The 144179-nt window shown below is 46.0% G+C and overlaps 3 protein-coding genes across 3 annotated transcripts; 2 read left to right on the plus strand and 1 right to left on the minus strand.

The window, feature by feature from the left end:
- Window positions 1-1847: 1847 nt before the first annotated feature.
- Window positions 1848-34023, plus strand: LOC142802996 (solute carrier family 2, facilitated glucose transporter member 8-like). The gene is made up of 6 exons (XM_075888088.1): window positions 1848-1966; window positions 3380-3606; window positions 6263-6585; window positions 22865-23035; window positions 24870-25304; window positions 33736-34023. Exons 1-6 carry the CDS (start codon window positions 1848-1850, stop codon window positions 34021-34023), a joined length of 1563 nt encoding a protein of 520 aa, XP_075744203.1.
- Window positions 34024-70747: 36724 nt separating this feature from the next.
- On the minus strand, window positions 70748-71371 carry LOC142802997 (uncharacterized). Its single transcript, XM_075888089.1, has one exon. The coding sequence runs from the start codon at window positions 71369-71371 to the stop codon at window positions 70748-70750; it is 624 nt and encodes a 207-aa protein (XP_075744204.1).
- Window positions 71372-73631: 2260 nt separating this feature from the next.
- On the plus strand, window positions 73632-98208 carry LOC142802998 (solute carrier family 2, facilitated glucose transporter member 8-like). The gene is made up of 5 exons (XM_075888091.1): window positions 73632-73808; window positions 74727-74966; window positions 76246-76428; window positions 85911-86093; window positions 97531-98208. The coding sequence occupies exons 1-5, from the start codon at window positions 73632-73634 to the stop codon at window positions 98206-98208; spliced, it is 1461 nt and encodes a 486-aa protein (XP_075744206.1).
- Window positions 98209-144179: the final 45971 nt, after the last annotated feature.

Here is a 144179-nt window from a genome sequence, read left to right on the forward strand (position 1 = left end):
GAGTGACGGGAAAAGTGCTGACGCATTGGAAAAGCTCACCAAGGGGGAAAAAATTGCCCGCAGCTTCCCTCGGGGGAACACTGAGGAGGATGCGGAGCATATAATTGGTTAACGGGGTGTTAAAGTGCGACTTACTTGGGTCGATGGCTAAATTGGTTAACGTGGTTGTGAAATGGGGTGTTAAATGAGTGAACACGTACGGAACGTATGCGAAAGGGCGGTGTTTTATTTATTGCGACGAACTTTGAGGACGATGGCTTTGTGGTCGGTAAAGAGTGAGTACAAACCAACGGACGAGCGGCAACTGAGCGAGCGAGCGCCGACCTTGAGTATATATACAGCGCGACGGCGCATGCGCTGTCAGCTGTCGAATGTTCTCGAAGGAGAAGCGCGCGCGCGGCACAGATGGCGACGGCGCGACGGCGCATGCGCTGTCAGCTGTCGAATGTTCGAGAAGCGGTGCGGACGGCGCACTACAAGGCGCGAGTATAAGATGCTTCCGCATCTAAAAAGCTGAGGTTTTGATGTCGATCTTTGCTAGATTTTTTATATTACTTGGACGAATTCTATTTACCTTAAATGCACCGCTTCAATGTAATCCAATACAGTTTATTATTCCACTTTCAAATTCATCCTGTTTCAACTTTTTTTGTTTCAGTAAAAAAAGAAGAATTCTAGACTTTTATTAAAGAAGTCTTTGATGGTCTCGTACTAGCAGAGTTGGTGCCTTAGGTTATATACGAGGAATACTGGTCAGCTGCCAGCTCGTAATAAGTTCACGTGCTACGTGACGCCATACAGGCTCATAAAGAGTGCGCCGCACTCGCCGCCATGGCTACAGATGGCGCTGACTGGCACTCCCACGTTTAACATTCACATATATACCCAATGAAGTGGCTGGCAGGGCAGCCGTCGAAGTAGGTTAGTGGTAGGGCATTAAACACATGACTCAAAGGTCGCAGGGTTTGTTCCTGCCCACGGCAAGTTATCTTTTCACTCCCTTTTCTTTCTTCACATTTACTTTACCATTTGATCTAATAACCTCTCCTATACTTTCCTTGGCATGATTGTCTGTTAGATCTCATATATATATATATATATATATATATATATATATATATATATATATATATATGCAGAGAACCTGTGTCATTTGAATCGGTTCTCCTAATATTTCTTTTCAATAATACCCCAAATATTTTAAATGCTTCAGAAGGGATTCAAGCACTTATTCGAAAATATTTACGTCAATTCGATTAGTGTAGAAACCAGATCACAAAGGTTTAACCCCCATGTGTTTTTAGATACACTCGCAGACACACTCTCAACAGGTACCATAGTTCATAATACGGCTAACGTGGACGTTTGTTTCTGCAGCGCAAGTAGAAAAGATTCCCATTTGTGCTAAATTCGCTAAGTCTAGATAGTAAGCATCTAGGCTTTTTTATAATATTTATCCTGGGAAAAATTTATGGTGATTTTTTAGAAGCTCTGAAATTATACATGGAATGGAAAAGAAAATGACCTCGTTGTCTCCTGCAGAACGTGACTGGGCACGCGCCCCGCCATAACCTACATTGCGCAAAGACGAACCGAACCGCCTGAGTAGGATGCTGAGTCCTAGTACTCTACTTTTGCAGGTGCGGCCAGGTGTTGTCAGGTGATGATAATGATGATGATGATGATGAATCATAGGGTAGCATGCCAATTCTTGGTGATGATTGCTATAGAGAAGAAGATATCACAATCATCGCAAAAGAAGTCACGTTTGTTGGCCTGGTCTAAGCTGAAGGAGAAGAAGATTACCCTCCTTCCGGCTCGCAGTGTTGGAACCTAGAGCAGAAAAAATGCAGCCTGACGTGACTGCCAAAGAAGAGAAGCGTGTGGAGGAAGTGGACCATGTGGAGGGAGATATCGCCCTGCAGAGCCGACGTATCTTAAAGGAGCACCATTTCCCTCCGTCTTGGTGAGCTCGCCAGTTCCCAGCGCATATGCTACTATATCAATATCCCAGCTCAATCTTTCCCCCACCGTCGGCGTCGTCGTGAGGTTCCGCCCGCATATAGCTCAAACTAATAATATCGCCGTGCTCATGGTGCGTTGTGCATGTCAGTGAAAGCGAGCCAGGGTGACCGGCAAGTTCGGCTACAACATAAAGAAAACACCAGCGTTTTCTTCTGTTAAGTACGTCGCTCGATAAACGAGTTAGCTGCTGGCCTTGCTTGGTATGGCAGTCCATTGTGTGGCGGTCGAATTCAGTGCATCGCCCAGCTAAAGAGATAAACACTTGCGCAAAGAAAGTGACGTTACCGAGGGTACTAAGGATGCTGATTACCCTTCATTAAGTTTATTGAATGAAATCTAACATATGGCATTTTGCTTAGCTCACTGGGTGCAAGGCCATTTTCTCTTAAATAACTGTAAAATTAACCCTGAGAGGTATGGCTCTTCTTTTATTAGGAAGTAAATGAGGTAGTCATTTCTTTCACGAAAGTTTGGCTCGATGATTGATGTCGACGTTGAGGCTCAGAATGACCCAATGCCTGACTAATAAATTCACATAATTTGAAGGGTCAATAACTAGCCGCAAATAAAACCAGTAGTTTAAAGAATGCTATGTTAACATTAGTCTTTCAGTCGAACCTGTACCGGTATGAAAGGCCGCTTTACATAATGGTATTGGCATACCGAAAGCCAAGCAACTCGAACGCGCTGCAAGCAGCACCCGTAGGAGAATGCAGTACAGGAATGAATAGGCTGTTGTAATGGGACTCCACGATAAGAAAGCCAACTTGGTCATCATTGACATGTGAAGTAAGATTACAGCCTCGTACAAACACGTGCGGGGGTGCACTGCTAACACCACACCAGCATGCCTTGCCGAGGAAAATGCTGAGCACTTTCAACCTGACAGGAACAGTCTGACAAGAACAGTCAGCGCGCTACATAAGGCTGCTCACCTGCGGAACACGCCGTCATCGACGCAGCATCTACAAAAAAATCACACCCTTGTCCACTCTATGGGCTGACCTTCAATGCAACTCGCGAATAATATTTTGCAACATCCCTTCGTGACAACAAGCTAGCGAAAGCAGCGCTTTTATGTTCATATCTCATTAGATTTTGCTCAGAAATTCTCTGTCATTCTTAATTATATTGACACTCAATCAAGGGCTCATTGCAACATCACGTTTTTCTTTGTTTTACGCTGACTAACGAGGTCCAGGAAAATAAACAAAATACTACCTATTGGCAGGCTAGAACAAGGGAAAATAAGCTTTGATTGTCTGCCTACAATAATAATCATCTGTGGACCTACGACGGTGCTCTATAGGATTATGCTTTTACTTATTTTCATTCCAATTTTTCTTTATTCGAGGCGCGTAGCATGGCTGGGAATCTTCTGCCAGGGCTTCAGCGTGAGTGTCGACATCGTACTGCGCAAAAAACTGGCGGAGGACCCGCGTTATGGTCGAGACGTCGCCATAGCCGTCGACGACGTCAAGGAAGTTGGTCACATCATGGGATATGTGGTCGGCAGTGTGCTCATGCAGGCGACCGGTCGAGTCACGGCACTCTACCTCTACGGCGTCGGTGTAGTCTTCGGTACGCCTCACTCACATATCTGTGCAAGCACTTGTTCAGTCTTTCGTGCACGGTTTATTCTGCCTTGTATTTTGATAACGTAAACTGTAGCTGTGCAGGAATGTCTATTGGGGTCGAGAATCTTAACAAAAACAATTGTTATGGCCTTATCTACCGAACCTACACTACGATTATGAATGCCTGGAGGGCTACAAAAATATAAATTACCTGAAGTTCTTAACGTGCATTGACTTACAAGTCCACGAACATGTAGCGATTCTCCTACACGGAAATATGGCCAGCGTGTTCGAGAGTCAACTTTGTGACCTTTGAGCAAGCAGTCGAGTGCTGAAACCACTATGCACGACTGCGGCGGGTACTACGCATCTTTGGAATCCCTCTTTGATTTTGATGGGCTGTGCACGTCGCGCTCTTATCCACAATTTATGTCAATGCTAAACGGAAACAACACTTTCATTTGCGGGAGTATAATATACCGTGGCAAAAACTTACTTGTTTCTTTTTTGTCCTATTCGCATAGCTTGAGTTGATGACTGCCTGAATGATAACTGGATTGCAATGATGCTAGATGTTGGAGTTAACTGTGTTAGCTGTGAAGTTAACTCTGACGTAAGTCATATCATGATCTCTATTGCAAATTGCTTTGTCAAACCTGAACTCTGGGGTCGCTGCAAAAGAGGCTTGCTGAAAGAGCTGAAACACTATCTCCATAACAGTGACGACTGCATGTTCAAACCAGCCCAAGATTCAAAGTTTCATGAATGTGCTTTGCGCACGCACACTTTCTCAAACGCACGGGAATCATTCAGCGTTTGTGTCGGTGAAGCCTAATGCTACTGACATTTTTGTGTTTAGAGTGAGCGTTATAATAATATGAAGAGGCCAAACAGTAATAAAAGTTGCGCGGTTATGTTTTCTTCGTGAGGGATGACGTGTGGCACCTCTTCGTGACGTAAAGATACGTGCAATGAGTGATACGAACCAATTTATTGATCTCATAACTGGAGCGTATGTCTTCTGTCAAACACTGATGCACGTGGAACCACACTCACTCCTTTAAAAGTGCCCTCACCACATTTGCATGTGCGCATGGACACGCAAACGCTTCCGCCGCTCTGTGCCGCACTTCACAGGGCATTTTGCAAAGTACGTGTTTTGCTTACGCACGGGGAATGGCAATAAACCACCTCGTGAGAACTTTAAATAAAAAGCGCGTTCGTTGTTTAGAGAGTTCAAAGAAACTGCTTGCTTCGGGCCCCCCTCAAGTAGCAGAATTGTTCTAACATAGAGCTCTGCTCGAGCACGTACGTAGCAACCCCATTGATGCAAGCTTTGTGGAGGCTGTGCCATATGTCCAACAAGAGACAGTCGCTGTTTCTATCGTCGACTCGAATTTCAGGCTCACTTGCTCCGCCATGGTACGAACATCAAAGCCAGGGATAGCAGAACAGGTTGCAATCGCGCTTGCTATGCTAAATACTCGCAGAGAGTTAATATACAAGTTCAATGTGGATATCAAGGCCTACGAAACGAGTATGGCAGCCCCTCTGGCCTTGCGCATTCTCTAAAGTGTCAAAAATATCCCGCCCCATTCTCTCATTTGGTTTTCCGCTAAACTGGGGTCCATTGAGGGCACCACCTCTAACCCCAACGAGGGCGCATATGAGGATGTGCGAGGGCTCACTGACCGCGCCGCCCCCGTACTCTTTGTGCCTTGCGGAGAACCCTTACTCACGTTTAGCGAAACAGCTAAACACTTCTATCGGTCAAGACGGGTATTCCCCCTCCCACACCCTGCCTTGTGCAGGGCGCAGACATGCGGTTACCCTCAAACTATTTAAAGCCAGGGCGTATGCTAACCCTGTGGTTTTTATGCCATGTACCCTGAATGGTATCCAAGTGTGGATTGCCCTGCCTGTGGGCTATTAGCAACATTCAACCACGTGTTGTGGGAATGTGAAGCCATGGGCTCCACCTTCAGCGAGGACAGGTGGGCAGTGCTCGTACGCAGTCCCGAACTTAACGATCAAACCCTGGCCGTCTAGAATACCTGTAAACAGTCCGCCAAGCTCGGCTTGACGGTCCCTATAGGGGATTAGCCAGGTGGCGTGAAGTCTCTCCTGCGTGTTCACAAGATCATAATAGAGTTTCAATCAATCAATCAATCAATCAATCAATCAACTATCAATCAATCACAATGAACGTTAATATCTACGTTAAAATAAATTTGTAGGTACAATGAACTCGCCTGTGTGACATTCACGCCCCCTTGCAGCATGACCTGAAAAAGCAGAATGGCACGCAGATTGAGTTCTACCATCTTCAATGCGTTCACCTAACGCAGCCGTTCTATACTTCGCAGACCTGATGGCGACTTGGCGATGCATGCGATTCCATCACATCCAACGTCTCATTTAGTTCAACTATTCTTTACATTAAACCTATGCTCACTAACGGACACACTTTCTGATGTATTTATCGTCCTAGGGTTTATCGTTCATCAGGGTTTTCTTCTTCAGAATTTCGTATGTCACAGGACGCCCACAAAATATAGTTCACTTGAACTCGTTGGCTGGTATGCAGTGCAAATAAATTCCGACTCAAGGAGGAGCCATTCTTCAGAAAATCTTTTCAACGATGAGCCTCTCTTACGCAGGAACACTGGCGACGGTGCTGTGCACAACGCTACCGCACGTGCCGACGGCATTCCTGATCTGCGTATTCCAGGCCGTGGCGGGCGTGTTCGGAGCCGTGGGTAGCCTGACCGGATACGTCTACCTGTCCGAGGTGGCTCCCGACGAAGACCGTGGCATCGTGGCCGGCATCGAGCACTGCTGCTACCTGCTCGGCCGATTGGTCGCCAACATGTTTCCGAGCGCGTTGCCTTGGCAGTGGCTCGCCGTCCTCTCCCTGGCACAAAGCTTGCTCTTCGTTTTCCTCATGAGGTGGACCATTGAGTCGCCGCGGTGGTTCTTGCAGGTCAGTGAGCCACCATTGCGATGTTGGAGTATATGCGGCAATATAGCGCGCTACCATATTTTTGCTGATATACTGGTCGCTGCGGTATCAAGCTCACTCCCATTCGCTCCTCGTTCCTTGTACTAACCTTGATAACATGTTTTTCTAATCAACATAACTTCCCATACTGCTGCAGCCACGGCCTTGTGCTTTTCGAGACGTGTTCTTCGATAAATAGGTGGTACGAGCGTATAAGAATAAGCGCTGAAGCGAATAAGCATAAAGTGGGCCTTAAATCCGTGTGACATCTGCGCAATGTCAGTAACATGAGTTGTTTATAAATATAAATAGCCAGCCCTGCAAATGCAATTGACAATTTATCACAATTATGCCTACATGGGGTCTTTTTTCCAAAGCAGTTTCGAGGCCTGGTTGGATTCTCTGGTAAAATATTTCACGGTCACTTAGAGTGCTTTCGTTTGGTTAGTGCCAGGAGTCTGATATTTATCGTGTGCGTTTATCGGGTCAACGCTGCCGATGGCAGTTTTTTTCTCAGCGCCTTCGCGTTTTAATTACGAATGTTTGTGCTCACCGTCAATAGATGGAGATATACACTATTTTATATGGAACTTTACCTCTAGTGCCATGGTTGGCATTGGTGGGGGGGGCACATTAATTCAAAGAATAAATCAGCAGCCTTGCGACCAAATAAATAAGATGTTAAATTATTCCCTTCTGAGATTACTTGCGTAAAAAAAGAATGCTTAAGGAGATCAGTTCTGAGGTTGTATGGCCACACTTTCAATTTGCGGCCATGAGGAGAGGACTGATAATGCGCTAATTTCAAATATTCTCAAGGAATAAAACATTTTTCCTATATGAAATGAATAAAATAGTTTGTCTTAGAATAGTCACCGATCTTGCGAGCAATACCAATTAAGCTCTCTCTTCATACAACCAGAGATTTTGGTTTGGTCATATTTAAACTAATAAATACTGCTGCGATCGAGTGAATGCGCTGAAGTGCTTGAGTTTGTAGTTCATGAAATGGATCCCACACAGAACAGGCATATTCCAGTATTGGTCTATTGTAGGCCTAATATGCGGCCTGCTCAAAAGGGAACTCCGGCGTTTTTTCGATATTCACCAATTTCAATAAAACTTCGAACATATTTCCGCGTTGGTACCTTGGTGATATGTGCCAAATTAGACAACCATAAGTCATTTAGTTTTTTAGAAAATAAATTTTAAAATTGACAGCTGATTCTGGAATCACACTTGCGAACGCGGGCTGCCCTGTGTATGTGGCGTCAGGGCCAACGTTTTTTCAAAAAACCTACGTTTCCTAGCAGACGGATGCAGCGCACAATTTCTTCTACGAGTTGACGACAATGTGAGCACAGTTTGTCAGCTCCATACAGTGTTTTAGTATTCGTTGACGTCGCATCTCACAACATTGAGCAAAGAAGAAATAGAATCGGGGCATGTCAGATGCTTCAGGCGCCGGATGCTCGAAACAAAAAAGTTGGCGCCGTATCGGCATGTTGCACCACGAATGTCATCTAAAGACGATATATAGTCTTGTGACTGGAGAGAGTGAACAAGACGTTGATTTGATGTTCTGCGCAAAAATGGCAGCATATCCACGGAGTGAATGATGGGCAGTGGGGCGAAGCATTTGTCCGTTCATTCCTTCTTGCTTCCGTCCGTTCCTGCGCACGTCTGTGTAATCGTCCATGCGTCCATCCACCCGTCCGTGCGTGCGTCTGTTCGTGCGTCCGTCCCTGCGTTCGTCCATGCATCCGCGCCTGCGTCCGTTCATGCGTCCATCCATGCATCTGTCTGTGTGCCCATTCGTCCATCCATTCAGCACTCCAAGTACCACCAGCTCGCATCTTTTCCTCGTATATCCTCCGTATAGAAGCACCGCCATTCAGCGGACATTTTAAGGACTAAAGGGGAGGTGGCACATGCACATTTTCTTCCGGCTTGCGCTTCGGGTTTACTTCCCACCTTTAACCACCTCGAGTTCATGGTTTATACTAGTTCACTGTTTCATGGCTATGCGGCCTAACGCTCGCTAAACCTTTCCAAAACCAAGGAGGTTACACCCAGCGAGTATAACGTAGCAACCCTTTCTTGTCAGATCGTGCTCAATGTACAAGCCAATAGCTGCTAATGGGGATCGCAGCGTGCGCGTTACCTGAAGGCCTGTCTCTCATTCCCCCTTAGCAGCCATTAACATGTGCATTGAGCACTATCTTATATTGTTCAACAACGCACAAAAGAAATATATCACCGGAACCACCTTGGAGGTCAAAATCGTAAGGACTGCTATTTTGGGTATGTGCCACTGGTGGTTACGTAATACGAAGGACGCACAAGGTACGCCATAAGGAGCTTCACCCCTAAAAAAATCGGTGAATGGTATTCTGGAGGCGAGAGTCCCTCGAGTGTGCAGCGCAGGCGAACGAACGCATCAAGACCATAGTTATAGCGCGAGAACAGAACGACGACACAGACACAAGAAAGACACGAAAAACACAAGCGCTAACTTCCAACTGGAAGTTGGAAGTTAGCGCTCGGGTCCTTCGTGTCCTTCTTGTGTCTGTGTCGTTGTTTTGTTTTCCCGCGCTAACCATCGTCATCTCATACTAACTAGCCCAAGCTGCCACACTTTGAACGCATCAAATCACGTCACACGTGAGATGTGAGTGCCATCTGGCAGTTATCTTGGAAAACGAAGCGTGTATCCCGTCTCGGAGGTCATATGGTGTAGAATGTAAGGCGACGGGTAGGTGTCACCCCCGTGTCGTCTTAGCAAAGCGTTGGAAACACTTTTCTTTCGTGAAAGTGTTGCATGGTCAGTGCAGCGTGATAAACGCCACGGTCCTCAGAATTGATTATGTTTGCCTTGTCCAGTAAAAGATATGAATACAAAATAATTACGTGTTGTTATGGTGCCCCAGACATGCGCAATAATTGCTTTTTAATTGACAATCTTACAAGTGTGAACGCTGAACCTTGAGAAATATTGGTTAGTGTTGCGGATGGGGTTGGCCGTTTGGGATATCGGCCGGTCCCTCCGGCGCCTTTTAGGGTGCCGTTAAGGGTGGACTGTACAGACAAACAGATCAATTTTTTTGCGTCGAAGGTTTCCCAAGAAAGACATTTGTCTTGAAAAAAATGGCAGCATATCCACGGAGTGAATGATGGAGAGTGGGGCAAAGAATTCGTCCGTTCATTCGTTCTTGCTTCCGTCCGTCCTTGCGTTCGTCAGTGTGACCGTCCATGCGTCCGTCAGCCCGTCCGTGTGTGCGTCTGTTCGTGCGTCCATCCCTGCGTTCGTCCATGCAGCCGCCCCTGCGTCCGTTCATGCGTCCATCCATGCATCTGTCTATGTGTCCGTTCGTCCATCTATTCAACACCCCAAGTACCACCATCTCGCATCTTTTCATCATATATTCCCCTTATAGAAGCACCGCCATCCAGCGGACATTTCAAGGACTAAACGAGAGGTGGCACACGCACACTTTCTTACGGCTTGCGCTTCGGGTCCACTTCCCACCTTTAATCACCTCGAGTTCATGGTGCCCCGCCGCGGTGGTCTAGTGGCTAAGGTACTCGGCTGCTGACCCGCAGGGCACGGGTTCGGATCCCGGCTGCGGCGGCTGCATTTCCGATGGAGGCGGAAATGTTGTAGGCCCGTGTGCTCAGATTTGGGTGCACGTTAAAGAACCCCAGGTGGTCTAAATTTCCGGAGCCCTCCACTATGGCGTCTCTCATAATCATATAGTGGTTTTGGGACGTTAAACCCCACATATCAATCAATCAATCGAGTTCATGGTATATACTAGTTCACTGTATTCATGGCACTGCGGCTCAACGCTCGCTAAACCTTTCGAAAACCAAGGAGGTTACGCCCAGCAAGTATGACGTAGCAACCCTTTCGTGTCAGATAGTGCTCAATGTATATGCCAATGGCTGCTAATGGTGATCGCAGCCTGCGCGTTAACTAAAAGCCGAATGCTCCTGTCTCTCATTCCCCATTAGCAGCCATTGACATGTACATTGAGCACTATTTTTATTGTTCAACAACACACAGAATAAATTTCTCACCGGCATCTCCTTGGAGGTCAAAATGTCATACTTGTTACATATTACGGGCGACGAACGGGTGCCGCTATAAGGAGCTTCGCCCCTAAGAAGCCCCGCCGCGGTGGTCTAGTGGCTAAGGTACTCGGCTGCTGACCCGCAAGTCGCGGGCTCGAATCCCGGCTACGGCGGCTACATTTCCGATGGAGGCGGAAATGTAGGTCCGTGTGCTCAGATTTGGGTGCACGTTATAGAATCCCAGGTAGTCGAAATTTCCGGAACCCCCCACTACGGCATCTCTCATAATCATATGGTGGTTTTGGGACGTTAAACCCCAGATATCAATCACATCTTTAAAAAACAATGTTGCCGCGTTTAGATAGTAGCTGCAATGACCGCTGAACTTATCACTAGTCAGTTCCGATGAGCGGCACAGCTTGATTCCTCGTCGGATGATATGGCGAACTTGCTTCTCGCGTATCAGAAGATCGAGGCACGTGAACTATGTTTACTCTCTGGCCAGCCGTGGCAGCCTATAGCGAATCTCGTGATGGCATCGGTTACCCACCATAGACGACTGAAACACTCCCTATTTCGGTTTCTGTTCTCAGTCGTCGTTTTTTCCTTAATTAAAAATATTGACGAGTGCCGGGGTAAAATGAACCACCCTAGCTTTTTCAGGACTGTCAGAACTATTAGAAAACAACAATATTTTAGTTCGGTTGAAAATACCTCGGAGTTCCCCTTTAACAACATCTTTGGTTACATGCCTAAGATTTCTTTATAAAAAGCCAAGGGCTTTTTCGGCTCTGCCGAGAACCCTGCCAATAAGTGAAAACCATCCCCCATTTTCAAAAAAAAAACGTGACACGCAAATACCCGTATTTGGTTTTTTTCACTAACTGCCTAATTGGTAAAGATGTATTGATTTATAAACCTAAGGGTTCTTCCAGTGAAACGGACTTGAAAGCACGTATTAGTGTTCAGTACCATGTTTTTTTTTATGCCATACCTCCATCGCACCAAGGTAATCCTGAAGCAGGGCAAAATTCATTTGGTCAGTCGGTTCAGTATACAAAACACAGTCGCCAGCAAACAGTTTAATTCGATACGAAATTGTATCTGGAATAACATTATTAACACAAATAAGAAAAGCGGACCCTGTACAGAACCTTGGAGAACCGCTGATGCCACCAAAACTAAACGGAAACTTGATCGACCAAGAACAACCTTCTGTTTTTATGAAGTTAAATAGTTCATTTTCCACCAGCAAATGGTTTGACCAATGTTCAAATTATGCAGTTTTTTTAGAACGGAGTGTGATGCTGTATCGAAGGCCTTTGTGAAGACCAAAATTAAAGAACACATCTGTCCTATATTATAATACATTTCAATCAGCTGGGTTGCACGTGAAAAGCCCCGTCTAAACGTGTTGTTTAGGAATAAAAAAATAAATTCAAATCAGTTTATTCATTATTGCAGAAAAAAAAGAACATTATCAAGTAGTGTACATTGAATCGGAATCAGAGGGAGAGGCTTGTAACTGATACATCTGATTTAAAGCCACTTTTAAAAAAATTGCCCGCAGCTTCCCTCGGGGGAACACTGAGGAGGATGCGGAAGCGGTTCCGCCAACAGTTTGGCCGGCGCTGGTCGAAGGGACGTCGATCATTCTGTTTGTGGATTCGTTGGCATTCATTTCACGGCGACTTCGGACGTCGACGCGCCGTACAAACCAACGGACGAGCGGCAACTGAGCGAGCGAGCGCCGACCTTGAGTATATATACAGCGCGACGGCGCATGCGCTGTCAGCTGTCGATTGTTCTCGAAGGAGAAGCGCGCGCGGCACAGATGGTGGGCGACGGCGCGACGGCGCATGCGCGCGCGTCAGCTGCCGAATGTTCGAGAAGCGGTGCGGACGGCGCGGACGGCGCACTACAAGGCGCGAGTATAAGATGCTTCCGCATCTAAAACGGGCACAACATCAGCTACTTTCCAGTCGTCAGGAAGCTTCCTTTCATCGAGTAGTTTTTTATATAACATACAGTTGGCGAGGCACTGCCTCAGAGCAATGTATTAACACTCCTTGGGATATAACATCTAGGCCAGTTGATATACGTTCATCAATGCTCTGTAAAAACCTACTTAAGGCATTGAATGAAAGCTCTGTCTTACTGATAAGCCAGCAGTGTTCCTTTTTATTTGTGACAATGCCTTGTGTAGGAGTCGTTGAAAAGTGTGGGTTTCACCCTATCTTTAGTTTCAATCTCGCCACACTCACACACATTTGCTGGGCTGAACTCTTCACTGCCAAATCATCCCGCATACTTCCAAAACCTCCCCTTTTAAACTGCCACCAGTGGCAACACGGACGTATAGCCTTTAAAACGAGCATGCGCTGCCTACGGGAGGCGCTTCTCATCAACGCCGTCACTACCCACGAGCCTTGTTGTGTGGCCATGCCGCAGGACGCTTGGTCACTTAGCAATCGAATGTTCACTACAATATTATTGCTCCTGTAAATGCTGGCTTTACTTCGTAAAACATTGGATTATGTTGCTATCGCATTCATTGCTTCGCACTTTTGGCGATACTGTGAATATTTTTAGCCTCTTAGTAGCTCTTTCAAAACAGAATAAATAGTGCCCACATTTGATTAATTATCCCCATTTAGCAGCAATACCAAAATACACACAGCATCAAAGCACTCCGCCACTCCATCACAAAAGGCTCTTGAGTAAGGCAACCCCAGGCACATAAAACTCATGGCGCATTTCCAGTAGAATTGTTTTTAGTAAGCTGCAGCACGTGCAGGAGCAGATTATTTCATGGCCGCGTGCTGGTGGTGCAGCCTAGCCTAATGCCGCTGAAAACGCTGGGTACGTATCTCGAGGCCTTGACTCTCACTGCCGATTTGGCTGTATAGTTCAAGGCACCGGAAACCGAAACTTGAGCTGGCCACCAAATCCGTGATGATTCACCTTGCAGTGGAATTCAGCACTGCACTCACTGGTGTAGGTTGGCAATACCACTATAGCAGCAGGCTCTCCAATAACCAACAGTCCGATGAAAGCTTGATGCAGAAATACAGAATCTGCAGAACATGCAAGAACAGATAATTTCGTGGCTGCATGCTGACACCGCAAACTTGGCCCCCTGTTGCGCATACCGACATTTCGTGGGCTCGTTGCCCATTACATACGGTTATGTGTCACGCGTGTACACATGAAAGGGTTTGTGAAAGTCTGGGGAGAGATTTTCACGTTAGTAATACAAAGACAGTCATATGCGTCAAACCATCTTACCCTCCTCTACAAAATATTGGTCTCCCCATAATTAAGGAGGCAACCACGAGAACTCAAAGGCGTTGGTGACTAGGTATATATATATATATATATATATATATATATATATATATATATATATATATATATATATATATATATATATATATATATATATATATATATATATATATAACGCTAAACGCTAAAAGTGCTTGCAGATTGCTGAGAATACACAGCATTAAAAATTTACGTGCTTCGCACAAGAAGAGGGCCCGATGAAATCAGAGCTGGGCAGCTTTTCTTTATTTTACGTTTCCTCTTTCTCTCATATTCTCATACTTTATCGTTCTTTTTTGCAGTTTTTCTGTATTTTTTACGTCTTCATTTGTCTTTATTTTTGTTTTCATTTTTCTTGTTTCTCTTTCTTGCCCTCTTTTCATTTTTCACTAGCTTCCTTTTTTCTGTATTTTTATACTTAGTTTAGCGCGTTAGGCGAAGCAACGACAGTATACAAGCGCCCCAAGCCCGTAATGTGCCCCGCTTTTGCAATGCCGCGTGGTCTTCTTTGTTTTATTGCACTCCTTGTTCTCGCATGAGAATTCAATTCAGACTTTTTTATGCGCTTGGTACAACTGTTGGTGTGTCCTTGTTATTTGGCCAAAGGGCGTTAGCACTCTGTCTTGTTCTCTGCATATACGTGCGTATGCATAAATATTTTTTTTTGTGCACAAGCTTCAAATCCATGCATGCTTTCAAAAAGGGGAATAACGCCGCATGGTCTTTTTGTGCGAAAGCCATGGCTGGAAGAAGACAACGAAGGTCAGTGTCAGCCCTTTCTCGGCTATTTCACGATACAGTCCGAACCACGGAACGTTGTCTATAAAAGCGTGACAATATAGTCAAGGTCAAAAAACGTGAGGAAGCAGGAGGAGGAACCACCTTTATCACAGAGAAGGCATGGTCCTCAAGGTAGCTTCACGCAGGCACCGATTATTTCGACCCACGTAGTAATAGCGTGCTGTTTCACTTTATTGGGAGTTTTAATAAGCTCGCCCTCTTCTAACCATGAGCGAGCTGGCAGGAGCAGTTTGGGGGAAGGAAAGCCATTACAGCCCCACAGTACGTGATTTTGTGCAACCAATGCTTCCGCACTGCAGTTTTGGCAGGTGGGGTTCACCGATCCACATGCGATAAGCGCCAGCCAGTGAGGACGAAGCAAAAAGTAAACTTGAATGCGGCGGACTATTGTGGCGTGCGCATCCGTAAAGGTCTTCATCGGGAGATGAGGTAGACGCGGCGATCCCTTCTGTTGAGTTTGTGATTTATTTAAAAGAAGTCCGTGCCTCACCACGGAAAACTGGGTCCGACAAAAGCGCCCCCCGGTTTGTTGGACCTCGGGCTACGTCGTGCGCCTCCACGTTCCCAGGGTTCCCCCAGTGGGCAAAGGAACCTACGAGTGGACAGGGGAATACTAATACTATTGTCTTGTAAGGCTGACAGTTTCTTTTTAAATCCTGTCTGCTCGGTTGCTGATGATCCCCTTCGAGGGTTTGATTATAGCTCTCTTGAAGTCAATGAATATCGTTTGGGTGGAGGCGCTCGTCATGGACAAAGCGATGCCGGTATCTTCAGCGTCCACGACCGAGGGCACCTGTACAGACTTACAGAGACGGTGTTAGTAATCTGTGCCCCTCCGGTCACCACACTTACGGTATTGACCGCGAAATCAAGCAGAGTCACCGCCTGCCGTCAACTTGCGGAAGTGGCGAAGTGTGGATTGCTCCGCGCGTCGTCTGCTAGCCCCATCTCGTTTTGTTTCTATGTGCGCGTGCGTCGTGCACGTTCTCAACGTGTGGTTTGTCAGGTCATGTAAGCGCGAGCGTAACTGTTTCTACGCATGCCGACATGACGTACAAAAGGATTTGGTCTTGCTTGGCTGCTAATGCATAACTAAGATCGGCGAGTGCAACTTTCCAGAGTGCTGTTTATTCTCGCATTCTGCTTCAAGCACATCGCAAAATGCTCTTCGCATCCTCCCAAACGTGAGGACTATTAAATGCTGGGCGAGTGCAGCATTTTATGGCGATTCGGTTGTGAACACACACACACACACACACACACACACACACACACACGCACACGCACACGCACACGCACACACACACGCACACGCACACGCACACGCACACACACACACACACACACACACACACACACACACACACACACACACACACACACACACACACAGGCACTGCGCTATGCATTTGCGTGCTGTTGGTAGATGTACAACTACGGCACTATACTTTATCAATCATGCGAGGAGCCTTAGTTGTGTTTGTCTGGCCGTTGTACCACTTCATATGAATGTTACTATCGCATAAACTGTGACACAACGGCACTTAAACTGTATTTGAAACAGAGTTACCGCGCGCAACAGTGTGCTTAGATTTAGGAACGTTTTAAAGAGCCCATACGTCAAAAGTAATTCAGATGGCATGCCTTGTTAATAATGTCGTATACCTTCATTGAAAATTTCATCTTTTTTGACATTGTTTTCAGCGTTTGTGTGGCATTGTTAGTGACTGACAGAAAGCGGTGGTATATTTTTGTCTGAAAAAAAAACACACATGCTGGTCCCATTAACCAGACCTTTGTTGTAGCACCGTCATGCACATATTTTATCGAAGAAAGCTTTCTGCTGAACTCTTATATGAGATTTTTACTGGTGCAAGAACATGCGCCTACACGTGGTAAACGCAGTGTAGCGCAAAGTGCCGTCAGCCACTAAGCTTTCGTGACTACACTTATCGGCTGTCCCACAATTGTTGGTGAACAGAATGAGAGGAAAAGGAAATCATATGCGTATAAGGTGCGAACAATGGTACTGAAATAATCGCACACATTTGCGGGTATTCTACGATCTTTTTTTTTTGGTATGCAGATGACAAAGATATCAATAAGTAGTTCATTCCCGTTTCAGCAGTGCGTAGCAGACAAAATACAAGCTAACCACGTACTAACAACACAGCAAAGGCGTCATTTAGCGCGAAAGCGGGAAGAGAGTAGTCCAGGGCAGGCATTCCTATGAAAGACAGAATGCGCTTTACTCGCAGGTAATGTTAACCTTGCATGGGCGTCGTACACCTATTCCGTAAAGAATAGCGTAGATATTGACAGTAAACTGTAGTCAACGCATTTTATCTGCCGATAATTGGCTCAGACTGCACGCAACGAAGCGCCGCTGCGTGTATTTGTATGCACGCCGCCGACCACCTATCCACACTTGCGCGGGACTGTGCTGCTACCTGTAGCCCGATCTTGCTGCAAATACCATTGGTCATTTCGTTTAGCCGCTTCCACGTACGTGACAAAGTGGGTTTTTTTGTACATCTCATGGTCTATCGCTCTGGCAGACTGCCTTCCATGATGTCGGCCCGGTAGCATGTTATTAGGCAGGGGCTTAACCACAAGGTGGTGTCTAATCACCTGTGATAGCGTAGTCCGCCCCGCCCAGCTCATCACTAGGTTATTGCCTAGTCTCTCAAGAACACCTCTACCCACTTCAGTAAATAAGAAACAGGCTACTTGCGCACTTTTTGCGCCTCAGTGAGCTCACCGAAAATGGTATAAATACCTAAGTCTATAGTAATCGGTCGGAACGTGCATGTCTAGGGAGACCTATGGCCGATTTGTAAGACACACTGTAAAAAAAAGTTTCGAGGTGGGAGGAAAACGCTTGTCCTCTAGCGTCCCCCTTACTCGGAGAAATTTTCGGTCTGGGCCTCCGGAGCCAAGTGTTTACTTTAGATGGCCAGAGGAAATAGTGCGGCACATCCGGAGAACTTTTCCACTGGTATTTTACATCGGCAAGCTGGAGCGAATGCGTGGCATCGCCGGAGAATTTTTTCCGGCCTTTGGCTCTGGCTTGCCGAAGTGATTACGTGCAAATGCAACTCCGGAGCATTTTGCACAGGTATTTCACTCTGACTATCCGGAGCTTTAGCTGGGCACCTACGAATTATTTTCAAAATGACCTCACTTCATCTGCACTGAATTTCAGTGAGGTGCATTAGCCTTTTTTAAGTGTTTTGCTCACCTATTTATTTATTCTGTACCGCTCGCGTTACACGTCGGTTACATTAAGGAATTCAAAAATCTGAAGCAAGCACTGTAGACTTACTGTGTAATTTTTTCACAGAGCTCTAGCAGGTTACATAAAGTCCACAGCACTCAAGTGTCAAGTGCAGCGCTTTGAAATAAAGGCCAGAATGCTGCGAAAAGATGCACGACAAACGACGAAAGTGTGGCCACCGGGAACAGCTGTTCAACATCGCCAAAGGGTTATTCATCAGCTTCATTGACGATGCAAGGGTTCTACTGATTGCTTCCCGCAAAATTTTGGAAAACAATTATACATGAAAAGTGCAAATCACGCCAGAGGCAAGAAAACTGAGGGAACTGAAACCACGGGTACTCACTAAATTCTATACAGTCAGCGAGTACACAAGAACAACTAGCTTCTTAAACCAGCCTAACACACAAACACACAAAAAGACAGAACGAGCATTTTATATCTAGAAGTAGATCGCATGTGCTCCGGTGTGAGATAGCAGCTAGGTAATGAAAGCGCATCTCCTTGACGTTAACAAACTTAAAAACTGGTGAGCGTTTTCCATATATTTCCAAATTGATAGCTCTACTTCCGCTGAAACATTTGAAAGCTTTTTTTTTCACTAATATGAGCGAATTTTTGTGCTCTTTATGACAGCATCAGCAATTCATTTTATCAATGTCGATGCTGATAGTAATATTGCCGCAGTTGTGTTAGAAAAAAAAATAGACGTGGTCCAAACAACGCGCTGTCACAATTTCTACTGTTTTACTTACATCCTGTAAAACTTGCTTATCATTGATAACCAGTTTGGTATCAAACCAATGTTTCTCAATCTTGGAAAAACCTGAGAAGATTAGCACAGATATTTGAAGAAGAGCTCACTCACCTCTCTTTCGCCGCACCAGCGATGACCGAGCCGCTCAACACTCGTGATATCACAATAAGGCGTTCACTGCGCGGAACCATCACAAGGCTATAGTTGCAACAACTCCGTTCGGTCTATGACAGTCTTCCTTGCTGCTTGTAGTCATTTGTGGTACCTAGAAGGTACACAGAACGATTTCTCTTTCGAGAACGCGACTGAATACTTCGCACAATCCTCACTCCACCGGCTTGGCCTATGCCATGTTGGTCTGTGGGAAACGGCCTCCCGGTGGTGAGGCTGCCGACGTCACTCCTTGAAAAGCCAATGGATGCCGTTGAGCGATGAGCCGCAGCCATTGGGGAGCATCCACTGGGGCAAAGGCGATGTGACGGAGCGATTTAGGTGCAACCACAAGAGCGAATTCAGAGCATTGACCTCGTTTTCCTCCGGTTTCGTTGGTCCAGCGCCCACCTGAGGAAAACAGTGGAAAACAAATGTATTTGCTCCGGTACAATCTGGTTTGAGTGAGGCCACCAGAGCAGAGCAGGTTCATCATCCTCCGATTGCTCCCAGCTGGGTACATTTTTGCTTACAGTGCATGCGTATTACACTATTATTTCTTTTCTTTGTCAGAGAGTCGGAAACGATAGCACGGGCAGTACACAATGCGGCTGATCAAGAAGGCTGTGGTCAGTCGAGATAAGTATGCCTCCTTTATGCCATGATATCTCTTGGCTACGCACCGGAGCAGGCCACATATGTGGTGGTCCGTGGCTTGCAACCACGCTATCGCTTCTGAATTATGCGTATAATTTTGTTGTAACGTTCCTAGCACTCGTTTCGCTTACACAAATTGGAGCAGTCTATCTTTTTTCATGCAAATAAGAAACGCAGAGTCCCCTGCAGCACAAGTTTTGTGAGATTTATCGCGGATTACTAGAATTTCAAGGTCTTGGGCAGAGCGCGCAAGATCGTTTTGCTTAACGAAATTTTGTACGACATTTGCGGCCTCCTGTTGAGCGTCTGTGATGTCACCATCCGAACCATTGTCGGTCCAGATGGTGATGTCATCCATGTAAATGGAGTGCTCTATGTAAGGAGTTTTAGTGAGAAAAGGAGGGAGAGCTCGCACAGTAATAATAAATAGGACGGGGGAAAACACTGCGCCCTGAAAGGTGTTGCTGGTTCTTCATTGAAAATATCCGCTCCTAATATGTCCAATATGAACATCCTCAGCTCTATTTCTAAGAAAACAGGGAATGTTGGTATATATGCACTTTCCTGCATTCATTTGTGTCAGATTGGCAAGGATCAGCGCGCGGGACACGTTGCCTAAAGTCTTGCTCACGTCCAGCATAAGAATGGTGCATGTGGCTCTAATGGGACCCGGATCTACCTTATCACGCTTTATCTGCCACATGATATCTTGCGTAGACAGATTAGACAGAAACCGATCACTCTATGGGGGAAAAGCCCCTCTCTTTTTGCGTACTCGTTTAGTTTGTCTAAAATGAAATGCTCCTTAAGCTTGACTACGCATAAGGTTAGAAAAATGGGGCAAATATTTACCAAGTCTAATTTCTTGCTAAGTTTAGGTATAAAAATTACTTTGGCATACTTCCATATGGTAGATAGGATGCAGTTGTTCAGTGGGTATTGAAGGGTTTTGTCGAGTAGTCATTTAGAGTGCGTAACATTTTATTGATGACATTGTTCTCACCACAGGCTGACGTGGTTTTCATTTAACTAACACCGCTTGAACTTCACACTTTATAAATTGTCGATCCAATTCTTCGTTGTTTTTTCCTTTGTTAGTGGAAGGCGCGGGAAGATATGTATAGAGAATAATGTATCGATCTTAAAGTTCCTTTATGTTCACACTGTTGTTGCCCGCAAAGGAGCGTGTAATAATCTGAAGGTTTTTCTGCGACGCTGTTTTATTGTGGTTAGAATCGATGGGGTGTTTAGGCAAAAACTACGTACTTTTATAATCTAGATGCCTGTTGATTTGAGGTGATAGGAAAGCTGTTGCTAGTGTTCTTGGCTTAGCTGTTGTGAATATTGCTCAATGTCTTGTTCGAGCTGGGCAGTTAGTTTAGGGAGGCTTTTATTGGGCTTTTTTATTAGCCACCACTTGTGAAGATTTCGAATTCATTTGGCCTCTGTAGTCAGATCATCCTCGTCTGCATTACCTCGAAAGTGGCACTTTTCCATCTGGCACAAGCGTGGACACCCACTCGTAGAGGCTTGCAATTGCAGTGGGCTCGCACTGATCATATATCAACCGAAATATTTTCCATCTAGTGTGCATTACTTTAGGTCTTGTGCGCTTAAAATCACCGGGGAAGATCATTGTGAATAAAGTATAGGGACTACTTCCCTACATTCATTCAATACTGAAATGTCCTAGGTGATTTTGAAATTATTTCTAATAAATGTCAGGTCATCTGAAGTGTCACAACTTACGGTGTTCCCTATGCGAGTGGGGTGTTCTGGGTTGTTAGGAAGGGTGTAAACAAGGTCTTGAGTGGTCTTCCAGCGTTTTGAGCCTTTCTTTTCGCATTTAGGATAGCCCCAAGCTGAGTGCTGAGCATTAAAAATCACCAAGCACCACAAGCAGTGCTCGGTTCACTTATTTAGTGGCTTTATCTAAGTGTTTGGCTACAGCTTGGGCCTTATCTCGTGGGGGCCTATAGACATCCAAAATATATGTTTGTTGTGATCGCTTTTTTGTTAAAATTTTGACAAACGTATAAGAGATTGCTTGGAAATTTAAAAGTATTTTAATGGCAGTTAGACACCTATATACCAAACGTGCCGTGACGAGAGAAGCGCGCAGTGATGAAATTCTATTATACGTACGTAGAAAAACCGGAGAGCTTTGCTGCCACGCCCGTTTTCTGGGTGGCTAGAATAGTGGGTTTAGATTGAGAATTTTGAATCGTGTAATCTAAAGCTCGGCGTTTACGACCGAAAGCCCCGCAATTCAACTGCCGAAGTGTTATCGGTGCGCTGGCCATCACGATCGCCTAAGAAGTTCTATGCACGCTGAGCTCGCGCTGTATGACCTTATAGGCTCCCCGGCAGGGCTTCAAGGTTCCGGGTTGCACGTAGTGCTTGTCATTGCTTTTGGCGCATCGACAGTCTCCCTCTCTACGACTGAGCTTAAAGCGGGTTCTTGCGCCGGTGTTAGTCCAGTGTGAATAACGGATGATGTCACTATTGAGACGACGGCCGTAATGCTCTCTGTGAGCTGTTGAATATTTGTGACCTGATTGTACATATTAGTCATAAGTATTTTTCCATCATAGTTTCAAGTTTCGTTGTCCGTGAAGCCGACACGAGGAAACAACCTTCTGCTTAGTGCTAAAGCGAATACTCAGAATGCTACACAGGACTATGCTGTATGCGATTTTGCTAGCTTACTGCAAGCTACATGAGACGACGATGGCATACGACAACACTGGCTACGTAAGTGCTCTACATTGAGTAGCCCGGGTAAAATTTAACACCGTGACAACACGGCTTAACAGTTAACAATGTTAAGCAACAGTTTACCACAATGATGCGGCCGCGCAGCTGGCGATAAATTCTTAATGTAACGACATTCAGTGAAAATGTATCTTTTCTCCATAAATATTGTAGTATTATCGCGAACCCAAACCGGTAGTCACTTACTTCACGCAATACCGAGAAGTCGGTATTATCTGTGTCTCACTAGGTAGAGATCACTTTTTCAATAATTTCTGTATGCTCTTGTTTTATGGCTCCCGACTCAATTCCTTGTAGTGCTAATAAATATTTCGCTACCAAACAGGGATCTTTTACTGTTTCAATTGCCAACAGCCATAATAACACCTTTTAACTATGTAATTGTAGAATTCGGGATAACTGAACTCAATTTCTTGAAGGATTCGCCACGTGCTTTGGTGCAGGTCGACCGCTTGACAGAGGCACAGCACGCCTACGATCTGCTAGGCATCGCTGTGACAGGTGACCAGTGCGCCATCTCGGCAATCCGCGTACAGCGCATCCGAACACCATGCAAGGCCATGGTTTGCGCTATATTTGTGTTCTGGTTGCGCACACTTGGAGGACCATCGGGAGTAAGATGACACCTAACAATGCTTATTTTATTTTGAAGTAATGGCCTAGATTCAACGCTGTTGTACTAAAGATAGGTGCCATTGCTAAGTCTATCTATCTATCTATCTATCTATCTATCTATCTATCTATCTATCTATCTATCTATCTATCTATCTATCTATCTATCTATCTATCTATCTATCTATCTATCTATCTATCTATCTATCTATCTATCTATCTATCTATCTATCTATCTATCTATCTATCTATCTATCTATCTATCTATCTATCTATCTATCTATCTATCTATTTCAGTACTTGACAACTAGAAGTGGTCGTTACGAGTGGCTTGCTTTGTGTATAAAGCACATTCGTATATTTAAATGTAAATCAAAATTGCATGGATTTGTTTTCAAAATGTATTGTGAGTTGCCATTTTTGAATATCTCAAGTGTTCAGAATTTTACTTTGTTGCTTTGGTATTGGAGTGGCACTAAGGTATTTCTTTATCTATATTTATATTCTGAAGATATGAGTCGCAGGTTACCTCAGAGACGAGTGGCAGAAGCACCCACAACAATGTAAAAAGCCTTTGAGTGTTCGAGTGATAATGGGATACGTCATCATTGTCCATAAAAAGAAATAACAAAGTACGGAGGAATGCGGCACTTCTGCGTTTGAAGAAAAGTCACACCTTTGCCGCAAAGGCGAAGCGATGAACGCGACAGGAACAATTTGAAAGGTCGCGCGCAAAATGAAAAGCAAATCGAAACGTGCCCCGCGTTTCTCGCGCACAAATTACACAGGGAACGTACTCACCGGGTACCGATACACGCGAATAAACGTCTTATTTGTTACTTCGCTGAGTCTGTAAATTGCGCGGTTTTCCCGAACGGAGACTGCAATAATTGCAGTGACCTTTGTGCGCCCCATAACTACAGCAGAATCGTTCAACGTAAAGCCCGAGGCCATCCAAGACGTAAGATCCTCCCATTCTCGCCACCGCGAGATAAGGGAGATTAGAGAGGGCGCCGCTGTGCGATGTGACGACGTGCGCTCATTGCGCCATCTTTCTGGTGAGGCCGCAAACACAGCAGCGGTAAGTGATAGGCATAAATTGCTTGCCGTTTGAATATTCAAGACCGTTTTTCAGGGTGGTTCTGTGGTTAAGCCTTGCTTTTTCGACGCAGGGGTCTCACGTTCGATCCTGCATGGCGGAGTGTTTTTTTAGATTTTTTCTTTTTTTGCGTTTTAACTTATACAGATAAGTATACATATACGGTGCATGACATTGACGGCGATGTCACCGCCGACGGCAAAATTCAGCCAAGAGTTTCAATATTATTGCTATGGCAATAAACGAAGCATAAACATGAGGTAGACGTTTCAATTTGGTGTGAACATTTTGTGTGATCCATGAAGTATGCACGCTGGCCAAACACACAGCACTGCTCATGCGAAATGGCGGCTGTTGGCTGTTTTACGTTCATACGCACAGGTGGCACTGAAACAATTTTTTCGTGACTTAACTAATGATTGATTGATTGATTTGTAGGGTTTAACGTCCCCAAACCACCAAATGATTATGAGAGACGCCGTAGTGGAGGGCTCCGGAAATTTCGACCACCTGGGGTTCTTTAACGTGCGCCCAAATCTGAGCACACGGGCCTACAACATTTCCGCCTCCATCGGAAATGCAGCCGCCGCAGCCGGGAATCGAACCCGCGATCTGCGGGTCAGCAGCCGAGTACCTTACCCACTAGACCACCGCGGCGGGGCGTGACTTAACTAATGAGAATTTTACATTTTATTAGTGTATGTTTTGAACCGCTGTTCTACTTAACGCGTGTCCAGGTGCGGAAATTCCGAGAGCTCCACCTTGTGGGCAGCAACGACATCTTCTTCGGCCAAAAGGACCTCATAATGGCCATCTTCCAGATTTCCATCATGCCGGGCATCATATTCTTAATGGACAGCCTCGGTCGGCGGTTCCTGCTCTACACCTCCTCGGTCATCCTGACAGTAATTCTGTGGATGAGTGCCTATCTCGTCAGCCGCACAATATACGCCGAGTCGCTTACTGAGAACGCCACCTTCGAGCGGGCCGTGATGTGTGCTGCCCTTTGTTCCGTCCTCGCCAATTCTGTGGGAGTGGGGCCCGTGTCCTTTCTATTGTGCACCGAGCTACTCCCACCCCGGCGCCACGGTCTTCTGGCTGGCTTTTTGTACAGTGGGGTCCGGGCCTTGTTCTTCCTGTTTCGCTGGTCCATGCGCTCGGATACCTATCAGGTAACGCCGTCTTCCTCGTTTTCAGTCAATAGAGAGGCCACACTTGCCTCACAATCACTGAAATGGCTCACTCTGCTGTTTCAATTTTATTGCAAGGCTGAATGCGTTTTGGCCATGAGGGCCTCCGCTAGAGAGGAGAGTGCTGCTATTGTTTTGACGTCACAGATAGGATGCGTGCGCTTCCCTTGCTGCGTAGTAGCTGTGTATGACGGCAGCTTATATTTTGTGACACCTCTTGCATTGTCCCCCATGGCTGCACGGGTTCTTTGTCGCGATTTTACGATGCACATTAGACACGAGTACGCCACCAGATGCACCGATTCGTAGTTAGCTTGCCCGTATTAGAAGGTCTTACCACTTCTTTGAGCACTGAGCTTCAAAGCGAAGGGAAGCGCGCACGGTGTGCACAGCGAAAGCGCAGGAAATGCGGCGTTCTAGTAGACAAGACCACCCAACTTCCTATGAGTGCCGTCACTACGTAGGTGGCGACACGCTATGTCTTCGAGGCCAATTTCATTTCTACGTTATAACACACCACTCAAAAGACGAAGTCTGAACCACACGAACTCAAGCGCTCGTGTTCGAGTGGTTCAGAGGTCTTGAGAGCACTGCGCTACGCGAAATGCTTAGGGTTATCAGAGCTTTATATTTGATGAAATACTTAGTGAGGCTCTGTCATGCGTCCGCGAGCCGCCAAGTTATATCTTTCCGCTTTTGCTCCCTCTGCCATAGCAACAGCTGCGGGGGCGCGCTTATCATCACCCCTTGCAACCAACTTCAGGTGGCGTGGGTGGAGTAGCTGGGTGGGAATGGAGAGGAGTGATTGATATGTTACTGTCTGATCGTACCGGCTTGAAGCCGGTACGCACCGATGATCTCACCAGAGAAGGATTTGCCACCCTGGTGCAGTATCTGGCCACCCCCTCCCGTAGGCATTCGTCAATTAACTCACGACCCTCAGTCCCCACCAGCTGCGGAGCAACTGACCACGGCGGTGGTCAGATCTGCAAAGCAGCAGAGGGTGCTAGGAATCTCTGGATACGGACAGGCCACCATTGGAACTTGAACTTAGCAACGTTTAACGTTAGAACGTTATCTAGTGAGGGAAGTCTAGCTGTATTATTCGAGGAGCTAGAAGGCATTAAATGGGATATAATAGGGCTGAGTGAGGTTAGGAGGACAGATGAGGCCTATACTGTGCTACAGAATGGGCACGTCATTTGCTATCGGGGCTTGGCAGACAGAAGAGAACTGGGAGTAGGGTTCCTAATTCACAGAAACATAGCTGGCAAAATAGAGGATTACTATAGCATTAATGAAAGGGTGGTAGGCATTGTAATTAAACTGAATAAGAGATACAAAATGAAGGTAGTACAGGCTTACGCGCCTACATCCAGCCATGATGATGCTTCAGTTGAAAGCTTCTATGAAGACGTGGAATCGGCAATGAGTAAGGTGAAAACACAGTATACTATAGTGATGGGCGACTTTAATGCAAAGGTAGGGAAGAAGCAGGCTGGAGACCAGGCAGTAGGAGATTATGGCATCGGCACTAGAAACGCCAGAGGAGAGCTACTAGTAGAATTCGCAGAACGCAATAATCTGCGTATTTTGAATACCTTCTACCGAAAACGAGAAAACCGCAAGTGGACATGGAGGAGCCCTAATGGCGTAAATAAGAACGAAATAGACTTTATAATGACTGCACACCCAGGAGTCGTGCAGGATGTGGAAGTGGTTGGCAAGGTAAGATGCAGTGACCATAGAATAGTACGGGCTCGAATCCGCCTAGACTTGAAGAAGGAACGACAGAAACTGATACGCAAGAAGCCAATCAATGAGCTAGCACTGAGAGGGAAAGTACAGGAATTCAGAGTGTCACTGCAGAACAGGTACTCTGCTCTTAGCGAGGAAACCAACCTTAGCGTAGATACAATGAATGATAATCTGACGAGTATCATCACGGAGTGTGCAGTGGAAGTTGGAGGCAGGGTAGCTAGACAGGACACCAGCAAGCTTTCCCAGGAAACGAAGAACCTAATCAAGAAGCGTCAAATCATGAAAGTGTCAAGTACAACAGACAAAATAGAACTGGCAGAGCTTTCGAAGCTGATTAATAGACGTAAAGTATGCGATGTAAGAAGGTATAACATGGAGAGAATTGAGCACGCTCTGAAAAACGGAGGAAGCGTCAAAGCAGTGAAGAGGAAACTTGGGATAGGCAAAAGGCGAATGTATGCACTAAGGGACAAAGAAGGCAAATTAACTACTAATATGGATAGGATAGTTAAAATAGCGGAGGAGTTTTACAGAGATCTGTACAATAGCCGAGACAACCACGACCTTAATACTATAAGAACTAGCAGTAACCCAGACGACACCCCACCGGTAATGATAGAAGAAGTCAGAAAAGCTTTGGAGAGCATGCACAGAGGCACAGCTGTTGGTGAGGATCAAGTAACATCAGATCTGCTGAAAGATGGAGGACAGATTGTGTTATAAAAACTATCCACTCTATTTACGAGGTGTCTCCTGACGGGAAAAGTACCAGAGTCTTGGAAGAACGCTAACATCATCGTAATACATAAGAAAGGAGATGACAAGGACTTGAAGAATTACAGGCCGATCAGCTTGCTCTCTGTAGTATACAAGCTATTTAGAAAGGTAATTGCTAGCAGAGTAAAGAAAACATTAGAATTCAATAAACCAAAGGAACAAGCAGGATTTAGAACAGGCTACTCAACAATTGACCACATTCATACTATCAATCAGGTAATAGAGAAATGCTCAGAGTATAACCAACCACTATACATAGCCTTCATAGATTACGAGAAGGCGTTTGATTCAGTAGAAATATCAGCCGTCATGCAGACACTGCGGAATCAGGGCGTAGATGAAATATATATAAACATTCTGGAAGAAATCTACAGGGGATCAACTGCTACCATAGTGCTTCATAAAAAAAGCAACAGAATACCAATAAAGAAGGGTGTAAGGCAGGGGGACACAATCTCCCCAATGCTATTCACTGCGTGCTTACAGGACGTTTTCAGAAGCCTAGAACGGGAACAGTTAGGGATAAGAGTTAATGGAGAGTACCTCAGTAACCTGCGCTTCGCCGATGACATTGCATTGCTGAGTAACTCAGGGGACGAATTGAAACTCATGATTACGGAGTTAGACAAGGAGAGCAGAAAGGTGGGTCTTAAAATTAATCTGCAGAAAACGAAAGTAATGTACAACAATCTTGGAAAGGAGCAGCGCTTTTCGATAGGTAATAGTGCACTTGAAGTTGTAAAAGACTATGTCTACTTAGGGCAGGTAATAACCGCAGAGCCTAACCACGAGATTGAAGTAACTAGAAGAATAAGAATGGGGTGGAGCACATTCGGCAGGCACTCTCAAATTATGACAAGTAGATTGCCACTGTTCCTCAAGAGGAAGGTATATAACAGCTGTATCTTGCCGGTACTTAGCTACGGAGCAGAAACCTGGAGACTCACAAAGAGGGTTCAACTTAAATTGAGGACGACGCAGCGAGCAATGTAAAGAAAAATGGTAGGTGTAACCTTAAGAGACAAGAAGAGAGTAGAGTGGATTAGGGGACAAACGGGAGTTAAGGATATCATAGCTGCAATAAAGAAGAGGAAATGGACATGGGCCGGGCATGTAGCACGTAGACAGGATAACCGCTGGTCATTAAGGGTCACCAACTAGATTCCCAGAGAAGGGAAGCGGGGTAGGGGGAGACAGAAGGTTAGGTGGGCAGATGAGATTAAGAAGTTTGCGGGTATAAATTGGCAACAGCAAGCACAGGACCGGGTTAACTGGCGGAACATGGGAGAGGCCTTTGTCCTGCAGTGGACGTAGACAGGCTGATGATGATGTTGATGATGATGATAATTGATATGTAGGGTTTAACGTCCCAAAAGTGCTGCTCTGGCGTGTGAGGGCGCTCGCATCGCGGGAGCTCGGTGGGGGTTCTCTCGCCAATCGCTGTCTCTCCTGTCTGCGCACCTCTCTCCCGTCCGTGCCCCGCCACGGTGGTCTAGTGGCTAAGGTACTCGGCTGCTGACCCGCAGGTCGCGGGATCAAATCCCGGCTGTGGCGGCTGCATTTCCGATGGAGGCGGAAATGTTGTAGGCCCGTGTACTCAGATTTGGGTGCACGTTAAAGAACCCCAGGTGGTCAAAGTTTCCGGAGCCCTCCACTACGGCGTTTCTCATAATCAAATAGTGGTTTTGGGACGTTAAACCCCACAAATCAATCAAATCAATTAATCTCCCGTCCGCTCGCTTGTACGTATATATAAATGTAGTGAAGCGCGCGCCTCAGTCTCGTTTGTTCGATGACGGAATCAGTGTAAACAAAAGGTTACGGTCCAAATCCTTGTCACGTCATTATTTACGCCATTACTATTTTTAGGTCTTCTACGCTCGCGTAAGAAACTCCTCGCATGCCCTCAAGATTCCCTTCGGAATGATGGGGGCAATTTGTCTGAGCATATTCGGGGCCTATCAGAGTTTATCGTAAATTCCCAATTCTCCTAAAATCGAATTGTTAGTTGTTGCGTTGAGTTTCTATGAATTATATTTCCTTTGAAAAGGGGTTAATTTGCTACTTACGATTCTGCTTTTCCGTACAGTAGTTCTTTGTGACTTCCTGTTTGTATACCATGCTATTAGGCTGTTGATTGTTCTTCCTGTGAACTTCCAAATTTCAACTTTGAGAAAGCAGGAGAAAGTCAAACTGCTGCTCGGCTGTTTTCTCTCAGCCTCCCTTATTTCTTTAATGAGAATGAAAAGACCTAGTGTTATTTCTATTATTCTTGATACCCGGAAATATTAGATGTCGTATCTGCACACGAAAAATGTGAGCACCCTAAGTGAATTGAAGACAACTGAAAAGTTTGGACGCCCAAACCTATATACATACGAGCAGACATCTCAGTACCGACGTTAGTTGTAAGACGCAAGCATACTTCACGAAGTTGCGGCTGGTGATTGAGGTGCGCTCCTATAAATTGATGTTGCTCAGCTTGAAAAAACCGTTTTGAAAATTGCAAATGTTCTGAAAATTGAAATTTACCAAATAAATCTAAATAGTCAAGATTCCTACCCGCAAGTGTCGCGAGGATTATAGGTGCTGAAAGCATTTTTTTTGGATTGATTCAAAAACACGGAGCCATAGCTATTATATAGCAAATGAATAGATACCACCTCACCCGTAAGTTCAAGAATATATCAGAAAAAAGTTAGTAGGACCGTTAGGCCTCGCCCTTTGGAGTTTAACGTGAAGCGATATCTTGTCTCTATAGTGTGTACTTCAAACACTTCGTGCACGAAGTGTTTTCGAACTTGCCATGCATCCACTGCGTGGCCGTAAGAGAATAGGGCTGTGCCTTGTATAGTCGGAGACCGGCTTTAAACTATTACATGTTCTCATGCTTGATTGCATTGTATGATTGTATTGCGCATTATTACTTCATTATGTCATGTTTTATTGTGATGCAGGTATAAAAGGCGTTGACAAAACGTCAAAGTAATTTTCACTCCATTTTCAAACAGTGGAAGCTATTTTCACAGTATTACCAAGCAGACACGTGGTCGGGTAGTAGGACATTTGCTTGCCACGCAAACAACGCTGGTTCGATGCTCACTCCGACCAAAAATTTTAATATATAATTTATTTGGATCTTTCTCGATATGTCAGTCATGAACAAGATAAGTTTTTGATCACAAGCAACGACGCTGCCACCGACGCCAAAATTTCTGTGAGAATAATCTTTTTAACACTACCGCGTGGAAAACCTGCCTTTGCACTCTTTTTGTGCGTCCTTGTGCTGCAATGCTACGTGATGTGCGAAGGCACATGCGTTGCTTCAGGCAACATGCGTTGCGAAGCAGTGGTCGTCTGTTTCAAAATTGTGACACCATCACTAAACTGTGTATGGATGCCTGCCAACCATTTCAATTAGATAGAGATAACGTTATAAGTTCGATCTTTATGGTTGTAGTGCTGTGCCACCTTTTGTGCTTGGTGTAGTGATAGCAAGATCTCGCAATGCTGTGCTTGCGTTTCTCAGTAAGATGCACATTTTAAGGAGGTGTGAAGCTCCACAAAAAGTGAGATGCGTCATAAGAAGTGCAACTTGATTGTTGCTTACATGTTTGCAACGCTAAAGATGAACGGCGTATGAGAGAAGGCCGATATTTCCTCGACATAGTGTTCCTTTCTTCGGAAATGGTTAAAAATGGAAGGATACTTTGTGAAATCCAAAGTGGGTTGAGCCTGTGGCGATTCAACTGACTCTGTCATGTCTTTCTTAACACAAATGTGTCAAAGTATAAGCAAAATGGTTGCGTAACCTATAGCCCACGAATTCAGTAGTCAGCGGCGCGTTGCCACTGTCATTTTCTACGTGAGAAAAGGACAAGTAACAGCAAACAAAAATAAAAAAATAAGACAATAAAACCAGTAGCGGTAGCGACATCGCGCATTTTGTCTATATGGCGCAAAATTGAAGTTTCTTTAGTTGCTGACCTTTTACGCTCGTTATTATTACGTGCTTTTATTGCGCCCTAATTGTGCCTTGCTAGTTGCATGCGGGAGAGAAAATAAAAAAAAGTTGAGGAAGATAAGTTATTTTATTAGCCAATGAACGTACTTACAATATGCACGAGAAACTTTGCACGGGTAGTTGCGAGACAACTGTTCACGAGCACAATAGCATAATAGTTTAAATACTCTAGTTGCTCGATTGCCCCAAACCAATCCAATATAACTTTGACAGCCGTAGAGTACATCGTCTCGTTGCTTGGCGTGTCACGTTCACCGTCACCAAAGACGATGTCACTCCGGCTGTGCGCCACCGAAAGCAATCGGTGGTCACAGGAGTGGCTATCTACAAAATCTGTGATATACTTGAGCTCTGAATTGTCACACCAGTAAACAGAACTTACAAAATATGTAAACTACGGAAGGTATGCTGAGGTACGCACTAAACCACGACGAAAGCGAGCGATGCCTAGTTTAACTGGCAATGCGCCGAACCAAAGAACACGCCGAACTAAACACAAGTTGAGATGGCAGATTGCTTGGTTACGCCCCCCTCCCCAATTATGGCACTCGATGGAAAACTGAGGCACTTAACCAGATTGCCAGGTCTGAGATGCGTTCTAAAATACGTTTATAGTCAATGTTTACATGTAATAAATTACGACTATTCGAATAAAACTCATATTGAGTTTTTAGTGTTGGTTGTTTTTCCCCTCCTCACCTAGTCGCGCTTAAATCGTACGCTGGCGTTGATGCCTCTGGTAATAGTTTTCTGACGTTTTCGGTCCCAAGTTTCGCGACCCTGTAATTTTACCATGAAAGTGTTTTGTGCCGGAGTCCACCACGGCTCCACCAACGTACTTTCGTCACAAAAGTGACGTGTCAAAAAAAAATAGAACCTGAAGGTAAGCATCTGAAGCAGGCAACCAAACCAGCAAGTTCTCGATTCTCAGCGCGTGGCGCTAATGAATACGCCACAAAGCGTACGTTGACAGTAATGCTAACATCAAGCCATTTATATGCATCTTAAACCATTTCGCACACGTTAAAGAACCCCAGGTGGTCAAAATTTCTGGAGCCCTCCACTACGGCGTCTCTCATAATCAAATGGTGGTTTTGGGACGTTAAACCCCACAAATCAATCAATCAATCAATCAAACCATTTCGCAGTTCTCAGAACTTCGAAAATTAAGCGCATTTTAGTTATCAATTCCGAGATGGCGCGAGATGTTGGTTTGCGATGGGCGCACTATAAGGTCGGCGCCACCACGAAGTGCCGCCTCCACAGAGAGGCAGTCTATAAAAAGACTCGTAAACAGGAAGAGGACGAAGGTCACTACGTACGCGACCACAGTCCCGTTTGTGAAAGGAGCACGCTACTGACACACGACGCAGGAATAATTGTGACAGTTGTTCGTGCTTGTTGTTTGTATACTTGTGCGCTCGTTGAATGCGTCTTCGTTTTAACAGCGCTCTTCAATTGTCGCGCTGTGAAAGTTGTTATTCCGCGCTTGTCTTGTCTATGCTAATTTCGTGCGTGCTTTTTGCTTGTCGACCTGCTTGTCGCTCTTAATGTTACTTTTACATTTGTTGTCGCTGAAACAGTGTGTAACAAACGCTCAACTATTACTGTAAAAACACGTTTCACATCCGTGTCATACCAATTCCTTTTAGGAGGATCAGTCAGGTTCTTTTTGTTTGCTTTGTTGTTGTTATTTTTACTATCTCTCGGTATTCACACAATTCATGAGATAGTGTTAGGGGGGACAGTAGAGCTAGAACTTATCGGGGCATGATAGCACAGGCGTGAGTACAAGAGATAAAAATTTTTCGTCTTAATGTGACGCCATGACTGGTGTTCCCACTTTTCCAGGTTGTGTACTTCGCGGTGGCTGGTGCCTCAGCAGGCGTTTCACTACTGGTGCTGATATTTTTGTTGCCCGAGACAAAGCTTCTTCCGCTTGACAGGATTCCAAGCCTGTTCAGCAGCGACCCTCGCGTGCGGCAAGCCGCGGCCCGAACTCCGGAGAGCGCCGGGGGCTCGCACGAACTTCTGGAGAAGCAGGCGTTGCACGAGTTCCCGCTCAGGGACTTCGCTGACACGTACAAGCCGCCCGAGTTTGTGGAAGACACGTCAACAACGACTTCCACGCCAGAATGAGTGCGCGCGAACGTTCACGGCTGGCAGGCATCATCATAAGCTCAAGGACCAGTGTGCGCGCGCTTGCGTATAGAATAAGAGTGAAGGAAAGAACGCACATATCAGATATGCGTGCTGTGCGCAGTATTGTCTGAAGTGTACAATAAACAATTTTGTAGTTACAATCAATGGCATGAGAACGCATATTTCAAGTTCTTGTTCACTGGCTTCAAGCTTTCACAAGCTACTTCATATGATCACATGCTGATTGTTTCGTGACGTTTTTGGGGTAGACTACAAACTAAACAAAAAGTAGGTTGTGATCAATTTTTTACATTGATGGCTAAATAATTATTGCAACACAAGTCTGTTATGAACCGTAACTAGAAAGGATGTACAAGCGATGTGGAACGCATTTAAAACATGAAATGTACTCTATATATGAAACCATGTGGCGAAGCAAATGTTTTAGAATTACCTAGCTATGAAATACGAAGGAGTCATGTCACAAGAAAACAGAAAAAAGACAAAGTGAGTTGTTCACTGTCCGGCGGAAGTGTATAATATCGAAGAAAAGGCTCTTCGTTCATGAGTATCGCTCCGTAAACCTCGAGAATTTGAGATTTTTGAGTTCGCATTCCACATCCGTGTTTTACAGAAAAGATATATGCCTAATATCACGAATACATAAGTCAGCACGGGTCAAGAGAACAAAGGTTCGAAACCACCTAGCAGGGTAGTTTATCAAGTGAATTCAATACGGGGCCGCCCACGGAACGGTATTAGTACTGCTCCTTCTTTCTCGCTCATTGTGCTCGCACCAATTCTAATTCTGGCGAAGGTACGCGAACATGGCACATGATTTTTTTCCTCAAATATTACCGTGCAATCGTCACGGCCTAATGTTGTCTTGCAACCTAAACTTGGGAAAACTGAAATAGCATTGCTCGGGGGATGGGCGTTTGATGTAACAGAGTGGCTGAGGTACTATACGAGCGATAGAAAAAGGAATGGTTTGGTAATACTGCAGACATTTGAAGTATTTGTTAATACCGCACTATTACTGTATTGTTACAATATGGCCGCAAATCGGTAAAATACCCCAATGTCACGTTGTAATTGAGGGTCTCGCTTTGGCATTTAAGTTGTTTCTAAGAACAAAAAATAGTGGCAGATCCTACTTACACTGGGAATCAATCATAGGCGAAGTACGAATGAATAATGAATAATAATGATTGATGTGTCATTTGAAAATAAGCCTAATGTTACGAGGCGGACGTCAAATATGCCGTACATGACTTCATTGTCGTATTTGCGCCCAAACTTTGTGTTCTTCGTTCATTCACGTCTCGTAGTATCAAGGTTCGTACAAGTGAAGCCAGCGAAACGGCTGCAAGCACGCCATGAGCGTAGCAAAAAGTAGTCATGTTTTACACGAAACGCATTCCGTGAGTATTACGTTTAGACGTGTCCTTTACCTTCATTCACGCCACGTGATACCAAATCCGCGCGGATTCATTGACAGAAGATACTTTCTTCCCCACCTTGAAGATAGCTGGTCGCCCCAATAAGCTATTCTTTGAGAATTGTAGCTAAAGATACAAAGTATCGATACACTCATACATCACCTACGACTTGGAACTGCTTACACAAAGCACTTTCTACTTCGTACTCAGCGTGCAACATCGTCAACATGTTCATGCGGCCACGACGACGAGGATATCTGTCACGTCTTGCTCGACTGTCCGAAACACGACACACCCCGAAGGCGACTAGAACAGGAACTTCATAAGTTAGATCCCGAGTGGCCATTCGGGTTTAATAAAATACTAAGTCCATGGCCATCTAAAACAAATGACAAAGGAATGAAGGTGCAGCAACACGTCTTCGAAGAAACGAAGACTTGTGACGACTACAGAGCGGTCAAAAGCTAAAATTGAGTGTGGCGTCTACGTATTTGTTCTGCCAATAGGAGAACTTTTACTCTCACCCATGTAGGACGGTATATAAGTATATATGCTATAGTTTTTTTATTTTCTTTATTTGTACCAATGAAGGGAAAAGGGGTAGCCGTCGCCAAGATACGGTGAGAAAAACTCCTTCAATTTATTTTCTATTTCAATTGAAGAAAGGATAAGGTGCGCACGTAGACAGTGAAACACTGAAGTGTATATAGATATTCATGCACACACGCACACACACAAGCGATATATATATATATATATATATATATATATATATATATATATATATATATATATATATATATATATATATATATATATATATATATATATATTGCTTTCTGCCACGCTCACAAACTCTTACTATTGATTGTAGATGCCCAGGGTGCAGTGTAGTCATTGATTTTGAAGTTTGATGTTTTACAGAAGCCCATCTGATGCGGATGATACATAGTTGAAGGTAATAAACCGGGAGACACTTCGCCGGCCAAAGTAAAAGTATAAAAAACGCGCAGAAAAAAGATGTTCTGGCTCCCGCCACCTAGTTGAATATTCCACCAGAGTGTGTGTGGTGTGTTCTAGTGTGTGGATACACCAGAACATACTAGTGCGTTCAGGTGTATACATTAACCTGGTGTGCTGGGTACAGGTGGGAACATTGACCCACTCTTGTGAGAACTGATAAGATGCGTTCTGGTATGAAAGCTGTCCCAGTACTGGTGGGATGTGTTCTGGTGTGAAACTGACCCAGTGTGGTGTGTCCTGGCGTGAACACTGACCAAGACCGTTGTGTTCTTGTGAGAACACCACACCAATGTTCTGGTGGACTGAAGAAATATATTTTGTGCTTGGGGCTTGGACTAAGAATTTTCTTGAATCGAATGCACTCAAACTCACAATCCTTTATATTTTTTTCAACCAGACTCACTTGTACTAAAGCTCACCAAAATATTACTCAGCCGGTCGCTCTCAGACTCGTGGCTGAATCATATTCAGTGGGTTGACTCGATCATGAGTACGTTAACCTATTATTAGCTTTTCTAACCATGGTGTCGATGCTCTTTAGTGTTCTTGGCGTTTATTGTTGACGCTCACAATTAACACTCAAACCAGGAAACATGCATAACAAAATTTTGTTTCATATAGATGTATTCGTTGCCATGGAAAGCAAGCTAGGCCCTTGAGAAACAAATACCAAAGTCATCTTGACCCATGCAGCTTATTGAAGCAACGCCGCATAATGGAAAGCAAAATGTCATGCTTCTTGCAGTGCTATTTCAATGTATTGGGGCATACTTGCATTGTTTTCCAAGCTTTGTTAAAATGTCCGAATCCGTAAGACAACCTCCGTAATAGAGCTTATCTCATCAAGATGGAACAGCTCACTTTATTTGCAAACTCTGTGTCTGTGTGCAACCAAAATCGCTCTTGGAGCATCTGCATGTCCAAACACACTTCACTGTTTACATTCAACACGTACAACCAACAGCGTTCTACTAAGTGCTTGTTACTATCTCCTTGTGACTTAGTCATATGCCACACTGTTTACGTATCACTATAGTACCACCACCTCGATATCAAAAGCAAACAATTTTGTTCGGAAACGGCATTAAAAATTCCATTGACTGCACTCCAAACTACTACAAGTACTTGGCACCTAAACTTTTTTAGAAGTAACAATACAAAATTTTGAAATTTGCAGTACATTTCAATGCTAATATTTACCATATTTGGTGCCCTCCTCAGTCCATTTGGACCTCGTACCTTTCCATATAGTTATCAGTGGCGATTCAGTAAGCACAATTTTTATTGAAAAGCAACTCACACGAGATATTATTATGAAAATAACGTCCTGTGAAAGAGATTGTGGGCTGAGGCCAAAGTGACCCACTACCGTAACTTATGCTTCTTATCGACATGTATTTAGATGAAGTATAAACTGCCATGCACCGAAGCATGTGGGTAGGCACAAGCATGAATATAAACCGACTTAAGACTGATAAAAATGAAGCTGAATGGACAGGACCTTAAGTCGACAAAAAAGTGGAGCTCATGCATGCTCACTCAATAAATAAATGTTGCACTTATGGCTGACTCAAACTCAACCCCAAATTTTTCTGAACCAGACTCTTGAACTAAAACTTCGCAAAATGTTACTCACCTAAACTTACTCCGGCTCAGAATTGCTGCTTGATCTGAATATGAGTTAGTTGAGTCATGAGTAGGTTTGCTGACCTATGTATATCCCTCTCTGGTATGCCTTATGCTTTTGCACCGACTACATATTCATGTGGCACAACACAGCTAGCCGGGCCAGGTGATTTTTAGATCATCAAAGAACACAAGCAGTCCTACAGTTTACTGTGAACACGAGATCTTAACACATTGTGGAACTTATGGCCGCCAAAGGCACAAGAACCAAAGCCATGCAGTAATGTGTAAACTTGATTTCAGAATACGGAGCTAATTACAGTTACACGAAACCTTTCTACAACAGTCGATATGTACAAGATACTACATAATTTGTCGTATTATATTTGCCCAACAGATAATAATAGTAATAAAATAATTTCCAAATTCAATAGAACACTGAGTAAGTTAGGTACTTGAATATGAGAGCACCGAAATTCTGCATTGTATTGTATTGTTTCGTAGCCTTCATATAGCAATAAATACAAAACTAGATTTAAAGTGGTCATTAGTACCAAGCTCGTGTGTATGTCTGGTGCACGGCAAACGCATTTCTGTATATATGCGTGAGGGACAATTTAATATCACATTTTAGGTCGAATGACAGTATTTTATATGGTGTTCACCAGTGCAGCACATTCAGCAATGTGAAGAGCCACATAATTATTGCAAAAACGCATGAGTTTCTTTCTGTACGTGAAGACTATCCTTCCATGAGCACAAGGTCCTACTGACTGCAATGTTGACAGGTGATGCAGATTACAAATGTAATATTTCATAAATCTGCTTATGCGAGGATTGAAAGGCTTGCGAAAACATTAAAAGTAGCACAAATGAGATGACTTAGAGTTTGTGAGATCTGTGTTCAAAGATATACTGATTCAAAAATTACCTGTTGCTTTTTTTAGCATTAAATGTAAGGCCACGCTTTCAAGGACCCTAGATAGTGCACTAGTAAGCATCTGTGCACCTTTAAAAATAAGTACACGTTAGTATCAGTTCCTATTGTGTCTGACACCACGACATGATAAAAGCTTTCCATCACATCCTCACCCAAGATCAAGATATTGACAAACCTTGACGGTTGGCTCTGTCGGTGATGTACAAGCAGCCATTTCGTTTGTTTTGTGCCTGACATCATCAAAACTGCCCATAGTATTGCGCGGAGCCACCAGAACCACACTATAAGGTCAACATCATAAGGTACACCAAGCTAAATCAATATTTTCCGCCTTCCTCATGTTTCACACTAGCTCATAGTCATCTTCGTATAAAGGATCTTTGTATGGCAGAGTTGAATGAGCTTTTAGACTTTGTGTTTGTACTCTTTTCAATAAATAAAAAATTTTTCAACATATTTGAATCAACAAACTTCAGCAAGCCATCCACCTGCGTCTATTACAGTCTTGTCGTTAAAACAAAATCAACGACTAGCACATAGCTTTCAATCTGCTTACAGAGAGGCCCGAAGGCACTACTACAGAATTTCTTAATATAAAATCCAAGATCAGCGTCACCGTCGATGCCTTAAGCATCTTCTGGAGCTTTTTGACTACTTTTGGGATCACCGTGAGCTTCTCTGACTGTTAAAAAGAAAAAAATCATCCCATAGAATCGGTTCATCTTCGAACCCAACAGTGTCCTCAGCTAGCTCACTTGAAGTTGCCTGCATAGAAAAAAAAATAGAAACAGAACAGGAGTACGACAATACTAAGGTTTTATCCAACAAAATGTTAGATCATGGAGTGTAAGCACATAAGCGAATTTCTTGACAAAGCAACAAACCACATGAGGGCGACATGACAGAGTTACCTGTCACCTAGAAGCTGAAACCCACGACAACGGCAGCTGCCGAATGTTGTCGGGTATGAAGGCAGCAGTACACGCTGAAGCTGGCGTGACACATGCTCTAACAAGTTAACCACATTAGTTTTTTTTTGCTCCTTCATGTGACAACCAGTATAGGTTGTCGGTATGAAGGCAGCAGCACACACTGAACCTGGCATGACACATGCTCTAACAAGTTAAACATATTTGGTTCTTTTTTGCTCCTTACATGTGACAACCAGTATAGCATGTTAATAAAAAGTACATACTATACTTTGTGCTACTGATTGGTCTATTATAGCAATTCTGGACAAGGAGCAATGCATTCTTGATTTCTGCAACTAAGCCATCTAGCAATGGGAACAACCTTGGGACGAGGTCATGCAATAGTCCATTTAGTTGCATGACACTTTTGCATTCAAAAGAGCTTTCATCATATTTGGGCTTCAATTGCACTTACGGCATGACAGCAGATGTGAAACTGAAAATGAGCACAGCAAGTTGATGCCATCATAAAGAGATCACTGAACCTGCAATACCGGACTAGTCATGAGAACATATCATTCAGCGTTTTGTTAAGATAAAACAAATAATAAACCTCATCCACGCAATTTACTCTATCGGCGTGTTTTCGCCAGATGATAAGCATTTTGAATGAGTAGCAACACCATTTGAAAAGGACACTACAGCACAGCTAATTTATTATTCTTTAAAATGATTTCCTATTAGGTTAGTTTTTTTCCATAAAAAGCACACAGTAGCTTAAAAAGAAACATTCTACGTCTGAAATTCTTCCTATCTCAGCTTTACTACTGAGCTATAATTACTTCTTTCATGTCAATAAATTAAATTTTTTAAAATCTTCATATATGGGCTGCAGAATAACGGGTTATTCCTATTATTACACTACTACAGCACTACCCCCCCTCTGCTCCTCGCGCTGGGTGCTCAGCTGATGCATAGATGTGAAACAGCTGACTGCATCGCCCCACGAAAAAAAGCTCTCAGTTACGGCAAAAAGAAAAAAAAAGAGTGGTGCTCTCACAAGAGCGCGAACGTAACGGCCCCATGTGAGAATCGACATTGCCAGATGACAATAGCTACTTCAAAATAGAACTTTCCTAAGCGGCATCTAAGGTAGCAGACGATCCTTTTTCTGGCTCCACACATTGCGCAGAGGAACTTTGATGAGTCCCTACGCACCGACTATTGTAACTGGCCAATACTGCCAACAACTCCACGGGCGCACAAGTACTGACACAGCAAGAAATAGCACATGCACACACACACACACACACACACACACACACACACACACACACACACACACACACACACACACACACACACACACACACGCACGCACGCACGCACGCACGCACAGCTGAAGAGCACACACACACGCACACATCATTCTATATCAGTGAAATATCAATATTTAGTCTTACGATATTACATGTGCTGTTATTGCACATCACCTCCTTTGCTGCATTTCGCGGCGAGATCGGGCTATAGATGGCAGCACCATCCCCGCGCAAGTGAGGATAGGCGTTCGGCGGCGCGTATGTAAATACACGCAGCGGCGCTTTGTTGCATGGGGTCTGAGCCGATTGTCGGTGGATAATGCGTTGACTATAGTTTACTGCTAATATCTGCGCCCTTCTCTATGTAATCGTTGCACAACGCCTATGCAATGTTAACATTATCAATGTCTAAAGCGCATGCTGCCTTTCATAGGAACACGCGCTCTGACTGATCCTTCTCACGCTTTCGCACTAAATTGTGCCTTTGCTGTGTTGTTTGTACGTGGTTAGATTTTGTTCCACCTGCTACGCACTGCGGTAGCGTGACTGAGCTACTTATTAACGTCTTTGTCATCTGCATACTACAAAAAAAAATAAAGATTGTAGAAAGCCCGCATATCTGTGCGATTCGTTCGGTATCACCGTTCGTACCTTTACGCATATGACCTTCTTTCTCTCATTCTGTCCACCATAAAATGCGGTACAGTCGATGAGTGTAGTCAGTAACAATTTTAAGTGGCTGACGGCGCTTCACGCTACACTGCGTTTACCACGTGTGTGCCCACGTTTGTGCACCAGTAAAAATCGATATAAGAGTGCAGCAGAAAGCTTTCATGGATGAATTACGTGCACAGTGGTGCTACAACAAAAGTCTGGTTGATGGGACAAGCATGTTTTTTTTTCAGACAAAGAATTCACACTATATTCCGTCAGTCACTAAATATGCCCCACAAATGCCGAAAACAATAAAAAATAAGATAAAAATTTCACCGATATTATACATCATACATAAGACATGCCGTCTTAATTAATTTTCAACGTATGAACTCTTTTAAATGGTCCTAAATCTAAGCACATGGTTGCGCACGCTAACTCTGTCTTGAGTACAGCGTAAGTACAGAACAGGCTACTCAAAAATCGACCACATTCACACTATCAATCAGGTAATAGATAAATGCTCAGAATATAACCAACCACTATACATAGCATTCATAGATTACGAGAAGGCGTTTGATTCAGAAGAAATATCAGCCGTTATGCAGACACTGCGGAATCAGGGCGTCGATAAAATATATATAAACATCCTGGAAGAAATCTACGGGGGATCAACTGCTACCATAGTGCTTCATAAAGAAAGAAACAGAATACCAATCAAGAAGGGTGTAAGGCAGGGGGACACAATCTCCCTAATGCTATTTACAGCGTGCTTACAGGAGGTTTTTAGAAGCCTAGATTGGGAACAGTCAGGTATAAGAGTTAATAGAAAGTACCTAAGTAACCTGCGCTTCGCCGATGACATTGCATTGATGAGTAACACAGGGGACGAATTGCAGTTCATGATTACGGAGTTAGACAAGGAGAGCATAAAGGTGTGTCTTAAAATTAATCTGCAGAAAACGAAAGTAATGTACAACAAGTAAAGCTACTTTTCCTGCCTCCTTAAAATTACAATGATTTCGCTTTGAACACGAAAATATGTAATTTTGTATATTCGTGTAACTTTATAAAATGGTTAAACCTGAACAATGTAAACTTTGTATAATTTTTGTTCTAATGTGTTTTTTACTGCTCGTTTTTTGTTTATTTATGTTGCGCAATGAGCATTGTACTTATTGTCTTTGATTATGCTCCTGGCTGTCCGACGTGTAAGTCCGGGGTGGAGGCCTCGTCAGGAGACATACGAGTCTCCTTTTGCCTTGCCTCGTGCATATATTTCATGTTATGTAACTATGTCCGAAATAAGCTGAAATAAAACAGCCTTGCAAGAGAGCAGCGCTTCGAGATAGGTAACAGTGCACTTCAAGTTGTGAAAGACTATGTTTACTTCGGACAGATAATAACCTTGGAGCTGAACCAACGAGATTGAAGTAACTAGAAGAATAAGAATGGGGTGGAGTACATTTGGCACGCACCCTCAAATTATGACAGGTAGATTGCCACTATCCATCAAGAGGAAAGTATATAACAGCTGTATCTTACCGGTACTTAGCTACGAAGCAGAAACCTGGAGACTTCCAAAGAGGGTTCAGCTTAAATTGAGGACGACGCAACGAACAATGGAAAGAAAAATGGTAGGTGTACCCTTAAGAGACAAAAAAAAGAGCAGAGTGGATTAGGGAACAAACAGGGGTTAAGGATATCATAGCTGAAATTAAGAAGAGGAAATGGACATGGGCCGGACATGTAGCGCGTAGAGAGGATAACCGATGGTCATTGAGGGTAACTAACTGGATTCCCAGAGAAGGCAAGCGAGTTAGGGGGAGGCAGAAGGCTAGGTGGGCAGATGAGATTAAGAAGTCTGCAGGTATAAATCGGCAGCAGCAAGCACAGTACCAGGTTAAGTGGCGGAACATGCAAGAGTCCTTTGTCGTGCAGTGTAAGTAGTCAGGCTGATGACTATGATGAAGTACAGAAGTCTCACAGGTTATGTGGTAGTAATATTTCAATATAGTGGTACCACGGCCAGATAAACACAACTAAGACGGCTCGCATGATCTATAAACTACAAGGCCGTAGTTGTACACCTACCAACAGTGCGCAAACGCATTACCTAAAGCCTGTTTTTTTTCTGCAACCGAGTCGCTCTCGAACGCTGCATTCACACAGCGTTTAATAGTCCTCATGTTTGGGAAGACGCCAAGGGCATTTTGTGATGTACTTGAAACAGAAAGCGGCACCCACTCCGAAATCATTCAGGTGAATGGAGGGCACGACGACAATAAAAAGCACTCTGGAAAGTTGCGTTCGCTAATCCTACTAAAGTGCATTATCAGCCAAGGAAGACCAAATGCTTTCGTGCGTCATTTCATGCATGCATAGAAACAGTCACACTCGCGGTGACATGACTGCACAAACCACAATCGGAGAACGTGCATGACGTACGCGTACATAGAAACACGACGTGGCTAGCAGAAGACGCCAGCAGCAATCCACACTTCACCGTTTCGGCCAGTTGTCACCAGGCGGCGACTCTTGTCCATCTCGCGGCCAATAGCTCAGTGTGTTGGTGCGCCGCCTTTAAGTACGCGTCTTGGCATGTCGCAAGTTCGAATCCTGGGTGTGATAACTTTTCTTTAAGTTTTTTAAATGTAACATTGTGGGAGAAATAACCAGACAGCTTCGAATAATTCATTGCTTTTCTTTTTAGAAGAAAAATAGACGGAAGGCTGAAGCTGTATTGAAAAGGCCCGACACGCACGTAATTAGTGCTTTTTAAGGTGGTGCATTATTTGAATGAGGTACCAGCGTAATATTGCCGGCTTAATCTATTACTAGGAGAAATATTCTTGAGCGCAGAAAAAAAAAGAGTTGGTGGAAAGACTGAGCGCACTAATAAAAAATCCAACTAGCTTTGGTGTAGTTTGAAACCGAAACTGATTAAACAATAGATTGAGACAACATAAAAAAATACTGATAGTATTTTTATGCTCGTTACTGCTATACTTATGGTTTTAAGTTCTGGTTATTCCAATTGTAACAGCAAAGTTGATGGGCCAAGAAGATTCATTGCTAGTATACCTTTTCTTGGCGGTGAAACATTGACTGCTACGGCCCTGTTACCAACACTGACGTATTTTTTAATACTTTTGACGAAAATCATGTGTGCGTGAACGGTAGCTCGCATGTCAACTGTTGCTAAGACACAGTTCTTATACATAATATACCGGTTTGACAAGATCAATAAGGCTATAAGTGTAAAAAGCGTGTGGTTGTAGTGGCCAGCTTAGTGCGGCGAGGATGGAGCTGCAAGGATGCTGACAACTTCACCCCTGGGGACGCCACAGTGTGTACAAGGAGCATCGATGAGAAGACCAAAGACCGCCGCTACGACACCGTCCTTCTGTATAGGACAGTTGAAGTAACATCACTAGCCTCATCCAAAAACAGAACCCCCCACCCCCTCCTGTACTTCCAATTTGTTCAATCACGCCATATTTAACCAACTTGGTGAGAGTGCTTGCTGGCTTGCTGAGCGCTTGCTACATGAAACCTGCGTATGGAATACCGTACGCAAAGCTTGCAGGTGTAGCTTTGCGTGCGTCCTTTAAAGGGAGCCCCCGAGGAGTTGGTTCAGAACGCACGCATAACGCAAACGCAAAGCTTTGCGTGCACTGTTTTAAAACTGCATGTACAACAGTATGTGCTCACGCCGAGCTGCTGTTGACGGGAGAGAAGGATTTCAGTGGATTCTATGCTTTGCGTAGTGTGAAAGCTCATGAAATCACTTTTTGAGTAGATTTTCAAAAATCAGAGTGAACCTGGGATTGTATTCAGATTACTTGCCGTATACCTCCGTTCTTGCTGCCGTGTATTGTCCCAAATGGAGTGAACGTGACATGGGCGACTGACTGATTATTATTATTGAATTATTTTTAAAAACTGCAGCCCAATGCAGGGCTGTTACAGTAGTTGCAAACATAAGTACAATGGAAGAGATTAACGATAACATCACAAGTTCTTCTCAGAATAAATATAGTCACATCCTAAGCATAACTGCGTTAAGAGAAAAGAAATGAACCAATAGGTCATTCTAATAAACAATAGTGCTCAGAAAAAATGTATTTGAGCAAATTAGTACATGTAATAGTGGCCTTAAGATAGTGCCTACGTTTACTTGGAAGAGCATTAGCATACGCGATGTAATTATCATTAGATAGCCACCGTATGTTCTTAAATTCGCTGCACCACAGTGCACATGCTTCAAGAAAAGCTCGAAATAAGCATGTGACCTGCAAAGGCCGAAGCTTACCAGCTTTTAGGTTCTTTTAGTGCCACTCATACACAATTTTACTCCGTGTGAATATAAATATTTCATTCAAGGGTTTGTTCACTAGCAGTCATTGCATGCTAGTGAAGTGTTACCAGCTCAATTGTGCAAGCTGCCCTGTGTGTCGACACCACACCTGTTTGTGTTCCTTGTGTGACTGATCATGGAGGCATCACCTCTAGATGCTAATACGATTGCCTAATCTTTTTGGACAATGTGATCAGCGCATGCCAGTCAAGAAACAAGGATATCAGGACTCTCCCCATCACTGCCATGCCACTTTCAGGCTATAAATAATGCCATGCTTAGTGAGACCGTAAAGTTCTCCCATTTGACTATGCATATTATTTCAGAGTTTTGTAGCGGGAGATACTTTGGCTACATTATCACCATTTTGATTTTTTGCTGCATTTGGTGGTTGCATCTCTCACCGCGTCATCTGGCTTGCGACAGAAAAGAAGCAAACCAAATTGAAACTGCATTTACAATAGAAAGTCAACATTGTGTGTGCGTGTTCAACTCTATTTTGCTGTTCAGACGTAGCAGAGGTGCGGCTGGCGTTTCATCGTAAATATAGAACTGGCGGCTCAGTCGGAATCGACAGCAGGTATAAAAAGTGAGTCGGAGCCATGGGCTCAAAGGAGCCATGGACGTCGGAACGAAACCAAAAAGAGGCATTGAGCCAAAAACACTAAGGAAGAATGAGCCACATGCCTCGAAAAGCGTAGCCGTGCGGAGAACCAATCTGAAATCAATAGGCAGATTTATCGGGCAAACGCCGCAGCTCTGTGAAAGCAGCCTGCCTGCCCTTTGCTATGGCAGGCTGTGTTCGCAAAGCTACTGCAGATGCTAAATGAATTTTTCTCCAATAAGAATAACTGTACCTTTCGCTACACACACCGGGGTATAACTAAATTAAGTCACAGCCATATACTCTTTTAAAAGTCGCATTCCATGCCAAATCCATCAGCGTTTTTTTTTTTGGTCATCACGAATATGACTGAAAAAATTTCCACATCTTTCTTAAAGGTCGAAACTCGTCCTGCTGCCTACAGGGTTGTGTTATCGCTCATTGACATTGGCTCACCTGGGGACAGTTATCGCTATAAGTGAGGCCTTTTTTGCGAAGTCTTGGCCATAGTGGCACTAAATTTATTAGGTGAACGTGACACTACTAGTACTCTAGAGGATTTTGCAGCTTATCTCAAATAAGTGAATTCTCCAGGAAACGTTGCGCATTTTGTTTTCATGTGTATGAATTGAAACTAAATTTTTTGCGCTTCAACCCTGCATTTTGTTGTTTGACTTGTTTTGCAGCAGTGAAGTTAATTTCTCACTGTCCTCTCAAGGATACATGAGGGTGGTTTTACTGCATGTATTTCGGTTGAAAGCGTAATTAGCGCTTATTAAACTCAGCACATCGTTTTAGTCATCGGGATGAAGTAATCAGTGCTGTTTTGCTGTTTTATTAAGAAATATTTTTTTTGGTTTGTATGTGCGCAGGTTCACCTAGCTAATTATGTTATACCCTCAAGGGCCGCCTTGAGTAGGCTGATGAGAGTTCCAAGGACTTCATTTGGTCAAGTGGACTAATATCACAACGAGGTAGACAGAGGCCGGTACGGCACGCATAGAGCTTCACGAAAACTGTTGGAATTGGCTTGCGACAGAAAGCAGCCACAAGCCTGCACAGCATCATCTACCTCCACAAAAAGATGAAGCATAGAGAGGTTATTGAGGAAGCTTGCTCATTTAAGTGGTGTGTATGTTTTGTCACGCATGCGTTTTATAACCTGTTTCCAGTTTGGCGACCACAGTGCCCTGTTTATGAGAACAGCTGCAAGTTATATTTCCAGCCACAAAATTTTCCGCCACCGGTACACTTAACTTGAATGGTTCGACGCAGCTTCTTAACTTGCTTTGACTGATGCCAGTGTTGCCAAGTGTTGTGCTCTGCATGTTTGCTTCACCTTATAGAATAGATGGAGCGGAGTTTGATTTGAATTGTAAATTTTTGCTTCATGTCTGCCTGACGGGTGGGTTTATTGCACTCACTTAACAAGTCCATTTTCGTCATGTTCCGCGCACTCCCGTAAAATTCGTTGCCATATGCTTGTCTCTGCAATCAACCATTGTGTGTGACAGTCAACCCACCGTTCGTTTTTGAAACTGTAGTTGCTGCCTAAACAAAGTAATATATTCGTATCAACTGCTTGCTCGCCACGTTTTAGATTTATTTATTGTGGAATATTTACAAGTACTATCATTGTGAGTTTCCTCAGTTTTTACAATACACTAGGTTTTTTAGCATTAGCTGCGATTCCAAATTAGAAAGGTGCGTAAGTTGTCACACACAATGGTTTATTGCTGAGATAAGCAATGACCACGAATCATGAGCTTGCGCGAAAATGTCCACGAGCCAAATGTGGCGAAAACGGATGTTTTAAGTGTGTTTTTGACCGATCAGGTAGGCAGAAGTGAACAGAAAATTTACTGGGCAAATCGACTAGTTCTTCATCTTTTATTTGTTGCAGAAAATAAACCGTGTCCAACACTTGGCAGCGTTAACATCAGTCGAAGCAGGCCCGATGTGGTGGAGTTAAGCTGATGCTGTACATGCCTAATGGGGGAATGATGAAAGGCATTGCTACTTTGCTTTTGTCCTTATTGCACACAGAAATGATGTGGTATTGTGGAAACAGGTGGCATCTAGCTGTTGCATGTTCTTTATTGTTTATAGTGGTATGCGCAAGGAGAACCTCAACTGTGATCTATGTTTGTACTGACATTCCAGCCGTTGCTGTTTCATAATGTGTGAGCCTCCCCTTAGTCACGGTTTGTTTGAACGATAATTCTACTGTTAAAAATGAGTTCCTGTGTTGGTTAGGCTGCATGAGAAGCACATAGGATTCTTCGCAAATGTATATTTACGACTTGTGCTTCTTCAGTTACCTTATAATCAACTGCTGTAGTTCAGCGATAGGCATTTCATGATGAAAAGAAATGAATTCGTGTTATTTTTTTTAAGCTGTGCGAAACGAATTGCAATTTTGAAGTGTGAGTGGGAATAAAATATTTTTGAACGTTTGTTGAATATTTTTCGAATACTTCAAATTGAAGTTACGCAACAGAAATTGCAAAAGATTCTTAAGCAGAATAATGTGGGATAGGTATGTGGCATTGTTTTTTGGAAGAGGGCTAGGATGGTGAAGATCTGGAGGGAAGATGCTCCCTTGTTCTATCAAGAATGAGGCATTGCAGAGCGGATTGTATTTATTTATCATAGTTGGTGCAACCAATGTGGCATCGACAGCAGTTAACACGTGAAAGGTTCCTCCACTCTCCCACATCAAGTTGTGTGGAAGCCCTTCTGATTTGGTGGATAAGGGCGTGCTTCTTTTGAATTTGGAGTCACTTATCAGCATTTCAGATGTCTGTGTATAAAAACACCTAAAATTTCAGATAGTGAGAAGGTTCGCACATTTTTTTCTAAACCTTTTGGTCTGAAACAATAAATAAAGCTTCCACCCCTGCCATGCAGGTTTGAACAAGCACTTTCGTGAGTCAATCTGATTATGCCCGTAGTGTAGCCTCTGAGTGGTGAAGCTTATTAAAAGAAAATGAAGGGTTGACTGAGGTTGAGGTATAGGATGAGGATGTTGTAAGTAGCCGGCGGATCTAGCCTTGCATGATTTGCAGGCAATTGCCCCGCCCGGTTTTCTCTTTGCTAGTTGTAGCTGATGTCCTTTGTTTTTAAACTAAGCACGAGCAGGCTTTCAAAATAAAAATCATGCATAGCGCGACGTAATCCTGCGTAAGACTGCGGCCTTTGTGCTATTCCACTTGCAGTATTATGCCGGTACTCTATCTAGCTGCACTATACCCCAAATATAATTGTCACTTATCACCAGTCACATGCGAGGTGTGTAGCAATCAAAAATTTCAAGAGAAGTCGCGACACCTGTTTCCTGAAGATCGAGGAACCACGCGGAAACACAATATCAGTCATGCTGTCACATGGTGAGCCTAACTGTTGCAGTTACTCAAATAAACCTTGCCGTTCCTTCTTAAGCTCACGACATTTCAGCAAATAGTGTTCCATATCACCGTTTTCCTTGCACTTCGATCACAAGGGCGTCGCGGAGAATCTGATCTTGTGGAACCATGCTGGTGTACGCGCTGATTCCGTTCGGATGCGATGAAGCAAGCAGGCCTCTTCTCTTGAAAGCCCTTGTGTCACACATGGCTGGTGATGCGGGAGCCATAACGAGTGAAAATGTTTATTGACAGCCTCTCGTAAGATACACTGATTGTCATTCAGAGCCTTCTTCGTTGGTGTAAAGTCCAGAGCACTCCGGGCAAGTCTGTCAGCCGGCTCATTACCCGCTATACCCACATGTGATGGAATCCATTGAAACTTAATGTTTATGTCAATGCCATGCAGGTAGGTCTTTAAGGATTCGCAGTGATCTTTGAGTGCATCGATCCAAAACAAATTCATGTTTTAGCCGCTGAAAAGCGGCCTTACTGTCCGGTAACAGCACTACAAGGGGTGACTGTAAAGGCACAGTGCATCTCCATGTTGGAACAAGCATTTCCTCGAGCCAATGCTACTGCTACCATAGTTTGAAAGGCAGCTTTGCTGCATAATGAAAATGTTCTGAGAGAAAGCTTCAAAAAATTCTAAAGGGGTCGCAGTCAATTGGGCACTGAGTGTTGTATTCGGAAAGTTCTAATAGTAAAACTTTGAGTGAAAAATAATCGAATAGCAAGTGCTAATCAATATATACTAGTAAGTTCAAATATTTGCACAAGGTTAATGTGTTAAAACTAAGAGCTAAAATCTGCAACAAACATATATAACTTCTTTTATCAAGTTGGACAATGTAGTAACAAATTGTTCTTTTCCATGCTCTGCAGTGCTGCCTGAAGCCTTGTGGAAAAGGAAGCGACGCAGGTCAATCCAAAGATCAAACTGAGATGAGGAGAGAAAAAAATTTGAAGAGAGAAGTCATTTTCAGTCCTACAATACTGTGCAAGCCTGTTGTTTTTGCCCATGAGCACGTAAAAATGAATGTTTTCATTCACAATGTATTTATTTACAAAAAGAGAAGGAATACACGAGGACCTGTGATGTGAAAACACACCATCCGGTTCTTACCAAACCACACCAGTCCGGGTTTTCCCAAAACACACCAGCCCGTATCACACCAGTCTGTGTCACACCAGAAAACGGCCGTATACACTGGACCGGCCACATACGCCAGAAAATATGTCATCATTCCCGCTCTGGTGTGATCGGGAAAAACACACCATTCATGTTCTGGTAAATTTCTCGACTGGAGCGGGAGCCTCGTCGACAAATGAAATGAAAACATCGGTCAAGTATTTCACCTTTTGTGTGATTCAATGTATCACGCAGGCCGTGCGCACATACTGACGAAATATTGCCATCAATCCTTTTTAGAGTGCGCGGAGTTATTTGTATCATGAGCGACTTGAGATAAGATAGCAATGGTTGTTTTTTTTTCTGGAGCCAGAACATGTGCTTTCCCCTAGTCGATTTTGTGACCACCTGACACGTAATCATCCAAGGCACTGTATTTACCATTTATTTTCTTCACGTGATAAGTGTGTTTTTGAAAGTCACCACTTTCATCGGTATACAAATCGTCACAATCCGCGCACGGGACGGCGCACACCACTTTGGGGTAACTCACTTTGGCTGATCTGTCCTTCACATATTCAAGTGATGGTTGCAGTTTCTGGTCCGCAGCATGTGCCACAAACACGTTGCAGGAACGCAGAACATGGCTGAAGGCTTCGCTTTTGAAGGGAATATACGGTATTTCCGGGAGCTTTTGACCAGATGCAGCCCAGGCCAATTGTGGACGCGCAATGTGTCGTTCAACAGCTTTCAAGAAGTATTTCGGATAGCCACAAGCCAATAAGTCACGCCGCACAAGCGTACGTCGCCCCGCAGGGGCGCCTGTTAAAGCAGGCGTTTGGTGTGTAGCGACACCACGGACCCGAGCTAACGGGGGAGTTTCTACTCCCTCCCACGCCTAGCCGTGCGTGGCTTTGCTGTGTCCGGGGAAAAGGGGATCCTGGGCGTTGAGCTGACGCAGGGTGATTGGACCTTTAAGGCCCCCCCGGCAGAGGCAACACACCCCTTTGGCCCCGGCTTCACGTAGACGGCACCCCTGGGCTGACCCACCCAGGGGAAATCGGCAGTCGCCTTTTCCTATTCCTCTCTCCCTACATCTTCGTCTTTATCTCCTACTATTTACCTGTCCTATCTTCTATTCTCTTTCGTTCACTTCCAAACTTCCTGGCGGCTAGGGTTAACCCTGTGCAAATAGCCTACCTTGGCCTAGGCGCATGGGGTTATAGTGGCGTTGTACGGCTGGCGTCTGCAGGTTTCAGCATCCGTAAACTTGCAGCGTCCCCTCGTTGGGCTCCGTGGTGGGTGGCCGCCAACGCTACTGAACAACCTACAATTAGCATGCACAAAGCATTTCCTTTACTTAGTGATCGTGCCTCCTCAAAGCGGGTACGCACCGAAGATATCAATCTTTTCATCCGGCCAAAACAAACCTTTCCTCATTTCCACGTTATACACTGCGAAAAAACTAACAAGCAAGCCAGAACAGTATCCCCCTTCGTAGTGGCTATGTCCTTAACCGAAACTCTCGGTGCCGGGTACAAGGTTACCAAAATGGCCAGTGGAGATCTACTCCTTGAAATACGTGACAAAGACCAATTCGATAAACTGAACACCCTCACAAGGTTTGGAGACACACCCATCAGTATTACGCCACACAGGTCTATGAACTCATCTCGCGGGGTCGTATCGGACGCAGATTTGCTTGACCTTACCGAGGCTGAACTTCTTGAAGGATGCAAGAGTGAGAATGTGACAAACGTACAGCGTATTAAGATAAGGAGAGATCAAAAGGAAATACCAACAAAGCACTTAGTACTGACCTTTGCTTCGAGCAATTTGCCTGAAACAATTCAGACTGGGTATACAAAGACATCTGTGAGGCCATATATTCCCAACCCCCGCCGTTGCTTCCAGTGTCAGAGATATGGCCGCGGTTCGCAAAGCTGTCGTGGCCAGAAAACATGTGCTCTGTGTGGAGTCGTGGGCCATGCGTCTGACAACTGCGAAGCACCTGCACACTGTGTGAACTGTGGCGGTAATCATGCCGCGTACTCACGTTCTTGCTCTTTCTGGAAAAAGAAGAGATCATCACTCTAAAGGTAAAAGAAAACATTACATTTAAAGAAGCAAGAAAAAGAGTCTCGCCATTTAATGGCCCCACATATGCTGATGCGGCGCGCCAGGGGGCAGTGTCGCACCAGCCCTCGCCACTCCTTCGGCCTGCGCAGAGCGAGCCATTGGCTGTGGCGCCTGCCCCCAAGGCGGCAGTAGTTGAGTCTACTCCGCCTACTATTGAACAGAGACCAGGGACTCCAGGGTCCTCGGGTCTCAAGGCCTCACCTCGCCAGGCGAGGCCCAAGCTTCAAAACACCAGCTCGCATGAGCGGGCATCCAGTGCCTCCGAGGAGGCAATGGATACGGCGGCACCCCTGGTGCCAAAAGAGCGGCGCGGCTCTCTGGAGCGCGCCAAGAAAACCAAAAAGCTCATAACAGGGCCTGATAATAGCCCTGCTACTTGAGCTCGACCTTTCAGCTTAAACAAGTCCCTCCCTTAACGTACACACAGCACTACTTTACCTTCGATATGGAAACACAAATTATACATTGGAACGTCAGAGGCCTGCTTAAAAATCTCGACGACATCCAAGAGCTTTTATACAAACACTCGCCTCAAGTGCTGTGTGTACAGGAAACACATCTGAAATCCTCCAATACAAATTTTTTACGTGCTTACGTCATATACCGAAAGGACCGAGATGATGCTGTGGCGTCATCCGGTGGCGTAGCCATTATTATTAACCAAGGAGTAGCGTGTACACATTTACCTCTCCAGACATCCCTTGAGGCGGTGGCTGTTCGAGCGGTACTATTAAACAAACTCGTCACCATCTGCTCTTTGTATGTACCTCCCCACCACCGTCTTGAAAGAAGTGAATTTCAGTCTTTAATAGATGAACTGCCTGAACCCAATTTGATTCTTGGGGACCTAAATGCACATAGTGGACTGTGGGGCAATTCTCGCTTTGATGCACAAGGTCGTCTCATTGAACAATTTCTCTTCACTTCCGGTGCCTGTTTGTTGAATAGGAAAGAGCCAACATACTATAGCGTTGCCAACAAAACTTACTCGTCTATCGACCTCAGCATCGTATCACCTTCACTCCTACCCCTACTCAAATGGAAAATCATAAATAATATCTATATGGTAGTGACCATTTTCCTGTAGTGTTGAGTTCACAAACAACATATGAAGGTCCGTACACGTTCCCAAATGGCTGATAAACAAAGCAGACTGGGAACAGTTCCATAACACTACACATTTGAGTTGGACAGGCATATGTAGGTTAAACATAGATGAAGCTGTGCAGTATTTCACAGCTTTTCTAACTGACGCAGCAGCCAAGTGCATACCACAAATATCTGGAATGCCCGGCAAACGACACGTCCCATGGTGGAACACAGAGTGTCGTAATGCGCGAAAGGAACAGAACAGGGCATGGAGGTTGCTGCGGAACTCGCCGACAGCGGAAAACCTTGAGAGCTTTAAGAAAATAAAATCTCGAGGCAAGAACGCGTCGGCAGGCCAGAAGAGAAAGTTGGCACAAGTTTTTATCAGAGATAAATTCATATACACAAGAGGCCAAAGTCTGGAACATGGTTCGAAGGGTAGCAGGAAGAAAAGTACACTCACTCCCACTCGTAAACACTCAAGGTGATACCTTGGAAGATCAGGCAAACTTCCTCGGGGCACACTTTGAACGGGTATCCAGCTCGTCCCACTATACTGACACTTTCCAAAAGTAGAGAACAAGAATAGAAAAACAGAAACTCGAACACAAATCCACTAGATACGAGGCATATAACCAAGCTTTCAGTCTAGCGGAGCTCCGAACATCTCTAAACTCCTGCAGTACTTCTGCCCCAGGTTCTGACCGTGTGGTGTATGAAATGTTAAAAAACCTACCAGCTGAAACACAAAAAACCTTACTTTGTTTGTACAATGCTATCTGGTTTTCTGGCACTATCCCTACCTCCTGGAAAGAGGCTATTATTATTCCCATTTTGAAAGAGGGAAAGGACCCTTCTTTAGCTTCAAGTTATAGGCCTATTGCACTTACAAGTTGCTTGTCCAAAGTATTCGAAAAAATGATAAACTGCCGACTTGTACATATCCTTGAAACAAACAATTTTCTCGACCCATTTCAGTGCGGGTTTCGAGAAAGTAGATCCAACACAGACCACCTTGTTCGTATTGAGGCACAGATCAGAGACGCCTTTGTTCATAAACAATATTTTCTCTCTGTGTTCCTCGATATCGAAAAGGCGTATGATACAACATGGCGTTTCGGAATTCTAAGAGACCTGTCCCACCTTGGTGTGCGCGGAAGAATGTTTCATATAATTGAAAGTTACCTGTCAAACCGGACATTCCGTGTCCGTCTAGGCAGTGTGCTCTCCCAAACATTTGTCCAGGAAACAGGCGTGCCACAAGGTGGTGTGCTTATTTGCACACTTTTTATCATCAAAATCAATTCTTTGCACTTGTCCATTCCCCGCATGTTGTTCTATTGTACATATGTCGACGACGTTCAGCTTGGCTTCAAGTCATGAAACTTGGCCATGTGTGAGCGGCAGGTTCAGTTGGGTTTAAATAAGGTCTCCAAATGAGCAGATGAAAACGGATTTCGACTTAACCCACAAAAAAGCACGTGTGTCTTGTTCGCTCAAAAGAGAGGTATGCACTCGGAACCTGACATTCGACTGAACGGGCAACGTCTGTCCGTCAAAGCCGAGCATAAATTCTTAGGCTTAATCTTGGACAACAAGTTGACTTTCGTACCGCACATCAAACATTTAAAAACAAAATGTTTAAAAGCCATGAATGTTATAAAAGTGTTGTCACGTACTACGTGGGGTAGTGATAGGCAATGCCTCATGAACCTCTATAGAAGCCTTATTCGTACCCGCTTAGATTATGGGGCCGTTGTCTATCAGTCTGCCACTCAAAGTGCCTTGAAGATGCTGGACCCCATGCACCATTTGGGGATCCGCCTTTCTACGGGTGCTTTTCGCACCAGCCCCGTAGAAAGCCTTTATGTTGAGTCAAATTAGTGGTCGCTTCATCTGCAGAGAACTTACATGTCCTTTGTTTATTTCCTTAAGGTGAAAGCAGACAAGAAGCACCCCTCATACTCTACAATTATGATTTGTCGAGCTCAACTGTGTTTCAAAACAGGCCTTCGATGAGGCAGCCCTTCTCAGGTCACCTGAAGTGTCTAGCTGAAGAAACTGAAGTGTCACTTGAACACAGTTTAATGGGTCCTGTAGCATACCCGCCACCATGGCAGTGGCAGACTATAGATTGCGACGTGTCTTTCCTAGAGGTTACAAAACATGCACCTATTGCCCATATCCGAACATACTTTCTGGAACTTCAACACAAATACACACGTCCTGAGGTCTTCACAGATGCCTCCAAGACTAACTCCTCTGTGTCCTACGCTGCTGTTGGCCCTTCCTTTTCGGATGCTGGCCCTCTACATCCTGGCACAAGTATCTTCACAGCGGAAGCTTACGCGATACTTGTGGCAGCTAAACACATCAAACAATCACAAATACAAAAAGCAGTAATTTATACAGACTCCCTCAGTGTGGTAACGGCTCTGCACAGTCTTAAAAAACAAAAAAAACCCTGTCCTCGTTTCACTTTACTCCATTTTATGCACCCTCTACACACTCAACAGACATGTTGTTGTGTGCTGGGTGCCAGGGCACCGTGAGATTCAAGGCAACGTGATGGCGGATCAGCTTGCTGCATCCGCCCACGAAAGCACCGCCATTACACCGACATCAATCCCGGCCCTTGATCTTAGGCCGTCTCTCAAACAAAAACTCAGGGACTACTGATAGAGCAAGTGGAATACACACACACAAAACAAACTACACATTATCAAGCCACACCTTGGCCATTGGCCACCAGTATCAAAATCACGTCTAACAGAGGTAACACTAACAAGACTCAGGATAGGACACATATACACGACACACACACATCTTTTGTCCGGTGGTGATTTACCATTGTGTGATAAATGTGGTGAGGCATTAACAGCTCTTCATGTTTTAATTCAATGTAAACATTTAGACACTCTAAGAAGACAACACTTCCCACTATCCTACCGACAACATATACCTTTACACCCTGCAATGTTCGTCGGTAGGGAACCGCTTTTTAGTCACAAATCATTATTAGCGTTTTCAAAGGAAATTCATAATTTTCATATCATATACCCGGGCATACCGTAGCACGACCTCTCTAGAGAGGTTTTTGCTGCAGTGGCTACACAGGAAAGCACTTGCCTCACGGCCCTTGCACGCAAGGGTACTAACGTGTGAGGTACTTGTGCTAATGCCATACATGTCCACCATAGTTTTTAATTATCACCAACTTTTGTCACCTATTCACACCACACACACCTTTCACGGCATGGTCATGATTTTATTACTTGTATGTTTTTAGCCGCTTTACTGCGAGGAATTTTATGGCCCTTATACAGCTGCTAATCACAACCATTGTCCACATTCCTGTCTCATGAACTGGCGCTCTTTGGCCATCAAATGGCCCTTGCGCCAAAAAACACCATATATCATCATCACAAGCGTACGTCGGCTGCGTCGTCTCCTTTTTTGCGAAGATGTGGTGCGCGCGTTGTAGAAGTGTAGAAACCACGGCCCTTTTGTGATTTGTGAGAGTAAGGTTGCATGCTGTAAAAATGCAAGTAATGACCCATGTGGGCCGGCTTCCTGAGCATGCCAAACGACAAATGTCGCTCTCTCCTTTCAATGAGCATTCTAAGTAATAAGGGCTTGCCTTCTACTTCTTTCTCTGAATTGAACTGCTGCTCCCAAGCTCTTCAGGTTTGAAATGAACGCCTGAGCTGCCTCTCGCTGAACGATGCAAAAATGTCGTTCATTGCTGAATAAAGAGAGCGCTCGAATTTCAATCACTTACACAGTCAAATTAGCAGGGCTCACAGATATAGAAGCAATCATAGCCGCACCGTGGATCAGTTTGTACAACTTGTATTCGAAGGTAAAATATATATTCGACAAACGCAACCGTAAACTATGTGCGCTACATCGACTGGTGATCTTTCTGCAATAGATTTGCATGGGATTCAAGAACTGTCTTGAACACGTCCACAGCCGGTTCGGCTGGCACACTGGTAAAAAGCAATTTCACGTCAAAGGACACGAGCATATTATCGTGATAGAGGATGATTTACCGTCACCAGTGTACCTCGATTCAATTGGGCATTAGAGAGCACTAGGCGGTACAAGTTTCCCGAGCCCTAGCTGCACCATGCTGTCTCTCATAATCAAATCATAGATTTACGACGTTAAGCGCCAAAAGTATTTGTTATTGAAACAATAATTTACGGTTCACTTGTACATGTTCCATCTTTTGACTTTCATGTTCCATCAATATAACATAGCAACAAAAATATAGACAAAATGTCCGTTATGACAGATCAATCGTATAGGCAAATTATGACGTATCATACGCAGCGTTAGGGGATGACGAACGTTAAAAGAATTCGTGAGTGCTTGACGAGTTTTGCACCATGCTGCTAGATTGTTTTTTCTGGGGCTTTTGTTTGTTTTTCACACATACCTACATGAAAAGGTTTGCGGAGTAAAAAGACAAGTATGACTGAAAATACCTTAGCTGCAGATGTATGATGTCGTAGACATGTGGACTGTATATCCCATTTTGCAATAGCAAGCCGATTGGAGACAAAATGCTGCAGAAATACACGCTAATGTTGATTACTTGTAGATGTCTTTTTGTTATTGCACCTTAGTAACCTCAAGCTATACATCAAGTGGTATACATCAGGTTTACAATTTTTATATACAAGCACGTGATGCCGATAAACAAGTGACATGTTACAGGTAGGAAGTTTCATGCGCTCACAATATATACTATTAATCGCTGAAGATTGCTACAGTTGTATTGATGCTGGCTATGTGTCCTAAATGAGAAATAAGGACACACTCTGTCAACAAAACTATTTTAGAACGATTGATTCGTACATAATTTAAACTTATTCATGAACCGGCACGAGATAGGCGTCTTGTAGAAACAGACACGTACCCTTTCTCAGAAAACGACGCATAAATTGCATAATAAATGTGCGCAGCTCTCCGTGGTGTGGAGCTTGGTCTACTTTCGCCCACATTACGCGTGGTTGTGTATCGTGGCCTCAGACTATCAATTGTCCTCTTTTGGGGGCAGCCCTTGTAAGAAGACAATGAGAGGCTTGGCTCGCCAGCGAAAACCAAAAGATGCAGCTGGCTCTGCTCGAGCAAGCCTAGCCAGCTGCAATTGTCAGTGGAACCCTAGAATCCCGACCCGGCTCACTTTCAGCGCAATCTTTAGTCAATAAAAATAAGTTTCACCATAATCAATTTATAGCTGTTTAAACTGACAAAGAGAGAGGTGACATATGTTACCGAACTATCTGGCGTTGCTTCTATGCAAAATTTAGGTGAAATAAAAAAAATCAATTATATGTGCAGTTCAGCCGCAGAACTATAATCTATATCTACGTTGCGCACTTTGCGTTATAACCAATCTGCCGGCACTTCCCGATTGTGGACGGCGTGTGGAATATACGTGTGATATCGCATTCTTAATAGAAAGTGACAAAAGCCGGGTTTTCAAGAAGTAAACGTCAGGAAACCTGATTACGGTTATAGTTGTGGGTGAAAAAACTTTTCAATAACATTTTTTATTTGTAACATTTGTTTATTTTGTTGTTTTTGTTTCAATAACATTTAGGAATAAAGCGTCCAAAAATTAGAGGACGCTAAAGCTTCGCCTTGAGGAGTTGGATTTGCTAAACCAAGTGCATGAATGTTTTTCGAAATTGCTATGCACTCACTACATGGCCTTAAGGGAACAGGCGCACTAGCATGTGCGCCTTTTGTAGTGAGGTACCAGGCTTCAGCCATGAAGCCATTATTATAATCACATATTCTGACACCCGTTGGATATGAAAGCTCGTACCACGCAGTATTACAGCATTATTACAGCGAAAGCTGTTATAAGACCACACCTCGGGTCACGCGCAGTTGTCCGCTGCCACCGCCGCCGCCTGTGTCTGATACCACATCGCGCGAAATTACAAAATAAATAGCACCAATAAAAATAGCACCAATTACACAGTAGGGCTCGAACGCGGTTCCAGTGGGTGCCAGCCCAGTATTCTATCACAGGCTACGCCCTTTTTTTTCTTTCTTACCTATTTTTGTAACTCACGCTATAATAATACAGTGCATAAACAGTACATACAGAGGTAACGAATGGAATGGTTACATAGCGACTAGAATTCCTTTATACAGACAAGTGGCTGAAGATGTTTGAGCCACTCTGGAATTGGGTCTTTAGTTTTACACTCTTCGATGAACATCATGATCTTTTCGCGGAACTATTCCAGAATTGGCAGTGTTTTGATGTCAGCACAACGGACTGCCACGTACTTTTTCCAAATACTGTGAAGGCCGAGCAACACATCGGCGGCATAAGGTACTCCATCGTCTTGCTCAATAACTGGTGAAAACCTGATCCCGTAGACATCAATCAGTAAATCTTTTTCTATAGTTATCTGCAGAATGTCTCAGAAGAACACCCATTCCCAACAATCCTGAAAGACATGTTCGATGGTTTCAGGTTTACGGCAAAGAAAAACCGTGCGTTTTCAGAGTACAAACAGTACCCCTTTTTACATTAACGTTTTAACTGCTAGAGTCTCTGTATGAAGCTTGAAGGAAAAAGACTTTTAACTTGATGGAACAGTCAATTTTTTACTCGGGCCAGTATATTTTGACCACGTCCAGAAGGATACAAACTCCCGTAAAGTGGTACTGATAAAGCAATGTCGATAAGGTCTTTATACAACCATTTTCGTGTTTGTCCTCCTAGGTATTCGCTGGAGAAACGTGCCAACGAAAATTGCATGCACCAACTGTTTTTTTTTAGATAACCATAAAGAGCCACCTGCAGAAAGTCCGAAGTGACAACGAGTAAAGTTAGTACTTTATCAAGCCTCAGCTGAATATGTGCACGTAGAAATGGGTCTCTTGTGTCTCGCAGAAACATAAAACGACTAATGACCTGTCTTCAAAACAAATGTGACAGACTGGGACCACCGAACCGTACACGACGAACAGATTAGTGCGACTAGACTGTTCCCACACTCATCCCCTTATATATACTGCAAACGCATAGTGCAGCTTCTGCATGGTTATACACCAGCAATGTACAACATGTAATGTGTACCAGAGTTTAGAGACAAAGAAATGATTACACATGATGACCCTAGTGAGAATCGAGAAGTCACAATCTACACTTTTTCACGCATTTCAGTGGCTTGTCACCGAGAGTATAGCTCACTGTCACGATAAAATTCTAGTGGTAGACCCAAGTATTTCGCAGGCTGATTCACCCATGGCATGTTGGTCAAAACGTCTGAAGAGCAAGGTCAATCCCCATGCCAATATCCCAAGCATTTTTCCCCCCAGGTTACCGAACTGCCACTGTCCGTACAAAACAGTTTCGCAATATGAACTACTTCGTTAACACTGTCGTGATCTGAACAAAAACTGCCACACCATCAGTATATATACGCAAGTAATCGTACTTCATTCTTATGCAGTTTGAATCCACGGATGGCCTTGCTGTTCATCACACTCGAACAGAAAGGCTCTAAAAACAAACTGAACAGCAATGGGGAAAGATGGCAGCCCTGACGCACGGAACGTTGAAAGTAATGCGTTTCTTGACCAACTAAATAACGATTTGCCGCGTTGTACAGCCCTTATATGCCGCAGCCACTCCCTCTTTGATAATGCAGCCTACGTTTACAAAATCGAAGACACTCATCAGAACATCATGTGACACATGATTAAAAGCTTTCTTTAAATCCAACTGAAGCTGTCCTACACATGTTTCAGTCAAATCGCAGTACTCTAGAACAGCTCTGGCCTTATGCATATTGGTCACAACTGTGCTCTCTTTGATTCTGCACGTCTGGTGTGGACCGACAATTTCCTTTAATACACCCTGTAATCACTTATCTAGTATTTACATGAAGATCTTGTAATCTACATTTGTTAAGGTAATGGGGCAATACGGTTTTATAAAGCAGGCTTTATTTTATCCTCTGTTTTTGAGATTAAATTGTTTGCACGGTCAGAAAACTGGCAGGCACTCTTGAGCTTCATTGAAAAGACAAGTAAAAATTGGGGAAAAAAGAACATAAACGTTTTGTGAAAAGTCGCGCTCAACACATCTGGTCCACGTGACTTTCTTGGATTTAGCCGTTCGCGGGCTCTTTCGACTTCCAAATTTGAAATCGACAGTTGCAACCCTATAACAAATTTTCGGGCACTTTAGACATGAAAAGTAAATATTTCTCCATAAACATTCTTATGTTAACCTATTATTGATTAAACAGATCCCGACAGTAGTTAAAAATTTTTTCTATTCTCTTATTATCTGTGTAAACGACATTATTGTGATGTATTTTTGCTATGGTATTATAGTATTTTTGCGGGAAAATCTCTTCTCTTTACCCAGTGACCATTTTGTGGGTGCTTTACCAACCAACAATTTTCAGCACGAGCTCAAATTATTGGCCCCTATAACAATCAGTGTAAAAAACTTCGAGCTTATGCCTAGCCTTAGGAATATCATCTGTTAATGTTCCTGGTGGTTTTGCTTTCTCTTATAGCAATGCAGTAAAATTATTTTAAGCAGTTCTTCCTCATTTAACTTCTCTCATTTATTGCACAGATGTTTTCTATTACCAACATCTTCATGACCCTGTTAAAGTATTCCCACTGAGCATTAATAGTTATTTCGCTGCTTTCATTATTTTTTTTGTATTACGTTCTTTTTAAAAATGTCGTCCTCCAGTAGCTGTGAATTCACCTTCCGAAGGTTCCAGGAAAACTAACTTTGTCTAGCGCCGCCACAACGAATATTAAAGCTGATTAGGCTGTGATCCGTAAAGAAAGAGTGGTTCTACAACTTATTTGTAACACATTGCTATTATAATCGCCGTTACATAAGCTATGTTCAGATGAGCGTGACTGGAATTCCTAAAGAGCGCAAAATGAATGCCACGCCCCGCATCCAGACATTCCGCCACATCTTCGAGGCTATATCGGTCTATTATATTGCTAAAAGCTGCTGTACTCGGATTTCTATATGCTGCAGTGCTGGTCTTGTCACTGGCAAAAAGCACACATTGGAAGTCGCCAATTATCACAACCTGCCTGTTGGTATCGTAATATCTTTCTAGAGCTTTGAAGAAATCAGCCCTTCCGGATTACACATTAGGTGCATACACAGTCATTACGCTCCATTTAGAAAACAAAGAGCCTGGAACTACATACTACTAACCTTCCCAATAAACTAGATGTAACTGATGCAACAACAGCTCCTGTAACTGGCTCACAAATAAAGCACAACCGACTGAGGAACCAATGGCATGACTTGACAATGGCACTGAAACGTGAACCATACGGCCGCACCATGGTCCCAGTCTCTTGTTCTCCTTCAACTTTCGTTTCTTGTAAGGCTATAACGTCGAGATCTCGCTAGCTCCACAACTAGTCGACACACTTGATTCTGTTTCTTTCTGCTAGCGAGACCCTGAACGTTAACTGAAGCAAAACGGAAAAAGCTTTACATAGCCGTGGTATGCGGCCAACTGAGATTGGGAGCACGATGCTCAACTGCACCACACAGTGCGGCTGAGCCTGCCAGCCGCACGCCTAGTTTACGCGCCCTCGATGCTGCGAACACGACGACGCCGCCGAACAGCTGCCCGCCAGGATAGTAGGCCACGGGCGCAACGCTGATCGACGCAGTGGTAGTGCTTTTGATGGTGGCTCTTCGGCGCCAGCGTCTCCTGCAAAGCCGCTGTTTTCGACGTCTTCTCGTGCCCGTTTGCCTGCTTTGGCGCTGGAAGCTTCCATAAGCAATCCTTGCACTTGGAAATTCTCTCCGGTCACGTCCTTCATTACCTTACTTGCTTCGGTTGTCGGCATTTCTTAGCAAAGCATTTCTTTGCGAACTTGGGCGACTTTGAGCGTATCTATCTATCTATCTATCTATCTATCTATCTATCTATCTATCTATCTATCTATCTATCTATCTATCTATCTATCTATCTATCTATCTATCTATCTATCTATCTATCTATCTATCTATCTATCTATCTATCTATCTATCTATCTATCTATCTATCTATCTATCTATCTATCTATCTATCTATCCACCTATTTTAGTTCTCCTGGCCGTTTAAACAATGGTATCGATACCAAACTTGGTATGACATAACATGACTGTATAAAGAACATATTTGTCTAGTAATAACAATAAAATCATGACATGTATATTTTGAATGTTATGATTTACATTTCGTAGTCCTGCAGCTCTCGCGGTGGTTTCGTTCACATGGCATGTTGCAAAACTAGTATGGTATGGCAGGATTGCATAGCAAACACAATAGACCGTAACATAAAATTAATAACATGCGTGTATGTAACAACATGACTACATGACACGCTCGTGCCCCGCCGCTGTGGTCTAGTGGCTAAGGTACTCGGCTGCTGACCCGGAGGTCGCGGGCTCGAACCCCGGCTGTGGCGGCTACATTTCTGATGGCGGCGGAAATCTTGTAGGCCCGTGTGCTCAGATTTGGGTGCACGTTAAAGAACCCCAGGTGGTCGAAATTTCCGGAGCCCTCAACACCGGCGTCTCTCATAATCATAAGGTGGTTTCGGGACGTTAAACCCCACATATCAATCAAGATTGCTGCGGCGCACAGCTCGCCATTTCACCGTGCGCGATGGGCTACTTTACCGCCGCAATTACCTCAGTGAAGGTCGCAAGTGGCTTTTGGTGATTCCTCGCCATCTACGTGCTGATATTTGTGCCTCGTTCCATGCGGACCCCCCATGCGGCCACGCTGGTGTAATAAAGACGTATGCACGCTTCCGTCTGCCGTACTACTGGCGCGGAATGTACCGGTTTTTCCTCCAATACGTGCGTTCGCGCTCAAAATATCAACGCCGGAAGAATTCACCACATGCCGTCACTGGACCGCTCCAGCCGTCACGCTGCCCATCCCGACCTTTCGATCACATCGGAATTGACTTATACGGCCCACTTCCATACAAACCTGACGAGAATTGCTGGGTGGTTGTCGCCCTTGACAATTTGACTTGGTACGCTGAAACTGCCGCGCTGCCAGAGGCTACATCACGTGAAGTCGGCTTACTTATTCTTCACAAACTTGTTCTTCGCCTTGGCACTCCTCGCGAGGCACTCAGGGACTGCGGACGCACGTTCCTCTCAGAAGCCGTACAAGACCTCCTGCTTAAATGCAATGTTGCTCATCGAACGACCAGTGCATTCCATCCCCAAACCAAGGCATGACTGAACGCTTCAATCGCACATTAGGTGACATGCTGTCCATGTATGTATCTGCTGACCACACCAACTGTGACCGCATACTACCATTTGTCACCTTTGCGTACAACAGTGCTACTCAGTCCACGACTGGATTTTGTCCCTTCTTTCTTCTATATGGCCGTGAACCCTCCTGATTTATGGATACCATTCTGTTGTATCGCCCGGATACTCGAGAGTCTGCAACTCTCTAAGAAGTCACCACCTAAGCGGAAGAATGCAGACAGCTAGCACGTTCGTTAACTACACAAGACCAAGCACACCAAAAGGACCGCCATGACGCCAACCTGCATCCCCAGTCATATTCGCCTGGAACTTTGGTGTGGCTTCGCGTTGCCTCCTCAGCTCCTGACCTTTCTTCAAAGCTGCTGCCCAAGTATGAAGGCCCCTACCGCGTCCTGCGTCAAGCATCCCCGGTAAACTATATTGTTGAGCCCGTACAGTCATCCACAGACCGCCACCGTCGCGGCCGTGAGACTGTTCATGTCGACCGACTGAAGCCGCACTATGACCCACCAGTCGTACCGTTGCCTTAGGTCGGCAGGATGTCTTCTTTTCCGTGGGGGAGTGATTTGTAGAATGGATAGGGTGCAATAAGCAGTGCCTGCAAAAGACGAGGAAGAGGACCATGGTTCGTGCTCGTGATAACTCCGATTCGGATTGCTAAGCGCTTGACATGTGTTCGTTTTTTCATAAACGATTCGCGGACTCAATGCTCAACGCGTACTACCAACACAAATATTACAGTGGAACGTCAGAAGACTGCTAAAAAACCACGACGATATTCAAGAAATTTAACACAAACATACACTAAAAGTGCTGCGTGTACAAAAGACACACTTGAAACCGAAACACAAAAACTTTATACGTCATTACGCCATGTTTGCAAAGGATCAGAATGATGTAGTCGCGTCCTCCGGTGGTGTTGCCATTATTGGGGATGAAGGAATTGCCTGTACACATTTACCACTTCAGACGTCTCTTGAGGCAGTAGCCGTCCTAGCCGTTATCTTGAATAAACTGGTCACAATTTGCTCCATTTATATACCTCTTCAGCACCAACTTAGTAAAGAAGAATTCCAGGCATTAATTGATGAGCTACCAGAACCGTATCTTCTCCTTGGAGATTTTAAAGCACATAGCACTCTGTGGGGGTACTCGCGCTGCGATGCACAAGGTCATCTGATTGAACGGTTTCTCTTCTCCTCTAGCGCGTGTCTCCTCAATAGGAAAGAGGCAACATATTATAGCCTCGCGAACCATACCGATTCGTCAATCAACCTAAGCATTGTATCTCCATCGCTTCTTTCAATACTTCACTGGAATGTTCATACGATCCTTTTAGAAGTGACCACTATCCTGTAGTTCTGAGCTCAGCAGTACCAAATGGAAGTCCTCCACAGGTTCCCAAATGGCTGATATAAAAATCCGATTGGAACCAGTTTTACAAGGCTGCTAGCCTAACTTGGACTGATATATGTGGTTCTAGCTTAGATGCAGCCCTACAATACTTTACTGCTTTTGTTATTGAAGCTGCAGCTAAGTGCATTCCGCAAACATCTCGACTGGGCAAAAAAACGACGAGACCCCTGGTGTAACAGTGAGTGCCAAAATGCTCTGAAACAACAAAACAAAGCATGGAGACTGCCTCGAGACTCACCAACCCCTGAAAATCTTGTGAATTTTAAAAACATCAACTCCCAAGCCTGGAAAACGCGTCGCAGGCCAGGAGAGAGAGCTGGCAGAGGTTTTTTATTGGGAATCAATACATATGCTTGTCAAGCAAGAGTCTGGAGAATGGTCAGAAGGGTGGTAGGACGAGAACCACATTCTCTTCCTCTAGTAAGCACACAAGGCAATGGTTTGGAAGACCAAGCGAACTCCCTTGGTGCACGCTTCGAACAGATCTCCAGCTCGTCCCATTACAGCCCAGGGTTGCAACGGTACAAAGCAAGAACAGAAAATAGAACGCAAATCCACAAACAAAGCAAGAACAGAAAATAGAACGCAAATCCACAAACAATAAGGCATACATTGAGCCTTTCGTGTTAGCTGAGTTACAAGCATCATTAGAGTGCTCTAACAAAACTGCGCCAGGCTCTGACCATATATTACACGAAATGCTCAAACTTCTGCCCCCCTGAAACCCATATATCTCTCCTTTCTTTGTATAATGCCGTTTGGTTTTTCGGTAAGATTTCTTCCACCTGGAAAGAAGCAGTCATTATTTCGATTTTTAAACAGCGCAAGGACTCATCTTTAGCATCAAGCTATAGGCCCATAGCATTGAAGAGTTGCCTATGGAAGGTTCTTTAAACAATGCTGAACAGGTGATTGACGCATTTGCTTGAAACAAATAGCCTGCTTGACCTATACCAGTGCGGGTTTCGAGAAGCTAAGTCAACTGCCGACCACCTTGTGGTATTTAGGCACAAATTCACGATGTTTTCATTCATAAACAATTCTTTTTGTCTGTGTTCCTCGATATGTAGAAGGCCTATGACACTACGTGGCGCTTTGGCATATTCCGAGACCTGTCACACCTAGAAGTGCGGAGCTGAGTGTTGAAAATAATCGAAAGCTACCTGTATAATCAGACATTCGGTGTTCGAGTGGGCACTGAGTCGTGCTTGTATTGTACATTTGTTCAAGAAACAAGAGTGCCGCAAAAAAGGTTATTGAGTTGTACACTTTTTATAGTCAAAATGGACACTTTGCGCCTCGTTATCCCACGAAATCTGTTTTACTGTACACATGTCCACGACGTGCAGGTCGGCTTTAAGTCCTGTAACCTCTCACTGTGTGAACGTCAGGTTCAATTAGGTTTAAACAAGTTCTCTCAATGGGCAGATGAGAATGGCTTTTAACTGAACGCGCAAAAGAGTACCAACATCTTGTTTTGCCGAAAGAGGGGCATTCATCCTGATCTCGAGATTGACCTCCATGGTCAACGTCTGTCTTTAAAGAGAGAACATAGGTTTCTGGGCGAAATATTAGGCACAAAACTAACTTTCATCTTATAGATTAAGTATTTGAAAGACAAGTGTTTAAAAACCATCAATATTTTGAAAATGTTATGAACCACATGGGGCAGTGACAGGAAATGTCTGATGAACTTAAATAAAAGCCTCGTACGCACGCGCCTTGATTACAGCGCTATAATCTATCAGTCTGCGACACCATCAGCCTTAAAGATTGTTGACCCTTTTTACCATCTATACTCCGTTTCATACATCAGGTGCAACGCTGAGAAGGCTAGGCAAGTAGTCCGTAAAGAAAACACGAGGTGTTGCTCCGCGCGGTTTCGTAGCCGCGTGCTCTGACGCGTCGCTCCGGAGAGTTCACCGTAGTTTTGAAGTGCATGGGTTCGAGGCCACGTGGTGCCATTTTTTCTAATTTTTGCGAGTTCGATTCGAAATCTTGTTTTTTTTCAGTAACTTCAACTTACTTGCACGCGGAAGTGAACTGCACGTATCTATTCATTTGTAGCATACCGTGTTCCCTTGTGAGGGCCGGAACCTGCTGAGCTGGCACCGAGGTTTGACAAGCGTGGCGATTTCGTCGCGATTACACCGCATTGTCGGTTTACCTCATTGATGTGAGCGAGTACTGCGTGTACGATGACGTTAATTCATTGATTAGGTAGCACAGCAGCTCCAATGAGGCTGGGTTAACGACCGGTGCTCACCTTCAACTTTTGTTTTCGTCACTGCCCCGATGATCCACTTTTCTGTGCCGCTCTTTAAACACTCAGCAGATTATTGATTATAGCGGGCCGCCGGCAGAGAAACCTGTTCAGTTTTAGCAAAACAGTGCGCAATCGACCTTCCACTGCACTGTGCGGTATCCCGACGCACTTCTTGCGAGTAACGAATGATATGTTATTCAGGGAAAAGATGAGAAAGCAAATTTGTGTAGCTCGGATTAGTGATTTTGGCACACAAACTCATAAAAAATTTCCTAGACTTGGTATTTGCCCGTTTACTGTCTTAATATATGCGACATTTTTGTGAATTGTTATGCGCGATTTATTTCTTCAGTATAATTTCAACCCATTCTCCTTCCCGCAAGTAAGAGTTCCTTTTTTATCATTCAAAAGAGAGTTTCAGCTAGGCTGTTATTCGGGAGAAACTCTAAATTTTAATTTATGCGTCAATCGTTTTTTTTATAAAAACCTGGATATGGCCTGTTTTTCTCGGTTGAGAAAATCTTTATGGTATAGGGTAAGTAAGTGCCCAAAAATTGTACTGGTTCAAAAAGTTGGAGATTTGTCCCATACATACATACATACATCCATGGGCAATACTCATTGCGTGCGATGGACCAATATTCCAAACGGATGATGACTTTTGTGGTTTAAAAAACGCAAACTTTATTTACAGAAGAGCACCTCTGGCCGATGTCGTGGTGGGTTCCGACATCTTCTTTTTTTTCCTTTTTTATACCAAGTTTTTACAGAAGTCGTGTGACCATTCCGAACGTTTGCACTTCACAACAAAACATAAATAAGGTAATTATTAGGGAGCAGTACAGTGCAGTGTCCTTCCTAGCCCGGGTCACTTGGCGACGTTAAACCCAACACACAAAATCACACGATGAGGAAGCACTCTTTGCTTTGTCATAATAACACAGCCTTCTTGGGGAATGAGCTCAGCATGAAGCAGCACGAGCAGGTTCACTAGAAAGGTGTCCACAATCCAGCTCAACCAGTCGACCCTCGTGAACACAGCCACCACTGACAGGCCGCACATTCCTCGAAAGTCAGCAAAGTTCTTCAATGCCACTCAACTCGTCATCACTGAACTGAGCACCCGACTCATCGGAGGAGGAGTTGCACGAATCACAAATGCAGAAGACAAGTGGTTCGATTTCACTATCCACAATCATGTCCCGTTCCCGTGCTTCAGCTTCAACTTGCTCTACATGAGCGCAGCAGTTTTGCCACTTTTCCTGTTTTACAGATGCCAGTGCTTCTGGCAGAAGCTTCTCTACTTCAGCCAAAGTGCAACCCGTATTCCGTGCTGCGATGCACCCCTTTACCTGACTCCAAACAAGCTCGATTGTGTTGAACTCGCAGTGGTATGGTGGTACACGAAGCACTTCATGGCCGTGGGTAGCCGCCAGAGTGTCGATGCGGTACACAATACAGGGTGTGTTGACCTTTTGGGAAAGTTCCAGCAGTTCAGCTCTCACCATGCCCTCTGACCACGGAACACCTTTCTTTGTGAGCCAAAGCTGAATATCAGCTTTGCGCGTTGACTTGGTAGGTGCTTTCTCAAGAGCTACGCTGTGGTATGGCGCATTGTCCATGACAATAACGCTATTAGGCGGAATGTTTGACAAAAGCTTGTTGGTGAACCACTCCTCAAAGTATCTGCCATCCATCTCAGAGTGGTAGTCAGCGCTGCGCCCCTTTTTTTGCTCGGAAGTAGTCAGCAGCTCCTTCGATGAAACCAGTTGTACTGCTGCCAGCATGTACGAGGATCAAACGGGCCCCTTTGCCCGAGGGTGCAGCCAATCCTGTCGTCAGACCTTTGAGGAAGACATCTTGCGATGACTTCACAGTCGTGTCCTGCCAAACGTACTGCTTCGTGTGCCCTGCGTTGACCCATGTTTCATCCAAGTAGATGATGCACCTGTACAAAGTAAAACGAACGAGCGCACGAGTTAGCGCACACAAGTAAACATACCCACAGCAGCAGCGTGAGTCTTGCCATGACCATAGTCGAAAATACTGCAAAGGACAACTTGAGCAAAAAGTACAAAAAGCATTTATATGCATATTCTATTTTCTTTGTTACCCACTCATATGCTGACTGGTCTTTCGTAAACAGCTGCTTAGCGTCAATCGAGGAAAAAAACGGTCGGCGTCAGTGCTTTCTTTAGTCGGGCTTCAATTCGGCACGTAGGTGGCATTTGGCTGTCAGTTCTGATTCATGGCAAGTTCACATGTCACACATGCGGTATTCGGTAAAAATTCATTGGCTGTCGCTATCATTTTGCACGAATGGAAACAAAAATAGACACCAAAATTCCCAACAATGCTGCCAGCAACTTGCATCTTTCATGGGAATGAGCGCTTACCGCACCAAACGGCGGAGATTTAGCAAATAACTCTCACCGATTGAGGCAAAAACCCCCACCCAACAAAACAAAAGTCGTGAATTGCGACCTGCAAGCAATTACCCTGCTTAACCGTTTTCTTTTTTCCAGGTTGTAATTCAGATGTAATACTCTCCATTACCATATAAAGTTGCAATGATAACATCAAGTGTTATATCAAGGCAATCTACATGTGCTGCGTAAGGAAATATGAAAATAACGGTTCCCACCTGCCCTGTCCTCGGAATTTCTTGATCGCCCGCAAGTACCTGCGAAGCCAGGCAATGATGTCACTGCGCTCGATTAGCGCAAGATTCCGTTTTCTCTTAGCAAAGGTGAAGCCGATGTCTTTCATTAGCCTCCACAAGGTGGTTTTCGTGAAGTTCGGCAAGTCGTCGTCTTCGTTGACAGCCCTTATCACACTGTCCAGTGTTGGGATCTCCCTCTTGGCGTACATGCTGTGCACTTTCAGACGGATTGCATGGATTGTCAAGCTGTCATGTTTGACGGTTCGCGAGCTCGAAATCTTCACCTCGCGAGCTCGTTTTTTCGGTGACACCAAAGGCCCACGCAGACGCTCCGCCTTCAATTTCGCCACGGTACGGGGAGATATTCCAGTGTCCTCGCTCACAACACTCAGCACTTCCCGCACAAATTTCTCCGGGAAACGCATCCTGGTACGGGCGTACACATTTGCAATTACTTGCTTGGCGTGCTTTGACAGCTTTGATGTGCGAAGCTTCGAAAAAATTCGCGCAGGAGAGGTGGTCGAGGACGCAGAGCTGGACGCCATTTTTTCGAAGCTGCCACAACGAGTAAAAAAAAAAAACGGCGGCGCGGGTCATGCGGAGAGCAAAAACCTGATACGAAAGCGACAAACATAAATTACCAACTCGCATATTTGGATTGTTTATCCGACAACACAGGCGTTTGTTTTTTAACCTGCAGACAAATATGTATGCTGAGAAGTTTCCCAAGAAGCATTTATTGATTCTCGTACACCCCAAGCGACGCACTACTTTTTGGTCGCGGCAGTACACAGCGCAAACAAGAGCGCTAGCTTTGACAGCGTTGCACATGATGTATGAAACGGAGTATAAATCACATTATTATGTGCGTAGTATACGCTCGTTTATTTTAAAACTTTGTGAAAGCAGAGCCGTATAGAAAAATACTGAAGCAGACAGCCAGTAAGCATTTTCAAACATGCGATTCATCACTGAAGAGCTTTATGCAGCACTGGTCAGAGCTGGGCTGAAAACGATGATGATGAATTTCAGTATTATACCGTGCTAGAAAACAAGTATCTCCAGCTACCTACCAGAAGCTACTACATGTAAGTTTGCAAGAGCAACCAGAAAATTTAAAATCTTCTATAATTTTTGAGTTAGGCGGTGTGACAATTCACACGAAAGTCTGAGCGTTTACAAAAACCGTGTTATTTGGAACTGCATGCAGGTTCGATTCCTTGTTGCCACTGGGTGCCATGTTTGTAGTGCTATGGGGTTGTTGCCTGGCATTCTGGCTCGGTCGCCGTTGGCCAATGGCGATCGGTTCCTTGGGCTCATTGTGCGCATGGCTAGTCATCGCTAGGGCACCCGCAGACTCCTGGAACCTCTACGTAGCAAGGTTCATGGTTGGCGTCTCCACAGGTGTCGTCTCGCTCATTGTGCCTGCGTACATCGCTGAAATAGCGACAGCCAAGGACCGCGGAAAGCAGGTGCTGATTATTGTTGACAAGCGAATGCGCCTACATGCAGAAATAAGCAAAAACAAGCAAGCAGTTCTGTCAGAAAGAATATAATATACAATATTGCCAAAAGAAACTGCCTAATCATGCAATTGAAAAACGCCAGATGGTGAAACATTTCAGAGAACTCCACTATAGCTCCCTTGAAGACATCAGGGTTAGGGGTCATTAAACCTCAACATTTTTCGTTGCTATTCTCACAGTCAAAGTGAGTGTGCAACACAATGGAAGATAACGTGGCCGCATTAATAAGCTGAGGAAACTTGCAGTCGAAACGAGTGATGGGCACAATGCATGTCGGCATATAAAATGTAAATGAATTTTTCCGTGCACTTCATTAAACGTTGCTGAAGGGAATATTTTACATCAGCACGTTTAGATTGGTAGCTTTGTGCAGAGTGAAAAATGTGCACGCAGTTTTCTGATAATTCAGAGAGAAGATTAGTGTCAAGGATTTCTGAGCAAATAGTTGGATAACCAATACCCATAGGAATGCAATATTTGAGTCCGAACCGAATCCACACTTTTCGTTTTTAGACCTCGTTGAAAAGGTTTATTATTCGACGTAAACTCTAAAAAAAGCTTGGAGTGAACTCTAAAATCGTTTAGGACCATCAAATTATTATCAATAAAGTTCTCCATACCATGCCATATTAAAGTGTTATCTCTCTTGTGTGAAGTCGCTAGCCTAGCATGAAATGTTCCGTAACGAGACTCATGAAGCCGACGACAGTTATTGCAAGAACTTCCGATGGTGTCAAGTGCAGTGGGATATGTGTGCCTGCGCTAGCTATGAGCGAATAAATATGGTATACTTGTCTATTTTCGCTATCTCCAGGTGCTACAAATATATTATTAAATTTCTTTAAAATATTGCCTAAATCTCAGTGTGGGACAATACAGACTTGCATAGTCGCGGGCACGCTATACACGTACGTGGTGGCACAGTTCACGGACTGGTCGCGGATAGCCCTGTGGTGCGCAGTGCCATCTGCCCTGTCTGTGGTGCTCACCATGCGAGCAGTCGAGTCTCCCCGCTGGCTTATGGAACAAGGCAAGCACGACGAGGCCCAGGTAGCGTTGAGGCGGATACGCTTCATCACTTCGCAGGCAGATGTTGAACTGCAGGTAAGGTCGTGTTTTATTGATAACTCAAAAGTGCCTGTTGGTAGAAGTTTCACTTAAAATAAAGCATTGCCGTAGCAAGCGGCATACTCTTTGGGAAGTCATAATTTTCTAGTTAGCCAATGCGGCTATGGCACACTATAGAAAGTACAGCTGCAGACGCCTGCCGCGTTTTATTGCGATTGAAACAAGTGACGTTCTGCGAGGGCTGGCGTTGGCACTGGCTACGTCAGTTGCTATAGCAAAATATATTAAAAGGCCTTTTGCATTGAAGCTCCATCATCCTCTTTATATATATATCCGCTACCTTCACCTCACCAAAATATATACGCTGTTGGTGCTTCATCTCATCGAACGTGCCTCGCAAGAAGCCGATGAGAGTGTATATCTTCTCACTGCCCCATGACCGACTCACTCACAAAGGAATTTGCAGCACCACTAAGGTACCAGCACCTGTAACGCTCTTCCTTTTATGCTTTATAAAAAAGTACGACCCGTTTGTTGTAAGGAAGTCTATCGCATACTGAAGGACAAAAGCAACACCCGGCCGCAGTCTCGCGTGGCTCGCCGCCTAAATGGGATAACAAGTCTGATTGAGCTGGGCCCCGCCAAGCTACGAGGTCTTGGTTTTCGTGACCGTGGGAAACTCCCCGCCAGCCCGCAGTTGTGAAAAAAGAGATCAACGTACCATTTATAATGCAATCGCACAGCATTTACATCTCGGCAGGGGAGACATCCCCATTCATAACAAAAAGTTAAATGGAGCACAGGCGTCGACTTCCAGATGATTGCAGGTGGGTTCGTATCTCAGCCCAGATTTATTGCAGAAAATTTATCTCTACATTTGTCACAATGGCTCCTGCAGGCACTGCATCGCATTCGCTAACCTAGACCACATGCTGTGGCGTTTCTCCCCGTTACGAAGCGGACCAATTCAATGAAGACAAGTGGCTATTCATCAACAAAAGCAATGAGCTCAGGGCTTACTTTGGGTTGTGCAGAGGGCCCACGATGTGGCGATCTGGATTGCCCTGACTGTTCCAAAGTGGGAGCTGTCCGCTGTGCTTTGGTCATTTTTTATCCATTCAATTTCGTTGGCATTCATTGTCGTTGTCAATGTGTTGTTCCAGTGAGTGAATTCCACCGCGGAAAGAACGTGAATCGCTGAATGGAAGCTCGCACCTTTTATTTATGATCGACCGTCATTTTACTATAAAGCCATCTGCTATATCTGATGTCTGTTGTCAGTTTCTTTTCAATAACTCCTCTATTTGCGCTGCAGGAGATTGGAGTCATTTACGTCAAGTTGCCGACTTCGCTCCGCCACTACATGCTCGCCGTGATGATCATAGTGCTGCAGCAGTTCTCCGGGGTCAACATGATCCTTAGCTTCGCCACCGGACCCATGCATACCACGTCATCGTTGACGTCGCGTGGCATCTACGTCACACTTGCGATTGTGCAGGTACAGAGCTTAGAACGCTGGTATCCCATGCAACTGAGCCTATATACCTTGCCCTAAGAGCAATGGAGTATTTGCCTGAAACGTGGGATTACGCGCCGTGGCATACTTAAAATCTTGCGTTGCCTGATACGTATGGTACAGCTCATAATCATGTTCTCCTTGTAATTAGCAAAAGTACGAATTTATTTATTTTTTATCGATATCCTACAATGTTGCTTCACTGTAGATGGCTCAGATAAGCTTTGAGACTACTTTGGCTTGGCGGAACACTTGAGCAATTGCCGTTAGGGCGCGATAGTTTGAGTAATAATGTAACAGTGTGTCATTTTTAAAAAAGGCAAGGTGCAATATGTTTTTTTATGTTTCTCGTTTTATGAAAAATATGTTTGAATAGACTTAAATATTCGTTACATGAAAGATTTTGTTATATGAGACACGACTTTTAAAACTGTGTTACAATTTATGCTGTTTCAGGACACCAGTATAGGTGTAACTCGTTTGAATTACATACAGCATTTTCATGAATTGCTCGAATTAACTTCCGAAATATTCTGAATATCATAGGCATTTGTACTTATGCTTCATGTATTACCATCGTAGGCTACACGAAAAGGGCATCAAGAAATGTGCAGATTTTTAAAACTAGTGGCTTAGTGCCTGTGGCATTGGTATTACTCCGGGCATATTAAGAAGTTGTTCGACAAATAGGCGACTAAGTGCCTGCGTTATGTTGTAACGTCACCCCATATAAATTGCACAAAATGCACGTAATTAGTGAACTGATGTACCAAAAGTAGCTTTTTATTATGCGAGATAATAATTACTGTCAATAAATATACATACTATTGTACAGTGCCTTTCTATGTCCTCCGGACAGATATACTACGCCAGTAAGGAATCTCTTCACGCTTTTTGAACTTTTGCAAAAATATTCTATAGCTCTTCGTTCACGCCCTTTATCAATATTTAAATAAAAACCTTCGCTCTACCTAGATGTGAAGACACTGCATGAATTTCGACCATTTGTTTTATTTCTCTAATTATGAGCTTAATTTTACGATGCAATGATTCCGGAGCCGAAATCTCCCGGTGTTCGCCCTTCCAAGACTTCTTGCATCGATGACATCAGTCAAGCGGCAGCGCAAGAACTTAGGCGTTGTCAGGGCCAGCGCCACACAATATATTACGCTCCTGACCGATTAGCTGCAGACCTCCGTTACTAATGCTGCTCAAGTGGACGCTCGTGTTGCCTACCTGTTGCAGAAGAATGTAGAGCTCGTCCACCTGAATAAGAAAATCTTCGACGCAACGCAATTGACGACGACGCTTACAAAGTAGAGCCCGAGGCCACGCAAAAGTACAATCGAAAGGTCTACGCTGTGTCTCGAGCCTGGTTCTTCCTCCGAGAGATTGCAAGCAAAGCGACAGGGCTGAGTGCCGCGGGAAACGAGCACCGACGCTGGCAGTGCCAGCACATTAACACACAAAATTAGTAACTCCTCACTTCGAGTAGCAGACATGCCGAAAGTGAAGAAACCGTGCCGCATGATTGTCAAGTGGTCCTCGTGAACCTGCAGGTCTGTATGCTTTCCGGTGCACTACGCGATCGGCAGTCCTTCTGGGATCACTTCAGAACTTAGAACACCGGACGAGGCACGAAAACTGCTTCAGCGACACCCGTCTCAAGTGTCCTGAGCTGAGTGCATGCAGTCCTGCAAAGAGAACGAGAGTGGGTTGAGTACGGGACACGAAAACGTCTCTTACGCACCCTCCCCGAGAGTATCAGCCAGCGCACATTCATTCGAGCAAATCTCTCAAGGTACTTGAGACGCTCGGTTATCGGAAGTGAACAACTTTTGTTGGTCATATTCGGAATTTCGAAGCAGCCCTCTTAAGTAACGCACAGTATACAGGTAGCTTCGACTCCTAGGGGCCAACGGAGGGACAGAGCGGTGATTGTGGAGACTTTAGATGTACCTGATGCGTGTACGGTCACACGATCACTGGTTAACTGTAATATCTTGGGGCTCCTAAGCGAGAAAAGCCATGAAGTCGCAGACAAATATCATTCCGACATATGGCGCTCACAGGCAATAAGTGCACTACTTGGGTTTGACATCTTAGGTGCAAATGAAATGATAAATCGCTTGTCCGGTTCTCTGACAGTCGTGAAAATGAACTTTGATGAACCGTTAAGAGAACAATGAAAGCAGAAGAAAGTTCACAACCTAGCGTTTCATATTTGCGCTGCAGTAAACCTTTCCTTCCTGACTGCGATGCTTGTGCGATGCGGCGGCGATCGAACGTCATCGGAGTCGAGCTATCTACTGAAAAAAAAGACTATGCTGAACAAGGCATCATCAAGATAGGTGGGTGCCACCAGGTCAAACTAAAAAGGAAAGTTACAGGAATACTTTCAGGCAGTGACAACCACAAATTAGCCATGTGCTGCCTGCAAGTGCAATACAACTGGTTGAAGAGGTCGAACTCTTGAAGTAGACTGGCGCTGCAATCACAGTAGATGTTAAGGAAGAACATGCAGTGCAAGTTGAAGCACCTTAGTCACACGGTAATGTCTATTGCACGCCTCCATATGCAGTCATCCGCCAAGATGCTAGTATGAGAAATCTTCGTGATCTGTCGAAGGCGTCGTCGCATGCGCGAGGTCGTCCCTGCCACAAAGATGCTCTGCTGAGTGGTTCAAAGGCCACCGCTGAGTTTAAGCAGCCTCTACTCGTCGTCTATAGTCCACCAGGCGCGCAGAGAAAGCTCGTGTAATGTTTTTGGTGGGGTGATCTGCCAGAACGCGTCATAATATCGGCAGAACACACATCGAGACGGTGACTTGTGCAATGGTCTAAAGGCCGAAGGCCTAGCTGCTGTGAGCCTATGTATGACTACAGAGCACGTTCAGTTTTTTGATAGCCGGACAGAGTTGTCAGTACACTCAAGAAAGAACAATACTGCATGAATCTTTTGGGGGTGACTGTCTTCTGGAAAGGCAGACAAAGCGACTCGTCAGTTAGTGTATATTCTGGATGCAAGCCAGTGAGACTTCACTGCTTAGTGATCGCCTTGGCCCCTTGGAAATATGTTGCTGATGATTGCAGACGGGTGGCAAAATGGAGACATGGAAAAGGAGAAAAAAGACCTTTGAGGAACGAGATGTAAATGGAGCATACAGCTCTTGGTCTAGTGTTCTGGTTCTTTCTCACACACAAAAAGGAAGAAAATGACCCTAACTTTCGGTCTGATGATGTCAGGCCGCAAATTTGCAGCGGGGTGGGTGTTCTGCCAAGCGACTATAGCTTCGTTCTACCGAGCACCAGGCCGGAAGTGCGCTTGCATCTGTTTAACCCGTAGGCGCTTGGCGGCCGCAACTCTCTGTCTCCCATGGCAGCGGTGGATGCTGAACGATTGCACCAAGGCTGTGGTGAATTAAGGGACGCCCAGGGACCTCCGCAGAAGCTTACAGGGGTACCTTTCAACATCCGAGCGCCACGTCTGTGTACTCCTCTAAGCATTCAGAAAAGCTGGTGTGTTTCCGGTCAGCACTCGGAATCGAGCCCGGCACATTCCACATAGGAAGCGGACGCTCTAACCATATAGCCACTACTGTGGTTGTAACCACGAAGGTTTTGATTTGATTGATATGTTTGTTTTAACGTCTCAAAACCACCATATGATTATGAGAGACACCATAGTGGAGGGCTCCGGATATTTCGACCACCTGAAGTTCTTTAACGTGCATACGAATCTGAGTGCATGGGCCTACAATATACCCGCCACCATCGGAGGCGCACCCGCTGCAGCTGGGATTCGATCCCACGACCTGCGGGTTAGCAGCCGAGTACTTTAACCACTAGACCATCGCGACGGAGCTAATCATGCAGGTGACCAGTGCGGCTATGGTAAGGTACAGGAAACAGTGACACCAGAATCACTGCTTTTCTTTGCTTGACCATCGCCATACCTAATTCCGAGACCAATGAGGGTACAGCCAAAAAAATTGTCCTGAATTTCTAGCTTTACCTCATGGGAGCCGTGCTCTATCTTTCACCATAGAGGTGTTTATTTATTGAGCCCGAAATAAAACCTGCATAGGAAGCGCTAACATTATAAACTGGTTTGCTTCACGGGTCCGACGCTTTGGTCTGGTTTCGATACTTTCACATTCTCGAAGCTTGTGTGTTTAGCCAGCAAGAAGGAAACAAACACAAAATCTCCCACTAAAGGGAATTATCGGTAAATGCGAAGCACCGGGCGCGAACGCTCACACGGGCTGCGGTGTTGACGCTCATTGCGGCGTTGCACAAGAGGGAAGCCTAGAAAGGCGGAAACCACGCACTGACTGACCATTGTTTCCTACTGAAACATGCCAAGCACTGCTAAGTGGCAATGAGAGACAGAGGACGGAGATTGGACACAGATATCCGCAGTTCACTTTTAGTTAACATGCGTGCTGCAAGTGTTCGTTGTTCAACAAGAGAGAGAAAGATGAAAAAAAAACTTCATTCTATCTATGTACCGGGAGTAAATGGTAGGTGACGCGATGTAACGCACATAATAAATGTGCCACCGGCACCACCTTGGAGGTTGATAGTCAGAGTGAATGGTGGTGCAGCGCGAGCAACCATTGTTCTTTTTTTAATAAAGAAACTCACTAGCAGGTGGTGCCTGCATCAACGTTGCGAGGTGATCGAGGGGGAGTAAGAGAAGAGCGGACACGCATACGCAATGGAGATGCAAACGCCGCGGGAGGGATGCGTAGAGGCGAGAGAAGGGAGCATAGAAGAAAAGGGGAGCGGGCGCGCATGCGAAATGAGTGTATAAACGCTGCGGAGAGGGATTCCTAGAGGTGAGATAGGGAGGAGGAAGGGTAGACTGGCAGACGTTGTCGGCATTATGAGGCAAGATTGGGGAGAGCCAACAAGGAGAGCAGAGATGGGAGAGGGGATGCACATGCGCAGTAAGGATGGTCACGCCACATACCAGATTGAGCTCGATCCTAATATTTTTCACATCTAAAACAATTCGAGCATCTCCGAGAAATGAATCTTGACAAGTGGGTGAAGCCCTGTATAACAAATAGGTGAGCAGGTTTGCTACCTGAGCGTTGGACCATATAATGAAAATTGAGTGGCATAAAGTGTATATGGTAGTGTTAACCTATAGTAACCTTAGGCAGTTCAAGGAGGATCCATAAGTGACTGGAGGAGAGAGAATGCCTCAAAGTGAATCCGAGAATCCGTCATTGTACTGGAGGCAATATACAATTTTGTTCTGCGTAATTTATTGAGACATATAGTGCGCAACGTGTGCCTTTGTGTTTTCCTCAAGAAGCCTCATCATACAGGCATACTTTAGAAATAAGCAACTTATCAATATCTTCTTGACAGGTTATTTTCACCGGAACGGTGATCTCTTACCTAATATTTAGCCTATATGTCTACGTCGAACACTACAGTAAAAGCTCTTCTTGTTTCTCGTATACGTTTTGAATTTTGCAACTGTTTTATGCCATGATCTCATCAACGTAAAACTAGGCTAGGTCCTAAAGTGATTCAGCCCTGTAAGAAAGTGGCCGTTTCCACGCAAGGGCTTGAATATTGCCGCGAAAACAACCAATCGTAATGTTAGACAAAGGCAAGCAGCTCCCTCATTTCGTGACACCACATTTGCGGTGAGCAAACTGACCTTCGTGCTTTATTTGCATATAACACAAACTTTCATAATATGAGCACAACGTGCGCCAAAACGATGAGCCATTTGTTGAACTTCCCACTAGCGATAGTTGCTCGAGCACAGGTGATCATGCCCTGTAAATAGGAGAACGAATGCCCTATGACTCCTATGCCCATACGGTGCGAAAAAACCGACGGGGTGGTACTAGAGTGTGTCACAAACGATGTCGTTAAAGCAGTTCCTTCGCACCTTCTGATGGGCGAGTGTGAACAAGGCTCTCCCACGCCGAAACGCCTCCGAAGTGTGCTTACTACCACTGGAAAGTGTTGCGTTAAACGAGCTCCCGGCTAGCATGTATGTAGTGGGAATGTGCGGCTCGGCCAGCACACCCCGTTTGAAGACTCCGAACTGCAAAGGGCTTCGTGAGGAAGTGCAATACACAGCTCGCAAGCAAGAACCGGGAAATCGAGGACTCAGAAAGCCTGCTGATTGCTAGGCTGAAAACCCCACCCATAGTTGCCGCGAATTTACCACCTTAATAGAGTATTTTTCCTCGTCCTCTCCCTGTAGGACGCATACAAACACGCATGAATGACTTAACGTGTTGCACTTATGAGTGAAGGGCCTCAGGCTCAAAAGTTCCATCCTGGTCTTTAAAAGAATTTTATCTTGAACTATTTCTTTGTGAGTGTTATATTAAGATGCCACCTACTTTCTCAGGCCCATTTGTGGTGTATGTATCTTTCTAAACTCTTGTTTGTCCAACATTGACGTGTCACCCACATAAGCAAACCTGCCCCGCTTAGGGTGTGGTAGAATTGAAGAACATTGACAGGCTGCTTAGTGAACGCCGGAAATCGAGTGCGATGCGTGTATCTCCTCCCCTGCGCAAATGGGTGGACAGTGCACGAGCTAGAAGAGGAATGTGTGCGTGTGTCTGTTTTCTGCGTGCACCTAGAAGTTAATGATGTTGAACTCGAGAGACACTTGATTGTCAGCCCAATATATTACCAAGGCTGATCTGATACGTAGGTTCTGCTTAAACTTAACAGCGAATACTTCAGGCAAATTAGTGAAACTGCTTGAGGTTCCAAAACGACCCGAAATTCAGGCATTTTTTAAGGAGAAAGTGATATACAAGATAGTTCTCCTGGCAAAATCACCGCAAAAGAGTGGCTACTTGGGCTGGCTACTGAGCAGAAAAAGCAGAGCACACTCTGTTCCATCTCTCTGCTCTATTTTTCTTCTGAAACGTTCCCTGTGAACTAAGGAAGTACATTTCTTTCAAAAATGCAAAATCACCGCCCTACAAAACGTATGAAATTCACTTATTCCTTATGTGGGCTTGCAGCAAACATAAACTGTTCAAAACATGTGGTAAGCCGCAAATCATACACGCGCCACACGATTGACACACAGATGCTTTCAGGCAACCGCAAGCTTGCGCTCTTAACTGCGGCAGTACACACTGATAAACTCTACATCAAGCCATAGAATAGACTGACTATACTAGTTGTCACTGTAAGAATTATCTCACACGTCTTTGTACAAGTATAAACCTCTGCTTTTAAGCTCACTCATTTGAAACAAAACTGTCGAACCAGGCAGACTTCGACATAACTTCACAAAGCGTTAAGAGTCATGCTCGACGAATAAAAATGCCAGCCACGTGTAATCGATCCCACTGTCAATAAAGCAAAATAATTTAACCGCGGTGACCTACTCTCGATGCAAACGAACCAGCCCCACAACAAACATGTCCATTTCTAACATAAACCAAATATTCTTCCTTCGTATAGCAAGATTATGCGACGACACTAACATTGATTATCCAGGTAAACGCGTAAAACTATCATTTCTCTCAGCTGCTGCCGTTGTCTAATGGAATGGAATGGAATGGAAAACTTTATTTCGGTCCTGCAGGACGCGCTTAGCGCGTAGCGGGCGTCTCCCACGTAGGGACCGACAGGGAGTACCTGGCGGCCGCTTCGTGGGCCTGCTGGACGGCCCATCGCTGGTCGGCGAGAAGTGAGCTCCTGAGGGACCTCTCCCACTTGCTTGAGGTAGAGTCGGGAGGAGTTGTTCTACACTCCCAGAGCATATGTTCGAGTGTCGCTGTGTGTCCACATGATGGGCATGTGTCGCTGGGGTATGCATCGGGATAATAAACGTGAAGCGTGGCAAGGTTTGGGTACGTGTGTGTCTGTAATAGGCGTAGGGTTAATGCCTGCGGTCGGTTAAGTTTCGGATGTGGGGGTGGAAAAATGCGGCGTTCCAAGTAAAAGTGCTTTGTAATTTCATTGTACGTAATTGGTGCATCCCGATTGGTATCCAACCCAGCAAGATGAGGTTGCCCTGTGGCAGTGCGGTCGGTAAGTGCGCGCGCTGCATCATGGGCGATCTCGTTGAGGTTGGGTAGGGCACCCGGCACCTGGCCGAGATGGGCGGGGAACCAGATGACAGTGTGGTGCTTCAGGGCACTCGGGTCCGCATTGCGCAGGATACGTAACGCCTGGTCGGAGATGACTCCGCGTTCGAAGGCTTTGATGGCCGGCCTGGAGTCGCTGTAGATGAATTCCCGTTTGCTGTCGAGCATAGCTATAGCTATAGCTACTTGCTCCGCTACTTCGGGGTTTCGGGCGAGGATTGTGGCTGAGGTAAGAGTCTGCTGCGCGGATGATACCGCGACCGCAGCGAAGGCTTGGTTGTTGCGATAGGCAGCGGCGTCCACGAACGAGACGTTGTCCGCTTCCATGTCTATGCGCTTGAGAATGGCGGTCGCCCGCGCAAGGCGCCTGCCTCTGTTGTATTCGGGGTGTACATTTCGTGGTATGGGAGCGATCGTAATAAGGTCGCGGATTTCACGGGGAATTAGAGTCAACTCTGGGGGGTCCCTGGCCCTCGAGGAGAAGAAGCCGAGCTCACGCAGAATATGGCGGCCCGCCTTGGTTGTAGTGAGTCGGGTCAATTGCACACGTTCCTGAGCTTCGGCGATCTCTTCTAGCGTGTTATGTACGCCAAGCTCGAGGAGTTTGTACGTTGGAGTGGTGATAGGGAGGCCAAGGGCTCGTTTGACCACCTTGCGAATAAGCGCATTGAGTTGATCGCGCTCAGCACGTAGCCACTTGTGTATAGCGGCAACGTACGTAAAATGGCACAAAACAAACGCGTGTACGAGACGCAGCAGGTTGTCTTCTTTGAGGCCATGGTGCCTGTTGGCTACTCTACGTACGAGTCGTATGGCATTCTCGGTCTTAGTCCTGAGCTTGTGTACTGTTTGGGTGTTGGTTCCGCGGGACTCGATGATCATGCCGAGGACCTTGATGGTGTCTACCCTGGGTACAGTACGACCATCTCTGGTGTGGAGGGTGATATTGCGTTCCGCCGGAGGTTTCCATGCCGTTGTCTAACGAAGATCTTTTCTCGCTGCACGTTCATCTCTCATGGTTCTAGATAAAGTGGTATTTATTCTGTATTACGGCCACCAGAAAGCACGTCCAGTGAGGTGAACATAAAGCAAGGGGCTTCAAGTTAGCATATACACCAGAAAGCCTGGTAACTACGATTACCTTTATATACAATTGTGAAATGAAACAAAATAGTAAATAGATCTCGTCATGTCGCTAAAGGGTAGCACACTGTCATGTTTTCATGGGGCACCATTTAATTGAAAGCTTGGACGACCACACACTTTCTGCATTAGTAGGCTGCACAATATCTAATGCGAAGGCATCATACTTCTAGTTACTACTGAATGTTTCATTTCCAGGCTAGCTGTTTTCTTGTTCGCAATGCAGCTGGTGTGCACCGGACTGGCCTCTCAGATGTTGGACTTTTTCGGCCGCGTAAAGCCCTTGGCGGTGTCGGTGACCATTTGCGTGGGCAGCATGACGGCGCTGGGAAGCATGTACTTGGTCTTCGCAAATGCCCACGGTGACGTAGACAGCGAGCTGGGACATCTGCTCATCCAGGCGTGCAAAGTACGCAACATTGAGCTGCAACGTTTGAGACCGTTCAAAAAGACTCGCCTGCACGCTCATCGCTTAGTATATACTATGCGGGTGGCAAATGCTCATAATAACCATACTGTAAAATGCCTTTTGATTGAGCTTGTTGTTCGAGAAAAAGAAAAAACAATCCCAGATGATTATGATACTGCCTCATCTCAAGGCTCAGTGCTGCGTCGTCTTGGGGAAAAGGCAAGAGTGTTTTATGTCTTGTCTTTCTGCAAAATATCGACTACGTCATAAATCCTAATTTTTGTGAAAAAGAACATCACAAATTCGTCTTTCTGTGGGAAAACGAGGTACCCGCTATACATGTATGCGCACTTTCTTGGTACTCCATGTGGCTGATGACTACCAACAAATGTGCCCGAGTGTTTTGCAGTGGGCGGGAAGAATGAAGCTATATACTCGTTGCCCAATTCTCAATGCATGATGACTGGTTGTTGTTTTACTTTAATTCCACGTAATACACCATAGTTTAGAACGATTCCTTGCCGGACAGGATACACACATATATAGTGTCTTCTCGCGAGTAAGTTTCAAGCACCAGCGTCACTCTGAGGTAGAATACTCGACTGCCACACATAGGGTCCAGGCTCAAATCTCCTTCTATGCTCGGTACTTTTTTGACATTTCATTTATTTTTTCATGTCTCTTGGTTTAGCGCTCTAGGAGAGTGATCGAGTGATCACCGAGTCACCATAGAATAATTAGTGAGAACAGGGCTTCTGTTCTCGCTTTGTTTGTGTGAGTGTGTGTGCTCATGCGTTTGCTGACGACAACATACGATTGCGTGAAATGGTATGGCGAGAATAACTCTCCTGCCACTTCTTCAAGCCTCAGTGGGAAATTCAATGCACACGTGCATGCTGATCGCAGCGTGATGACAGTAGTTGAGCACCCATGGAGGGCTACGAATCGTGCCATACAATAAACTGCGTTCAGTGCGAGATGTCCTGGGTGCTGGGTGGCCTTCTTTGTCTCTCTTTACTTTTCTATTATTTTTTGTCCTGATTACATATTTTCTTTTTCTCGCTGTGAATGCTTTGTCGTTCTTGTCTTTCCCTGTCCCTCTTTTTATTTCTATCTTCAGTGCTTGCATCGTCTTTCTGTTTCTCGTTATAGTTATCTGCCTGGAATCTTTGTGAATCCCTTGCGATATCACGCTTTACTCTTTCCCCACCCAACATCTCTCCTGTTCACCCCCACTTTTTGTTCACACCACTTTAATACGCTGCACTAGACAAGGCTATGCTATACTCTACTCGCATATCTGCATAGCCAAGTGGTCCAGGTGCTCACGTTCAGGTTGCGGGAATGTGCGTTTTAATGCCGCTTGACCTATGACACTTTAGTACCAAGAATTTCTTTTTCGCTTTCGTTCTGCCTTTCTCTTTACCTCTCACTTTCTCTTTCTGTTGTTTCTTCCTTTTTACTTCATCTGTCGCCCATCCGATTTATTGCATCTTACTCCACACAAGTGGGCGCACGTGTTTTGGGAGCGAAGAAGCAGTAGAAGTGGAGGAGAACGAAGAGAAAACAAGCTAATTAATATAGGTGATATTTTTCAGCTCTTCCCACACGGAACAATTGCTGTAAGACACCCCAACAGTTAAGTTCTAGAGCAGAGCTACGAGATCCTTTGACTAAAAGCTTGTAGCGCCTCGATGCGCCGCTCGTCAAGGAAGAAGAAGTTGGCATTTGGGCCGCGCGGCGGCTGCAGCACGATAATAAAAAAATCAGTTCGAAAACTGAACGCTGTCAGGGCTAGACCTTTCCCGTGTTAGCTCCGACAGTTAATGGTGACCCGATAAAGAACACACAGCCCCGATCATCCCGCATGGATCCCGCCGGCTCTGCCACCAATCCTACCGGTCCTGACGCCCAAGAAGACGCCAGACCTAGCGCTGCTGCAGTCGCTGCGATTCAACATGTCAACCTGCCACCATTTGGGCCCAACAGCCCCAGCACATGGTTTCTGCAGGTCGAGGCGCACTTCCGTCTACGGCAAATCAACAGCCAACAGACCAGGCACTGGCATCTGGTATCCTGCTTACCTCCGGACGTAGCCGACGACTTAGCTGATATTTTAGCGTCGCCGCACCCGAGCCATCCCTACGACACGTTGAAGGCAGCTATCATTTCCCGCAAGTCTGAGTCCGAACACAGCAGACTCCAACAGCTCATCACGGCTACAGAGCTCGGTGACCGTCGCCCATCACAGCTCCTGCGACGCTTGCGCCAGCTTCTTGGCGGCCCCTCCGCCCCTCAAGAGGTTAAGCTGTTACGTGAGTTGTTCCTCCAGCGCTTACCGCAGAGCATAATTCCGGTCCTCGTAGCTGCAGGAGATGTCCCAGTAGACACACTCGCTGAAATGGCTGACCGAGTGGCGGACTACTCGCGGGCACATAGCCTCAACGCCGTTACCCCACCGCCATCGGCCACCACTGCAGACCCGGCGCTCGCGAGCATCGAGAACCGTTTTGACACCCTTGTCAGGCGCCTCGATGACTTTGTACCTGTGCATCGTCGACCGTCATCCAGGTTCCAGATACACAGTCGCTCCTCGACGCCCCGCGTTCTCCAGAACTTCGGCCACCCGACGCGCCGCGGGACGTTTCATCCTCAACCGTGTGCTGGGACCACCGCCGATTCGGTGCCTCTGCTCGCAAGTGCACGCGCCCGTGCTCCTGGTGAGGAAACGACCGGCCACTGACGGCGGCAAGTGGTACTGGTCGAAAGTCATACCGCCTTTTCTATGTTTCTGATAAGATCACTGGCGTTTGCTTCCTAGTCGACACAGGAGCCCAGGTTAGCGTCATCCCGGCCTCGTGTGCAGATCGCCGTCGCCACGAACAGACCTGCCCACTCCAAGCGATCAAAAACTCCGCCATTCGCACATACGGCCAACGCTCTCTTACACTTGGCCTTGGACTACACCATACGTTCCGCTGAATTTTCATCCTCGCTGACGTCTCGCAAACAGTTATTGGAGCTAAATTCCTCAGTTTTTTCAACCTTGCTGTGGACATGCATGCTCATCGCCTAATTGATCTCAACACCCGCCTCTACATCAATGGTGTACTCTGTACTTCCTCACCAACGGGACTGCGAGCTCTCACACCTGCTTCGCCGTATGCAAAAATACTCGACGACTTTTCCAGCATCACGAAGCCGCACACCAGAGAGTCTACCGATGAAGCATTCCATCACTCACCACATTGGGACCACTGGACCTACCATTTTTACACGACCCCGTCGACTGTCTGGAGAACGCCTCGCCATCGCCCGCTGTGAGTTTGAGCACATGCTTGAACTCGGCATTGTGCGGCCTTCCTACAGCAACTGGGCGTCGCCACTCCACATGGTGCCGAAGAAAGATCCTGGCGACTGGAGATCATGTGGGGATTACCACGCTCTCAATGCCCACACCTTACCAGACCGCTATCCACTTCCTCACATACAAAATTTCACATCAAATTTGGCTGGGTGCACAATATTTTCTAAGATTGACTTAGTGAAGGCTTACCATCAGATTCCTGTAGAACCCGCCGACATTCCGAAGACGGCCGTCACCACCCCTTTCAGTCTGTTGAATTTTTGGATTGCGCAACTCTGAACAGACCAATCAGCGCACAATCAACGAGGTCACGCGAGGTCTCGGTTTTGTATTTGCCTACCTTGATGACCCGTGTAGCAAGCTCATCCGGGCCTGAGCATGAAGCCCACCTGCGCACCCTGTTCCACCACCTGGATGATTACGGCCTCGTAATTAATCCCAATAAGTGCATCTTCGGCGTCGCTACAATAGAGTTCCTAGGCCACCTTGTCACTCCAAAGGGTATCCAACCACTCGCCAGCAGAGTGAAGGCAATTCAAGACTTTCCACCACCGACTTCCCTGAAGAGACTCCGAGAATTTCTGGGCCTATTAAACTTCCATCGCCGCTTTCTTCCAAAGTGCGCCACATTCCTAAAGCCCTTGACCGACCTATTGGCTAAAAATAAAGACCCGGCTGCGCCACTGGAGTGGCCCAAGGACGCTGCATCTGCCTTCAGCACTGCCAAGAAGGCTCTAGCAGACGCTACCATGCTCATACATCCCGTCCCTGATGCCCCAATTCGTCTCATCACCGATGCATCAAGCGTGGCAGTTGGCACCGTTCTCGAGCAGCACGTATCCGGTTGGCAGCCCCTTGGGCTTTTCTCGCAAAAACTGAAGCCACCAGAGACAAAATACAGTACATTTGCCCGAGAACTCCTCGCGGTATACTTCGCCATCAAACATTTTCGTCATTTATTGGAGGGCCGGGACTTTTACGTCGTTACAGACCACAAGCCCCTGACGTTTGCCTTCCATCGCAATCACAGCAATTACACTGCACGGGAGATCTGTCAACTATGCTTTATTTCCGAGTTCACTGTGGATCTCAGACACGTACATGGGCCGGAAAATGCTGCTGCTGATGCACTATCCCGCATCGATGCCTTGTCGACCCTGCCACCACTAGACATGGAAGAGCTAGCAGCTGCCCAAAGCAACGATCCTGAGCTGCATCGTATTCGCTCTTCATGCACGTCTCTATCGTTCACGGAGTGCCCGCTTCCATTTTCAACCTCATTAATAACGTGCGAAACGTCTACTGGTGTCCCTCGGCCCTTCGTGCCTTCAGCTTTTCGTCGTGCAATTTTTGATCAATTGCACAACATGAGCCATCCTGGTATTCGTGTGACCCAGAAGCTAGTCACATCTAGTTTCCTTTGGCCAAGCATCAATGCTGATGTCCCTCGCTGGGCGCGAACCTGCCTTTGAGTGGCAGCGCGTTAAAGTTCACCGTCACACTGTTACGGCAACATCCCCGTTTCGGCCTCCAGACGCAAGGTTTCTCACGTCCATCTCGACATCGTCAGTCCTCTTCCGTCAACGCAAGGAGCCTGTTACCTGCTGACATGTGTGGATCGCTTCACCAGATGGCCGGAAGCGTTTCCCATTTCCGACATTACAGCACCAACAGTTGCCAAGGCTTTCACAAACGGCTGGGTGTCACGCTTTGGATGCCCTTCTGTCGTCACCACTGATCGCGGTCGTCAGTTTCAATCGGCCATTTTCACCACACTTGCCAATATCCGGGGCATTCGACACATCCACACAACTGCCTACCATCCTTCCGCCAATGGCATGGTCGAACGGCTTCATCGACAACTGAAAGCTGCCCTCACTGCTCACCAGCCAAGGGAATGTTGGCTCGACCACCTCCCCTTCGTACTTCTGGGCATGCGATCAGCATTGAAAGTGGATCTCGGCTGCTCATCAGCCAAACTAGTCTATGGCGTTTCCCTGCGTCTTCCAGGAGAATTCTTTAAGGCATCATCGCCACCTTCCACTCACGATGCCTCCACGTATATTCGAGAGCTGCGCACCACGTTACGGCACCTTGCTCCTGTGATTCCTGCCGACCGACACACCCAGTCTGGTTTCGTCAGTCAGGATCTGCATGACTGCAGTCACGTCTTCGTTCAGCGTGACCAAATACGGCCACGACTAACACCAGCCTATGATGGCCCATTCCGCGTACTCCATCGTACACCTAAGACGTTCACGCTGGACATCAATGGCCGTGAAGACGTCGTAGCTGCTGATCGACTGAAAGCTGCATATATCGCCGCTCTCGCGGCCGCGGGGTTTCAATCTAAAGTCTGGATGCCAACATCCAAGCATGTCCACTGGGCGACTCCTCCCGTGTTAGGTCCGACAAGCTCATTCACACCGAGGGCGGTCGGCCAAAGCGATAAGGTGGCAAACTGGAAAGCGGGGAAAACCTCCACTCCAGGCGGCCAAGCAGGCAGAGAACGACGTGGCAAGCGCGATTGCTCCCGGAGCAACTTTTTGCCGTCGTCAAGGCTTGCTGCTTTGCCAGAGGCGCGAAGGTGGCACTGTTCAACCTTTGAAAAAAGCGTTGCCACGTGATAGCGACATGTGTGCAAAAGCGTGAGATGTCCGCTTCCTCATCCTTGCGGCCAGCCCAAGGAGGCGTGTGGTCTGAACAGGTGCACCCACACACCGCGTTGCCGCTTCGAAAACCCGGCTCACCCGCTTTTCCGCACCGCCTTCGGTGTGAACGAGCCTTCAGGTCAGTGGAGATCAGTTCGCGAAACTTTTTTTCCCGTGTATTTTCTAGTTGGTCAGCTGGCTACACTACTGGTTTTTCATACGTCGTTACTGGCTGAGATAAGGTCTTGCAAAAACCAAACTGGGAAAGGAAAAAAAATACTAAACGTCATCTTTACTAAGTAGCACCTATGCGTTACACCAGAAACTTCACTTTGGTGAAGTTGTTTATAGGAAATACTAGCGCCTCTGGTTTCAATCATTCCGCATGATTAGCCATATAGGCCATTCTCACCCACATAGAGCATAAAATTGGTGTTTTATGTTATGTCATCACAGATACCTCACACAGTAGTGTAATGTTTACGACATCATTGATCTAAAACGACCTAGCGTATTCAACGATTACCGCAGTGGCTTCATTTCTATGAAGTTAGGAGGCGACAGCTTCCGTTCTATTGAAGGCAAATAGATCGTTACACATGCTCGATTGTAGTCATAATTTCTTCGCCATAGTGCTGTGTGAATTCTAGCTGGTTAGACTTCATTACGTTCCCATGAACGTGGCGTGCTTCAAACGCAAGGTACGTTCGAGTGTGTAAAACATCTGCGTATTTTCAGGTGATCAAAGGTGTACCGTCGAATGTGTGATAGGAAGTGCGCGTATTTTCTATTCAGCTCTTTGCTGAGTGGGATCTCTTTATACGTAGTACTATTTATGAAAAATATTTATGGCAACCATGATTTGCCAACTGACTGCAACGTGTGGCCAGGTCAGGCGTCCTATTTTGAGGCAATTATATGATAAGTGTACGGCCATTAACATTTACTTGCGTCCATCGCCTAGCTGTGGGCTTGCTGTACGCTCGGTGCGCAATAACTTCCTTTTGATATAAATCACCATGAAAACTTCTGGTCGTCAGAGTTTCCGAAACTGCGGAAAACCGTCAGGAAGAAGAAATAAAACCCTGTTGCGAAACCGAGTGCCACCGCGTAACAGTTTCCTGTGCCATGCCGTATTATGGGCCCAGTATCGCACTACATACTCGGACGCTGAAGCCACATGTTTCTGGGAAGCGCTGGGTACACAGCGCAAATGGATCTGCAGCGTGAGAACGCGAGTGCCTGTTCGCCATAAATGAATATATTAGTAGAACAAGAGATACCCAGCGCATTTACGCTTTAAAAAAGAAGATAAAGCTACATGAAAAAAAAAAACCAACAGGACTCGAGCTCGCCACCTCCTGATCACCAACCGAGTACTCTATCCACTATACCACCCCCTTTCTTTTTTTTCATGGTATTTAATAAAGTACTTGGGCAATAAAGACAATATCAAGCGAACAAAAGTACAATCAAATCGCCAAAGTAAGCGCTCAAGCGTTACTCAAAAAACTAAATGGCTAACACAGCGTGAGTTCCTCACATGAAGAGTTCTTCACACCGTGTTATACAAACAAAAAAGGGGTGAGGTCAAACAGTTCTCTAAGACGAAGTACCAGTCCGGTCTAAAGTCTAGCTCGTCGTAGATGTTTTTTAGGTGGATAGCCATTTGAATGAAGTGTGCGCGTGAAGAGGTGGTGAGCTCTGCATAGCGGTCTTGCATTCGTGTCTTCCACAAGCTGTGCAAACCCATGAGGAAAAACATATCATATGGTACTTCATCAAGTGTTGCTGGCAGAAGATAACGTATTGTGTGAGAATTAATGACGAAACGTTTTTTCAGTGCTCGCTGAAGGACATCCCAAAATAGTATGGCATCTTTGCAGCTAACAAAACAATGTTCAATCGTTTCCGGCACATCACATAGACAGCAGGTAACAGACGGAATGAAAATACCTTTTCTTTCTAACCATGTGTTTACCGCCAATGTTTCAGAGTGGAGTTTATAGAAGAATGTTTTTGAATTCGGTGGAATGTACATTTTGCGCACTCGCTTCAACACATCGTGACCAGGAAGATTGGCGTACAGTGAACGGTACAATGGAGATGGGAAGAGTGTACTCAGTAGGTCCTTATAAAGCACCTTGCGCGTTACTGATTACAGGTATTCTACAGAGAAGCGAGCTTTAAGGAACTGAACTGCGAGGTAAACTTCCTGCATGAATCCACACAAGCATGGGCGTTCGGAGAAGTTGGATGTAACAATTAAATCTGGTAAGCAATCAACAAGTGTAGCCTGCAAGAAGGAACGGATTACAGGATGAGAATTGTCTCGAAAAAAGAAGAATCGGGACACTATTTGCCATAGATAAAGGTGTTTTAGTCCTAACCCGCCCTCACTAACTGGCTTGAATATATTATCACGACGCATGGGCTCAAAATTCGAAGACCATATGAAAGTATCGAAAATTCGATGAAAGCGTTGTATATAGAATCTTGCGCAATGAATAAGTTGCAATACATAGTAAAGTCTTGTCGCTAAGAAAGTATTACAAGCTTCAGCTCTCCCAAATATCGAAAGTCGATAGGGCACAAATGTCTGGGCATGTCGTTCAAGCTTAGGGACACGTTCCTTCCAGTAATGCGCACTGAATCTATATGCATGCAATGGTACACCGAGGTATGTTGGAGGAGTTCCTGTCCAATTAATCCCTGCAAAGTGGTTCGGTGTGTTACCCCACAAGCCAAACCACAGTCCTAAACTTTTAGAGGCATTTAAACGAGCTTCTGATACTACGCCAAACTTTCTTTCTTACTTGCGGTTCCAGTTCACAATGGAGGGAGAAAATATTTATATTACAGTACACAACAAACGTGATGTGCTGTAGAGCAGTGCTCGACGGATGCGGGAATTTTTCTGTTTCTGTTCTGCGGTAATTTTTCTGTTTGTTGCCCTCTAAACCACAGCAGATGGGTTTAGACGCTTGTAAAATGACTATTTATTCAAGGAACATTCCATCCTGCTTCATGCTTATAAGTCAGCACTGTCAAGATAGACGCGATATTCCTTTTCCAATAGCATGTGGCTTTATTCGACACTTGAGAACGGCAGCCGGTCACCGAATGACATTTGTATAATGACATAGAGCCCAAAGAGTTTCGAGGAATTCACATATTAATTCCGAAAAATATCAAATAGACTCTGTAGGAGCAGATACAGATTGCCGGCTTACTGCCGATTTGCTTTCTTTGATAGCCGTTTCTCGCTCATGGTACTTGTCAACCTGTACAGAGCTTTTGTGATAACTTGTTCGATACATATGTGCGTACACAATCGAATAATAAGGAGTATTCTCGCCCAAGCGACGACATGGAAGTATGCAGTACGCGTGGCAGATAGAGAATAGGAGTTAAAAAAAACCACCCTTTAAAATACTAATACAATCCGCTCATAGCGTATGAAACTGTGTCGGATCAATGCGTACCAAACCATCGACTGGAAGTTGCATGTTGTTAGATACGAGTTCTAGAAGTACAGGCTAGTACGGCCAGCAGGTTTCGGTGGCAGCCTGCATGCTTTGCTGAAAGCGCGGCGCATCGATCGTCATCGCTCATTGTCCCGCGCACAGAAAGAAAAATGGTTGAAGTTAACGGATGTGTGAACTATATTTTACAGTCATTTTTAAACTTTAGAAATGTGTGTACTTAAAGCAAGAAGCGGCGCTAAGATGTACACCGACGCGTCAGGCACATGCCCCGCCACGGTGGTCTAGTGACTAAGGTACTCGGCTGCTGACCCGCAGGTCGCGGGATCAAATCCCAGCTGTGGCGGCTGCATTTTCGATGGAGGTGGAAATAATGTAGGCCCGTGTACTCAGATTTGAGTGCTCGTTAAAGAACCCCAGGTGGTCGAAATTTCCGGATCCCTCCACTACGGCGTCTCTCATCATCATATAGTGGTTTTGGGACGTTAAACCCCACAAATCAATCAATCAATCAATCAATCAACGCGTCAGACACGATAGGCTTATTGCTCGCTGGGACGGGGCACTGGTAAGACCGCTCTCGATGCAGCTGAGTAGCGGCGCTTGAAGTTTCTGCATATGAGCTTCGTAATAATTTCAACCATTACCTAAACTGTACCTGAAGCAAGTAGAAAGACAAGCATCGCCACACATGCATTTGCGGTGTGGCGATATTGAACGACCGCTGTTTTGTTCGCCTCTGCTGGGAAAGTTATTGAAGCGGTCGAGAGAGCTTATTTATGTCATGTCAAGCTTGCGGCGTAAACGATTTGCCGTTTCTGTTAGGAGTGGCGCCTGTAGCTCAAAGCTTTAAACACTGCAACACATATTCGTTAAAACAATACATCACTGATGGGAAATTAGTATACTCGTGTCACATGATAAGAAAAGTGTATTATTTACTGCAACACGCACAATCACCGCAATAATAACGCTGTTTTTGACTCTGCGTGCATTATAAAAATGCAGCGTGCTGAGAAAACGTAATACTCAGCGTTGGTTGCTTTATGTTATTACCATATTGTTCTCCTTATTCCGATGAAAACTATTAAAAATGACAGTAGTTTAGCAAATCATACATCAAGAACGTCTTGCGCTCATTGTATCTCTGCTAAGCGACACATTGTGAGGCATGCTCGAGACCTCGTAGGGTAGCATCTGTTAGCGCCATCGAATGAAGACTTTCATATTGGATGATAGCAAAACAAAATGCTGTACACGCTAGATAAACGTGCAAGCAGCCCTGGCTGAAGCAGTGCATTCTCCAGCCTCCAGAAGCGCATTCCAGTGAAAATTCCAGCGTTTCAAGTGCTTCCAAGCTAGTCAGCTCTAATGTCTCAACGGTAAAGCCAGCTCCTGTGCGACCTAGCTACTTCCGGGTGCACTCACTGAAGTGCCAGTACATCCCATGGTGTACCAGTGTTAACAGCGTGTACCTCTGCCAAAAAATGTGCTGATATCGCGCTGAGAACGCTATTTTTTTGCAGGGGAAGAAAGAAAAAAATGAAAAGACAGGATGTCAGTTGGTTCTTGACCAGGCTACTACTCACAGCTGGAAAAACGATTGAGAGGAATAGAGGGTATCCAATAGAAGGCGCGCAGTACGAAATATAAAAAGGAGGAAGCTTCTCGCAAAGTAAGGACACAACAGCTATCATCGTTACACTCGACACGATTAGTGCTGAGCTGAAACAATGCATAAATGTATGTGAATCATGTCGTATCTACGGGTTTGGGGCAGCCAGCATGTGAATGAAGGGCTCCTGACAATGTTAGACTCGTGAAAACGGAGCCAAGAACAACCTTCAAAACACGTGCCACTCACGTGAATTCTGCATGGATTTGTTGCAGCGTTCAAACTCCAGAATTTGCCATTTCGCGGACTTTGTTTGCAGGTCGCCTTCTGCGTCGGATACTCGATCGGTGTCGGTCCCGCCACTTGGGTGCTCACCATCGAACTGTCTCCTTTGCGAGGCGGGGGCTGCGACTTTGGCACCGCCTGCGTCTTCTACTGGGCGTCGGCGCTAGCCGTCATGAGCCTGGTGTGGACGTTCAGCTATTCGGCCACCTCGCTGGCGCTTATGGCATTCTTCGCGGCCAGCTCGACTCTCGTGAACGGCATCGGTGCCTTCTTCCTTCTTCCTGATACTGACTCTGTCTCCCTCGAGGCGATCTTGCTTGAAGGACAGAAGGATAGACCCCTGAAACTCCGGGTGGCCCATGAACCTACGCAATCCTCAGCCACGCAGCAGGGAGAAGAGGAGGGGCAAAAGAAGAAACAGGAGAAGCCAAAGTCCCCTGCCTTGAAACAAGTAGCTTCCGCACATGGATCACCCGTGCATTCAGAACTGTCAGTGCCGTCGCCGGGAAAACAACCATCATGTGCGTTGTCCCCAGTCTCATCCCACTTCTCTCACGATCACCATTCCCGCGCCAACGATCTCCAAGAAGACAACGTGAAAGGCGTGTCTTCACCTGAAGTCGATGGCCAGAAAACGTCATCGGCCGGGAAAGTGGCGGCCGCTGACAGCGCTCGTAGCGGGCGCTTAGAACTTCCGAGTAGACAAACTTAACATCGATTTTCGCGTTTTTTGCTGTAGCACGCAGTGTGTGCTGGATTGTAGTAAGTGACTAAGTAGATTCGTATATTATAATGCAAGTACTTTTGACGTATTCACCCGGTGCCATGTTTTGTACATTTTTTCTCGCAATTTGTCTCTATTTTTTGGTTTACACCCCCAATACCACAAACGTACACTCTTCCACATGTTTAATATAAAAAAACAAAGCCAACCAAAATTTGGTGAGCTAGTTAAAAATTCTACTGTTAGGACACCGTTTCTATGCGCCATGCGAAAACACGGTATAGGCGATTAGGAATGTTAGGTCATTGCGAAAAAAAACGTTGTTGATCCTCTTTTACAAAAATTGGTACAACAAAAATGTAAAACGTGTTCGTGATGTTGTTGCGCGTTTACTGTATAATGATGCAGAGAGCTCGCACAATCGGTAGCGAGAATGACTGCTGGAAAAGCTAGCGCCCCCATTGGTGTGCGTGCTGAACAGAATCGACAATGGCGTCATTTTTTTTCTGGAGCACCGACAAGTGCTGAAAACAATTTGCGAAGGCCACCTTCATATTCCATTCTGTTTCACAGATCCTAAGTTGGCGAATGTTGCTGCCGACATAACTGCGCCAAAGAACAGGAAGGAAACCGAAACATGGAACGGCTATTAACGCGATAGATGGTGTTAAGAGATCTCATTTCAAAAAAGTTTGTTGTCTGTGTCGGTGTCAGCGTCTGTGGTTGTGAGCGAAAAATTTGTTCCTTCAACAAAGTGCATCAACGATGGGAACACCAACATTAGTAAACAAAGCACGAACAGTCAATAGCTTCGCAGGTGTAGGTGTTGCCTAACTCTTTAACCCGCAGATCAACAATATTGTAAACCCAAGGAAAAACCACTCCTGTTCATAACGCGCACCTAACATGAGCTTTTTTCGCTAAATTTAGTGGCCACAGGGCACATGCTCTTCATTCCCGTTGGTAAATAAGATGACAGAGGGCGCCAGTTAATGCCTTGTTGACAATAATCTAGCGGTTTGCGGTTTGCTGACGTTTTGCACGACGACGGAATTCTGGCTCGGCTTTCAAAGGCTCTTACAAGGTAAGCAAACCGACATTTTTTCAAACACGTAGAAAAAGGTATGAGGAACCTGCTCTATGAACGTCGTGATGTTGTTTAGCCGAGACGCTGAGAAAGCAGCCCGTTACCGCGGTCGACAAAATTGTTGAGCTGCCAGGCAAGGGTTGCGGAACACTGCGCGCGTTGTAGAGTGGCATGGCTGCTGCATGGCTTGGTTCGCGCGCTTTTAGCGTTTTAATTACTGGCGCTGTAATATTTTATCACAGATAAAGCCTGATAAGCTATTGTGCGTGCAGTCTGAGCCACAAATACTCAGCCGTTTTTCACCATCAAAGCTTGGTGCCGCGAATATTGTATTCTACAAAGCGAGAGGGTTTTCGTAGAACCCACTCATCTTTTTCTTTGCAGAAATGGACAAAGACATCTGATATGAAAAGCGCGGAATGGACAGGGGTGTTGCTCTTGTTCTGCTACATCCAAGTGACTCAGAACTTGACTCTTGTGATGATGACCCAAGTGATGAAACTGCACGCTGATACCTCAGAAGCGCCACCAAGCCAGGACCATAGCATGACCAGTAGCCCTTATCGCTCCACGACAGCCAGTGCAAAGCGTTGTAGACTACCATTGTCGGCTAGTAGGTCATGCCCTCCATCAAAGAAAGCAAAAGGCCGTAATCGCGTCCTTGTGCCCGTTTCAGACGATGAAGATTATTCAGACAAAGCAAGCAAAGTTACCTCCAAAAAGCCAAGAAACTGAGACAAGGTTGATATACCCAAAATACAGTTCAAGAAAAAAATTCATGATCCGGTTTATGAAGTGAAGTCACCTTATGCGTACTTCCCGTATATGTTTACAGACAAGCTTGTGGACCTCATCACCTTTCAGACCACCTTGTACGGCACCCAAGAGTAAGGGAAGTCTATCGCAACAAATGCTAAAGAAATTCGCCGTGGCATTTTAGCGCTTATCGGAGTATACAAGTTTCCCTCGCTCGAAGACTACTGGTCCCTAGATGACCGATTTCCCCATGTCACTGATGTGATGCCCCTGAAAAGGTTTCAGGCAATAAGGCGTTACGTACACTTTGCCAATAATCTGGACAAAGGCACCAACAGTGACCGATTCTTGAAGGTGCGGCCCCTCTTTGAAAATCTTCGAGAGCAGTTTTTAAAGATTCCGGCAGAACGTAAGCAGAGCATAGATGAGGTGATGGTTACTTACAAAGGAACGCATGCTAGGAATCTACGGCAGTACGTGAGTAACAATCCTGACAAATGGGGTTTTAAAATATTTTGCCGATCAAGCTCAACAGGAATCATTCACGACATGTTGCTCTACCAGGGCTTGAGCACAATTTTCAATATGTCACTGTCCTCCGAGGAGCAGAGCCTCCTTCTTAGTGCAAAGGTGGTACTGGCACTCTCAAGAACGATTGACGAACGTCAGCACTCAGTTCTCTTTTTTGACAACTTTTTCACGAACTACAATCTCATTGAGTTTACGAAAGCTAAGCTGTACATTCACTGCGTAAGCACAGTTCACGCTAACAGATCGGGTGGAGTCAACTGCTTTTTGAAGGAAGATAAAATCTTGTCGAAAGAGAACGAGGGGCAATAGACTATTGCTCATCTGCAGGCGTGATAGCCGTAAAGTGGCATGACAACACATGTGTGCCACTGCTGAGCAATGCATATGACGTAGAGCCGCTCAGTTACGTCCAATGATATCACATCGAAGGGAAGAGAAAGGCGCCAGTTACCTGTTCAGCAGTTGTACAGGCATACAATGAGCACATGGGCGGGATTGATTTGTCTTTTATGCTGGAGCACCTCTACAAGACCCCGTCAAAGTCCTGCAGGTGGTACTTCCCCATTTTCACATATTCTATGGACGTTAGCATAGTGAATGCTTGGCTGCTTTACAAGAGGGACTGCTTTGCCCTAAACGAAAACATCATGCCTCTCAAGGATTTTCGCATCTCTGTCTGCAAATCGCTGAATTCAGCAAACCAAGTTCTCGTACTGCGCAGTTGGAAGACCTCCCATGAAAGCCCTGCAGCTTTCTCTTCCCAAAAGGAAACATGCAATGCCTTGTGTTGTTGCTCGGTAAGACAACGTCAGCCACTGGCCAGTTGCAGCTCTAGAACATGCCTTTAGTTCTCCGCCGCAAGAACGAAGCTAGACAAGAGGTCGCTGCGCCATCTGCCACAAGAGCGTCTCTGGATTCAAGTGCGCAAAATTCGGTGTTTTCCTTTGCCTGAAGAGCGGCAAAAACTGTTTCTGACATTTCACACCCGCTAGGACGTTTTTGAAAAGTGATAAAAAAATCGTCACAGAACACGCGTTAGAAAGCTCAATATATAAAAAACTTTTTTGAGCCCCGCCTTTTTACCGTTAACTGGCAGATCAACAAAATTGTTGATTTCCTCTATCTTTTTTAGTTTTGATAAAACATCATGAAACTTGTTCTTGTAGTTCAGTGGTTGTTCTAGAGAATAAATAAACCAGCAAAAAATGTTTCCGCAGTTTTTTATAATCTTGCCAGTTAAAGGGTTAAGGAAGTGGAGCGGGCTCTACGCTGATTCGTAAAAGATAAAAACGATTGCGTAGTTGACACTTTGCAACCTGCAATAGGCATTCTAGGAAGACTGTGAAACAGTCAATGTTACACGCAGTCACTCGATTACTCACGGCGCTGTCGAGGCATGCACTGAGAAGTAGAGCCTGGAATCTGTGACACACGCCCACGCTGGGATACAGGCAAAGAACCATGTAGAAAGGGATTCGCATGACGCCCGATTACGTTATGGCGTCCGACTCGTGAAAGCTCAGCTCAAGCAACCTTCAAGTTTTTGTCTTATTTCAATATCCTGTTCAGTGTAACCGCCAACATTTCATTTCTTCTTGTGTTAAAACCTATAAATGGTAACTCTATAGCGTAGTTGTGTGATGTTGACATTCCAGTCTTCTAGGTTTTGGTAGTCTGCCGGATTGATCTGCGTGAGGAACTGCACACAAAACAAGACGGTGAATATGCCTTCTGTTTGGGCATACGTTTTTTCGCCCCTTTTGCTAATTGTACAAGCATTGAGAACAATGAAGGTTCCATTGAAAGGTGGTAATTAGGGCGTGAGGCTAACGCACGAGTGTAGCGCTCACGGCGGACGTCTATATCACGTGGCCCTGGACCCGCATGCAGCAGCGTTTACGGCCCATGGCCCGCACATGACTGTGCTCACTCCATTTTTTTATTTTATTCAGAAGTATGTTTATGATTTCACAGGCATGAGTTGTCTAAAACATCTTCTCCGTGAAGCATACCTTGGGGGTCCGTCATGTACTGAACCATCAGCGTGAAAAGAGAGAAAAAGATTTATTGAATGAAGTTTGTGAGTAAAGGTGGGAGGGTCCCTTATTCTAGGAACCCTCTGGCTTGGACAGCCCGCCAGGCTCGAGCGATGAGTTGACGCTGCTCGACCAGGTCCGGCTGGCAGATCGCAGGCTGCCACGCTTCACTGAGGAGGTCTTGGTCCGCATCTGGTGCTGCTGCTTGTAGTCTTGGGACGCTCACTTTGCACTGCAGTAGAAGGTCCGCCAGAGTGCCCGCCACATTGCAGTGAGGACAGATGTAGCTGTGCAACGTTGGGCTCATATGGTGCAATAGTACGCCGTGAGTAAACGTGTTGCTTTGAATACGCCTGTAGTAAGTGCCTTCGTCTCTTGTGAGTTTTGGATGTGGTGGAGGGTATGACCTGCGTTCGAGCCAATAATGTTGCAGCAAAAATCCTTAAAAATGACCGGTATATGATATGAAAAATTCATTCTTTCAAACATATGATCTCTTTATGATATGGAAAAGAGATTCTTTCAAGTAGCAATGTTTGCAAAGAACTTGTAAAATTTACCCACCCCCCTCCTCCCGCTTTTACCTTCTTCACTGGGCCCCATCTTTGCGGGACTAGACTGTGCTGTTTAGGCCGGTTGGCTTAGGCGAGTTTGAGACCCATGTCTTATAATGTCTCTGTGCGCTGAACTAAAACGCGCGCTTTCGAAGCCCGTTGCAGTGGTCACATTCAGATGAAGACAAAATGCTAAAGAAGCCGGGAACTGTACGACGTCAGTGCTTGCTAGAAATAATAGGTGGTCGAAACGAGCCGAAGCTTTTCATTGAGCCGTCTCTCATAAGTTGTGGTGATTTGGGACGTACTGCACTATAAGCCGAACACCATCGTGTCACGATGGTGTGCTTCATGGCAGCGGTTTTAGACTGTGGCATCGGCCCTATATATTTGGACAGTCTTGCAGAATGGCCGCATCTATTTTATTTCAAATCCATTCCAGGGATTCAGAACTTGCCGGAATCCCTTTCAGTTCCACAGAACAAAACAAGTTCATTTTCAATTCGCAAACGGTAGGGCAGTTCAACTGAATACCTGTAAATCCTCAACTTAGGTAAGGTAGCTTGATACTGCTATTGAGTTAAGAATAAACGCGAAGAACGCAATACGCGCTACTACGGTCGACGGATAGCAACTTCGTGACGTATATCGTGCAGCTCAGCCACCCAGCTATTCTTATAGGAGTAGTTCTCCTGCTACCTGCAGTATTCCCATGGTCAGAATGTGTCGGTTAAGCTCTATTGCTATTGTCACGAGGTTGTGACACACGCAGCACTTGAGAGGAAGCACGCAGGAGTCAGGGCGGTGTCAGGCGAACTGTTTATTGGGCGAACTTGTGCCCAGCAAAACAAGGCCAAACACAACTCACAGCAACAGCGGCGTGAACAGTCGTCGGCCGACGGAAAAAGACGGACCAGTGGCGCACTGCGCCGGCTTTTATACACGCGTCGTAACGCGTTCCAGAGTGGCATACAAGATAAACGCGGCCTGCGTTGCGCTTAACAGAAAGTGATAGCGGCTTTCTTCGTAAACCAAAAGAAACGCACGTGTCAGTCTTTTATACACGCGTCATAACGCGTTCCAGAGTGGCATACAAGATAAACGCGGCCTGCGTTGCGCTTAACAGAAAGTGATAGCGGCTTTCTTCGTGAACCGAAAGAACCGCACGTGTCACTACCCCCCTCTGAAAAAGCATCGTCCCGATGCTAAAGACAGAACATAAGAGAGAGTACATGCAATAAATTACATTAACAATGCGTCACAGCTAATCAGCGCGCGTAATAAGGTTTAAGTCGCACCACGTGTACGACTTCGGGTCGTGCACGGCGTCGTTGGGATGACGTTAAGCCATCGGGCACGACCTCATAGTCCAGTTCACTACGACGTCGGACTACCTTGTAGGGTCCAAAGTAGCGTCGCAGGAGCTTCTCAGACAATCCCCGTCGTCGTATCGGCGTCCAGACCCAGACAAGGTCGCCGGGTTGGTATTCGGTGTGGCGTCGTCGAAGGTTGTAATGGCGCCTGTCGACCGTCTGTTGGCTCTTGATACGCAGGCGGGCTAGCTGTCGAGCTTCTTCAGCGCGATCGAGGTAGCTGGCGATGTCGAGGTCTTCTTCGTCGGTGCCGACCGGTAGCATGGCGTCAAGCGTCGTTGTTGGGCTCCGTCCGTAGACGAGCTTGTATGGAGCAAACTGCGTCGTTTCCTGCACGGCCGTGTTGTACGCGAAGGTTACATACGGGAGTATGGCGTCCCACGTCTTGTGTTCGACGTCCACGTACATCGCCAGCATGTCGGCGATGGTCTTATTTAGACGCTCGGTGAGGCCATTCGTCTGTTGGTGGTACGCGGTGGTTCGGCGGTGGCTTGTCTGACTGTACCTCAAGATCGCCTGCGTTAGGCCAGCCGTAAAGGCCGTACCTCTGCCGGTGATGAGGATCTCGGGGGCTCCGTGGCGGAGGACGATGTTCTCAATGAAGAACTTGGCGACCTCGGCGGCAGTGCCCTTGGGCAAAGCCCTTGTTTCGGCATAGCGGGTGAGGTAGTCAGTCGCTACGACAATCCATTTGTTGCCAGAAGTTGACGTCGGGAACGGCCCCAGTAAGTCCATGCCGATTTGTTGGAATGGCCGTCGAGGTGGTTCGATGGGTTGCAGAAGTCCGGCTGGCCTAGTTGTCGGCGTCTTGCATCGCTGACAGTCTCTGCATGTCTTTACGTAGTGGGCGACGTCGGCAGTGAGGCGAGGCCAATAGTACTTCTCTTGTATTCGTGACAGTGTGCGGGAAACACCAAGATGTCCGGCTGTCGGGTCGTCGTGTAATGCTTCCAGAACCTCTGGACGTAACGCTGAAGGCACCACGAGGAGGTGGTCGGCGCGGAGCGGCGAAAAGTTCTTCTTCAGGAAGAAGTTGTTTCGCAGGAAAAACGAAGACAGTCCTCGGCGGAATACTTTCGGCACGTCGGCGGTCTTGCCTTGCAGGTAGTCCATGAGGATCTTGAGCTCTGGGTCAGCTCGTTGGCGTTCCGCGAAGTCGTCGGTACTTATGGGTCCCAGGAAAGAGTCGTCGTCCTGGTCATCCTGGGGCGGCGGATCGACAGGGGCGGCGGATCGACAGGGGCGCGAGACAAGCAGTCGGCGTCGGAGTGCTTTCGTCCGCTCTTGTAGACGACGGTGATGTTGTCACAGAACGAGCGCTAAAAAAGAGCGCGCCGCCAAATCCTTGCGACAACGGGCGAGAGAAACGCCGCGAGGTAAAAAGAAAAAAAAAGAAAGCAAACATCCAAGGCTCCCGGGCGCGCGCTCTCCCCGCAGAAGCATGGCTTCGCAGACGAACCTCCTCACCCCACATCGGCGGCCCAGCAAGGCCGCGATTTTTCTAGAACGAAGGAGGCGGGGTCAGACCGAGTGAATCATCCTCCGGAGAGGGCAGTCGAACCGTCTCGTGCCTCTCCCCAGCCTTCGCTGCGCATCGCGCCGACGAAATGAGGAGAACGTTCTGGAAGGTGGCGCGGAAAGTATTTAATCGAGCGGCCGAGACGAGAAATCAGGAGGAGAGGGAAGTGAGCGCCAGAGTGCGTAGAGATTCCGCCGTGTAGTCGGCGAAGTTTTGGTCCGTAGGGACGGCTCGAGCTACAGGCAAGAGCGTGGGTTTACCGCTATCGAGCGAAGACGCGGGCAACAGCTGCGTGTGTGAAGCCGACGGATTTCCGGCGAAGAAGTTGAAGTTTGAAGAGTGGCCTATTGAAGACGGGAGTTTTCCTGGAAGAGAAACTCCGGCGAGGTTTCCTGGAAGAGAAACTTCGAGAGCTACGGAACGACAACAACGCTGGACATTGAGTGAGTGATTCTCGGAAGAGTATCATTCAGACTTTTGTTCCAAGGACTTTGGACTGAATAGGTTTTCTATCGCTTTAGTCCTTTAGTGTCTTGGTTGTTCAATGCATGCGACTGCATTGTAGTGCGTATTGTTGTCCGTGTCCGTTGTTTCAAGTGTGGCTGATTGTATTGTGTAGTACGTTGATTGATTGGTTTGATTGGTGACATATTGTATGTAACTAGTGTGGAGTGTGCATCTTTGTGTATTATTTTCGATCTGCCATTATTGAGAATATAATTTGTTTGTTAATCAACTCTCGGCTCTGACTTGTTCTTTGGGCCACAGCCGGCGTCCGCTGGCGCACCAATAAGGACCACTTCTAAATTGTCCACGCTTTCGTGGTGCGGTTCGGGGGGCCGATACTTCGGCTCTTGGAATTAGCCCGGCGATCGCCTCCCTAATAAACGGGACATGTGTGACAGATGTCAAATTCTTGTAGTCTGAGACTCCACCGTGCGAGGCGCCCTGATGGATCCTTCAAGTTAGCTAGCCAACACAAGGCGTGGTGGTCACTCACGACTTTGAAAGGGCTGCCGTACAGGTAGGGGCGGAACTTTGATGTAGCCCAGATGATGGCAAGGCATTCCTTTTCTGTCGTGGAATATTTGGCTTCTGCCTTCGAAAGTGACCGCCTAGCGTAACTGATGACCCTTTCAAGTCCGTCGGTCCTCTGCACGAGCACGGCGCCGAGCCCTGTGCTGCTTGCGTCCGTCTGAATTTCGGTGTCAGCTTCTTCGTCGAAGTGCGCCAGTATTGGCGGCGTTTGCAGGCGTCGCTTTAATTCTTGAAATGCCTCGACTTGCGGCGTTTCCCATTTGAAGTCGACGTCGGCCTTCGTGAGGTACGTCAGTGGCTCGGCGATCCGCGAAAAGTTCTTCACGAAGCGCCTGTAATAAGCGCAGAGGCCAAGAAATCGGCGTACTGCTTTCTTGTCGGTGGGTGCAGGAAAGTCAGCGATCGCAGCTGTTTTCTGTGGATCAGGGAGCACTCCCGACTTGCTGATAACGTGGCCAAGGAACAATAGTTCCTCGTAGGCGAAGCGGCACTTTTCTGGCTTCAGGGTAAGTCCCGAGGCTTTGATTACCCGAAGAACAGCTTCAAGGCGCCAGAGGTGCTCGTCGAAGTTGGAAGAAAATACGACTACGTCGTCCAAGTAGACGAGGCAAGTCTGCCACTTCAAGCCTGCGAGTACTGTGTCCATAACCCGTTGGAACGTCGCAGGCGCCGAGCAAAGACCAAAAGGCATGACCTTAAACTCGAATAGGCCGTCTGGTGTTATGAAGGCAGTCTTCTCTCGGTCTCTCTCGTCTACTTCGATTTGCCAGTAGCCGGTTTTGAGGTCCATCGACGAAAAATACTTGGCGTTGTAGAGTCTGTGCAGAGCACCGTCTATCCGTGGGAGGGGATACACGTCTTTCTTCGTGATCTTGTTCAGGCGACGATAATCGACGCAAAAACGTAGGGTTCCGTCCTTCTTCTTCACCAACACCACGGGTGATTCCCACGGACTCGTAGACGGCTGAATGATGTCGTCACGCAACATTTCGTCGACTTGTTGCTTGATGGCCTCGCGTTCCCGTGCAGAAACTCGGTAAGGGCTCTGACGGAGCGCACGGGCATATTCGTCGGTTATGATGCGATGTTTCGCGAGAGGGGTCTGACGAAGCCTCGATGACGACGAGAAGCAGTCCTTGTATTGGTGGAGTAAGGTTTTGAGCTCCTTTTGTTGCTGCCTGGAAAGGCTTTGATTGACGCCGAAGGCAGGCGCGGACACTGCTGTCGACGTTGCGGCTCCCTGAGAATCGGTGAGGGCGAAGGCATTGCTCGCTTCCACAAATTCGCTTAGATGTGCTACCGTCGTGCCCCTATTCAAGTGCCTATAATCGTTGCTGAAGTTCGTCACCATTACCTTGGCTTCGCCGTTATGAAGCTTGGCTATGCCTCTTGCGACGCACATCTGACGGTCTAGGAGCAGGTGCTGGTCGCCTTCGATGACACCTTGTAAGTTGGTAGACGCTTTGGTGCCGACGGAAATGATGACGCTCGACAGTGGCGGGATGGTTACCTGCTCTTCTGTCACATTCAAGGCATTGCGAGCGACGTTGCAGTCTGACGCCGTTGCATTATCCGTGGATAGCGTGATTGACCTGGATCTTAGGTCGATGACTGCGCCTTGCTGGTCCAGGAAATCCATACCTAAAATGACGTCTCGCGAGCATTGCTGCAGGACCACAAAATTCACAGAATACGTCTGGCTGTGAATCGTGACTCTTGCCGTGCAGGTTCCAGTCGGTGTTATAAGGTGGCCCCCTGCTGTTCAGATATCCGGTCCTTCCCATGCAGTCTTTACCTTCTTGAGCTTAGCGGCGAAGAGACCACTGATGAGAGAGTAGTCGGCGCCGGTATCGACTTGGGCGGTGACGCTGTGGCCGTCGATGATCACGTCGAGGTCGGTGATTCGTCGTCTGGCGTTCCGGTTAGGTCGGGGCGTCGGATCACGGCTGCGTCGGCTTGGTCCGGTGCTGCTATGTCGCTATGGCGGCGAGGCTTTGTCGTAAAGACTCTGCTCAGGCGGCGTACTGCGACTACGTCGGGAAAGTTCGTGCGTCGTGGTCGTCGTCATCGGCAGCGGCGGCCGCGGCGGAGGAGGATCTTCGGCATTGCGTCGTGCAGCAACCGCACCTCCATCGGTTGCTGCCTTTAGTTTCCCGGGTAGGGGCTTGGGGATCGGCCCCGGTTAGGGCCGGTGTACTGGCGGCGATCCGGGGAGACGTAGCGGCCAGGCGAAGGTGAACGGGATGGTCGTGGTTGTTGCCACTGCGATCCGGCGATGTAGTCGGCGATGTCGCGAGGTCGCTCACCTGGGCGCGGACGCGGCGCGTTCACGTCGAAGCCACGCAGTCCCATCTCACGGTACTGGCAGTAGCGGTAGGTGATGATGATGATGATGTTTGATGTTTTATGGCGCAAGGGCCGATTCACGGCCAAAGAGCGCCAGTTCATCTTACTAAAAATATGGACAATGATTGTGATAAGCGGCTGTATAAGGGCCATAAAATTCCTCGCAGTAAGGCGGGTAAAAACATACAAGTAATAAAATCATGACCATGCCGTGAAAGGTGTGTGTGATGTGAACAGATGACAAAAGTTGGTGATAATAAAAGACGATAATGGATATGTATGGCAATAGCACAAGTGCCTCACTCGTTCAAACTCTTGCGTCCAAGGGCCGTGAGGCATGTGCTTTTTTGTGTAGCCACCGCAGCAAAAACCTCTCTGGAGAGGTCATGCTACGGTATGCCCGGGTATATGACATGAAAGCTGTGATTTTCTTTTAAAAACGCCAACAATGAATTATGACTAAAAAGTGGTTCCCTACCGACAAACATTGCAGGGTGTAAAGGTATATGTTGTCGGTAGAGTATTGGAAAATGTTGTTTTCTAAGAGTTTCTAAGTGTTTACACTGAATTAACATGTGAAGGACGGTTAAGTATTCCCCACATCTGTCACACAATGGTGGATTGCCACCAGAGAAAAGGTGTGTGTGTGTCGTGTATGTGTGTCCTATCCTGAGTCTTGTTAGTGTTACCTCTGTTAGACGCGATTTTGATACTGGTGGCCAATGGCCAAGGTGTGGCTTGATAACGTGTAGTTTGTTTTGTGTGTGTGTATCCCACTTGCTCTGCCAGTAGTCCCTGAGTTTTCGTTTGAGAGACGGCTTAAGATCAAGGGCCGGGATTGATGTCGGTGTAACGGCGGTGCTTTCGTGGGCGGATGCAGCAAGCTGATCCGCCATCACGTTGCCTTGAATCTCACGGTGCCCTGGCACCCAGCACACAACAACATGTCTGTTGAGTGTGTAGAGGGTGCATAAAATGGAGTAAAGTGAAACGAGGACAGGGTTTTTTTGTTTTTTAAGACTGTGCAGAGCCGTTACCACACTGAGGGAGTCTGTATAAATTACTGCTTTTTGTATTTGTGATTGTTTGATGTGTTAAGCTGCCACAAGTATCGCGTAAGCTTCCGCTGTGAAGATACTTGTGCCTGGATGTAGAGGGCCAGCATCCGAAAAGGAAGGGCCAACAGCAGCGTAGGACACAGAAGAGTTAGACTTAGAGGCATCTGTGAAAAACTCAGGACGTGTGTATTTGTGTTGAAGTTCCAAGAAGTATGTTCGAATATGGGCAATAGGCGCATGTTTTGTAACTTCTAAAAAAGACACATCGCAATCTATAGTCTGCCACTGCCACGGTGGCGGGTATGCAACAGGAGCCATTAAACTGTGTTCGAGTGACACTCCAGTGTCCTCAGCTAGACCCTTCAGGCGAACTGAGAAGGGCTGCCTCATTGAAGGCCTGTTTTGAAAAAGAATGGAGCTCGACAAGTCATTAATAGTAGAGTATGAGGGGTGCCTCTTGTCTGCTTTCACCTTAAGGAAGTATACAAAGGACATGTAGGTTCTTTGCAGATGAAGCGACCACTCATTTCACTCAACATAAAGGCTTTCTACGGGGCTGGTGCGAAAAGCACCCGTAGAAAGGCGGATGCCCAAATGGTGCACGGGGTCCAGCATCTTCAAGGCACTTTGAGTAGCAGACTGATAGACAACGGCCCCATAATCCAAGCGGGTGCGAATGAGGCTTTTATAGAGGTTCATGAGGCATTGCCTATCACTGCCCCAGGTAGTACGTGACAACACTTTAATAACATTCATGGCTTTTAAACATTTTGTTTTTAAATACTTGATGTACGGTACGAAGGTCAACTTGTTGTCCAAGATTAAGCCTAAGAATTTATACTCGGCTTTGACAGACAGACGTTGCCCGTTCAGTCGAATGTCAGGTTCCGAGTGTATGCCTCTCTTTCGAGAGAACAAGACACACGTGCTCTTTTGAGGGTTCAGTCGGAATCCGTTTTCCTCTGCCCATTTGGAGACCTTGTTTAAACCTAACTGAACCTGTCGCTCACACATTACCAGATTGCAAGATCTAAAGCCAAGCTGGACATCGTCGACATATGTACAATAAAACATATTGCGAGGGATGGACAAGTGCAAGGAATTCATCTTGATGAGAAAAAGTGTGCAACTAAGCACGCCACCTTGTGGCACGCCTGTTTCCTGGACAAATGTTTGAGAGAGCACACTGCCCAGACGGACACGGAATGTCCGGTTTGACAGGTAGCTTTCGATTATATGAAACATTCTTCCGCGCACACCAAGGTGGGACAGGTCTCTTAGGATTCCAAAACGCCATGTTGTATCATACGCCTTTTCGATATCGAGGAACACAGAGAGAAAATATTGTTTATGGACAAAGGCGTCTCTGATCTGTGCCTCGATACGAACAAGATGGTCTGTGGTGGATCTACTTTCTCGAAACCCGCACTGAAATGGGTCGCGCAAATTGTTTGTTTCAAGGATATGTACAAGTCGGCAGTTTATCATTTTTTCGAATACTTTGCACAAGCAGCTTGTAAGTGCAATAGGCCTATAACTTGAAGCTAAAGAAGGGTCCTTGCCCTCTTTCAAAATGGGAATAATAATAGCCTCTTTCCAGGAGCTAGGGATAGTGCCAGAAAACCAGATAGCATTGTACAAACAAAGTAGGGTTTTTCGTGTTTCGGCTGGTAGGTTTTTTAGCATTTCATACACCACACGGTCAAAACCTGGGGCGGAAGTACTGCAGGAGTTCAGAGATGTTTGGAGCTGAGCTAGACTGAAAGCTTGGTTATATGCCTCATATCTAGTGGATTTGTGTTCGAGCTTCTGCTTTTCTATTCTTGTTCTGTATTTTTGGAAAGTGTCAGTATAGTGGCACGAGCTGGATACCTGTTCGAAGTGTGCACCGAGGAAGTTTGCCTGATCTTCTAAGGTATCACCCTGAGTGTTTACGAGGGGAAGTGTGTGTACTTGTTTTCCTGCTATCCTACCGACCATGTTCCAGACTTTAGCCTCCTGTGTGTATGAATTAACCCCTGATAAAAACTTCTGCCAGCTTTCTCTTCTGGCCTGCCGACGCGTTCTCCTGCCTTGAGACTTTATTTTCTTGAAGGTTTCAAGATTTTCGGCTGTCGGTGAGTTCCGAAGCAGCCTCCAAGCTCTGTTTTGCTGTTTGCGCGCGTTTCGGCATTCAGAGTTCCACCATGGCGCACGTCGTTTTCCAGGTTGTCCATTTGTTTGTGGGATGCATTTTGTTGCAGCATCAATCAAAAACGCTGTGAAGTAGTTCACAGCAACATCAATGTTCAAAGTACAGATGTCATTCCAACCTAGACTAGCGATAGTATAAAACTGTTCCCAGTCGGCTCTGTTTATTAGCCACTTGGGAACACGTGGTGGGCACTCGGTTACTATAGTTGTGCTCAAATATACGGGGAAGTGGTCACTTCCGTACAGATTACTGACGACATTCCACTGGAGTAGAGGGACAAGGGATGGAGATGCTATGCTTAGGTCTATGGAGGAGTAGGTGTTATTAGCGAGATTATAATAGGTTGGTTCTTTTCGGTTTAGGAGACACGCGCTCGACGATAGAAGGAACTGTTCGATCAGTCGACCTCGCGCGTCATACCGAGAGTCACCCCATAGCCTGCTATGCGCATTAAAGTCTCAAAGGAGAACATAAGGTTCCAGAAGTTCATCAATTAAAGAGTGTAAATCACGTTTTTGTAGCTGATAACTAGGAGGAATGTAAATCGTGCAGATTGTGATCAGTTTATCAAAAAGAACCGCTCGAACAGCCACTGCCTCAAGGGATGTTTGGAGTTGTAAGTGTGTGCATGCAATTCCTTGATTCACTATGATGGCAACACCTCCGGATGATGTCATGGCATCATCACGGTCCTTTCGAAAAATAACGTATTTGCGAAGAAAATCTGTGTGTTTTGAATTAAGGTGTGTTTCTTGTACACACAGCACTTTTGGTGAGTGTTCGTGTAGGAGTTCTTGGATGTCGTCAAGGTTTCTGAGAAGGCCCCTGACGTTCCATTGTATAATTTGAGTGTTCATGGTGAATGTAAAATAATGCTGTGTGTACGAAAAGCGAGTGGCTGTTTAGACGGGAAGTTTGAGTTCACTTAACAGGGCCGTCACCAGGCCCTGTTATTTGCTTTTTTGTTTTCTTGGCGCGCTCCAAGGAGCCACGCCGCTCTTTCGGCACCAAGGGTGCCGACGTATCCATTGCCTCCTCAGAGGCACTGGGTGCCCGCACATGCGAGCTTGTGGTTTGGAGTTTAGGCCTCGCCTGGTGAGGGGAGGCCTTGAGACCCGAAGACCCTGGAGTCTCCGGCCTCAATTCGCTAGGAGGCGGAGTAGACTGAACTACTGCCGCCTTGGGGGCAGGTGCCACTGCCGTCGGCTCGCTCTGCGCTGGCCAAAGGAGTGGCGAAGGCTGGTGCGGCGTTGCCCCCTGACGCGCCGCATCAGCATATGTAGCGCCATAAAATGGCGACACTCTTCGTCTTGCTTCCTTAAATGTGATGTTTTCTTTAACTTTAAGAGTGATTATTTCTTTTTCTTTCTTCCGAAATGAGCAAGACCGTGAGTATGCGGCATGATTTCCCCCACAGTTCACACAGTGTGATGGGTCTTCGCAATTGTCAGAATTGTGGCCTGACACTCCACATTGTGCACAAGTTTGGTGACCACGACAGCTTTGTGAGCCGTGGCCATACTTCTGGCATTTAAAACAACGACGTGGGTTAGGTATGTATGGTCTGATCGACGTCTTTGTGTAGCCTGTTTGAATACTTTCTGGGAGATTACTGGAAGCGAACGTGAGTATTAGATGTTTTGTTGGAGTTGCCTTGTTGTCTCTTCTAATGGTGATCCTTTGTACATTGGTCACATTCTGACTCTTCCACCCCTCCAGAAGTTCCTCTTCAGTCAAGCTGAGCAAATCAGCATCAGATACTACTCCACGGGTTGTGTTCATGGATCTGTGTGGCGTTACAGTGATGGGAGTGTCACCAAAGGTTGATAGATTCTGTAGCTTTTCAAACTGTTCTTTTTCTCGAACTTCAAGGAGGAGGTCTCCGCTGGCCATTTTGGTAACTTTGTACCCGGCTCCAAGAGTTTCTGTGAGACATCTGGCTACTACAAATGGTGACACGGTTCTGGCTTGCTTGCTGCTTATCTCACTATGTATAACATGAAAATGGGGGAAGTTTTCACTTGATCGTTTGAAAAAGCCTAAGTCTTCGGTGCGTACACGCTTTAAGGCAGTACGATCATTTAACAAGGGAAACGCTCTATGCATTCCAGTTTAATTTTCTTCGGAAGCGTTGGCGGCCACCCACCACGGAGCCCAACGAGGGGACGCTACAAGTTTGCGGGTGCTAAAACCTGCAGACGCCAGCCGTACAACGCTACTATAACCCAATGCGCCTAGACCAAGGTAGGCTATTTGCACAGGGTTAACCCTAGCCGCCAGGAAGTTTGGAAGTAAACAGAAGAGAGGAGAAGACAGGACAGATAAAAAGTGAGAGATAAAGACGAAGATGTAGGGAGAGAGAGATAGGAAAAGGCGACTGCCGATTTCCCCTGGGTGGGTCAGCCCAGGGGTGCCGTCTACGTGAAGCCGGGGCCAAAGGAGTGTGTTGCCTCTGCCGGGGGGCCTTAAAGGTCCAATCACCCAGCGTCGGCTCAACCCCGAGGATCCCCTTTTCCCCGGACACGGCAAAGCCACGCACGGCTAGGCGTGGGAGGGAGCCGAAACTCCCCCGTTAGCTCGGGTCCGTGGTGTCGCTACACACCAAACGCCTACTTGCGCAGGCGCCCCTGCGGGGAGCTGTAGGTGTGCCCGGCTTCGCCGCAGTGGTAGCATAGTGGGCGGTGGTTCGGGGTGCGCCAAACGTCAGTTTTCCTCGGCGAGCGCTGGATTACTGGCGAGCGGGAAGGCGTCGGGGGTGGCGGCGGTGGCTGGCGACGAAACTGCGGAGACGTTAGGTCCTGGTGTTGGCGAGGAGCGGCGACAGGTCGTCGTGCAGTAGCGGCGTAGGTCATCGCCTCCGGTTGGGGCTGTGGCCGTTCAGGAACGCTCAGTGAGCGCTGTAGTTCCTCGCGGACTACGTCTTCGAGAGAGGCGACTTGGGGCTGAGACGATGGCAACATGTGGCGCAGTTCTTCACAAACAATAGCGCGTATGGTCTCGCGCAGGTCGTCGGGGCAGAGTCCTCGGACTTCTGCGACATCTGGCGACATGCGCCGATCGTATTGGCGGGTCCGCATTTCAAGAGTCTTCTCGATGGTGGTAGCCTCGGAGAGGAACTCTTGTACCGTCTTTGGCGGGTTTCTGATAAACAGTTCGCCTGACACCGCCCAGACTCCTGCGTGCTTCCTCTCAAGTGCTGCGTGTGTCAGAACCTCGTGACATCTGCGAGAGGTACTGGGATCGATACCCAGCACCTCCACCAGATGTCACGAGGTTGTGACACACGCAGCACTTGAGAGGAAGCACGCAGGAGTCAGGGCGGTGTCAGGCGAACTGTTTATTGGGCGAACTTGTGCCCAGCAAAACAAGGCCAAACACAACTCACAGCAACAGCGGCGTGAACAGTCGTCGGCCGACGGAAAAAGACTGACCAGTGGCGCACTGCGCCGGCTTTTATACACGCGTCGTAACGCGTTCCAGAGTGGCATACAAGATAAACGCGGCCTGCATTGCGCTTAACAGAAAGTGATAGCGGCTTTCTTCGTAAACCAAAAGAACCGCACGTGTCAGTCTTTTATACACGCGTCATAACGCGTTCCAGAGTGGCATACAAGATAAACGCGGCCTGCGTTGCGCTTAACAGAAAGTGATAGCGGCTTTCATCGTGAACCAAAAGAACCGCACGTGTCACTATTTAGGCTCAAATGTGTTCATGCTAAAATAGTGAGATAGCGTAATTTTAGGCTTACCAGAAAAGTAGAGTTTCGTCAAGCGTCCCGAGGAGTCGTGAATAAGAGGAAAACTAGGACTTGGTTTATGGGGAGCAACATCCTCAAGATCTGCTGACAATAATTGCAACAGTGCACCGATCAGGCAGTTTGTACTTCTACCAAATACGGAAAACCGAGATACAGTGCTCGTCAGCACTCACGCTTGTCAAAGGTGCCTCGCAAGCGTGGATGGGTTGAGGAGAAATTTTTATGGTCGCCTGTGCATAGGTATGCAATGTCCTCCTCGTCGCAATTGTTATTTACCTGTGCCAGACACCATACTGTTCGTGAGATAAAGATCAGGTGGTGCATAAAGTATTTCCCACTTTCTTTTGAAGGTATCAGTGGGAACCAATGGGCAAAGGCACCCTTTTATCTAGACAGGGGGTCAAGAGGAGGAAGGGGGACTTTGAGGTGAGATCATAGAGAAATAAAAAAAGGTGAAGAGTGGACACTCCCGTAGACCCCAGCAGCCCAATCAACCCTAGCACACCTGGTGGTTGGTGAGAGCAAGTGGCGTGCGCTTCCTGTTTCGGTTTCACTGGCGCAAATTTTGAATTTTTATTTCGATTAAGTTATAATAAAGAGAGATGCAGGTAGTGATAATTCACTATAATTTTATTCATCGCGGTTGTTCTTGTTCTTGTGTTCACTTGTTGATCACTTGTTCTTTTGGAACAAGTGATCAATGTATATATCAGTCAAAGAGACAGAGTATCCGCAATGTTTTATTCAAAGGCAAGGTAGAGTCTGAGAATATAAAAAGCACAATATGACAAAGGTAGACAACAAATGCATCTCGCCTTACAAATAAATTGTAACAAATATTGTAACAAATACAGAGAGAACACAGACAACGCACACATCGCTAGAGTTGGCAGAAACCGAGAAGCCGGTGAAGTATGACACACCGGGCCCGTGGGTAAGTAAGGATCTATGGCAAAAACACAGTGCACAATGCTGAAGAAGAAGGAAGAAGTGACATATACACAGCAATAAAGTCGCGAATCACGCCTGGGGTTAACCAAAATAATGCATAGAAAAAAAGAGTGCACAGAAACCACACGACACAATATAGCAGAAAGGCAAAGCTGCAGTGTGCTGGCTGTGCTTAAGAACAGCTAGCCCAAAATGAAAAAAAAGCAGACTTGATGCCTGCTTGTCCTCAGAAAGGTAGGGCTTTGCAGCTTGCTCACTACGTGAAAGACAAACTTTATGCTACAACACAGGCAGGTCTTGTGGCTCTTCTTATCAAAAACTTAAGATCCCAAGTGATTTGCGTCTGGGTGTTGCTGTGACGCTTGCGAGCTAAAATAGATTGTAGTCATCACTTATCCAGAATTGTGGACCTTAATTGGGGCTACGAGAGCGGTATTACAGGGCTAATAAATAGCAGAAGGAAACCACTTTGGCTCGTTATTTTTCACAAAAGCTCTACATCGTACGTTATCACTGACAAGCTATATAAAAATAAAATGGCAGCATCCGCAGCCCCATCAAACGCTACAAGTTTGGGTATTCTTTTGAAAATTTTGATGGGCGAGATGAGGAGGTTGATGAGAAGCTAAAATGCAAAAAGCGTGATAACATGAACTGTGCCCACTTCATACTGTGTTCCTTACCCGCTCGAAGACGTTTCAACAAGCGGTTTTGTTATCGATATATTACTTGAGCTGGAGAGATAAAGCATACACAGTGACCAAGCGACCCACAGTAAAGTGTACAGTTCACCCGCATTTGCTACAAAAATACAGACAGGATACCCAACATTCTTTTTAAGGTTATGCAAATCACTTCGAGCGAATACACAGTGTCCCTACTCCTCATAGCGGGTAACCAAAACAATGCATGCAACGAATGAGTGGTTAGTTTGGCGAGGCTGTCTCCGCAGTCTTTTGATAGTTTTCCGCTGTGCTGCTACTTTGGCTTGCAGATGTTTAATGGTTTGCTTGTACTTCATTGATGGAGACATTGTCGCTGGCACACAGGAACGCACTGCAATAAACACAAAAATGGATGTAAAAGCGAAGGACAACTAATCCCATACGAACACTTTCCTCGCTCTTTCAGACCCAAGGTGCACAACTTTCTGTGGTGCAAAGTTTTCGATTCCACTACCTAAAAACAAACCATTCACAATGTTGAAGATGCACAAAAAATGAAAATCACTGAGAGCCCACCCTTACATTTTGTAAGTGCACACGTAGTGTCCTTTTGAGGATAGTTTCCTCAGAATGTCCTAAACATAAAATAGCACTTAAAAAAAGCTGCAATAAAAGCATAGTCACCATTTTCTCTAGGGCACTCAGACGTGGAGCTGTTGGCGGAGACATCTTCTGGAGGGTGTTGTGAAGCTTGTTCAGTGCCTCGTACAGTGCTGTCGGAACAATCTTGCGAGCGGCCTGCGGAAGTCTCAATATCAATCCACTCTGGTGTTGAAGTGAACATACAACTTACCGGTCACACAAGTTCCTTTTGTGACAGCTGAACGACTGGTTAAGGTTTTCTCCGGCAAGACGAAGTCAGCAAAAATTCTTTCACCAGCTACAAGGGAGCTGCCACCTGCAGAGGTTTGGTCAACAGTCAATTTGGGTAAAAAAAAGAAATCGCGACACTGAACGCACCCTGTTCATCGGGGCACCTCAATGAGTGGAAGCTGCTTTTTGAAGCCTTTACCGCAGGTCCTGAAGAAATGAAATTACGACAATGTGTCAGTAAGAGGCTTAAAATAACACAAACTGAAGCTCATCCACACCTTGCAGTGCAGCTTCTGCAGTCATGCCACAGTCACTATTTGAAGCGAAGCTCTGAGAACGTGCATATATGTGCAGTTGGTACAAGTTACAAAGCTGGTAGCATGGGGAAACTTAAACAGCTCTTTCAATTGCGCAAATTGGTCGAACGTGGAGGAAAAGAAAAGGCACCATTTAGGAAACAAGTAATTTGTGATTTTTGGAATTATCAACAGTGCCAGCTTTCACCGATGAAAGGTTTATGTACATGTGCACTCAGGCTTGAAGATAACGTGAAATAGCCCTTGAAAGTCTTTCAAAACAAGTTGCGCTGGTCAAGAGCATCAAAAAACGACAGAATTGTAAGGCTGCTGTTAGGAAGGTAATAGCCCATAGTTCACAAAATTTAAGACTTTCCAAGTGTTACTTCTATAGTGAGGTTTCTCCACCGGCTACAAAGATCTTCGCGGTTAACTGTCGCCACTGATTCAATACAAGTGGCTGCTATTACACATATTTGAGTTTCAGTCAATCACTTACATGGTGCAGCTGGTTGCACACTGGGAACAGACATTCTTGTAAGCCTTGTGTGCCCAGGGTCCATGAAACTTTGAGCAGTAAAATGGTCGCTACAAACCCTGTACGTTGCGTACGATAGACTGGCCGGCTTACTAAGGAGATCATCTCGTCCAGCATACTGCATCAATGCTTTCATCCTGCATTGGCAATGAACTACCAGCTGAAAGGGGAAGGGCTTGAATAGTGATTTTTTATTGTTACCCTCACTGAGCGAGTACGAACAGTAAGCCTAAAGACATGCAAACCATACAAAAGCTTTAACACACCTGCCGTCCCGTGGTATGCGGAAGAAACTCGTCCCAGGCTTCTTGTAGGTTCTGCCATTGTTGAAGCACCACGATACACAGCAGTAGCTGCCGTAGCTTGGACCGCCGGACGGCATGGCATCAGCGCGGTCTGAAAATGTGAGTAAGTAGATGCTTGCTGTCAAATTACGAAAAAGATATGTGCACGTTACAAGTGTACCAACAAACCCCTTTGAATGATTAGCTAATCGATGCACAATACAAAACCAGTGATACATCTCTGACCCATGAAACTCTGACTTACAGAGATAGACATCAAGACCACGTACAAAGATCTTCAGAAGTTTCCAGGCCGCTATCCCTTGTAATGCAATGGTATCGCGGCCTGGGAACTTTAGAACACCTTCGTGCGTACGCAGTATCAGCACAGTACATTGGGAAGAAAAATCGTAGTTGAAATTTGTGCGGTAAAATTATATTGGAAACGTCAAAAAAATTTGTGGGCAGTTTGCACTAGTGGCTCAAGGCTAGCGAAGAAACGAAGATGATGGCCACTTGGCTATGGCTAGTCCAGATTTGCCTCCGGAACACCAAGAATTATTCGTGTTCCGAGCCTTCGGGAAACGCGTCGTGAAGCATGCGAGGCCCAGCGAACGCTTCCCAATATTTTACACCGAGCCACCGAGCCTATGACCTAGCTGCCCAGCTATGCTCAGCGCACAGACGCTCGCGTCCGTGGCAGACGCAGTACGCGTCGCCTCGGCTTGACGCCGTGCCGCCTTTGCTATACTGCATACGTTGCACAATGTTCCCGTCTAGCCGCCGCATAGAGCCTCAAACTTTCTTTTTAGCGAACCTTCCAGTCCTTACAAGCTTCAGAAAAAGGTTACAACTGCGTGATTGAGACGCCACGTAAAAAACAAACTCGCACACACGAAGCGCAACGTGTGTGTGTGCATCTTTCTATGTTTGTTGCATGGTGTCTTATTTGCACAGGTGTAACCGTTTTCTGAAAAAAAATGACCGAACAAGACCAACAACATGTCATTCAACAAGCTTCGCTTGAAAACGTGCCTCACCTGTTATCTCACGCTTGAAAACGCCGACGCAGCCGACGTTGACGAAAGCGACGAAAGCTTCTCGCTGTCAGTCATGCATGGGCTTGTCGCTGGGTAGATGGTGTTTATGAGAGTACGGCTGAAGAAAACTAATCGTGTAAGGTGTGTTGAATAAATTGTTTTCATGTATAAAGAACATACCTAATTTGGGCGTATAATTATTATTTTGTGAAAAGAATTTTGTTGCGTTGATTATAACTGTTTTTTTTGCGCTTGCGCCCTCTGACGTTTGATGAGAGCACTAGTTGGTTACGTAATTGTGACGCACTTCCTAAGGCCAGGTTTCGCGGAGTGTCCTATCTTGTCTTCTTCTTTCTCTATGGTGAGATGGCGGACAAGCTGGTATACAAAAGCTTGCTGTGGGTACAATCATCGCACCAGCGTCTATTTCAATACACATCAGAACTTAGAGTGGTGCTTTTTCGAATATGCGTCCGAGTCACCAATGGTGGCAGCAGCAAAAACAAATTGAGGGATGGGCAGAAGCAAAAACAAATTATTATTATTTATTATTATTACGTTAAGTTTTATTGGCGCAAGGGCTACTAAGGCCAAAGAGCGCCGTGCAACTGTTGTTTCATTTCGGTTAATAGTTTAAAAATTAAAAAAATAATTAAAACATGATTAAAAATTAAAACAAATATCTACTAACCATTTAAAACGCAGTACAATTAAAAGAATGTCACTTTGTTTAAAAAAAAGGAATGTCACTTTGCTAAAACCTTCATTTTGTTGGCTGAAGTCTGTGCTGATAAATTAGTCTGCAAGGCCCAAGACCCTCGCAGCTGAAGCCCTTGCATGAGCAAGAACTGCGAAGGCTCAGATATACTTTTTATGCACCAGGGGGTAGATGGATGGATGGATGCTATGAGCGTCCCCTTTATAACGGGGTGGTGACAAGTATGCCACCAGGCTCGACAAAAAAAAACTTTTTTCTTTTTTGATGTTGGCCTAATGCCTCTACTTCGATAAATTCTATCTTAATGGAAAAAAAGGTAAATTTTCAGCTTAAGTTCTCTGCCATTTACGGGACACTGTCCATATTTTATTTTTCCAATATTTATTTTTGTCCTTTCTCTCTAATTTTCTGCCGCCAATACACTAACCGTCTCTTACTTATTTCAATCGCGGGTGTGTTCAGCTTTCCATTGTTGTCCCTAAAACCCAAGGCTTCCTGTAGGCTCGTGCCCAAACGTACACCTGGGTGGATATCTCCACATTCAATCAGAACATGCTCCGCCGTTTCCTTATCTTTCCCGCAGCATGTGCATTGTTCTTCTTCTTTACTGAATCTTGCTTTATAACTACGCGTTCTAAGGCAACCCGATCTCGCTTCAAACAGTAAAGCGCTTCCCCTTGAATTATCGTAAAATGCCTCCCTCCTTATTTCATTTTTGCCCTTTCGGTAGTTACTCAAAGCCGGTTTTTTCTCCATAGCTGCCATCCAGTAAATCCTCTCCGCCTCCCTGACTTTTCCCTTAACGCTCTTTGTTGACATATGGCTTACAATACCAGCCGTATATTTACTAGTGAGTCTTCTAGTTCTTTTTCTCCACTGTGTGTCCACGCTCTTCCTATAAAAATAACGGAACACCTTCTCTGCCCATCTACTCTCCTTCATATTTCTTAGCCTTTCTTCGAACCTTATTTTGCTCTGCGCTTCCCTCACCTCAAAAGCTGCCCACCCCATATCGCCCTTTACAGCCTCGTTTGTCGTCTTCCCGTGAGCACCCAACGCGAGGCGTCCCACAGTCCTTTGATTTACATCCATTCCCGATTGCACCTCTGCCCTCATGCACACCACTGAGTTCCCAAAAGTAAGCCCTGGAACCATTACACCCTTCCACAGACCTCGAAGCACCTCATACCTATTGTATCCCCACAACGCTCTGTGCTTCATTATTGCCGCATTCCTCTTTTCTTTTGCTGCCGAGGCTTTTTCCTGTACCTCCATGTATCTATCACTCTCATTTACCCATACTCCAAGGTACTTGTATTCGCTTACCCTCGGTATTTCTTGGCCTTGTATGGACACCGTCTGATCACAGGGATCATTGAATACCATCAATCCACACTTCGTTACACTGAATCCTAGTCCAAGAGCTTCACCTTCCCTTCCGCATATATTCGCCAGCTGCTGTATATCATCTCGACTGTCCGCAAATAAGACGATATCGTCCGCATAAAATAAACCTGGAAGCTTCTGCTCAATCATCATGCCGCCCTGTTTGTGTGACAGATTAAAACCAATGTTGCTACCTTTTAGCGCTTTTTCCATACTCACCATGTACAGCATGAATAACAGCGGGGACAAAGGACATCCCTGTCTCAGACCCTTGCTAACCTCAACGTTCTCTTTGCTACGCATTCCTTCCCACTCTATGCAAACTGTATTTTCTCGGTATATCTCCCTCAAAAGCTGTATACAGTCGTCGCCCATGCCCATTCCTTTCAATATATCCCACAAAATTTCCTGGTTAACGTTGTCGTATGCCCCAGTGATGTCTAGAAAAGCCACGTACAAGGGCCTATTCTCTATTTTAGATATTTCTATACACTGAGTGAGAACAAACAGGTTATCGTCTAACCGCCTGTCGACTCGAAATCCGTTCTGAAGTTCTCCCAAAATATCGTTATGTTCGGCCCATGTTTCTATTTTCATTTTTACTGCTTGCATCTCCAACCTGTATAGTACCGATGTAATGGTTAGTGGTCTATACGAGCGAATCTTGTCCTTTTCTCCCTTGCCTTTATAGATTAAGGTCATTCTACTTTGTCGCCAACTGTCCGGTATTTGTCCGTCCTTTAAGCTTTTTTCTACTGCTTTTAACAATGCTTCAGGTGTGTACCTCACACCTGAGGCGCAGCCTGGTGCCTAGGATGGAATGATATCATTGTTAAAAATTTCACTTTCTCAAGATAATGAAGAAGTCTCTTGAGGTGGTTGGACGCTAGGAGTCGCAGAGTGCGGACGCACGTTGTGTAGGCTCCGCAGTTTTCAAATGATTTTTGTTAAAAAATTGCAAAACTTGGCTAAGGTCTCTACGCCAATCGACGGAGGAAGTTCAGCCGAACACCTGGATACCAACTATTGCTAGGTGGGCCCGCTTTTTCGGCACTGACACCGATAATTCTGAGTCGCCACGAAGATCAAACATTGCGTTTGCCGCCGCAGCGGCGGGGAGAGCTAGGTCCAACGCGTCGACGAGGACGCCTGGGGCGACCCCGGAACGCCTCGACGGCGCGTCTAGCACCACGATGGAGGTTGTAAGCGTGGAAGGAGAAGATATGCAACCGGAGGACTTTACCAACGACGCCGGATGGTGCGAAGTCCGCAGAAGAAACATCACGAAAACATCTGAAGGGATTTCAGGCCCGAAGAGAACCATGCTAAGAGACGCTGCTGCGCCGACGGGCGCGCCTGGGGACAGCAAGTGGAAAGGTGAACGAACCATACGACAAATTGCTAAGGCAAGCAGACTTCCTCGTCTACCGGCAGAAGACTACAAAGTGATCGTGCGACCACGAGGAGGACTCAGCGTTTCGGAGCACAGGCAGGCACGCATATACTGCTGCCTGAGAAACGCCGCTGGCGTCGGTCGCGAAGCAGCAGAAGAAGACAGTATATGCATAAACTACAAGCAGAATATCGTGGTCGTCAGCACGCCGTCCGAAGAGCGAGCCAGGCGGTACGGAGCCATCACGAAGATCCGAGTGGGAGAGCAAGAACACGAAGCCAGCGCCTACAGAGCAGCGCCGGAAAACACATCTAAGGGACTCATAAGAGGGATATCCCAAGAGGAAAGTTCCGAAGATATTATAGACAACCTAGTGACAGCAAGAAACCCAAGCATATTACACGCGAAGAGGATGGGCAACACAGACAATGTAATCGTGCTCTTCGACGGACTTCACGTGCCGAGATACGTGAAATACGGAGCGCTCATCGACCGGTGCTCGCTATACAGAAAACACATTGACATTTGCTACGAATGTGGGAGGCTGGGACACAGGGCGGACGTTTGCCCCAACCCAGACGAAAAAATATGCAGAGGATGCGGCGTGGCCAACCCGCCGCAAGAACACCAGTGTGAAGCAAGATGTCAGCTATGCGGGCAAGCTCACTTTACGGGAGACAGACGCTGCAAGGCAAAGTACAAGATACCGTATTTGGTCCGGCGAAGACGCTGGGAGCGACGAAGAAGAGAAGAAGCGGAGGCCGAAACACCATACGGCATCAACGACTACAACAAACGAGCTGGCAAAGCAACGAGCGAGAACACCCAGGGATCAGAAGGCCATCGCACAGAAGGCTCACCCCCGGGACCATACGAGGGGGACAGTCGGGAGCAGCCCGGTCGCAGACCAAGGTCGAGGACCCGGTCCAGAACCCGTTCGAGAACCCGATCGAGAACCCGATCGAGATCCAGGGCAACGTCAAGATTGCAATCCAGCCGAGGAGCGGTAGAAACTCAGGCACAGGTGAGCTTTGCAGACGCGGTCTCTGGCACTGCTGTTACACCTACACGCGCGGGGTCCGCCTTAGAACAGGAAATAACACAGATCAGACAGTTGTTAGAGCAAATAACGCGAGAAAACGCGACGCTAAGGGAAGAGGTAAAAATGCTTAAAGTAGAAAACGCTAAGCTTAAGAACCCAAAACACTCAGAGATGACCCATACCACGCCAACACCCATTAGGGCGTCGACACCTCTTCGAGCTCCGGCGACGCCCGTTCCCGCGTCGATGAGTGGAGAAACGCCACCGCATAAACGAAGGGCAAAGGAAAACGCCGATGAGCAAAGCGACTCTACACTCGGAGAAGTAAAAGGCATGTTTCAGGAAATGTTCGTAGGTTTACAGCAGCAATTCATGCAGATGCGCGCGGACCTACAACAGCAGATAACGCAGATGCGAGTTGAAATGTCTCAGAGGTTCGACACCCTCGAGGGTAGGATAGGGCAGCTGGAAAACGTCTCGAAAGACGCCCGACCCGCAGGAGCGGGGCCGGTCAAGAGCAAGCCGTACAGCAGACCACCTGCGGCTGAGAACAGCTGCATAGAAAACTCGAGTAGCCAACATGGCGCCGCCTAATGAATACACGATTTGGCAGTGGAATTGTCGTGGGTTTCGTCGTAAGCGGGGTAACCTGCAGCAATTCGTAAAAACCAAGCAAGCACCAGATGTAATCGCCCTCCAGGAAACTGGGGGGACCGCAAAATTATCAGGATACAAATCATATAGCACTTTAGCTGAAAAAGCAACAGTAACCACACTGATACATCGTAATATAACGGCTGTAGAACACGATACTGGCGTACGCAACATAGACCACGTCCTACTAGAAATTCTCCCGTCTCGAAAAGAGGAGGGAAGCTTGTTTGTGCTGAACGTGTACAGTCCACCACGACAAAAGGTAAAGTTTGGCTCGCTTTTCCGCAAAGTGCTAAACGTAGCGGGCAGACAAGCACTGATCGTCGTCGGCGACTTTAACGCACCACACGCCGCCTGGGGTTACACCATCGAAAACGTTAAAGGCCGCAACCTGTGGAACGACGCGCAGCACGAGGAGCTCACGCTAATAACTAACCCACAAGACCCTACCAGAATGGGGAACAGCGTCAGTAGAGACACCACGCCGGACCTTACATTCATAAAGAATATATCCAACCCTCATTGGACCAACACTAACGTAAATCTAGGCAGCGATCACTACATTGTATGCACAATTCTACAAGCAGGTCCGCGTAAAAAGAAAGGTAGAAAAATAATGTTAACCGAGTGGGACACCTTTCGTAAGATAAGAGAGGACGATGCTACAGAGACCATCGAAGATATACAGAAGTGGACAGACACACTCCAGCGTAGCGTGCAGAAAGCCACCAAACATGTTCCCGAAGAGGCAGGAATGGAAGAAATGGACAGCAAGCTCTTACACATGTGGGAGGCAAAACGCAGCCTGCAAGAGCGCTGGAAAGGTCAAAAGCACAACCGGCGTCTAAGAAAGAGAATCGTCGCGCTCGACAGAGACATAGAAGACTACGCAAATAGGCTGTCCCAGCAGCAGTGGGCAGGCATGTGCACTTTAATGAACAGGCAGTTCGGAATGTCCAAAACTTGGAACATTCTCTGAGGCCTCCTTGATCCAGAAGGCACGAAAACAACACAAAGACAAAACCTGCAACGGATACTACACAGCTACGCAGGTACAGAAGCAGAGCTCTTACGCGAGCTACGCCAGACATACGTAGGAGATGCCACAAAGGCACGACTCCCAGAGTACGAAGGGAAGGATAACGTCGACCTCGACGCCTCCATAACAGAGGCAGAGATTCGATACGAACTCGGACGACTCAATCCCAAGTCCGCCCCGGGTCCCGACGGTATAACAAATAAAACACTTCGCAACTTAGATGACGAATCCGTCACTGCTCTCACAAAGTACATAAACGAATGCTGGGAGAAGGGCGCCATACCCCAGCAATGGAAAACCGCCAAAATCATATTAATACCCAAGCCGGGCAAAAAGCCGCTCATCGGAAATCTCAGGCCCATTTCATTGACGTCCTGCATTGGAAAGCTCATGGAAAAAGTAATTTTAACGCGTCTCGTCAGATACATGGACGACAACGAGCTATACCCACACACCATGATCGGCTTTCGACCAAGACTCTCGACGCAAGACGTCATGTTGCAGCTAAAGAATGAAATCATAGACGCCGAAACGCACACCCTGGATACAAAAGCCATTCTGGGCCTTGACCTGCAGAAGGCATTTGATAACGTCACCCACGAGGCCATATTGCGCAACTTGCAAAACCTACACGTAGGTCGGAGAGTGTACGATTACATAAAAGATTTTCTCACCAACCGTAAAGCTACAATCATGGCCGGGGAAGCGGAATCCGAAGAATTCTTTCTAGGCAACAAGGGAACACCACAAGGTTCGGTGCTTTCCCCTTTCCTATTCAACGTGGCGATGCTTGGTTTACCCTCAGAGCTGGAACGCGTCGAAGGGCTTCAGCACAGTATCTATGCGGATGACATCACCCTATGGGTGACGGGCGGGAGCGACGGTCACATAGAAGAGATTTTACAACAAGCAGTAAATACGGTAGAGCGATACGTGGAGAACAATGGCCTAAAATGCTCTCCTCAAAAATCGGAGTTATTACTCTACAGACCTACAAGCAGAGGTCGCAAGCGCATTCACGAACGACACAACATCACAATCTTAGCAGGAGGTTACCCAATACCTCAGGTACAACACATAAGAGTTCTGGGACTCCGAATATCCGAGAACGGACATAACGGGGAAGCAATAAAGTTCCTGGATAACAACACCCAACAAACCATTCGAATGATACGAAGAATCGCCAACAAAAACTACGGCGTGAAAGAACACAACTTAGTGCAGCTCATCCAAGCCTTCGTCGTCAGCCGCATAGTGTATGTGACCCCATACCTCAAGTTGCAAGTGGCGGAAAAACAAAAGATAGAATGCATAATTAAAAAAGCATATAAGCAAGCCCTCGGATTACCGATCACCACGTCTAACGAAAAGTTCGAAGCGTTAGGAATGCATAACACGCTAGACGAACTTATTGAGGCTCATATGATAGCGCAATATGAACGACTCGCGCAAAGCAACACGGGAAGACACATCCTGCACAAACTTGCAATAACGTACGCTGGCCAAAGCGGCAATAAATACGATATCCCAAAAGAAACCAGAGAGCGCATCATAATACCTCCGTTACCCAGAAACATGCACCCCGAACATCACCGGGAGCGGAGGAATGCAAGAGCGAGAGCACTGCACAAGAAGTTTCAACATGACGCGGACGTGGTATATGTAGATGCAGCCGAATATACAGACGGTCGACACATGGCAATAGTCGCTTCAAATCAAGCAGGCCACCTGCTTGCTAGCGGCACCATTAAAACAGGAAATTCGGAAATCGCTGAAGAAACGGCCATAGCGCTGACGCTTGCGTCCACAAGGGCCAGCGTCGTAATCAGTGATTCTAAAACCGCGATTCATAACTTCGCTAACGGAAGGGTCTCGAAAGAGGCGTTAAGAATCTTAAATAACTTTCGCGGAGAGCGCGACGTTTATGTTATATGGACGCCCGCCCACTCCTCCCTCCCGGGCAATGAAACCGCACACACCCTAGCTCGAGAGTTAGCGAGCCGAGCAGGGGCAGGAATGACGCGGAGCCCGCGTGCGGAGAGAGACCGCATGTTCAGTTACAACGAAATTACCAAGCACTACAGATTAGGGAGGCAGCATTACCCGCCACCACACTCCTCATTAAATAAGCAGCAGGCGACAGCGTGGCGCCTATTACAAACAAACACGTTCCCAAACCCAATCGCTTATAATCATTGTTACCCGGACCTCTACTCAGACAGATGTAAACACTGCAATCAGCGGGCGGACCTCAAACACATTATCTGGGCTTGCCCCAACATCGTGAAGGGGCCAAACACATACATGAATACGGAGCAGTGGGAGACCGCGCTGCTAAGCTCAAGCATCGAGGACCAACTACAGGTCATCAGGCAAGCCGAAGATGCCGCTAGGGCCCAAGGACTCCTAGCTGCCATCTAAGGGAGGGGAGTCAACTCCTCTAACACTTGCCGTTTCAATAAAAGTTGTTTCTCTCTCTCTCTTGAGGTCAACCACTGCATCAAGTGATAAAAACAGCGCTGGATGAAGGGGGATATGATATTGTTAGAGCTCCCTAAAATGTGTCAGTCGTGCTTGGTGAAGCACAGGACACTGTATGAGGACGTGCACAACGGTTAGACTCTCTCCACAGTGTATACATGTAGGTGCATCAGTGCCTGTCAAAAGGTGTTTATGTGTGGCATAAGTGTGGCCTATTCTGAGCCGTGTTAGAGTGACTTCGGCGAACCTGTTGAGTTTTTGGGGGATAACTTTTCTCAGCCGGGGTTTTACAAGGTAGGGTTTGTTGTCAACTTCTCTGTCCCATTCAGCTTGCCAGTGGTTGCGTAGACCTCTACGTACAAGATGTTTTAGATCTACACCCGGAACAGAGCCCCGCCGCGGTGGTCTAGTGGCTAAGGTACTCGGCTGCTGACCCGCAGGGCGCGGGTTCGAATCCCGGCTTCGGCGGCTGCATTTCCGATGGAGGCGGAAATGTTGTAGGCCCGTGTGCTCAGATTTGGGTGCACGTTAAAGAACCCCAGGTGGTCTAAATTTCCGGAGCCCTCCACTACGGCGTCTCTCATAATTATATAGTGGTTTTGGGACGTTAAACCCCACATATCAATCAATCTTACACCCGGAACAGAGGTTATAGCTATGGTTTGCCGACCAGCGGCTTCTCGTGCATTCTTGTCCACTATTTCATTGCCCGCAATTCCAGAATGACCTGGAACCCAGCAAATAACAATAGAAAGTTTTAAGTTGTAGGCTGCATAGATTTCGTTAGGGAGCTTGTTAAAAATAGGGTTCTTGCTGTACTTGCCACAAGACAGGGCCCTGACAACACTTGAAGAATCTGTGTACACTATAGACTTTTGTATCTTGTGTTGTTTAATGTGTTGTATAATAAGCAGGATACCATAGGCTTCCGCTGTGAAAATGCTGGTATGTGTATGCATGGTTCTGGTGTCCGAGAACTTTTGTCCATAGGCTGCACAAGATACAGATGTTTGAGATTTTGAGCCATCAGAGAAGAACGTGGTTGAGCGATGTTGAGCGAGTGGACACGGGATCGGTGCTTCTGTACAAGCACTGAATCGCTTCCCTTTTGCAACGCAGGTTCAGCTGGCATTCCTCGTGCCCTTCTTATCAAGTGCATCCTTAGGCGTGATATGCGCTCCTTCATTACCCTCGACGCTGGAACATCTAGGCGTCGGCGCGTCTGACGTGGTGATCTTTTCGCCTCGTGATTTCACGCCCATGCCTACGCTGCCTATTCTTGATGAACTCGTCTTCAAGCAACCCCCCGGATCGACAGCAGCATCAACTTCAACCAAGTGTTTAAGAAGCCAGCGCAGCCCAAACCAATTCAGTGGACACGGGATCGGTGCTTCTGTACAAGCACTGAATCGCTTCCCTTTTGCAATGCAGGTTCAGCTGGCATTCCTCGTGCCCTTCTTATCAAGTGCATCCTTAGGCGTGATATGCGCTCCTTCATTACCCTCGACGCTGGAACATCTAGGCGTCGGCGCGTCTGACGTGGTGATCTTTTCGCCTCGTGATTTCACGCCCATGCCTACCCTGCCTATTCTTGATGAACTCGTCTTCAAGCAACCCCCCGGATCGACAGCAGCATCAACTTCAACCAAGTGTTTAAGAAGCCAGCGCAGCCCAAACCAATTCAGTGGACACGGGATCGGTGCTTCTGTACAAGCACTGAATCGCTTCCCTTTTGCAATGCAGGTGTGTGCAAACGTTTCTTTATATGCAAAGAAAAATAACAACCTCTGCTTAATACTGGTCCCGTGTCCACGGGTGTTGTGTGAAGTGTTTTGTGAATGTTTTTTCATACCTTTTTTGCTGCTACGCGCTGGCGATGTTGAGAGCAACCCCGGGCCCCCTACCAAGCGTTCGGACACGCTCGGTGACATAGCATCCTTACCCGCAGATCCCGCGGAACAGATGAGGGTCATTTTCCAAATGCTCAAAGATGTTCACACCCGCTCACTGGAAAGTTCGAAGGTACAGACCGAATTAGCAGCTGATGTTAAAGCAATTAAATCTGGACAGAAATCCATCGAAACCAAGATCACTGCTATTCAGAACCGGCTTGAAGTACTGGAGGAAAATTATAAAAAACTAGAAGAACTTACCCAGGAAGTTAGTAGCATCCATACTCAGACAGATCAGCTTTCCGCTCAGGTATGCTCATTGCAAACACGCGTGCAGGATCACGACGACAGACTGCGACGCAACAACCTCATTTTCTATGGCATCCCAGATTCTGAAGAAACCTGGGCAATGACAGAGGAAAAAGTTATTTCCACTCTCAATTGCCACCTTTCTTCTCCCCTTTCCTCTGATGCCATTGAACGCGCGCATCGCTTGGGTACCTTCAGCCAGGGCAAATGTCGCCCAATCATAGTTAAATGCCTATCCTATAAAACAAAAGATGCGTTACTTGCGACACATATACACCTAAAGAAACATAACATCACTGTAGCAGAGGATTTTTCACCCGCTACACGTGCAGCTCGGAAAAAACTACTTGATTTTGCCAAGAGTCAACCAGGCCCCGTCAAGCATAAACTCAGCTACAACAAGCTGCTTCTGAACCAAAAATGCTACATGTACGACCCAAATAGTGATGCAATCATCAACATTCCAAATCGTAGTACACGAACCATTGCCCCGCCTGCAACTTCCAAGCCCTAGGAAAGCGCGAGGGGCAGTGGTCATGTGACTGTAGCTTCCATATCGGTCCTGTTTACTAATATCAGAAGTGTTCTTAACAAGTATAACTCTCTATCATCAGCGATCGACACATGCTCCGCTAAAATTATCGCGTTAACTGAAACTTGGCTCTGCGGGCAAGTGTGCGACTCCGAGATATTTTTAAACGCTCATCGCTTCTCACTTTTTCGTCGCGACCGTGGCACACAGAGAGGCGGTGGCGTACTTCTGGCTATTTCCAGCGATATCCCATCATCATCTGTACACGTTCATACTAATCTAGAAATGATATGGGCTGTGGTAACGCTTAGTCACCAGAGTGTAGTCATCGGGGTATGCTACCGCCCACCCTCACCCTCGCCTACATTCAGTAGCGAACTTCAAGATGCCATAAACGTTGTTAGTACGCGTTTCCCTACATCGCCGTTGCTCTTGCTGGGTGATTTCAATTTTCCCAACATAACCTGGAATTCCCATTTCCCTTTAATATTTCCGCTCTCGTCCCAAGCTCGCGAATTTTTAGACGTTTGCTCGGTATTTTCCTTACAGCAAATGTGTACACAAGCAACCAGAATAGTAGCTCACGCTGCAAACACATTAGACTTAATTCTAACAAACAGTTCCGATATAATATCGCCCATAACGTACCTTCCGGGTCTTAGCGATCATTTGCTTCTACATTTTTTCATTAGCTTAGCCCACCCGAAAACAAAGAAAAAGAAGAAAATCATTCGTGACTATAACAGAGGTGACTTTGAGGCTATCAACAATGACCTTTCTACCTTCACTGATCTTTTTCTTGACGGTTTTGACGATCGCAGTGTGCAAACTAATTGGAATATGTTTTCAGATAAAATAATTCAACTCACTGAACAGTACATCCCACACCGCAGTGTAACCAACAACTCAAATGCACCCTGGTACAACAGCCATATCCGGCGTTTGTCAAACAGGAAAAAGCGTTTCTTTCGCGCCGCAAAACTTTCGCCTTCTAATGAACGTTGGGCTTTATATGCAACAGCGTCTACGCTGTACATTCAAGCCCTTCGAGATGCAAAAAAACATTTTCATTCCCATGTACTACCTTCCATGTTAACCACAAATGTTAAGAAATTCTGGCGAACTTTTAATCCCTCAACCGATGACGCTATCCCACTGACCGATTCCTCTGGCGACCCCATTTCATCTGATATTTGTGCCTCAGTTTTTAACCGTACATTTGCTGAGAACTTTTCTGCCCGTTCTGCTGTTAATAACCCCACAACAAACAGCCATACCTTTGAAAGTATGCCACCTATACTAATCAGTACACTTGGTGTTCTTGAGCTCATTGGTGGACTTAGCCTTCATTCAGCTCCCGGCTGTGATAATATTAGTAACAAGTTCTTGAAAAACACTTCGGCCTACGCTGCGTTAATCTTAACTAAACTTTTTCAACAGTCTCTTGATCAGTCCATTCTTCCAAATGAGTGGAAAATTGGGAAGGTCATTCCAATTCACAAGTCTGGAAGCAAGACATCTCCACTTAACTATCGCCCCATTTCCTTAACCAGCACATGTTGTAAAATGTTTGAGCATATTATTTTCACTAACCTTGTCGGTTTTCTAGAATCCAATTCTTTTTTCTGTTCAGCACAACACGGTTTTAGAAAACATTACTCATGTGAAACTCAGCTAATAACCTTTACTCATGCGCTACATCAAGTACTAGATCGATCATCGATCATTGACTGCATATTCTTAGATTTTTCTAAGGCATTCGACAAGGTTTGTCATAAATTGCTACTGCTTAAACTAAACACGCTTAATATTGGTATTAATTTACTGAAATGGATTGAGTGTTTCCTTTTAAACCGCTCACAATTTGTTTCTTTTAATGGCTTTAACTCAGAGTTTACAGATGTCTATTCGGGAGTTCCTCAAGGTTCAGTCCTTGGGCCTTTATTATTCCTAATTTATATTAATGATCTTCCTTCCGTTGTTACCTCTAATATTCTCCTATTCGCGGATGACTGTGTTGTTTTTAGAGAGATAACGAACTCTAATGATGTTGCCTCACTTCAGTCTGATCTTGGCGCAATCGCAAACTGGTGCAGTGAATGGCTAATGCAACTAAATATTAATAAATGTAAAGTCATGCGTGTTTCCAGAAAATCTTCCCGTCCACCACCATACCACATTGATAACATTCATTTAGAATCAGTTACTTCATATAAATACCTCGGTGTTTACATTACTGCAAACCTAAACTGGTCTGCTCATATCGAGCACTTAATTAACAAAGCTAACCGCATGTTAGGCTATCTTCGTCGAAATTTTTATCACGTTCCTTCCTCCTTGAAACTCCTGCTCTATAAAACACTAATCCGATCGAAATTAGAGTATGCTACATCGGTGTGGGATCCCACCCATATCAACTTAATTACTGCTCTAGAGATGGTTCAGAACAACTCTGTACGTTTCATTCGCGCTAATTACAGTCGCACCGCCAGCATAACTTCTATGAAATCAGACCTTTCCCTCCCATCATTATCACTGCGCAGAAAAGTGTCACGCATTGCCTTGTTTCATAAAATGTATCATCATCCTGATCTGCGCGATCGACTCATCCCTCAACCATCTTATGTATCCCATCGCACTGATCATCGTCACAAAGTTGGATTCGCTTCATGTAATACTGAGTACTTTTATCAATCATTTCTACCACGAACCTCTCGCGACTGGAATGGCCTTCCCGCTGACATTGTAAACATTAATAACTGTAAACATTTTCGCAATTCTGTAGCTAATAATGTATACTCAGGCTCTTTCTAACTTATAGTGCGTCTCTATTGTACTTGCATATTTTGTTCCTTTTATTTTGTTACCTTTTTGTGCTTTTACCACTCCCCCTCTGTAATGCCTCTGGCCCTGAGGGGTATAATAAAATGAAATGAAAATGAATGAAATGAAATGTTTGTGTTCAAGGGCCAAGAAATGTTGCTCAATAAGTGCACTTAGACACTTTTTCTTTATGATGTCTTTGAAAGACCAGTCACAAGTGACTGGACATTGCTGCCAGATAGGGATGTGTTCGACATGGTCACTTTCCGCCAAGTCATTGAAGAAAATTGCAAGTTTTTCTACTGCAGGTCTTATTGCCAATGGAAACGGTGGGGCGATAGAAGGACGGGTTAGGTATAACCGGGTAGTAGACACATCGTTCATAAGTGTTTTACATGGGTGCTGCTTCAGAGACATGATCTTAACTGCATAGTTGACTCCTAGATACGTGCGCTGATAGTCTAGTGGCAACTGATCTGACTCTGCATAAAGGCTTTGAATAGGGCTGGTACGGAAGGCACCAAGTGCCTGACGGATACCTAGGTGGTATACAGGGTCCAAAATTTTCAGTGCTGTCCTTGAAGCTGACTGATATACTATGCATGCATAGTCTATGCGTGACAGAACCAGGCTTCGAAACAGAGATATGAGACAGTGCCTGTCTGTCCCCCACGACTGATGCGATAAAATCTTTAAAAGGTTCATGGTCTTGAGACATTTTAACTTCAGCTGTTTCATGTGCTGAATGAAGGTGAGTTTGGAATCAGAAATTACACCGAGGAATTTTTGTTCTTTCGTGATGACTATGTTTTGTCCATTCATTAGTATGCAGTGGTCAGGATGCACACCTTGTCGTCTCGAGAACAGCACACTAGTAGTCTTGTCAGTGTTAAAGTCAGCCCATTTTGCAAGTCGGTTAACACCTAACTGTATCTGGCGTTCGCATACAGTCAAGTTACACGATTTGAAACTAATTTAAATGTCGTCCACGTATAGAGAGTACGATATCGCAGGTGGAATAACAGTGCGAAGAGAGTTCATTTTAATTATAAATAGTGTGCAGCTTAATACTCCTTCCTGCGGCACTCCATTTCCTTGAAGAAATGTGCGCGATAACACAGTACCTATTCTTACACGGAACTTCCTTTCAGACAGGTAATCTTTTAAGATGGTAATCAACCTGCCACATATTCCGAAAGACAGTAGATCTTGCAAGATTCCATATCGCCAGGCAGTATCATATGCCTTCTCAAGATCAAAGAAAACAGACAGACCGTATTGATTGTGTACAAACGCGTCACGTATATACGACTCGAGGAGGACAAGATTGTCGGTTGTGAATCTAGCTGTACGGAAACCAGACTGGCACGGGTCCAATATGCCGTTGTATTCGAAGTAATAGACCAAGCGGCAGTTAATCATTTTTTCAAACACTTTGAGTACACAGCTTGTGAGGGCGATAGGCCTGTAACTATTTACCGAAGACGGATCTTTGCCCTGTTTAAGGATTGGTAGTACTATTGCCTCTTTCCAAGCAGAGGGTATTTTGCCGGTACTGAAAATCTTGTTGTAAAGTGCTAAAAGGCAGTTCAGTGTTTCATCAGGGAGATTTCTGATCATTTCATAAGTAATTGTATCAGAACCAGGAGTGGAACTTCCACAGGAACCAAGGGCAAGCTTCAGTTCATATACTGTTAGTGGTTTATTGTATCCGTCTGATCGAGGCTTGTTCCGGCACAGAGGTACACTTTCAGCTATGCTTTTGTGGCGTAAGAACTTAGTGGTATAGTTTTCTGAGCTTGACATTTTCTCGAAGTGTACGCTGAGAGCGTTTGCCTGTTCTTCTATTTTATCACCGCAGTCATTCACCAAAGTGAAGGGATTTGGGCCTTGTCCTTTAAGTTTATGCACCCTATTATAAACCTTGCTGACGTCTGTGTAGGAGTTTATTGAGGATATATAGCGTGTCCAGCTTTCCCGTCTGGCTATACGGCGAACACGCCTGCCATTCGCTTTGCAACTTTTAAAGGTTATCAAGTTTTCTGCTGTTGGGTAGCGAGAAAAAACCCTCCATGCTTTGTTTTGCCGTTTTTTAGCAATTTCACACTCCCGATTCCACCATGGCTTTGCGTTAACCTTATAATTCCTGGACTGCGGTATGCACTTTTTTGCACAAGTGAGAACATATTCCGAAATATAGTTGGCCATCTCTTCTACTTCCAAATGGTCTACCTCTTCGAGGTGTAGTGTACATAGCTCTCTGAATTTCACCCAGTTTGCAACATGAAAGTTCTACTTTTTGGGATAAGACGGCCGGTCATCCCGTTGTTTTGTTGCTAAAAGAGTTGGAAAATGGTCACTTCCATATTGATTATTAATAACTTTCCAATCTAAGTAAGGTAGGAGTGACGGTTACCCAATGGCTAAATCTATGCACGAATATGTATTGTGTGTGGTACTGAAGTATGTTGGCTCTGCCTTATTGAGCAGGCAGGCTCCAGATGCGAGAAGAAAGTTTTCTATTGCACGACCTCTCACATCACATTTGGTATCACCCTATAGCAAACTGTGAGCATTAAAATCTCCAATTAACACATATGGTTCTGGAAGCTGATCAATAAGCTTTTCGAACTCTGTTTTATTGAATGGTTCGTCAGGGGCTATGTAAATCGAGCAGATAGATATAAGACGGTAGAATAGAATAGCGCGAACAGCCACAACCTCAAGAGAGCTTTGTAGCACAATGTGCCGGCATGCTACGCTTCTTTGTGCAATGATGGCCACACCTCCAGAAGAGAAATTGCCACCATTTTGAATCTTTACAAAAAACCACATATTGATTTAAGAAATTCACATGAGTCGACTTCAAATGAGTTTCTTGAACACAGAACACTTTTGGCTGATAGTCATTAAGCAAGTCTTTGATATCATCTAGGTTAATAAATAGGCCTCTGGCATTCCACTGTAGTATTTGTGTGTCCATTTTAGGTGTGTTTTGTGTTCTGTGCTCAAGGATGGAAAGTAAGCTCACGGACCCTTTCCAGGGGCTGTGACACGAGATTTTTCTTTTTTTTTGGATCGGTCGAGAGAGTCGCTCCGATCCTTAGGCGCTGGCTGCGCCCTCACGCTCGGTGTTGTGTCCATTGACTCTTGCGAGGCGCTGGACACACGCTCTTGCGAGCGCTGCATTTGTTTTGAGGGCCTCGCCTCTAAAGACAAGGCCTTCGCGGCCCCCAGCCCAGAGGTTGGTGGGTCCTTCTTCGATCGGAGCAGCACTGGCTGCAACCGCCGAGGGGGCAGATGGCGTCACCGCCGGATCACTACGCGTGTGCCAGACAGGCGCCGGGGGCCGTCGTGGCGCTGCCCCCTGACGCGCCACTTCGGCAAAGCTGGTTTCTGGCAGGTAGGACACCTACCTTCGTGCCTCCCTAAATGAAATGTTTTGTGTTACCTTAATCGTGACAATTTCCTTTTCTTTTTTCCAGCTTGGGCATGACCGTGAGTATGCGGCATGCTCCCTGTTACAGTTCGCACAGTGAGGAGAGTTTTCACAAGCATCAGATGTGTGTTCGTCAGCACTGCATTTCGCACAAGTTAGGCGGCCTCGGCAGTTCTGAGAACTGTGGCCAAACCACTGGCATTTGAAACATCGGAGAGGGTTCGGTATATATGGCCTCACTCGAAGCTTGATGTACCCAGCCTCAACGGAGTCGGGCAGTACACTTGAATTGAAAGTAAGAATCAGGTACTTAGTCTGGATTTCTTTGCCATCGCGCCTCATCCTAATTCGTTTCACGTTGATGACATTCTGTTCGCTAAAACCCTCCAGGAGTTCAACCTCCGTGAGCCCTAACAGGTCATCATCTGAAACAATGCCACGAGTGGTGTTCATGGTTCGGTGTGGGGTTACTATAGATTTGGTATCTCCAAATTTCACTAGATTAGACAATGTTTCATATATTTTCTGGTCGCGGAGCTCCAACAGGAGGTCACCCCTTGCCATTCTCGTTGCTTTATATCCTGGGCCAAAGATTTCCGTCAAAGACTTTGATACTAGAAAAGGTGATAGTGTTCGCACTGATTTGCCGGGTGTGTCAGCGTGGATAACATGGAATCGGAGAAAAATACTTTCTGGTTACCAAAAAACTGGAAAACTTCATTAGTGCGCCCTGTTTCCTGAGGGCGATCAGGGAGTGGGGGGAAGGAACAAGCCATAAGTAAATGTTTACTTTCGGCAGCGGCGCCAGCCACCCACCATGGAGTTCTACAAGGGGACGCTGCAGAGTCTGTAAGTACCGGCCCCGCCAACGCCAGCTGTACGCCACCACTATAACCGAATATGGTGTATCCAAGGTAGGATAGCCACACAGGGTTAACCCTTGCCGCCAGGAAACACGGAAGTCAATGGAAGTAAGTAGAGGACAGGAAAGATTTAAAGTGAGAGAAAAGACGAAGATGTGAGGTGGAGACAGGAAAAGGCAACTGCCAATTCCCCCCGGGCGGGTCAATACGGGGGTGCCGTCTACGTGAAGCAGGGGCCAAAGGGGTGTTTTGCCTCTGCCGGGGGGCCTTAATGGTCCAATCACCCCGCGTCGGCTCAACCCCCAGGATCCCCTTTTCCCCGGACACGGCAAAGCCACGCATGGCTAAGCGTGGGAGGGAGCCAAAACTCCCCCGTTAGCTCGGGTCCGTGGTGTCGCTACACACCAAACGCCTACTTGCGCAGGCGCCCCTGCGGGGGGCAAAAACAAATTGATGGATGGGCAGACTAACGTTAGGGAAGACAGTAGACGCATGGCACATCGCCGAGGCAAAAGAACATCACTCCACGGAGTGAACAAAAATGAGTGGGGCGATGCGTCCGTGCGTCCATCTGTCCGTCTGTCCACCCGTCCGCGCGGCCGTCCACGCTTCCGTTCATGCATCCATCCATCCATACGTCTGACCACTAATCTGTGCGTACCTGCGTCCGTCTGTCTCTACATCCGTGCGTTCATTCATCCATCCGTCCGCCCATCCATCTGGTGAAGACTCCAAGTACCGCTATCTCGCATCTTTTGATCATATATTCATCTTATAAGTGTTACGCCATCCAGCGGATATTCTAAGAACTAAACGAGAGATGGCTACTGCTACAAACACGGGATGTCCGACCCACGGCGTAAGAAGCTTCGCCTCTAAACGAACGCACCATCTCCCGCTGAAGGAAACCATGCGTAGATGGGGAGCAGTGAGCGATTGCACTTATGCTGGCGGCGGCGCTGACACTGGCACTCATCGCAGCGTTGCGCAGGAGCGAACCAACGGGAGGCGCGAAGCACGCTGAGATGGACCACTGTTGGCTACTGGAATGTGCCAATCATTGCTAATGGGTGATGACAGACAGAAGACTTCGATTGTACACATAGGCCAGATAAGCCTTTTGTTAACGCACACGGTTCAAATTTATTATTGTTCAGCAACGCACAGAAAAAATCTCTTACCGGCAGCACATTGGAGGTGAATACCCGGTCCATATATATGAGTGGCCGTTGTACGGTTTTGTCACATGTGCAGTTGGTTTCTTCAGTAAAGAAAGTCGCGAGCAGACGCTACCTGCATCGGCGTTCCGATGCGAGAGAGCAGGTGGGGACGCGCATACGCAATAAGGGTGTGCCTAGAAGAGAGAGAGGGGGAGCGAGCGTGCGTACGCAACACCGACTAAATTTCAAGGCAGCAGGGCTGCCGCAGGGACGTCAGAGGGTGGGGGCCAAATCACGCCGCGAATGTGGCGAAAAGCCAGTGTTTCGCTCACTTTTTGCGAGAACCAACGCTCCCGCTGTCGCAGCTGCTGCGGCGAGATTGGGTCGAATAAAAGATGTGGTAAAAAAATCTTACTAAGCATCCTAGCATTGCTACACGGAGTAACCAAGTTCTGCATCTGGCTTACGAAAATTTTGATGTTCTAGCTCTACCGACGCGGCGCACTAGAAAATCACACGAATGACTTCAACATCTTGATTTCAAGTACGATTTATTCTGGGGAGAAAACCACATCTATTCTACTTGTTAATCAATGTTTGGAGCTTCCTTTTTTTGATTTTTCATTGGCGTCACGAATGTCATCATTCATTCTAGAGCAGAAGTTTTTCAGCAAAATGTTTGAACTGCACCACAAATTGTTCCTAAGAACAATCTCCTTCGTGTGTCCAGCATCACAGCCATCGATATCAGATTACTCATCTTCAGTGAGCAGATCTACGGTGAGAACTGTCGACACTTAACGCTGATTACGAATGGTCAATAAGTCATCTCTTCTTGACAATTCCTCAACGACTGCGTAGCTGTGTGCAATGGCATTGACGGTAAATATTGAAGGATGTACGAGTCCTCCTCGGTCAAGCTCCTTCACAATCTTGTACTTGGGATCTTCCACGGAGACAGTGACTTCCTTGTCAATGGTTAAGACGTCCCGGCACTTCTCGCATTTCAGCCTTCTCAAAGTGGAGTAAACGCAGTATCCTGCCACGTACACCAATACCGGAATGACATCCGCCATCTTAGACTCGGTGTCTTGCGTGACAACCACATTGTAGTTAGCGCGGGCACCGTCGTCTCGGTCCAGGTCTTCCCACTGTTCGTCTCTGTGACTCTCGTGATGTGAAGGTTTACTGACAGTCGGCAGCGTGCTTTGCAAATGCATCTTCTTTTCGCCCTCGTAATTTGTCGAATGGACACGTGATACTGCGACCCTGCGAGTTGCCTGTATTTTGCAAAGCGGTCTTCCAGGCCGTCGGTTTGGATCTGGCCAAACAGAACATAGAACATGTTGAGCTCAGTGAGGCAGTATCTAGCAATTTCCACGAGTCCATGAGTTGTTTGGTGGAGAGCAGCGTGAGTTTCCGTGGTCAACTTGCCGCTGTCGTTCTCCGCACTGCGATTCTTCCACTCGTCCAGCCAGTCCAAAAGGTTGTACAGAAAGTCCACTTGGGGGTCATCTAGTGAAGACACCGGGTGTAGGAGTTCATCCCTCAGCCTTTTCCCCTTGCATGGTGTCCGGACATTCACAATCTTCCACCACGTCAGCACAATATCGTCCAGGTCCGACATCCTCTTCGCCATGTATCCAAGAAAGGCTGACGGCTGGTGCTCAAGCTGGGGATTCATTTTGTATGACGAGCATACTGATCGGATGGTTACAGGATGCGGAAGAATGATGTTTCCGGAGCTGTAGATGTATCTGTAAGCGTGAGGCGAAATGGTAAAAAGTAGGCAGGCGAACACCATGACGTCGGGCGAGTAGCATCTTCGCATCTTTTTTTCGGACAAAAGGTTGAGCTGCTCGATCAAAAACTTGATTGTGGGAACATCATCATCTTCTGCCTTTTCACACAGCTTGGAAGCAGTGCACGCACAGTTTCTACAGTATCTCCCTTCGAGGTGGTTGCTGTCGAAATCAGGTCGCGGTCCCATATCTCAATAGCCTCAAGGACCTCCGCACTTTCTCTCTTCCCTGAAGCTACATCGGGAATCGAGATGTTACGTCCAAGCTTCTGAGTCGAGGCCTTCAAATAATGAAAGAGTACGCTCAAATCCGGCTTGATCGTGAAAGAATATTTAATGCTCGGGGCATCCTCGTCAACGATGTGCAGCACGATGACGCGTTCGTTCGCTTCTATCGCGTGCCAGAAAGCCGATGAATTGCATCTCACGTAGTCAGCCAGGTCTTTCAGCGACTGAATTCTGTCCTCTTCAACTTCATGTTGGAATGTCTCAGCCGACTGCTGAAGAGCTTTTTGCAGTGCGCTTGACTCTAGGCGCAACCGTTTTGCATCCGGAGCTTCTCGCGCGCTGCGCTGTGAGGTCAGATACTTGGGGCAGTCGGGGAATATCGACGGAATTGCCCCTAGGAGTAGGCGAGCATGCGGTAAGGGGGCAATGACTGTTCATCCAGTCGAGTCGTCTGTATACGATGTTTCGAGCGTGATGTCTTCCGGGTGGAAGTGAAGCTCACAGACCTGAAGAGAAACATAGGCCTTCGCATAAGTAAATAAACACGTTTTGTGGCTAGTGCTTTAGACATCTCCTTTACGTTTTAATAGTTAGCAGTACTGCTGAGCTTCTGCCTAGTAAATATATATTCAAAAATTGTCAATGACTATTTCTAATAACTGCAGCTCATCTTGCGATGAATGGAATATGCAAAAAACTGATGAACTACTCACCCTCGTGTTCTCTGTTGGTAGGAAGTTTTCTCGCGGTATAGCGCGAATTAATTTTTGCCGACATCCTTCATCCTTCGGGAATTGGAATATCCGCACTTTGGATCCGTTCTTGTAGTTCCCGCGACATCGAGGTACACAACACTTGTTCGGCATTACGCACTCACGTGTTCACACACAAACACGCATAATCGAGGAAGAAACTCTCCGTGCCCAAATACGCAAGAGTCACAGTGTCGTACACCCGCTGATGTACGTATTCACGCTCAGTATGCTGACTTCATAACTGAACAGTGGCCAAAGGGAATGAACTGTGAAAATCAGAACGTACAACTATCGCTGCAGCAACCACAACCCGGCCGGCGGCCGAAGAACTTGCCACTCTTCCACAAACGCACGTGCACTGGGTGACGCCTCCGCGTATAGAAGTAGAACGCTTCATACTTTTAAAAAATCTTTATTTTAATTAACCTTTTTCTACGAGCGAGGTTGTGAAGCACTTGTAAACTTTATTGCAGTTTATTTACATGACTCGACAGGTTACGTAACTATACTTAACTCGTTTTTTTCAATTCAAAAAGTTGTTCGGGAC

This window comes from Rhipicephalus microplus, chromosome 3 (assembly GCF_043290135.1).
Source record: "Rhipicephalus microplus isolate Deutch F79 chromosome 3, USDA_Rmic, whole genome shotgun sequence".
Taxonomy (NCBI): domain Eukaryota; kingdom Metazoa; phylum Arthropoda; class Arachnida; order Ixodida; family Ixodidae; genus Rhipicephalus; species Rhipicephalus microplus.

Bases quoted from the DNA above. Each gene is read 5' to 3' on its own strand.
- LOC142802998 (XM_075888091.1), top strand. From the start codon at position 73,632: ATGGCGATCGGTTCCTTGGGCTCATTGTGCGCATGGCTAGTCATCGCT. The intron at 73,809-74,726 runs GTGCTGATTATT...CCTAAATCTCAG, and splicing joins CCAAGGACCGCGGAAAGCAG to TGTGGGACAATACAGACTTG. The intron at 74,967-76,245 runs GTAAGGTCGTGT...TTTGCGCTGCAG, and splicing joins AGGCAGATGTTGAACTGCAG to GAGATTGGAGTCATTTACGT.
- LOC142802996 (XM_075888088.1), top strand. From the start codon at position 1,848: ATGCAGCCTGACGTGACTGCCAAAGAAGAGAAGCGTGTGGAGGAAGTG. The intron at 1,967-3,379 runs GTGAGCTCGCCA...TCTTTATTCGAG, and splicing joins CACCATTTCCCTCCGTCTTG to GCGCGTAGCATGGCTGGGAA. The intron at 25,305-33,735 runs GTAACGCCGTCT...CCACTTTTCCAG, and splicing joins TGCGCTCGGATACCTATCAG to GTTGTGTACTTCGCGGTGGC.
- LOC142802997 (XM_075888089.1), bottom strand. From the start codon at position 71,371: ATGGATGGCAGATACTTTGAGGAGTGGTTCACCAACAAGCTTTTGTCA.